General features: G+C 50.0%; 5 protein-coding genes and 1 pseudogene across 10 annotated transcripts; 3 read left to right on the top strand and 3 right to left on the bottom strand.

Annotated features, from left to right (window-relative positions):
- Positions 1-13,381: 13,381 nt before the first annotated feature.
- Positions 13,382-33,659, top strand: Adgre5 (adhesion G protein-coupled receptor E5). Of its 3 annotated transcripts, none has more exons than XM_075976624.1 (19): positions 13,382-13,618; positions 22,033-22,083; positions 22,283-22,414; positions 22,811-22,969; positions 24,756-24,911; positions 26,274-26,420; positions 27,083-27,229; positions 27,310-27,353; positions 27,458-27,535; positions 28,296-28,473; positions 28,555-28,671; positions 28,838-29,061; positions 30,901-31,068; positions 31,679-31,870; positions 32,048-32,274; positions 32,361-32,427; positions 32,519-32,610; positions 32,724-32,892; positions 33,001-33,659. In XM_075976624.1, the coding sequence occupies exons 1-19, from the start codon at positions 13,588-13,590 to the stop codon at positions 33,133-33,135; spliced, it is 2,514 nt and encodes an 837-aa protein (XP_075832739.1). In that variant the 5' UTR covers positions 13,382-13,587; the 3' UTR covers positions 33,136-33,659. The 3 variants fall into 3 exon arrangements, with proteins under 3 accessions (XP_075832739.1, XP_075832741.1, XP_075832740.1); XM_075976625.1 differs by having other exon boundaries at positions 13,446-13,618; positions 24,774-24,911; XM_075976626.1 differs by lacking the exons at positions 24,756-24,911; positions 26,274-26,420.
- An 89-nt stretch (positions 33,660-33,748) lies between these two features.
- Positions 33,749-42,290, bottom strand: Ddx39a (DExD-box helicase 39A). Of its 3 annotated transcripts, none has more exons than XM_075976628.1 (11): positions 42,158-42,290; positions 37,382-37,593; positions 37,103-37,230; positions 36,342-36,434; positions 35,844-36,027; positions 35,095-35,213; positions 34,635-34,766; positions 34,444-34,553; positions 34,217-34,361; positions 33,991-34,138; positions 33,749-33,897 (listed from the first exon to the last, which is right to left on the bottom strand). In XM_075976628.1, the coding sequence occupies exons 2-11, from the start codon at positions 37,587-37,589 to the stop codon at positions 33,881-33,883; spliced, it is 1,284 nt and encodes a 427-aa protein (XP_075832743.1). In that variant the 5' UTR covers positions 37,590-37,593; positions 42,158-42,290; the 3' UTR covers positions 33,749-33,880. The 3 variants fall into 3 exon arrangements, with proteins under 3 accessions (XP_075832743.1, XP_075832744.1, XP_075832745.1); XM_075976629.1 differs by lacking the exon at positions 42,158-42,290 and adding an exon at positions 41,223-41,985; XM_075976630.1 differs by lacking the exons at positions 36,342-36,434; positions 37,103-37,230; positions 37,382-37,593; positions 42,158-42,290 and adding an exon at positions 35,431-35,491 and having other exon boundaries at positions 35,844-36,018.
- Positions 42,291-60,389: 18,099 nt separating this feature from the next.
- Positions 60,390-90,290, top strand: Pkn1 (protein kinase N1). Of its 2 annotated transcripts, none has more exons than XM_075976622.1 (22): positions 60,390-60,601; positions 66,506-66,806; positions 69,833-69,984; positions 70,533-70,668; positions 76,343-76,488; positions 76,965-77,178; positions 77,630-77,824; positions 79,829-79,938; positions 80,032-80,175; positions 82,724-82,799; positions 82,883-83,024; positions 83,111-83,204; positions 86,808-86,887; positions 86,959-87,034; positions 87,124-87,215; positions 88,177-88,353; positions 88,519-88,581; positions 88,693-88,769; positions 89,020-89,162; positions 89,402-89,509; positions 89,603-89,683; positions 90,017-90,290. In XM_075976622.1, exons 1-22 carry the CDS (start codon positions 60,581-60,583, stop codon positions 90,218-90,220), a joined length of 2,832 nt encoding a protein of 943 aa, XP_075832737.1. In that variant the 5' UTR covers positions 60,390-60,580; the 3' UTR covers positions 90,221-90,290. The 2 variants fall into 2 exon arrangements, with proteins under 2 accessions (XP_075832737.1, XP_075832736.1); XM_075976621.1 differs by lacking the exon at positions 60,390-60,601 and adding an exon at positions 65,422-65,507.
- Positions 90,291-90,826: 536 nt separating this feature from the next.
- Ptger1 (prostaglandin E receptor 1) lies at positions 90,827-92,807 on the bottom strand. The gene is made up of 2 exons (XM_075976623.1): positions 91,842-92,807; positions 90,827-91,123 (listed from the first exon to the last, which is right to left on the bottom strand). The coding sequence occupies exons 1-2, from the start codon at positions 92,805-92,807 to the stop codon at positions 90,857-90,859; spliced, it is 1,233 nt and encodes a 410-aa protein (XP_075832738.1). The 3' UTR covers positions 90,827-90,856.
- A 3,201-nt stretch (positions 92,808-96,008) lies between these two features.
- Positions 96,009-109,161, bottom strand: Gipc1 (GIPC PDZ domain containing family member 1). The gene is made up of 7 exons (XM_075976614.1): positions 109,010-109,161; positions 99,395-99,715; positions 98,490-98,675; positions 98,216-98,396; positions 97,554-97,666; positions 96,765-96,846; positions 96,009-96,663 (listed from the first exon to the last, which is right to left on the bottom strand). Exons 2-7 carry the CDS (start codon positions 99,680-99,682, stop codon positions 96,512-96,514), a joined length of 1,002 nt encoding a protein of 333 aa, XP_075832729.1. The 5' UTR covers positions 99,683-99,715; positions 109,010-109,161; the 3' UTR covers positions 96,009-96,511.
- Positions 109,162-116,087: 6,926 nt separating this feature from the next.
- LOC142852136 (guanine nucleotide-binding protein G(i) subunit alpha-2 pseudogene) lies at positions 116,088-118,046 on the top strand (annotated as a pseudogene).
- The last annotated feature ends 22,018 nt before the right edge of the window (positions 118,047-140,064 follow it).

Raw genomic sequence — 140,064 nt, 5'->3', positions numbered from 1 at the left:
GAGAGAGGCTTACAGCTTAGCGCTAAGACATGCCAGTGCCCCTCCTGCTGACGTAGCCAGGCAGACACTGGGAGGCTTGGAGGTTTCGATGAGGACCCCTTTCCTCATCAGTGGCATTGCAGGTCAGCTCTGGCTTCACTGAGTCCACTAGCAAAGGCAACATCACAATTGTCCCCTTGAGATGTAAGCTACCATGTGACAAGGTAGAGTATTTTCGCTTTGGTGAGATCTGTGAATCCAAAGCTACTTCCTCCTGTCCAAAGAATGGAAGCTGAGTTCTTCTTCAGGCTGAAATCATGAAGTGTGATCTGCCTTAAATATTAGGTCCTTACATATTATAGTGTCTCCTCCCTTAGGCATTAATGTAATTGAGCCCATCAGTGCCCTCCCCAGAATGCCTCCCCTCAGGGAAGCGGATTCATTTGATAACTCATGGGAAGAATAATCGTCCCATTAATGAGAGACTGGACTTACACTTCCTAGGAAGTCCTCCCTCCACACAGCAGATTCTACAGAATGTCACGGCCAAGCCTGCTTGTGCATACCCCCCTCACACACACACATATAATTTAAAATTAAAATATTTAAAATTAAAATAAGCAAGGTGGTGGTGGTGCACACTTTTAGTCTCAGCACTTGGGAGAAGTGGGTGGTTCTCTAAGTTCAAGGCCAGCCTGGTCTATAGACCAAGAGACCAGGACTGGCAGGGATACACAGAGAAACCCTGTCTTGAAAATCCAAAACATAATAAATAAATAAATAAAGCCTAGAACACGCCATACTGTGTGTGTCGGGGGGTGTATAGGAGAAAATGCAGGCATGACCTGGTGCCCAGCCTACTTGGCAGACTGCACTTCTAAATAAGAACCATGGCACGCCGTGCTCCTGAAGGCAGAACACTGAATTCTGAAGTCGCATGGGTAGCCAGCAGTTGGCCTATGAATGAGTCTCCTGTAATGTGTATCTTCCACATGAGACCCTGGTGGCATGAACTGTCACTGTCCAGTCAGTGGAAACACGCTAACCAATCACAGACAACAGACTTCTACTATATAAGTGGTTGTTCACGTGCAATAAAACACACGCTGATCCTGGAGCCCTGTCTGGAGCATTTTTCTCCGCGCCCATAACAGATTGATGGGCATTTCGTGCTTGGGGTGGGGGTGGGGTCACCTGCTAACAGTGGCATGACTGCTCCAAGAGGCCAGGGAGTGGTGGCACACACCTTTAATCCCAGGACACAAGGCCACCCTGGGCTACAGGAGATCGAATCTGTCTAAAAGAGAAACAGAACTCACACAAACGTATTCCCAGCCCTTGGGGGATCCCACACCTTTAATCCCAGCACTAGGGAGGTGGAGACAGGAGTGAAAAGGCTGGGCAGAGAAAGGTGTATAAGGAGGAGGAGACGGGAGCATTGCAGTCTAAGGTTTGGTGGAGAGCATTGCAGTCTGCAGTCAGACTGAAGACAGGATTGCCCCTTTGTTTGTCTGAGCCCTGGGAGAGGTAAGAACTCTCTAGTGGCTTGTCTGTTTTTGCTTTTCTGATCTTCATCTTGAACCCCAAATCTGTCTCTGGGTTTTTATTATTCATGCTACAATTGAACATGGCCAGGACTAAGAAGAGAAGAGAATGGTAGAGATTACAATTGTGATGGCTATTCTTGGTTCTTTTTTGTTTTTGTTTTTCGAGACAGTGTTTCTTTGTAGCTTTGGAGCCTGTCCTGGAACTAGCTCTTGTAGACCAGGCTGGCCTCAAACTTACAAAGATCCGCCTTCCTCTGCCTCCCGAATGCTGGGATTAAAGGCGTGCTCCACCACCTCCCAGCTATTCTTGGTTCTTTTCTTGACTACACCTGAAATGAACTAAACCTCAGAAAGGGAGCCTCACACTTGAGGGATTTCTGCCTACTCTGAAGTAATCCACTTCTAATCTGGATCTTTTGAGGTGGGAAAATCCATCTCTAATCTGGACCACACCTTCTGCCGGAATCCTGTAAGGACCGGGAGAAGGAAGCTTTTGTTCTTTGCTTGCTTGCTCTCACCTGGCTAGCAAGTCCATTCCTTCACTGCATTAGAGCCTACTTCTTCAGGATTCCAGTGTATACTGAAGATCGGCTGAGACACCCAGCCACGTGGGCTGAATAACTTGAATAACTACTGAATGCTATATCACACACACACACACACACACACACACACACACACACACAAATAATATACCACTTCTCAGCGCCTCAGGAAACTTGCTCCAAAATCTACCTCACAGCTGGACATACAAAGTTAATTCCAGGACAGCCAGAGCTACACAGAAAAACCCAGTCTCAAAAAACCAAAACCAAACCAACAACAAGGAGTTGAAGGTGATGAGCCTGACGGTACTGGACACTGAACTTGAGTTCTCTGAATGGCACCAAACATTCATAACTGCCGAGTCATCTCTCCATGCCAGAGAGGTGGATTTGGGGTTCTTGCCCTCTTCCTCCAAGTCTGACTACTCTTTCCTGACTGGTCCTATTTTCCCCTTATTTGCATGCCCATATTCGGCCAGCTGGTACTCCATGAACCTAGGATGCTGTAGAACTCACAGAGGGAAAGAGGAGATTACCTTTACACTTGCTGAGAATGTACTGGCTGGAGAAGTCCCTGAGCCTAAAACGCTTACCACTGGCAGGGTGCTCGCTGAAGCTAGGCTTCAGGACTCAACAGAACTAAGCCTGAGAGACATCACGCTCCAGCTAAGGATGGAAACCACTGGCGGCAGCTGGCAGCCTCTAAATATCGAGACCCAACTCCTGCAACGTGCTCAGAAGTCCTTACCGCCACCAGGACTTCAGACTTTCTTCATTTGACCAGCACGGCCGTCTGTTCTAAGAGGTGTTTATCCCATTTTAAAGTTGCTAATCCCAAGCTGACAATAACATACCCTTGTTTGCACTCTTCCCTGACAACCCTCTCCAGTCGTGGAGAAGGGTGGGACAGGAGCCCAGGTGGGGACAGGGGATGGTCTCCACTGACCCCTTAATCTCCACATCTTGAAGGTGGAATAATCGGGAGTCTGTAGGAGGCCTGGTTCTTTATCTTTTTAATGACTGAATAGAATTCAGCTGTAGAATGGACCATTGTGCTGATTGACCCTTGGGTTGCTTCCACAGTGGGCATCTGTAAACTGTGCACTTCTGAGAAAACAGATCTGGAGACCCTGGTGTCAGTCATATGATTTAGAAAATAAACTTTTACGTTTATATGTTTATTTTTCGTATGTGTGTTTGTGGATGGCCGTGGTGCTGATGTCCACGGAGGTCCGAGAGTTGCGTCTAAGAGTTGTGTCCCTCCTTTCACCGTGTGGCTTCTGGGAATCCCTGGTCCCCAGGCTTGGTGGCAACCTAAGACATCTCACCAGCCCAATTGTTGTAAAATTATGATTGCATCCCCAGCCCCTGCCTGGATAGTCTAGGCAGGTGTTCTACACTGAGCCACCCACCCCCTCTGTTCTCAGCTGTGTCACGCATACCATCCCTGCGTGAAATGGCGGTCTCCCCAAGGACAGTTTCTGCGTATGAGGGTGATAGTGTCAGGGTCTTACTGTGTGAGGTCATTGTGACCTCAAAATTATGATTCTCCTGCCTCAGCCTCCTGGTTGCTGGGCTTGCTAATGTGTTAAGCACACGGCTGACACCTCCCTTTTTAGGCTCTGACACATGATCCCCAAGGCCGTAGGCAGACACCCCAACTAGATGAGCAGATGGGCCTCTGCCTCTTCTCGCTGGTTGTGACTTGCCAGCACTTACTGTAGGGTGAAAAAGGTCAAGGAAAAACACCCTGACCCTGACTTGACCCCAGGACCAGTGCTTGAAGTCCCACCAATCCCTGAGTCAAGCTGAAGAATTCCACCAACCCCAAGCCACCCTGGAAAGCCCGCCCCCCAGAAACCCTATATAAACTCTATATGTAGCTGTTTCTTACAAGAAGCCACCCTCTTGGGATCTTCCCTCACAATAAAGCTCTTGAGTGAGGTTTGTGTGACTTCCCGAGCCCAAGTGTAACAACTTTTGGCTGAGTTGAGCAGAGGGAGAGCAGAACTGTAACACTTTCGGGAGAAGCAAGTGGCAGAGACACCACCAAGTGCCACCAGAGCTTCGGATTGCCTGTGTCCAGGCCCACTCCCACGCCGGCAGCTGTGTAGCCAGCTGGCCCACCCCTCCCTCTCTCCAGCTTTCCTTGCCAGCTTTGTCGGCTCCTCCTCTTCTTTCTTTTGTTTAATTTCAAAACAGGATTTCCAGCACGGCCTTGAACTCACCGCCTAGCTCAGGCTAGCTTTTAACTCACAGTGGTCCTCCTGCCTCCTACGGAGCCTCTCCAGATCAAAGGAGGTGTACTCATGCCACGCCCTCAGCTCTTGCTTCTTCTTTTAAAAAGTGGGGTAAGTGAGCTGGACGGGAGTAAAGGCACCAGCTGCCGAGTCCAGAGACCAGAGCTTAAGGCTTGAACTGGAACAGATTGAAAGGAGAGAGCAAATCCACACCACAACTTGTTTTCTAACTCCCACACATTACTAAGACGTGTGCGCACCCACAAACACACACATACCCACACAAAATAATTGTTTTTTCAAGACTTACTTTGTAAACCAGGTTAGCCATGACCTCAGAGGTCCATCCGTCTTTGCCTCCCAGTGCTGTATTCAAAGGTGCCTGCCACTACACTTGATGAAAAAAAAAAAGTGGGTTTTTGTTGTTGTTGTTGTTGTTTTCTGAGGGGAGGTTCAAAACAGGATTTCCCTATGTAGCCCTTGCTGTCCTGGAACTCTCTCTGTAGACCAGGCTGGCCTTGAACCCAGAGATCCGCCTGCCTCTGCCTCCCAAGTGCTGGGGTTAAAGGCGTGCGCCACCACACCCAGCTGCAAAATAAGTTTTTTAATGTAAGTAAAAAATTAAGACAAAAAATTTGTGCCAGTCACAAATTTTAGTCCCAGTCCTTGGGATGCAGAGGCAAGCAGATCTCCGTGAGTTCGAGGCCAGCCTGGCCCACATAGAGAATTCCAGTCTAGCCAGGAATACATAGTAAGAACCTATCTGAAGACAAAGAAAAAGTGTGTATACTACTCATCTGTGTGTACAAGTGTATGTATGTGCGTGTGTCAGAGTTCTGTGTCTTCTACATGTTAAAGCGTGTTCACAAATGGAAGCATGTGTATGGACGTCCAAGGACCACGTTTTCCTAATCACTCTCCTAGTACGCTGCTGGAGATGAGGGCCAATCCCCAAACTTGGCAGCCTGATTTTTTGAGACAGTCACTCACGGAGAACCTGGAGCTCGCTGGTTAGGCGAGGCTGGTTGGCCAGTGAGTCCCAGGGATCCTCCTGTTTTTGCCTCTGCAGTCTGAGATGACAGGCATGTGTCGTCATGCCTCGATTTCTACATGGGTTCTGGGAATCGAACTCAGCTCCTCGTGCTTGTATGACAAGCACTGTACGGACAGAGCCATCTCCCCGCCCCAACCTTTGCTTCTGCTTTTCCTTACAGCTCTTATTTATTTGTTTGTTTGTTTTTCGAGACAGGGTTTCTCTGTGTTTTTCTGGGAGTTTGAGGTCAACCTGGTCTACAGAGTGAGTTCCAGGACAGACAGAGATGTTACACAGAGAAACCCTGTCTTGAAAAAAACAAAAATAAAATAAAACAAATCCCCAGAATTGGGATTTTAAGCATCCGTGCTGCATTGCACCTGGCTCTTGTGTCTGTGTTTGTGGTACCGTGGATGGAGTCCACAGCCTCTCACAATTAGGCAAGCACTTTGCCACGGAGCTGCAGTCTCCAGCTCCTCAGCTTTTAAAGTAAATAAGTGGAATATATTATGGAGACCGAGCCATCTTGTTACCCGCCCTTTTCCATAGCTGTATAGCATTCCAGGGGTTTTCTGCAGGGCTTCGGGGGAAGGTTTACATTAAAATCTCAGTGGCACTCATGATAACACACTGCCTTTGACAGTCTTACTCACCGGGCCGGACCGTGTCTCTGGGGTACTACCCACACTTAGCCCAAGCGAAACTCTGGGCTCCGCGCCCACCACGGAAGGAAGAGGAGAAACTCCATGATTTCCCTGTCAAACACCTCAGTACTGAATTCTCCCACCCTGCCCCAAACCTTGGTGATCAATGGTTGTCTGGATGGGGTGCAGCTGGCTGTGAAGAACCTCCTCAGCAGGGCTTCCTGTGGGACTGAGCAGCAGCAGCTGCTTATATTTGGTCTATTTATAGCCCTAACCCCCACTTCTGTCCCAGCCCCAGCTGTTGGCACTAGTGAGCTGAGGCCCATGGGAAAGGGGAAGTGTGTTGCTAGGTGCTAGGCTTGTTTGGGGTTTGGGGGTGCCCCTGCAGCTTCCTGAAGCCTTTATTTCTTAGAAGCTAGGGACACTCAAGTCACACTTCTGCCCTTTCTCTCAGGCGGCCCCACAGTGGGGAGAGGAGGTGGGTGTGGTACCCAGGGCGCTAATAGGTGCATTCCCCCAAAACTAGTTTGTCTCTCTCTCAGGGACCTACACCCCAAGCGCCTCTCCTTTTATGTGGAATCCACTTTGACTGCTGCCTGCCCCTTCCCTGACTCTTTCCTCCTCTCCTCTCCCCTCCCCTCCTCTCCTTTCTTCTTTTCCTCTCCCCTCCCCTCTCCTCCTCTCCCTTTCCCTCCCCTCCTTTCTTTTCCCCCTCTCACTAAGCAGCCTGGCCAACCTTGAACTCAAGATCTTCCTGCCTCAGCCTTGCAAGTTCTGAGTAATACAACAGCTCTCTCTCGCTCTCTCTCTCTCTCTCTCTCTCTCTCTCTCCCTCCCTCCCTCCCTCCCTCCCTCCCTCCCTCCCTCCCTCCCTCCCTCCCTCCCTCCCTCCCTCCCTCTCTCTCTCTCTCTCTCTCTCTCTCTCTCTCTCTCTCTCTCTCTCTCTCTCTCTTTCTCTCTCCAGCTTTCATCTCTGCAGGGGCACATCCCAGCACCAACATCTGTCCCCCAGGGAACCCCCACGGCTCCAGCCTCAGAGCACTGTCAGGCCGGGTGACCTTAGAGACAGTGACAAATCAGGTGGCAGGTGTGCTTCCCTTCACCCTACTTCAGGGCCGGGGCTCCAAATAACCTAACGTCTATATTTAGGCGCTGTGGCAGCACTGTCAGTGACTATAAATACAGTTGCTGCGCTGACTGCCGACACACAGATCGACCGGGATTCATTAGGACAGGGCGAGGAGTAGATCGCTGAGGCCAGGAGTCTGCAGCTGTGGGGCGCCAGACTGGGGGAACCCGGGTGCCCGGGACTGTAGGAGGAAGAACAGCTTTCCCACCCTCTTCCCTCTCCCGTGGGGCTTCCTGGTTCGGCGACAGCTGTCCCAGCTCACAATTGCGCGGCCGCCCTGCTGGAGCCCAGTGCCCGCTCATCCGCGAGGAGCTGCCCGGCCTCTTCCTCTGCCATTGTCTCCAGCCGGTGGCATCCTGTTATGGTCCCTCCGCCCGGGATCCCATCCGACCCCTGCCCTGCCCAGGCTCGTGCATGCGCTGTTGGGCTTGCGCTGGTGGGACGTCGAGGTCCCGGTCTGCTTGCCACACACCAAAGACAGCTGCTAGTCTTTTTGTTTATTCTCTTGCAGCTTGGTCATTCCCTCAGGATCCCCGTGGGCGCCAGGAGAAGCTCCACTCACAGATGGGGAAATTGAGGCTCAAAGAAAACACATCACTCCCCCAAAGGGCAGAGCTTTGAGGTAGGTTGAAGTGTTTTGAGCCACCAAGCAATTCATTATACTCTTGCAGGCTTCACCCATATGTCAAGTGGAAACCATGCTGCCCGGAGCTATTGGGAGAATGAGCAAGTTCTAATTGCTGTGAAAGGCTACAGAGAAAGAGCAATGGCTGACATTCTAGTCAATAAAGGACGCTGAATTCGGGCTTTCATCCACAACACTGTGGAAAAAAGTGGGGTGCACAATAGATATCAATTATCCATTGCACCTATAATAAGAATAAGCATAATATGAGAAGGAGGCTGGACGGCTCAGCAGTTGAGAGTGCCGGCGCACACCTTTGAACCCAGCACTCAGGAGGCAGAGGCAGGCGGATCTCTGCAAGTTTCAGGCCAGCTTGGTCTACAGAGTGAGTTCCTGGACAACCAAGCTGCACAAAGAAACCCTGTCTCAAAAAAAAAAAAGAAAGAAAGAAAAGAAAAGAACTCTGCTGCAACAGAGGATATGAGTTCAGAGCTCAGCATCCATCAGCTCAAAGAACCCAGCGTCCTCTTCTGGCCCCCTTGGGGACCTGTATGAACCATGAACACGCACATGCACACAGATACATAAAAGTAAATTTAAAAATTCCATATTAAAACAAAATTTTACTAAGATTAAAAGAGATAGAAGTACTGGGTGGTGGCGCACATCTTTAATCCCAGCACTCTGGAGGCAGAAGCAGGCAGATCTTTATGAGTTCAAGATCAGCCTGGTCTACACCGTGAGTTCCAGGACAGCCAGAGCTGTTACACAAAGAAACCCTGTCTCAAAACACAAAACACTTGATCTTAGCCAAAAGGCCGAGAAGCGATCAAAACACAAAACAACAACAAAAAATGAAACAAACAATCTGAGTTCCACTGCCAGCGCCTACATGGTGGCTTACACTGTACTGTAACTGCAGTTCTGGGAATTGATCCTCTTCTGGCCTCTGTGGTCATCAGCCTCACAGTGGTACACAGAAACATGCAGACAATACCCATACACATAAACATTCAAAAAAAAAGTATATCAGGCATAGTAATCCCATCCCTCTGGAGACTGACACAGGAGGATCATGGGTTCAAGGCCAGCTTGAGCTATAAGGCCAGATTCCAACTAAAAAAAAAAAAAGATAAAGTCCTGCCTGGGGTCTAAATAGCAGAGAGGGAAGAGGGTCAGACATAAGACCGAGTTTCTGGTGGACAGACGATAATGCTGTGGGAAATAGAAACAAAACACCCGGGCCTGGGAGGGGGCAGAGCCAGGCAGCTCTCAGGGCTTGCTGCCAGCCAGGCTAACCCGGGGGGTGAGCTCCAGGTTCGCTGAGAGACCTTGTCCAAGAAAATAACATAGAATGAAATTGAGAAAGACACCAGCCTCTGCAAGACACCAGCATGCACAGGCAAGCACACACATACACACATACCTATGTACACTGTAAACACACCAAAAGAAAAATAAAGAGAAAATAAAAGAGAAGATAAAAGAAGAAAGAAAGAGCAAGAAGAACTGCCGGTCCAAGAGGTGGCCTTATTGTTGAGATGAAGGTGTGGGAGGCCCAGTGATATTCAAACCCAAACCGAAGAGCAGGAGCCCTTCAGAAGTTACCTAGTGAGTCTGACAGCGTTGTCCCCCGTTGCAAAGACCCTGCCAGGGACGAGGGACTTAGGTCAGTGGTGAGCATTTGTCTGGCATACTCCAGACCCTGGGATTCTTCCCTAGCACTGAGAAAAACACCAAAACAAACAAACACAAGCCAGGTACACAGAGTAAGTGTCAGATAACACTGTAAGACCTGTAACAACAACAATAATACTATGATTAAAACCTCGACTTTAATTTCAGCATCCAGGAGAAAGAGGCAGGCAAATTCTTTCTGAGTTTGAGGCTAGCCTGGTCTTCATAGTGAGTTCCAGAACAGCCTGGTTGTGTCTTGACTAGAGTGTGCACTGGGGAGAGTCTAGAGGATGGGAACCAGGAAGGGGCATGAGAAGTGGAGCCAGGGGTCTATTTCAGCCTGCAAACAGGTCAGATTTGGGATGTCAGTGACAGAGGAGGGGACATCATAGAGCCATCAGCTTGAAACTTTTTCTCCTGTTACTCTGTCCTTCCTCACCCTGACCCTCAGAACACTGGGATCTGCTGTTCTGTTTTTAAAGGTTTATTTTTATTTTCTGTATATCCATGCTTGCGTGCACATACATCTGTGCACCCTGAGCCTGCCGGGTGCCGAGGGAGGTCAGAAGAAGGTGTTGGATCCCCTGGAATTAGAGTTAAAGATGGTTGTGAGCCACTGTGGGCATGCAGGAAGCAAACCCTAGTCCTCAGGAAGAGCAGCAAGTGCTTTTAACCTCTGAGCATCTCTCCAGACCCTTTGTTTTGTTTTGGTTGAGGTCCAGTCTGTCTGTAGACCTAGTTGGCCCAGAATTCACAGTAATCCTCTTTCCTTTGCCTCCCGAGTGCTGGATGATTCCTGCGGGCCACCATACATGGCTTTTATTTTAGTCTAGTTTTTGTTTTGTTTTGAGCCAGTGTCTTGTGTAGCCCTGGCTGACTTTGAACTTGCTATGTGTTCTAGTCGGTGTTCTCTGTAGTAACAGAGCTGGTAGAATAAATATTTATATGGGATTTATTATAGTGACTTACGGGCTGTGGTCCAGGTAGTCCAACAATGGCTGTCTCCCGACAGTCCAGGATCCAGTAGCTGTTTAGTCCATGAATCTGGAGGTCTCAGCTGATCTTCAGGGTACGGCAGGATACTGAAGAAGTGGGCTTGATGTCAGGGAAGGAACAAACTTATCATTGGCAGTGAGGACAGCAGGCAAAGAGGAAAAGCTTTGTCTACCATGTCCTTTGTGTAGGCTGCCACCAGAAGGTGTGGCCATATTAAGGTGGCTCCTCCTACTCTTCCTACCTCAGATGATCTAAGCAACTAAAAGCATCTCTCACAGGTGCGCCAATCATCTAGGGCTTCATGTAGCCAAGGTGACAACCAAGAATCGCCACCACGCTTTGTGGATATGTCCATCTTGAACCCCTGATCCTCCTGACTCTACTTTCTTAGTGCTGGGATAATAGGCGTGGGCCTCCATGTTTGGCTTAATCCCATTCAACACACAGGAAAACCAAATCCCAGGGAGGCTCTGACTGCCAGTCTCTAGGGACCATGGACCCTAAGGTCTCTCATTTTGGGGGGGGGGGAAGCCCAAATTCCACTCTGGATTTGGACTGCCCTTTATCTCCCCTCCGCCTCCTCTCTACTGTCTCTTGCTCAAACCCCAAGGGATTAAATCCTGAGCTAAGACTTGGCCATCTCATAGCCATGCTTTCCTGATGCTGCCACTGGTCCCTTCTCAATGTCCCCTGTGAATTATTTTATACCACACATTTTCTTTTAGTTTTTAATTCACACACTAAGGCTTAAAGAGAAACTTCTACATGCTGAGAATCCTTGGCCATAATCTTCCTTCCACAAACTTCAATCCCAATGGCCTTTCTACTTACTAAAATATGGAAAATGGGTCTAGTGTAAGGACAGGAGGAGGACAGACCAGGAAGGAATTGCAATATTTTTACCCCCTTCTAAACAGAGGTAGGAAGATGAAGATATATGATGGCCAATAGTTACACCCAATGCATTTAAAACACCATTATAATTGACAAGGTGAAAATAAAGATTTATATTTTGAACTTAAAATCTAGAAACTGTGTAAGAAGCTGAATTTTTCCAAATAAAACATTATTTTATTTTTACAAAATATTTCTGGAATAGAAAGTTGAGGAAAACGTTGTGTCTTTCAGCGGGGAGGGTTTCAAGACAGGGTTTCTCTGTGTATCTTTGGCTGTCCTGGAACTCATTCTGTAGACCAGGCTGGCCTCGAACTCACAGAGATCCACCTGCCTCTGCCTCCCAAGTGCTGGGATTAAAGGTGTGCGCCACCACTGCCTGGCCTCACGTCTTTATTTTCATTATTGATTTTGTTTGGCCTTGGTCAGTTCTCTCTGTGTGTAGCTATGCACCAGTGTAAGCCATGCCTGTGGAGACCAGAAGAGGGAATCAGATCCTCTGGGTCTGGAGTTGCAGACAGTGGTTAGCTGCCGTGAGAAAACTGGGAATCCACCCTGACCTCGGGGAGAGTGGCCAGTGCTGTTATCCACCAGCGATCTTAACCAGGAAGCCATCCCTCTGGCCCTAACAGCACGTGCTTTCTACAACTTCCTTAATTTTGTTTTATTTTTCTCTCGCGACATAAGTCAGGCTAGCCACGAACCCTCTCGCCTTGGCCTCATGAGTGCCGCCATGACAGGCTGTGTGCCTCGTAGCTACATCCATCACTGTGCCCTGGAATTTGGGGAGGTGAAAAGGAGGCCTCCAGCTCCGGGGGTTTAGGCCTGTGGCTCCCGCAGACTTAAGCCTCAGAGGTGGGGAAATCAGGAGTTCAAGGCTCTCCTAGGCTACACAGAGTTCAAATTCAGCCTGAGATACCTGAGACACCAATTCAGAGAAAAAAAAGGGGAAAAAAAGTCAGTGATGGCCGGTTGTGGTGGCGCACGCCGGTAGGATTTGCTGAAGGAGGCAGAGGCAGGAGGATCACGAGTTCGAAAAAAAAAAAAGTCAGTGATGTTTTGAAAAATCACTAGATGTATCTGGGAACATAGTTCACATGGTAGAGTGATTGCCGAGCATACACAAAACCCTGGGTTACACACACACACACCACATAAAAAGATATGATAGTTATATGACAAGTTCTTCAAACAGGAAACCAGTGTTCATCACGTGTAACCAAAAAGCCCTGCAGTGGTTAGAGATGTCCAGTGGTCAAATCTCCTCTGTTTAATTCTAAGTTCTTAGTACATTGTACTTGTTGATATACAGTTTAGGACTTGTGCTTGTGAAGGTCAGAGGGCAGCTGGCAGGGGCTGGTTCTCTCCATCCATCATGTAGGCCCTGGGTGTCGAAGTAAGGTGGATAGGTTCGGGGCAAGTGCCTTTACCCACTGAGATGTTGTGCTGGTACCCCTCCATTTTATTTTATTTTATTTGAGATAGAGAACCTATCTGCATATCTCTGGCTGGCCTGGAACTCTTACGAGGTCAAGGACAGCCTGGGTTTAGCCTCTGCTTTCCAGAATGCAGGGATTACAATAGGAGGGCACAACCCTCCACACCCCTTTTTTCTTTGTGAGGCAAAGTCCTGGCAGGCTTCAAATGCGACAAAACGACAACACGAGAGCTGACTTTGATCGCCTATTTAGGGCTAGGGTTACAGGCCCACGCCCGTTTAGGTGACACTGTAACTAGACATGGCCTCGAGTCTATTAAGCAAGCACTACACACACTGAGTCACATCTCCAATCCCTGACATTTCTCCTTCCCGGCCTGGCATTCCAGAAGGGTCCCCTGCCCTCCTCTGATTCTTATTTGGCCTCTGACTTCTATTAGCCTCAGTTTCCCTCCTGGAAAAGAAGAGGGGTGGGGGCAAAGTCCTACTATTGGGAATGGGGTTCGCTCAGGAGCCCGGGGCGTCGCTCCGGTGGGAGCTCCACCCAGTTCTTTTCGCAGTGACTGTCCCGGGACACCTCGTCGGCGCCGCCCAGCTCTGCAGCCGGCCGGCCGCCTGTCCGAGGGGCGGGTGTCCGGGACGCGCGCGCGATGGGTCGCGTTTGTTCCAGGCGCGGGCGCGCGCCGCGCCCTGGGGCTGTTTCCCCGGCACTTTCCTGTTACTTTCCAGCGGGGAGGACAGTTCCGGGGAGGGCCCTGCCCACGCCCTGTGCATAAAGGCCCAGCCCAAGAGGCCGCCACCACCCGCAGCCAGCCCAGACGCCAGCCGTTCCGCGCCACCATGAGAGGCGCCCACCGCCGCCTCCTGCTCCGTGAGTCCTCGGGGTTGCGCGGGGCCGGGAGGAGGCTCTCGGGACGTGGCCAGGCGGGGCAGGGACAGGCAAAGTCCACGCACCTGTGCGCCCCAGAAGGCTCTCAGGGGTGCTGGGCTCTACTGCTGCCAATTTGGAGGCTAAGAGGGGAAACTGAGGCACGGGGACATATAAAGGGAGTGGCAAAGCCGGCATGGTGACACACGGCGTTAGGGAGGCTGAGGCAGGAGGGTCACTAGTTCCAGGTCAGCCTGGGCTACACAGCGAGACCCTGCCTCAAAAGAACAAAAGAAAAAGAAATTCAGGCTGCGGGCCGGAGAGATGGCACAGAGGTTAAGAGCATTAAGAACGGACCTGGTTGGTTCTCAGCACCCACATGGTGGCTCTCAAGCGTCTGTAACTCCAGGGAACCCAACACCCTTTTCTGGCTTCCGCAGGCACCAGGCATGCATGCAGTTCACAAATATACATGCAGGCAAAATGCACATACAGTAATAAAATTAAGAAAAAACAATACAGGATAAAGTAAACTCCACTGGTCGGTCGCCTGTACAGGCGCTCTTAGGCGGACACTTGCCGGTGTGTGAATGACCCCAGAGAGTGGGAACCCCCCGCAGAGATGCTCCTTGGGACCCGCCTCGGACTGAGCTGCTGGCTGAAGGGATCGTGTCAGACCGAGTTTGAACTTGGACTTTCCCGCCCCACCCTGGGTTCCTCCAACCGCTATCTTACTGCTGAGTTACCTAAGTAACTCGATAACAAACAATGAAGAAATGTAATTGAGGTGCAAGCTGGGGTTACCCCAACCACAATGACTGGCCTGCGTGCCAGCAACAGGTGGCAAGTGTCAGGCAGCTCAGGGGCCTGTGGCCTCTGGAACCAGGAACTAGAGTCCCAGTGGGGCACAGTTGGTGGCAGACAGCTGCTGAGCCGCTGAGGTGGGCCTGCCTGTCAGCACTGGGCTGGGTCACAGTGACCTTGGGCTTTACCTTCCTCCTCTGTGAAATGGAACAAGACCAGCTGCATTTTGTGGTACTGTTTCAAGGGCCAAGAGTTTGTCCAGAAACTTTCTGGTTCACAGTTTGGATTAACTGAACACATGGGTGTGGTGTCCATGTCTGCCAGCACAGTACCCTGGTAGTGGAGCCAGGAGGATTCGAAGTTCAAGGTCATTCTCTGCTAGTTCAAGGTCATTCTCTGCTGCGTGTGAGTTTGAGGCCACAGTGAGACCTTATCCCCAAAACCAAAACCAAAACCAACCAACCAGCCTAGCTGGTGTCTTTAATCCTAGCACTAAAGAAGGAGACGGGCAGATCTTGTGAGTTGGAGGTCTACATAGCAAGTTCAGCGCAGGCACGCAGGGACACACACACACATACAAAGGGGGTGGGAGAGAGAATTAAGTGGGCACTGTTTTATTGTTGTGATAATTATTTTCTGGGTGAGATGCTGGGGGACGTCCCGCACCAAGCACAAAGGCTTTCTTTCCCTTTTGAGCCTGGGAATCTGAACCACTCCTGGCTTCCTACCCCCACTCCTGGCTTCCCATTTTGAGCCTGGGAATTTGAACCAGATGTGTCTGGGAGCAGAAAAGAGCAGCTGTGCTCCTGTTTGGTTAACTTCCAAGCCTCCAGATGTGGGCTGCCTGGCCAGTGTCTTCAGGGTAGTGGCGTAGAGCCCAGCTCAGGGTGAGGGGACGAGGATCCCACCCTGCCTGGGTGACTCTACTCCAGCCTTGCCTTCACCTCCCAGCCTGCTTACCCACTAATCTTTTTCCAAGCTCCAAACCTCACTTTGTCTTGGTGGAGATCAGACGTGACCCCAGCCCCTGCCTCCTGATGCTGCCCTGAGTCTTCTCCGGGTTTCTTAGGAGACAAAATTTCAGGGTAGTTAAGGATGACCTTGAACTTCTCATCCTCCTGCTTCCCCTTCTGAGGACTTGTGCAACCAGGCCTAACTTCATTTTGATTTTGATTTGTTTTGTTTTGTTCTTTTTAAGGCAGAGTTTGGCACTGTAGCTATGTATCCTGGACTGGTTTCGAATTTAGAATAAATTCTCCTACTTCTGTTTTGTGTTGTGGCTGTTGATGAGACAGGGTCTTGCTATGTAGCCTGGAGACCTGGAGCTCCCTAGGTAGAGCAGGCTGGCCTCACCAGTGGGCACCATCACACCCACTCCACCATGTTTTGAGTCTTTTTTGTTTGTTTGTTTGTTTGTTTTTTCGAGACAGGGTTTCTCTGTAGAAAAAACCTGTAGAGCCTGTCCTGGAACCAGCTCTTGTAGACCAGGCTGGCCTCGCATGGTTTGAGTCTTAATGGAGTTACTTAAGGCAATGGAGACTTGGCTCAGTGGTTAAGAGCACTTGCTGTTCTTCCAGAAATAGAGGGTTCAGTTCCCTGCAACCACAGGGTGGCTAACAACCATCTTTAACTCCAGTTCCAGAAGATCCAGTGCCATCTTTTGCCCTCCCTAGGCACAAGGCAACACACATGCAGACAAAACATCCATACACATAAAAAAATAAATCAATATTATTTTACAAAAAGTTACTTGAGGGCTGGGAAGAGGGCTCTGTCAGTGAACGACCCATGGAAAGGGGGCTGGATATGGTGACACACTTGTAATCTCAGTGTTGTGGCAGATCCCTGTGGCTCGCTGGCTGCCCAGCCTAGCCTGCCTGATGAACACAGGTTCCATGAGACCCTGTGTCAAAACTCAAGGTGGAAGGCACCAAGACTGGTCACACAGAGAAAGACAAGTGCTGGCACTGGACTTTAGAAACTGTGAAGTTGCCCCAGAGCCCATCCTGGAGGGAAGGTCGTTTTGTGGTCTGTCACACAAAGAGGAACTGGGTTCTGATGGGTGAAAGGAGGAGAAATCCCACACTGTGGCCCCAGAAAAGGAAGAATTCTAACTTGAGGCTGACAGTCGTCAGGCTGGGGTGGTCCAGCCTCAGGATCACCCCAGCTTTAACGGGGTGAGTTTCACCCGGAGCCTCGTGGGAACCCAGTCAAAGACTGAGACCCTCTTAGAGACACTATCCCCGTCCCTCCCCCCAACCCTGCCCATAGTGACGACCCCAAGAACCCCCCTAAGAACCTGGCACGCAGCCAGCCCAGTGGGGAGTGAATCATCCAGGAAGTGACTCACTTCATCTCCCCCTACCAACCAACCCTTCACCCTAGGGCTCCCTGTAGGATTCTGTTAGGATTCTTTTCTTGATGCTGTGGGAACAGCTCTGTCCCCTAGGCTCTCCCCAGGTCCCCTGCTTCTCAGACACCTCCCCTCCCACTTTCTGTCAGCATGCCCCCCTCTTCCTCCTGTATTGAGAGGGAAACTGGGCTTCACACCTGCTAGGGCCATATCTTCACACATGCTACACCCCAGTCTTTCTTTTGACTTCTATTCTGAGACAGGCTCTCGTGCCTAAGGTCTGTAGCCCAGGAGGAGACTTCCGGTCCTCTGGCTTCGCATCCCCGTAACCGGCCATCACAGTGCTGCACCACTGCATGGGTTGCCAGGCTTTCTCCTTTTAGATTTATTTAGCTTGCGTGCATGCTTGTTTTGCTTGCCTATATGTGCACCGTGTGAATGCCTAGTAGCTCTGGAGATCAGAAGAGGGCACCGAAATCCCTGGAACTGTGAGCCACCAAGTGGGCACTGGAAATGGAACCCTGGGTCCATTGGAAGAGCAGCCAGTGCTCTTATCTGCGGAGCCATCTCTCCTGCTGCCAATTCTTTTGTTTGGTTTTGTTTTGTTATTGTTTTTCGAGACAGTGTTTTCCTGTGTAGCCCTGGAACTAGCTTTGTAGATCAGGCTGGCCTCAAAGTAACAGAGATCTGCCTGCCTTTGTCTCCCAAGTGCTGGGATTAGAAGCGTGCACCACCACCACCCAGCCCAATTCTTTTTTCAAATTTTTCATTTTAGGGCGATGGTGGCGCACGCCTTTAATCCCAGCACTTGGGAGGCAGAGGCAGGCGGATCTCTGTGAGTTCGAGACCAGCCTGGTCTACAGAGCTAGTTCCAGGACAGGCTCCAAAGCCACAGAGAAACCCTGTCTTGAAAAACAAAAAAAAAAATTTTTCATTTTATTTTTTTGTGGGGTGGATATGTGTGTGCATGTGTGTGTGTGCGTGCGTGTGCATGTGTGTGTGTGTGCTCTCATGGCATGACACACACACAGGTCAGTTCTCTCCTTCCACTGTGTGAATCCCGGCTATTGACTCAGAAGTCAGGTTGTGCCTTTGTTCAAGCTCTTTTCTCCTCTTCTTCATCCTCCACCACCTCCTTTCGATTTTTGGCCTTGGAGATGAAACCCCGGGCCTTGTTTCAGTCAGATTCCCACGGATTTGCCCAGGCTGCGCTCGAATTTTGTGTAAACTTAAGAGCCTCCTGCCTCAGCCTCAAGTCAGTGGGTCACACACTTCTTGCCGTCATGCCCTGCTTCCCCTTCTCTCCCTGCTTCTCTCTTTTTCCCCATCATTTCTTTCCTCTCCGCCCCTGCTTTCTTGGATGTCTGTCTCTAGTGACTGCTGCTACCTACGGCTTCCAGTCCTGCCTGACGGGATGCCTGCCAGCTACAGCGAGGTAGCAAGGCTGTGTTTTGCAGCCACCCGCCCTCCACCGCAGCCACTTCCTGTGTGTGAGGAGGCCTCTCTGACTTGTTACCACCAGCTCACGCGGTTGACAGTGGGTAGATGTGGGTGGTGCTGGAGTGTCAGAGCTTGGGTGGGACCTGGGAAACACAGTCTGAGTCGTCACTCTTCCCTAAAGGGTCATCGGACAGTGGTGGCTCCCAGCACGTGGGAGGCAGAGGCAGGTGGATCTCTGTGAGTTAGAGGTCGGCCTGGCCTGTAGAGTAAGTTCCAGGACAGGCTCCAAAGCTCTACAGAGAAACCCTGTCTCAAGAAACAAACAAAAAGAACGACAAGGGTCTGGCCTGGTCTCAACTCCTTAGGTCACTGAGGTAGGAGGACTTCAAGTTCAAGCCCAGCCTGTACAATTTAGAAGTAAAGTAAAAAGCGGGGTTGGGAACAAGGCTTAGTGGTTAGAGCAACTGCCTAGAGTGCAAAGGCTTAGGGCTCAGGAGAGAAAACAACATAAAATGTGGTCGCTCCAACAGGGTGGAGGCTGGAGGGTCAGGAGTTCAAGGTCATCCTTAGCTATGCGGCCAATTTCAGGCCAGCCTGGGCTACGCGAGATCCTACTTCAAACACACCTGAGGTGGCCAAGATAACTTAGTCCATAAAGGTGGCTGCTGTATGTAAGCCCAGTGACCTAAATTTAATCCAGGGCTCCATGTAGTAAAAAGAGAAACAGCTTACACACGGGATGTTGTGGCGCACACGCGCACACACACACACAAATAAATGTAAATGCACTGCTTAGTTTTTTGTCAACTTGACACAAGCTGTAGAGCCGTTTGAGACGAGGGACCCTCAGTTGAGAAAAGGCCACAAGTTGACCTCTTAGTCAAGTTTGTGGAGTATTTTCTTGATTAGTGATTGATGTGGGAGGGGCCAATGCCCCCCCCCCTTCTTTGAGACATAATCTTTCTATATAGCACTGAGTGTCCTGGAACTCATTCTGTAGACCAGGCTGGCCTCGAACTCACAGAGATCCACCTGCTCTGCCCCCCAAGTGCTGGGATTAAAGGTGTGCACCACAGCCCTAGTTTAACATTGTCTTTTACACTTACTCTTTATCTTAGTTTGGTTTCTATGCTGTGATAAAGCATACACACACACAACCTGGGCAGGTGATCCTGTGCTATATAAAATAGAAGGCTGAGCAAGCCAGTGAGTAGCCTTCCTCTGTAAATAAACTTTTCTGTCCCGCCAGTCAGTTCTGTCCAGTCAGCCATCTCCCCCATTAACCACACAGAGACTTAATATTAATTATAAATGCTTGGCAGATAGCTCAGGCTTGTTACTAACTAGCTCTTACGACTTAACCCATATTTCTTATCTAAATTCTACGACGTGGCTCATGGTTTGTTGCCTCATTTTCTACATGTCCTGCTTCCTCTGTGTCTGGCTCTCTTGACTCCCGAGTCTTCCTCCTCTTCTTCAAGCTCTTTTTTTTTTCTGCAAGTCCCATCTAACCTCTATCTGCCCACCCATTGGCCAGTCAGCTTCTTTATTAACCCAATCATATTAACACATATTCACATGGTCTCTGCTTCAGTCCCTGGCTTCGGTCTCCTGCCTTGACTTCCCTGAAAGTAGACTGTAACCTGTAAGCAGATAAACCCTTTTCCTACCCAGCTTGCTTTTGATCATGGTGTTTACCACAGCATAGAGTCCAAATTAAGACAAAGATTTAAGTGTAAAAGACAGTGTTTACTTACTAAACCTGGATGGAGGTGGGTGGTCCTTGGACTTCCCACAGGTCAGGGAACCCTGATTGCTCTTCCAGCTGATGAGGGAGAGGGACTTGATGGGGGAGGGGGGGGGAATGGGAGGCAGAAATCCTTAATAGATAAATAAATTTTAAAAAAAATCCTGTGCTGGATTAAACATAGGCTGCCACAACTGGCCACTTTTTTAGTAGGTTCTGGGGAACTCTGGTATTTATGCTTTATTCACTGATCCAGCTCCTTAGGCCATAAATTCAGTTTTTAAAAAAAAAGTTTAATCTGTGTTAGGAGATTAAGGTGGGATTTCCCTCTGTATGCTGTGATTATGTTTTATTGCCATTGGTTAATAAAGAAGCTGTTTCTGCCAGTGGCTTAGCAGAATAGAACAAGGCAGGAATTCCAAGCAGATTGATAAAACCTGAGAAAACTTAAAAATAAATTCTAGATACACACACACACACACACACACACACACACACACGGTTTAACACAGTTTCTTGGTAGCCACATTTTTTTTCCAATGGGCTCTATTTGCTGGTGGTAAGGAAGGGTGTCATGGCTCCTTTAAGAGAGGTCTTCCTGATTCAGCATTAGCAGCAAAAAGGAAAAAAGAAAAGAAAGAAAGAAAAGAAAAATAAAAAAAAATGTAGCTTATATGTGGGAGCCTAGCCTGTTTGGATGGTTACCTTCCTAGACCTGGATGGAGGGGGGGGGAGAACCTTGGACTTCCCACAGGGCAGGGAACCCTGACTGCTCTTCGGACTGGAGAGGGAGGGGGAGGGGAATGGGGGAAGGGGAGGGGAAAGGGAGGCGGAGAGGAGGCAGAAATTTTTAATAAAAACATATTGGGGGAAAAAAAAGTTTTTAGCCAAAAGTGTTTAGCCAGACAGTGGTGGTGCACACCTTTAATCCCAGCACTTGAGAGACAGGCAGGCGCATTTTTGTGAGTTCGAAGCTAGCCTGGCCTACGTAGTGAGTTCCAGAGCTATATAGAGAGACTATGTCTTAAAAGAAAGTGTTAATCCCTGGGCACATAGGGTTTGTTGCCATAAAGGGAGCCCATCATCACCTCCATTGCCACAAAAAGGGAAAACGGGTGAGAGAGTAATGAAGGTCTCATCCATCATCCAAAAGCCTGTGGCTTCCTTTCTCTACCCCACAGGCCTGGAGAGCCTAGATCTCAGCCACCTGTATGCAGACTGTCTGGTGCTCAGGCCCTGGATGGGCCGCTGTGGGTGCCGATCCTCTGGCTGTAGGTGTCTGAGCCACAGGAAGCAACACATGGGTTTTGTAGTTTTTCCTCTCTGTGCTTTGTTTTTGAGGCAGATTCTCAGTATGTGACGTAGGCTAGTTTAAAACTTGCATCTGGAAGCTCTCGTCCAGCTTTCTGTTTTCTTTGTTGGTTTTGTTTTTTTGTTTTGTTTGTTGTTTTAGAGATAGGACTCTTGTAGGCAATTTGGTCTTAACCTTGCTATGTAGCCAAGGATAACCTCAAACTTCTGATCCTCTTGTAACCGCTTCCAAAATATTGGGATTACAGGCATGTGTCCCATGCTCTACTTTGTGAAATTTGTTGTTGTTGTTTGCTTGTTTGTTTAATGTTTCTAAAAGATCTATTTATGTATTCTGTGTATATGCATGTTCTGCCTGCATGTATGTCTGCACATCAGAGAGGGCATCAGATTCCATTGAAGACAGTTGTGAGCTGCCATGTGGGTGCTGGGAATTGAACTCATGACCTCTGGAAGAACAGTCAGTGCTCTTAACTGCTGAACCATCTCCCCAACCCTGGTTGATTTTTGTTTTTATTTTTATTTATTTATTTTTTTGAGATGGGAATCTCAGTCTGTAGCCCAGGGTTGGCCTTGAGCTCCTAATTCTCCTTACTCAACATCCTGACTGACTGAATTATAAGCAAGTGTCATCATCCTTGCCTCATGGGTCTATTTGAGTATTAACTACAGAATCTTAGCCTGGGCAGGGTCTGCACCCACTCCCACTGACACACAGCTTTGGCTGCCTATCTCTGCTGATCATCTTTTGCTTTGTTGCAGTGATGTGCATCCCACTGAGCCTGTCAGGAGCCCAAACCCAGAAGACCAGAGGTAAGGCCATTGGACACCAGGGCTCCAAGGCCAGAGCTGGGGAGGGAATCCCAACTGACCACAGAGCCCCAGGAGCAGATGGGTAGCCGCTGGGGGAGCTTGGGGCCAATCCTCACACCTTTCAAGATTCTGTTCCGGGTGGCACGTCCCCTCTACCGGGCCTCCTTTACTCTCTTACCAAAGTACCTGCCCCCCACAGTCTGTCCCCGCTGGCCGTGCCCTGAGAACTCAGATTGTGTGGATAAGAGGAACTGTCAATGCAAGCCAGGCTTCACCTCAAGTGGCACAAATGATAACGGGCTCATCACGAGTCTCCTACAGACCTGTGAAGGTACAGAGGCTTGGGGTGGGCATATGGAGAGATGACAAGGTGTGGTCTGGGGCCAGGGGTCTCAGCTGCGTCAAATACAGAAAAAGACAGCAAGATGGAGAGGCAAGAAGCTAACAATTAGGGTTTCCTGAGAGGGGGGCCTGGGTTCTGGAGATCGGTGCCTGAACTTGGCTTCAGGAGTGGGTGGGGGGAGGCTGGTCTTCCATTCCACCCCCACATTGGTACTGTCCATCCAGAGGAGGAAGAGAGGAGCAGAGCGGACAGTTGCAGCCTTCAGGAAAAGCTAGCTCAAGCTATAGCACAGCCCATAATTCCCCTCAACGATGCTGGCTGTCACCGCTCCACCCTGCAGTCAGGTGGGGTGGGAGGTGACCCTGACTGCTTGTTGTGTTGTAGACGTCAACGAGTGTTTACTCCCTGGTATGTCAACGATTTGTGGCTCCTTCGCCACGTGTCAGAACACAGAGGGGAGCTACCACTGCACATGCAACCTGGGATATAAGCTCCGTTCTGGGGAGACATCCTTTGCTAACAAGAGTGAGAACACCTGTGAAGGTAAGAGCCCGCCAGCGTCACCCACATCAGCTTCAACGTCACCCATTACCACAGCAGGCACAGGGCAGGGTCCTGATGTGGGTTCCGCCTCTGGTTTGCTCTGGGTCATGTGTCACATCCACAAGCATAGAGATGCAGGGGGAAGGGGACATTCTGGACCCCCTGCTCAGGCCTCATCCTGATACCTGGGTGTGGCCCTGAAAGCCCTGTTTAGTTGGGTATTGTGGTGCACGTCTATGATCCAACACTCTGGAGTTTGAGGCTAGAATATGAGTCAAAGAGATCTCTGTCAGTTTAAGGCCAGCCTGACCTACAGAGGGAGTTCCAGGACAGCCAGGGATACACAGAGAAACCCTGTCTCGGAAAACAAAAACAAAACAAACAACAAAAAGAATTCTGAACCCTTCTTTCCCCATGTCTTCTGTCTGTCCATAACAAAGAGCTTCGCTCTGTATTTCCTAAGCAGCAAAGAAAACGCAGCATGGGAGAGGAATGAGGGATTCACTACAGAAATCTTTAACAGAATTTTTTTTAAATATTTATTTATTTATTATGTATACAATATTCTGTCTGTGTGTATGTCTGCAGGCCAGAAGAGGGCACCAGACCCCATTACAGATGGTTGTGAGCCACCATGTGGTTTCTGGGAATTGAACTCAGGACCTTTGGAAGAGCAGGCAATGCTCTTAACCTCTGAGCCATCTCTCCAGCCCCCTCTTTAACAGAATTTTATAAGGGAAAAATGACTTTATTTACCCAGAACAGCAAACATGATGGCAAACAGGCATTACCAACCTATATCCACATGTTGTTTACAGAATTTATGGTGGATATTTGTTATATAAAGTTGTTTCCAACTTACTGGTTGTTTTCAGCAAATGATTACCACAACACACTCACACACACAAAGGACACATATACATTATTCTGGGTCAGGAGCATGGGAGAGCACAGAGCGTAAGACCAAAGCTGTGCATTTGCTTAGGCTGTGAGGCTGATTACCCCGGCAATCCAAGGCCCAGAAAGGTTGGTAGCATTGTTCTCTTAACCGCAGGTTAAACTTCAACAGGCTGTGCACAGCAGGAGACAGCAGCCTAAGTGCCTACTCAGGTGATTTCAAGGCAGGTGATTAACTTGATGGCAAAATCTGGGAAAAGTTCATTCTCTGAATGCAAGAGACAGTTTCAAAGCCAGGTATGAGGTACAAGCCTTTAATCCCAGCACTCTGGAGGCAGAGGCAGGAGGATCTCTGTGAGTTCCAAGGCCAGCCTGGTCTACAGAGCAAGTTCCAGGACAGCTAGGGTTAAATAACGAGACTCTGTCTCAAAGAGAAAGACTCACACACACACACAAAGAGAGAGATTGATTTTCAGAAAAATATGTCAATACATGAGTGACACGGAAGTCTCCATGGACCTCAAGGTGACAAATAGCGCCCAGCTTAGAGCAGGACCCAGTCAATGCCTAAGGCCCTGGCTTAGCCATCGATTAGCACTCCAAACTCCAGCCTGAAATGCTTAGAGGACACGCCCACCTGGATCGCACTCAAAGGACGGCAGGAACCCTTGGGTCACGTCCTCTGCGGCTTCTTTACTACTTGGTTCAGGAAGTTCAGAAGTTCCTTCTGCTCATCTGCATCTCATTTTCATAAGCCACCATCCTCCTGCTCATCTACATTTCATTTGCATAAGCCGACGTGTCTCTGCCCATCTGCATTTCATTTGCATAAGCCAAAGGGATAGCGGTCGGAATACTCTGCCTCTCTCACAAGCACGTTCCGCTGCAGTGTCTGTCCTCTTCTCAGCATCAGTGGACACGGGGGTGACACCCGCGCCCTCCGGGAGCCACACAGTTACTGCTGCGCCTGGAAGTCTCCCTAAGCAGCCAGCTACAGTACGCCCACGGACACAGCCTGGAGACCCAGGAGAAAAGACACCCAAGGGTAGGCCACATTCCCTGCCGTTGCTCCTGCTGGAAGATGACAGTATGGTCCGCCTCGTCCACTGCTCTTCCCAATCACCATGCTGGCTATCCCCAGCAATCCTGGTCCCTTGAAGACAGCATAGAATGGTATGACCAGATTGGGCAGGGTGACATCAGCCCCCAACACATTCAGAGAGTTGAAGGCAAGCACTGTGCAAAAGAAGGTGCTATGGAGGGCCATAACCATTGCCCCAGAACCCACTCTCACCTGAGGATGTCAACCTGCCACTGCCAGGCGAAGCAGTTCAGGACACGGAGGCGGGGCTACACTCAGTGCATCCCCAGGTCTGTGACCCTGACAGGAGAGAGAACAGAAATGCCCGTCACTCCTACTCCTGTGAACACTGTGATATTGAAGGGTTGGCATCAATAGAATGCATGTTTTTACCTCCCTAACTCCAGCCAAGTGATGCCTGGCTGGTTGTGCACCAGCTGGTCACTGCTCACCATACAGGCTGGCTCCCTGGCCTATCTAGTGTGATTCCTTCTTGCCCTGCCCATTCTATTGAGCTTCTTTCTAAAGGGGGTGTGGCTTGGGAGCAAGGCTCAATCCTTCTCCGCTGCCCAGAACAGAAGGCATCATGTGATACCTTCATATGAGTTAGAAGGGGGGTGTACCCACAGGAGACTGGTATATTCCAGATGCTTCTGTGTCATGAACCTAGCCAACCCTGAGCCTGAGGCTTCAACTTCAAGCACACAACCCCCCCCCCTTTTCTTCTCATGAGGTAGATGAGGGTCAGAACCCCAGTCTATAGGAACACTGCATTTGCACCAACACGCAGGGCAGCTACGCACGCAGGTGTCACCTGACCTCAAGCCCAGGCTGAGGCCCCAAAGGTATGCACAGGTGTACCCCCCAGAAGCATCTGCCAAGACCGGACAGGAGCTGGGAGGAAGAGGCAGGGCTGTAGCCTGAAGAGGGAGAAGTTCTGTGGGGTCTCGGGAGCTCCCAGAACTATGAAGACTCCACTGAGGATACAGCTCCCGGCAACATGTTTCGACAGGGTAGGGAGGCCTCAGGGTGAGCCCAGAAGCTCTGGAGCCCCCAGAGCTCGGCTCTTCCTCATCTGTGAGAACAGTATCACATCCTGTTCCGAGAAGGGTCAGAAAGCAACAAGAGGCCTGGGTCATGAAGTCCAGCCCTATGACCCAATCTGCTTCCTGGTTTTACCTCCTATAAACTGAGTCCCCTGATCCTTGCGGGGCCTGTCCTGCAGAGGTCACGTGCAACTGAGTTTGAGGCAGTAAGAAGATGGAAAGTGGGTACAATGCATGGAGGGGGGGGGGGACCGGGATGACCCTTTGCTTCTGTTCTCAGATGTAAATGAATGTGCTTCCGGGCAAAACCGTTGCCACCCATCTACCCATTGCATCAACAAGTTGGGCAACTATTCTTGCAACTGTCGTCACGGCTGGAAACCTGTTCTTGGATCCCCCAATGGCCCAATCAACACAGTGTGTGAAGGTCCGGATGCCACCTTTTAAGGACCCACAGTCTTGTTTAAGATTTATTTAGTCAGGTGTGGTGAAACACACCTTTAATCCCACCACTCGGAGGGCAGGCAGAAGCAGGCTTACCCTTGTGAGTTCCGGGCCAATTACCCTGCTTAAAAATATATATGTAATATATGTGTCTTGAGTATATATATATATATGTGTGTGTGTGTGTGTGTGTGTGTGTGTGTGTGTGTGTGTACACCACATGGGTGCAGGTGCCCAGGGAAGTCAGAGGAGGCGCTAGCTCTTCTGGAACTGGAGTGAGCCACCTGGTGTGGATGCTGAATCCCGAAGGTTAACTGAGTCAACTCTGCTGTCCTCGTGTTTACTTAAGGAATGAAAGGAGGCTCTGTGGGGTCAGGCCTTAATCTCCCGAGGTTGAATGTAAAAAGTTGAGGGGCCCAGGATGGGAGGTGAGACACTAAGAGGTATCCCAGAGGACCCCAGATGAAGTCCATAGTCCTGTTTTCCCGTGTACATTCGCCTTAGACCTCTCCACATTCCTAACCCGTCATGTACCACTCACTGAGGCCACCAGGGACCAGTATGTCAAGCCAGGCACTATCGTTGTACTAAGGAAGAGACTGGGACCATACAGGAAAGGACCTAACCCCTGTTTTGTGTCCCCAGATATTGATGAGTGCAGCACTGGGCAGCATCAGTGCCACAACTCCACTGTCTGCAATAACACCCAAGGCTCCTACAAGTGCCGCTGCCGCCCAGGTTGGAAGCTAATCTCTAGGTTGCTCAGTGACCCAAAGAGCATCAGGTGCCAAGGTACTTGCCCTAGCTACCCAGCACCTCCATGTCCTGCCCATGCACTCTGAGATTACTGAACCACAGTCCTGTCCCTACAGAACCATTCCCTGCCTGGACACTGCTGCCCACAGCCCAGAGCCGGGTGAGTAGCCAGTGGGGACCAGGAGGTCGGATCCCTTCACACAGTCTGTCCATCCCCTTCCGCTGTGCTGCTGCCCACCCGTGACCCACCATTTCCCTTCCCAGAGTCTCTCTCACTTCTCCGTTGAAGTCCAGAATCTGCTCAGGGACTTCGATCCAGCCACAGCCAACCTCACCATCCAGGTATGGGAGAGCTCTGGGGACCCCAGTGCAGTAGGGGAAAACCACAGTGTCCCATCCATCCAAGCAGTACTTCTGGTTTGAGGCACAGCTCTGACGTGCAGCCATGTGTGTGGCTCGGACACAAGGGCTGTAATGGCAATGATTGCAGCAGTTAAGAGCGGAGTTAAGCAGAGTGTGGAGGCCTATGCTGCTTGGATCCTGGAGAAGGATCTCAGATTCCTGAGCTACGCAGCAAGACCCTGTGTTGTTTTTTTTTTTTGTTTTTCGACACTGGGTTTCTCTGTAGACCCTTTGAAAAAAACAATGGAACAGGGCTGGGGTAGCACAGTTGATAGAATGCTTGCCCAACATGCAAAACACCCTGGGTTTACTTAACTTCTAGCCGTGAACAAACAAGGTGTGGTGGTCTGTGACGTGCCTCTACCCCAGAAGGTAGAGGCAGGAAGATCAATAGCTCGAGGTTATAGGGCTAGGGTGTGGCTCAGTGGTGGAAGACCAGCCTGGACTACTCCAGTGAGGGGCTGGGGGATGACTCAGCAGAGCCTTGGCAGTCATGCCTGCTGGTGTGTGTGTTCCATTGTGACATGCCTCATCTCTTTGGTTTCTGGCTACTGTGTAAATCTTAATGTATCCCTCCAGCTGGTTCCCCAAGCAACCCATGAGGCTTTTCAGTGTCTGCTGATGGGAAGGGTGGTCCGGGTCCCTTTATTCAGTTCCTGTAGTTCAAACCTCCACAACTCTTGTCACTCTCCACCTCCAGAATCTCATTGAGGCCATGGACAAGCTGCTGGAAGCCCCCACGGACATAGATACTCTAAACGCCACTGACCGCCACCTAGTGGCCACCGTGTTGCTCAAGTATATGGAACAAAGCCTTCGAATGTTGGCCCAGTTCTTACCCAAAGGTCCCTTCACCTACACGTCCCCTTCAAACACTGGTAAGGCTTCTTCTGGTCCTACCCCCAGGTACCATCCTGTCCTTGGTTTCCCCAGTCACCCACTGTCCCTGTCTTTTTCAGAACTGTCCCTGATGATCAAGGAACAAGACAACAAAGATATCACCACAGTGTACCAAAGCCAAGCTTGGATGAAACTGGACTGGGCTTTGACAGCTGGAGCTGGACGCTCAGAAAATGGTAGGGGTCGGGGAAGAGGACCTTCCAGGGAAGCCAGGGTGAGGTCTGGGGTGTGGGACAGGCAGACAGCAGCTCCTCGGGAGGACCGTAGACTGAGGTGGATGTCCTCACTGGGAGGATGGCAATGGAGGGAGGACAGGAGGCAAGCCTGTATCTCTGCCCCCAGGCTACTCCTTGGCAGGCATCCTGTCCAGTCCAAACATGCAGAAGCTGCTGGCCAATGCCTCCATGGACCTGACCCAGAGTCGGGATCTACTGGAGGAGCTCTACGAAAGCCCAGTTCTGAATGTGTCACTCACGCTCCTCTCAAACGTCAGCTCCATTTTCCTGACCAACACAGACACTGGGAAGCTCACCTCGAACGTCACCTTCAAATTCTCCTATTCTTCTGTGAGTCCCTGAATGGGAAGAGTGGGGGAGGGGATGCTCTGCTGCTCATTCCCTACCCAAAGTCAAGGTGGCCCTTCTTGACCCACATGGTAGGACAGAACCAAAGAAAAACCAATTTAGCCGGGTGGTGGTAGCACATGCCTTTAATCTCAGCACTCAGAGGCTGAGGCAGGTGGATCTGAGTTCAAGGCCAGCCTGGTCTACAGAGTGAGTTCCAGGACAGTCAGGGCCACACACACACACCCCAAAAAGAAAAGAAAAACCAAAAGTGACCTACTCTTTTTCTAGCTATAATTTAAAAAACACTAAAAGTACAGAAAACTTTTTAAATTACAGCTGGGTATGGTGACACATGCCTTTAATTCTAGCACTTCGGAGGGTCTCTGAGCGAGGCCAGCCTGGTCTATAGAGAGAGAGTTACAGGATAGAGCTCTCAAGAGAGACCCTGTCTCAAAAAATAAGCAAAGCATGAGCTGTGGTCTTGTGGCATAAGTGTCTCACTCCCAGCTGCAGGGAGGGAGGAGAGTCAAGGTTCAAAGCCTGCCTGAAGCAGAGTCAATTTAAGGCCAGCCTGGGTGAGGACTTGTCTTCAAACTCAGTGATACAGTACTTGGTTAGAATTCAGAAGGGCCTGGGTTCACTGCTGAATGAATGAATGAATTAATGAATGAGCAAATAAACAGCTGGCAGGCAAGGCTAGTAGTTGACTCAGGAAGAATGTTTTCCTGTCATAGTAAGGTCTGGGCTTGATCCTCAGTACCATAAAAAGGTTAAAAAACAAAACAACACTACAGTCTAAGCCCAACAAGATGGCTCAGCAGAAAGGTGCTTTTCACCAGGCCTCAGTTTAATTCTGAGCTCATCTCCAAGACCCACATCGTGGGAGAAAACCAACCCCAAGACATGCTCTGCCTTCCGTCTGCAGGCTGGAGCACAAGGACAACCCCACCAATGTAACTGTAAAAGGTCTTATGTGTGTGGGTGTTCTCCCTGTATGAATCTGTGCGCCACATGTATGCCGGGTCCCACGGAGGCCACAAGAGGGCATCAGATTCCCTGGAACTGGAATTAGACAGTTTGAGCTACCATGTGGGTCCTGGGAATTGAACCTGGGTCCTCTGAAAGAACAACCACCTGTGTCTGCTGATGTCTGCTGTGAGCGGATTAAAGGTGGAAGTGAGCTCATTCCCAGCACTCAGGCCGGCAGATCTCTGAGTTTGAAGCCAGCCTGATCTACATAGCAAGTTCTAGTACAGCTAGGACTACACAGAGAAACCCTGTCTTGAAAAAACAAAAATTTTAAAGTTAAACAAATTAGTCTAGGCTGGAGATATAGCTCAGTTGGTAGAGTATTTGTCTAGGATGCATGAAGCCCTAGATTCAAAGATTAAATGACTACATAAAATATAATCCAAACACTCAAGAGGTAGAAGCAGGAATATAAAAGCATCATCGTCCTCAGCCACATAGTGAGTTTGAGAGCAATCTGGAATACTGAGACTGTCTTAAATTTGTGGGTGAATGGATGGATGGATGGAGCATGGTAGCATGGGGACCCTTCCCTTGCAGTACATCCAATAAACCTGGTTTTGTTTTTAAATTACAATCTTAAAGCAACCATTCCCCACAGATTCTTTTAATTTCTTTGGCATTTATTACCTGTTAACTGGTTGTGATTTGCTTCAGCTCACAGCAGGGACTAGTGTCCTGTCATCCCATTGCTGGCTCCCCATGCTCTCTGCGCAGAGTAGACATATTATGCGACCAAAAGCAAGGTCCTCTGCTTACCCCAGACTCTTAACTGTGCTTTGGACACCCTCATTGCCTGTCTGCCTGTAGGTGGAGTCAAAGCGGCCCCGTGAACAGCTGATATGTGCCTTTTGGGACACTGGTGACGATGGGAGTGGGCGCTGGGCCACTGACGGCTGCTCAATGAATGACACTGGTTTCTGCCAGTGCAACCATCTGAGCAGCTTCGCCATCCTAATGGCCCAGTACCACGTGCAGGTAAGTGGTAAGTCCCGACACCATTTATCCAGGCTTGCCTAAGGCGGACCATAGGACCCACTCAAGGGTGTACCCCACTGGGTATTCAAGTAGGTCCCCTTGAATAGCCCCATGCCCTGTGTCTCAGTTCCTCCCCTGGAGTCCTGTGACCCAGTAGCTGACGGATGCAGGCCCCCACCCGAGTCCCTGAACAAATATGAGGCACTGCTAAAAATGCAAGTCTGTGCAGATGAGATGGGCTAGCTAGTAAGCCAACAAACATGCCTACACACTTCAGCCCTAATAACCCGAGTTTCATCTCTAGAGAACACATACAGTGAGGGGCAGGCAGATGCTTCATGCCATACACACAAATACATAAATGTAATAAAAAGGCCCTGTGTAGAATATCCCAGAAAGTACAGCTTTCTGAATATGACCAGAACCTGAATCTCGTGGTCAGCTGGAATTATTTTAGCCAGGCAGAGTTGGCCCTGTGGTTCAAGACAGGCGTGTGAGGGTGCTAACAAGTTAATAAGTGTGTAGGGAAAAGAGGAGTACCCCCCCAGCCCACCCTCAACCCCTGCCCCGTGTAAAGGAACACCACTCATCCTGAGCTGCCCGCCCCTAGGACCCGAGACTGGAGTTGATCACCAAGGTGGGGCTGTCTCTCTCCCTCATCTGCCTGCTGCTGTGTATCCTGACCTTCCTGCTGGTGAAGCCCATCCAGAGCTCCCGGACCATGGTGCACCTGCACCTGTGCATCTGCCTTTTCCTGGGCTCTCTCATATTCCTGGTTGGCGTCGAGAATGAAGGGGGTGAGGTATGTTCCTGTCTTGACCTCACTAGAGCGTGGAGTGAAGACCTAGGAGTAGGGTAGCCCAGTCTGTCCTGGGGCTCAGTGTGGAAGGCGCCCCATCAGGCTGATTGAGCCCAGCTGCCAGGGCTTTGGAAGCCATTGGGCCTATCCTGCTGACAGCCCAACCCTTTGTGCCCACAGGTGAGCCCACGCTGCCGCCTGGTGGCAATGCTGCTGCACTACCTCTTCCTGGCGGCCTTCTGCTGGATGGCCCTGGAAGGTGTGGAGCTCTACTTCCTCGTGGTGCGTGTGTTCCAGGGCCAAGGCCTGAGCATACAGTGGCGCTGCCTGATAGGCTATGGGGTGCCCCTCCTCATTGTGGCCATCTCAGCGGCTGCCAAATTGGATGGCTATGGACAGCAAACATAGTGAGTCTCTCTGTCGAGGTGAGGCTGGAGTGGAGGTCTGGGACCTGGTGGCCGGGGCCACTGACAAGGTACTGTCTTCTCCCCAGCTGCTGGTTAAACTATAAGGATGGCTTTCTCTGGAGCTTTGTGGGACCCCTGGCCTTCATCATTTTTGTAAGTGCTCTCTGGGGACTGGAGACCCGAACAGCAAGCCTCCTAACTACCTGCAGCCCCCTAACCCTGACCCATATTCTCCTCCACCCAGTGTAACTCTGCCATTTTCCTCATCACTGTCTGGAAGCTCACAGCAAAGTTTTCTGAAATCAACCCAAACATGAAGAAATTAAGGAAGGCAAGGTGAGAGGGGCAGCGGGGAAGGCTGGCGGAGCCAGGGTGAGGAGGGCTAGGGCCTGAGCAGGGAGTTGGGGAGTTGCAGAGACTGTTAGCTGCAACTGCCCACCCCCTCCCAGGGTGCTGACCATCACAGCCATTGCCCAACTCATCGTGCTGGGTAGTACCTGGGTCTTCGGCCTGTTCCTCTTCGACCCCCACAGCAGATGGCTGTCCTACATCTTCACCCTGCTCAATTGCCTACAAGGCCTCTTCCTCTTCTTGATGCTTTGCCTGCTCAACAAGAAGGTAGGCAGACCAGAGGCAGCTGTGGGAAGAGCTTGGGGTGGAGATAGACAGGGCCGGGCCAGGCCTGATTCCTTTTGTGACCCTAACCTGGCGCCCTTTGGCTCACAGGTGAGGGAAGAGTACCGAAAGTGGGCCTGCATGCTTGCCGGCAACAAGTACTCGGAGTTCAGCTCTTCCACAGCGGGCACTGGCACCAGCCAGAGTCAAACACGGTCTCTCAGGGCCTCAGAATCAGGGATGTGAAGGCAAGTTCCAGTTGGGTCACCAGCACATGCTCGAAGCTGTCGCTCTCCTGCCTTCTGTTGCCGCCGTCTTCCCAGCTTTGGCCCATTTCTGATAAAGAAGGGATGTACACCGGGCAGCGAGTGGGAATGGGGCCACGGGTCCTGCTTCTGGTTGCTTCTTTGCCCCATCACAGCTACTGCCTACCACAGAAACAGAAGCCAGCCAGTACAGACCTGCAGCCCACTGCCGTGGTACATGAAGCAGGCAGTCCTGGGGATAGAGTGCAGGTCCCTTGGCCTGGGCTCTTTGCAACTGTCTTTGGCACGTAAGAGGCCAGGGCGCTGGGTTCAATTTCCTTAAGCTAAGACTGATGTCATGTCAGCCATCAGTGATCCTGCCTGCTGCCGAGGCTCACGGTACAGAGGCCCAGCTGTCCCTCATCCAGGGCAGAAGGGTCTCATTGTTTAAATGTTTTGTAACGTTTTTAAACCTGTAAACCTCTCAATGTTGACACATAAAATTAAATATCCTGATGCAAAACAGGTAGCATGTTTGTTGGTAGAGGTGCTTGCTTGGCCTTCAAGTTCATGAAATGCTGACCAAGAGAAGAAAGATGGTCGGGAGCCAGGCGTCCACAATAAAACTTTATTCTTACATAACTACAGCTTTGGAACAATAAAAAGATACACCCATCTATTATCTAGGAAGAGGATCTGGAGCAGCAGGTGGGAAAGGTGGCCGTGGTCCTTGGTTACACGTATGGTTATCGGCTCTGTTCAACTGTAAAGACAAGAAGAGTGAGGCAGTGAGGGAGGAGGGGCCTTGCTCTGGAAGTCCAGCTCTCCTGTGCCCAGAATGGCCCTAGCAACTTACTGTATGTAGAGATATCTATTTCTTCTGGAAGCTCTGCCACATTCACTTCAAACCGGTCCTGAACATCATTGAGGATTTTGGCATCGTTCTCATCAGATACAAAAGTGACCGCCAGGCCTTTAGTACCAAAGCGACCAGCACGAGCCACCTGCAGGGAAATGGGGTCAGCAGATCTGAGAAAGATAGGGTCCTGATCCACCCACACTGGGAGGGGGCACTCACTCACCCGGTGAAGGTAGGTGTCTGAGTCCTCTGGCATGTCATAGTTGAAGACAATGTTCACTCGCTCAATGTCCATACCTCTACCAAACAGATTGGTAGCTACCAGGATGCGCCGCTGGAAGTCCTTGAACTGCTGGTAGCGGGACAGGCTAGAGTGGGAGACAAACAGAGACATCAAACACAGGTGGGTCCCAGGGGCACCCTTGGCCATGGTGGACATCATGCACTCACCGCTCCTCCTGGGGCATGCCTCGGTGAATGGCAATGGCTGGGAAGTTCTGTTCCACTAGGAGCTGGGCCAGGGCCATGCAGCGTTGCACAGACTTGACAAAGATCACCACCTCAAGAAAGAGAATGCTAGTTAGGCCCATGGAGAATCACCCATGGTCCCAGATCCTGGTGTGGGCAAGTAGGAACATCACCTGGTTAAACTCTAGGACGTCAAGGAGGTCAAAGAGTTTCCGGTTCTTCTCGCTGTCCTTGAGCTTGACATAGTACTGCTGTAGGCCGTGCAGTGTGAGCTTGGTCTCGTCATCCACAAACACTTCCATGGGCTGTATAGGAAAGGAAGCAGGAAGAAGCAAGTAGGGCTTACTTCTGGGCATCTCATGTGCCCGGAACCTTCCAGGGAACAGTTCCTCTGTAGTGATGACTTCCAGAGGGCCTGTTGCATCCAACCTCAGTAAACAATTCCCTCCCAAAAGCCAGATGTAAGCTCTGCTCTGGCTCGGGTGCAGACCACTCTCAGCTCCTAGTCTGACAAACCAGGGGAAGTGAGGCTGGTGTGTCGTGGAGTGGCTCAGGCCCTGGGAGAGCCAAAGCTGCTGCCCTCAGTTGTTGGCCACAGTAGGCAGGTGGCTAGCCGGGCCATCCCCTACTCACATCCTGCATGAACTTCCTGCAGACTGGCCGGATCTCCTTGCTCAGGGTGGCGCTGAACATCATACACTGCTTTTCATGGGGTGTCAGGCGAAAGATCTCTTGCACGTCCCGGCGCATGTCTGGATGGGATGCCAACATACAACAAGCTGAGTGTCCTGTCTGACTGAGCAGACCCACACCAGAGAGGAACCAGCCCTCCCCAACCTGGGCCAGAGAACATTGGCACCATGGTCATGGTGGAGTGGGCCCAGGGGTGTCCCCCGCTGCCTGAGGGGCTGGGCTCGGATGGGCGGGCGTGCGGGAGCGCAGGCATGGGAGGAGCCGCGGTCCACTTACTCGCTGCCAGCATGGAGCGGCTCTGCCAGTGCGCCTTGAGCCATGCTTCGGGAAAGGGAGCCTGAGGCAGAGACACCCGCTGGCGTGAGAGCTGCAGTGGCTTCCCAGGACACATGCCCATCTCTCCCAGCCCCCGATGGGTGGCAGAGGCCACACTATTCCTCCAGATCCCCTGGGTATGCCTACATGTCCTAAAGGGATGGCAACTCTAAAGGGATGGGGCCTATGGTTCCACTCAACTTGGGCTCAGAAGCAGCACATACTCTGTCAACACTGGACATTCCCTTAGACTTCTCCCAGGAGCCCTGAGTTCTGGCCACCCATGTGACCCACTGTCCCATCCATCAGGCCCCCTAGAAAACTGCCGTGACTCTGAGTGGGGAACTGGCTGGGCAGGCCAGTGGGATGCTCACCCAGCTGCTCCAGCATCTTGTCACACTCATCTAGCACAAAGTGCTTCACATTCCTTAGGTTGAGGCTCCTGCTCCGTACAAGTGCCAGGATCCGGCCTGGTGTCCCCACCACAACATGGGGACAGTTCTTCTTCAACACATCTTCATCTTTCTTAATGGAAAGGCCCCCAAAGAACACAGATACCTATGGGGACAGAAAAGGAGCTGTTTTCACCTTTCTGGGATCAGTGATATTTGCAGCATAGGCTTCACCCATCCTGGGGGCATCTGGTACACCAGCCCCACTCTCTCAAAATCCAGGCAAGCCGGAAGAGCAGGGGCAAGCCTGAGAGGCTAGCTCTGATGAAAAGAGACACCTGGGACCAGCACAAGCCTGTGGAGGCTGGGCATAATTCATCAGACTTAAGAACACAAATTACCACTAACCTTAAGCTTGATAAATGCCACGGGCTGGAGCTGAGGCCAGCATGACCCAACACAGCACCCAAGGAGGCTTACCTTAACGCTGGGCATGTACTTAGAGAAGCGCTCATATTCCTTGCTGATCTGGAAGGCCAGCTCCCTTGTATGGCACATGACCAGTACTGATACCTGCAGAGAAGGCAAGAAACACATGCTTTCCCAGAATCCACACCCATCCACCCCAACACACGGTGTGCCTATTACGATAGTTCCTTCCACACAAGCTGCTTGAAGGCCCGAACATCTATCTCCACCTTCTCCTTAAGCCTACCTATCCTCCTCAAACTCTCTCATGGCAACTAAAGCCTGTTTCCCTCAAGAGGCCAGGAACAGAAAGGTAGCAACGAAAGGGTTACCCCAGGATGGCATGTCTTCTCACCCACCCACAGCATAGCCCTCACCACACTTGTGCCATGCCCTGAAAAAGACACCCACCCACCCAAGGATACACACCAAGGCCTCACACATGCCACTCAAGAGCTCTACCACACAAACTCCAGCACACCCCAACCTGACATTCTTTGTTAAACAGAGTCTTCCCATAGCTTGGAACTCTCAATCCTGCCTCAGCTTCCTATCCTGGACTCAAGTATAACTCTTAAGACCTTGTAGTTGACCTACAATGGTGGTATTAGAACACCTGCATAACAAATCAGCAGTAACACTGGGGACTGTTACTGTCACTATAGCTTCAATCCTCAGCTTAAAATCAAAAGTACACAGAGACTATGAAAGTTTCATGACACCCAAAGCTGCACACATGGGATCCCAGCCCAGAAAGAAACCCACACCCTTACCTGGCCATTGATGGGCTCGATCTGCTGCAGGGTGGCCAGCACAAACACAGCTGTCTTACCCATTCCAGACTTGGCCTGGCACAGGACATCCATACCCAGAATGGCCTGGGGAATACACTCATGCTGGACTGAGGAAGAAAAGGGTAAATGAGTAAGAGACTGGATGCTGCCTCCCTGCACACTCCTCTGGCAGAGGTCAGGTTACTTGCACAGGGACTGCTGATAACTGACTCGTGGGGCGGGTGTGGCTGGGAGGGGGGTGACACCAGGGAAACATACCCTCTGAAGGATGCTCAAAGCCACAGTCAACTATGGCTCTCAGGAGCTCCGGCTTCAGCAGAAAGTCCCGGAAACCGGAACTGTGAATGGACACGTAAGACCCTTTGACATCTTTCTTTGGGGGAGCTGGAGTGCTCTCCTGGGGTGCTTGGGGCTCTTCATCTTCATCATAGTCCAAAAGCTCATTTTCCACATCTTGTTCTGCCATGGCACTGAGAACAGAAGGCAGAGGGAGGCAGAGATGAAGCTGAGATGCAGGCAGGAAAACCCACTTGGTAGATAGAGAAGGCAGGTCAGGAAAGGGGTTGGCAGGGCAAACCCTTAAGCAGGCAGAGCTCAGTGGTGTGCCTACACAGTGCCTCCCACTTTGGCCTACTGCCCCTTATCACCACCCTCCCAGCAACCTCTCATCTGCTACATACCGCACTCCCCCATCCAATGCCACCACCGTCAAGCATGCTAAGGTCTTCAGTGAAATACCAATCCCACATTACAGCTGGGGATGAGGCTCAGTGATAGAGCACTTACCTAGCAGGTTCTGTCCCCAACACCACAGATAAAATACGTGATAGTGATCACACCTCCTGGCCTGGCCTCTGATTCCTTCCCCCTTCTTCATCTCATCAGACCATCCTTCCACCCCAAGGATGCCCTGCTCCTAAGTCTCTGCACACTCAACTTTTGTTTTTGAAACAGATCTCACTACATCACCCTGGCTGTCCGAGACTTGCTATGTAGACCAGGCTGGCCTCGAAGTCATAGGGATCTGCCTGCCTCTGCCTCCCAAGTGTTGGGATCACAGGTGTATGCCACCTCACTTTTTTCCTTTTTTAGTATCATGCTGGGGCTTGTGTCTCCTTGACAAGCATTCACTAACTGAGGAATTCCTCCCTTTCTTTGTGAGGTTTTTGTTTTGTTTTTTAAAAGATCTTAATAGAGCTAGAGAGATGGCTCAGAGGTTAAGAGCACTGACTGCTTTTCCAGCAACCACATGGTGGCTCACAACGGCTATGAGATCTGATGCCCTCTACTGTGTGCAGGCAAACATGCAGACAGAATATTGTATATATAATAAATAAAGAAATCTTTAAAAAATACAAAAGATCTTACTATATATATATATAGGCTGGTCCAGAACTTGCAGTGATCCTCCTGTCTTTGCCGTACAAGTTTCTGAATTACAGGCAGACACCACCTTGCCTGATAATGTGCCCTCCCTGACATTCAAATTTCAGCACTAATAAGGCTCCTCAGACCCATCCCCTCCAAGGACCTCCCAGAACCTGAATGAAGCAAGACCTAGGACCTGCAGTTGTGGCTGCCTGGGTGCTGAGAAAGGAATGGTGGCAAGGGAGCAGGCAGCATCTGCCCTGCCCTGCCCACCCCACCCTGGCTGTTTGTGGTCAACACAGGGGAATCATTAAGTGCTTTTATGAAAAGGGTTCCCATTGGGCCAGGCAAGCAAGAAAGCCAGCCAGCTGAGATGCTAAATGGAATTCACAGGGGACAAGCTCCCCGCTCACTTCATTAATTCCTCAAATGCCAAGTACAAGGCATATACCAGCCAGGCTCATCTACTGTTGTCCCTGGTCTGCTGAGGTCAGACGCTAACATACTAGACCCACTTCTGGCCCTCTTTCTTCCCTCTGACTTTATCCAAATTCAGCCACGTCTATGCTAAGGTCCCAACTTTGTTTCCGGTCATATGCCTTTCCACTCCAGACTAGTTCTCAGTTATTTTCTCATACCCTTAGGAGTTGAACTCAAAAGGCCTAGGGCAAAGATTTCTGTTTCTCCTCGAGGCCGCATCCATCTCAGAAAGTTATTCTATTCTCAGAGACAGTCTTGACTGAGCAGCAAATCCTGTCCAGCAAGCCCACTCACCAAATCCAGTCATGTCTACCTAGTCACTTCTCACATAGGAAACCATGCTGGCCCCAAGGTGAAGGCCTTTTTTATTTAAAATTGGAACAGCTTTACTGAAAACAGTCAAATGCTATACAATTCTCCAAAGTACATAATTTAGGAGTCAACAAACATGTCGGCATCAGCACAATCAACTCTAACATACGCCACCACCTTTATAAGAGAAAACCTGATGATGGACTGGAGAGATGGCTCAGTGGTTAAGTTTCAGAAGATTAGGGTTCGATTCCCAGCACCCACATGGTTTACTCCTGTTCCAGGAGACCCAATGTCCTCTGACCTCCAGTCATAAAGCATGCCCTCAGTAATATAAATGTATTCAGGCAAAACGGTCACAGAAAATAAAATGAATAAACTTAAAAAAAAAAAGACTCTGGGTCTGGAGGTGTGGCTCAGGGGTAGATGCAGAGCCTGTGAGAGGCCCCGGTCTTCATTCCCAACCACAAAAGTGAAACTACCTCTACCCTTTAGCCTCCACCTACCTCCCAGAACCACTAATCTGCTTCTCATCTCTGAAGACTAGCTTTTCCTGGACATTTTCTATAAACAGATTCAGACAGCATCACGTGGCCTTTCACTTCTTCAATCCTTCATTCTGCACTGTTCTCAGTGCACATCCACAATGCAACAAAAACCAATGCTTCATTTTTTTTCTTTCTTTTTTGTGACAGGGTTTCTCTGTGTATAGCCCTAGTTGTCCAGGAACTCGTTCTGTACACTCAGAGATCCTCCTCCCACTCTCAAGTGCTGGGATTAAGTTGTTGGTCACCACCACCATCAAATAAAATATTTTCATAATGCCAGGTGGTAGCACACATCCTTAATCCTAGCACTCAGGGCAGAAGCAAGCAGATCTCTGTGAGTTCCAGGCCAGCCTTGTCTACACAGCCAGGACTGCAATGAGATCCTATCTTAACAACAAACCCCACACACACCTTACACTATTGCAGTTGCTGCCTGCACACGGTCATGACCTCCCCTCTCCAACGCACACTTAGTAGGGTGCTTATTCTTCAGACGTGTACTTCCTTTTAGCATCAATTTAAAAAAGCTCTCCTCAGCTAGGTGTGGTGGCACACACCTTTGATCCCAGTTCTCAAGAGGAAGAGGCAGGATCTCTGAGTTCCAGGACATTTGCCCATCAAGAAAGGTTACTTACTACCCAGTAGGTAAAGGTACGATTCCCCAAACTCGACATAGCGGAAAACTGACAAATGGCCCTGATCTACACACATACACAAAATAAAAATGCCTTCAAAAGTTATCAGTGGGGGCTGGAGAGTACCGCCAGGTTAAGAGCACTGGCCGCTCTTGTAGGGGTCCTAAGTTCAAGTACCAACAACCACATGGCAACTCACAACCATCTGTAATGAGATCTGGTGTCCTCTTCTAGTGTGCAGACAGAACACTGTCTAATAAAATCTTCAAAAAAAAGTTTATCAGTCACTAAAGCACCAGACCCCGGCGACAGGACTAAAGCAGACAGCTAGGAGAGAGAAGCTAGACAGCCCAGGACATGTGTGCTTAAATTTCTAAGCAATGCCAAGCATATATTAAAATTAACACTTTCCCTCACTCCCCTGAGAGTTTTCAGAGCCTGTCCTGGAACTAACTCTTGTAGACCAGGCTGGCCTCGAACTCAGAGATCAGCCTGCCTCTGCCTCCCGAGTGCTGGGATTAAAGGCTTGTGTCACAGCCGCAGGGATTTAAAATGAACTTTAAAAAATGCCTGAGGCTGGGGCCGGCAGAACCCTGTGAGTTCCGGCCAGCAAAGGCTACACAGTGAGATCCTGTCTCAATGACGACAACAAAAATCTTAAAGAGTTCAAGACTAGCCAGGAGAGGGGGGCGGAGCGGTTAAAATGCTGCTTTCAGACAACCTGAGTTAGTGTTCTCAACCTAACTTTCAACCTACCCTAACAACCACGTTCTAACTCCAGGTACAGGAAGTTCGACTCCCTCTTCCGGCCTCCAGGAACACCTGCACACAAGGAACTCGGTTCACACACACACAAATTAAAAGTTCAAGGACAGCCTCGACTCCACGAGAACCTATCTTATGGCCCCTCATGTTTTTAGGCAGTATAGCTCTAAAAACGTTTCTTGTGCTATTTAAGGAATAAATGTGAAGCGGGACCAAGTGGCACACGTCTTTAATCCCAGAGCTCTGGAGGCAGATGCAAGTGAATCTCAGTGAGTTCGAGGCTGATCTGGTCTTCAAATTCCAGGACTTTGTAGAGAGATCCTGTCTCGAAAAAGGAGCTGTGATACACCAACACCAAATGTTCCAGGAACGGGTTGGGGTGCTACTTGGAGCGGATACCCCCAAATGCGACAGGCCTCGGTTTTATCAGGAACAGAAAATGAAAGAAGTGAACCCAGGAAGTGGCTGCCCCAAACAAGTTCCAATCAGGTCCAGGGAAGCTGAGCTGCAACCGGGCTGGACCGGCTCACACGCGGAAAGCGACCCCGGGTGAAGAATCGGGCTCCGGTGGGTCGCCACGCCGGCCGGGGGAGCGGCAGAGCCACATGGGAGGGAGGTGACTGCAAACTCGCGAAGCCGAAGCCTGGGTCGTCCCGAACTCCAGCGTGAAACCGCCCTCTGCTTCGATCCCGCCACCATACACAGGCGGGTGTCGGGGTGCAGCCCTAACATCGCACCCGGAAGCCGACGCACTAACGGCTGGCCCGCCCCTGGCGCATGCGCAAGGGACCCCAACGGCTGCCAAATCGAGGTGGGTGCCTAACTGCCCAGCCGCCTCGAGCCGGCTCCTCCCGCTGCACCGCGGCGTCCGCTTCAGCAAACCCACAGCCCCGCACCGCGGCCCGAGCTCGGAACCCACCACTTACCTGTCGCACGGTTCGCGTCCGCGAGCTGCGAAGAGAACCGCCCGTCGGCTTGTACGTCGCGCCTCTGGACGCGAGCTGCAACGGTTCCTGTCTGGAGCCCGACTCGAGTCCTGCTCACTGGGCCGCTGTCTTATCACTCAACGGAGGAGGGAAATGACGATTGGATTATAAGGACGCTGTCGGCCGGCTATTGGTGGAAGGGACGAAAGGGCGTGCCTAAAAAAGCTCAGGTTCATTGGGCAATCCAGAAGTGGGCGTGTCCGGGTGTGTGTGTGGGGGGGGGGTGTTGAGCGAATCATAAGCTCCGCCCCGTCACGTGAGGTGAGTTGAGCCCTGAGTGGATGCTGCCATATTTAGTACTGGCAACGGCCTGTTAATTGCCTATGCTTGTGCCCCACCCTTTTAAAGTGTAGTTTCCTGGCTGTCGTGAGATTTCTGACTGGTTCATCGGTTGTTTGGTCCCCCCCCCGAGGATTTTTCTGTGTAGTCTTGGCTGCCCTGGAACTCGCTCTGTAGACCAGGCTGGCTTTGAACTCAAAGATTCATTCACCTGCCTCTGCCTCCTGAATATTTGGGTTAAAGGTGTGCGCCACCACCGCCTGGCCCCAACTTTTTTTTTTGAGAAAATCAATAAGATAAGCCAAACTTTATTCAAACTAACCAAAAGGCAAAAAGAAAATAGTCAAATGAACAAAATCAAAAATAAAAAGGGGAACTTAATAACAGACACTTCAGAAATCCAGAGAATGATCAGGTCATACTTCAAAAACACGTACTTCACAAAATTGCAACATTTAAAGGAAATGAATTTTTTTTCTGAAAAGGTACCACATACCAAAATTAAATCAAGACCAAATGAACAACATAAATATACTTATAACCCCTAAGGAAATAGAAGCAGTCATAAAAAGTCTCCACCCGCCAAAAAATATGTTGAGCACTTAGCTTCTTCTGAGCCAGCTATTTTAAGGCCTGTAATTTCTCTGATGCCATAGATCTTTGGCCAACCCAGCCTTGTCAGTTAATCATTTTAAAGGTAGAGGTGGCCCAACTTTTTTTTAACCTTTAAAAATATCAAAAACAAAAACAAAACGTTTACTCCTACGTTGTACACAATGGGCTCAGTTGATCTCCTGCCTCATCTTCCCTAGTAAAAGAATCCCTTCCAAAAAAAAAAAAAAGAAGTGGAGGTTCTAAACTGAGCTCATAGCTCCAGGAAGCCAGCTATTTGGACATTACAGAAAGAGACAACAGACCCTGCAGCCTCAAATCCACCTTATAGAAAAACTTCCCCATTCTGTCCCTGTGAAACCCCCTTCTCCCTTCCCCATCTTTAGCTACAAAAACAAACCCAGTCTTAAAGCACACGTGGTCTGCATTGTCTGGAACTCTGGTCACTGTGTTGCTGGGTGCTACATCCCGGTCATGGTGTAGTCAGATACAGAGAACATTTACCAGGTAAAATAAAGCCTGCTCTAGCTGCTAATGTCTAAACCCTGCTTTCTTTCTTTCTTCAGACACTCGTAGCTGGGATCACTGGAGACCACCACCGGGCCTGCCTTGACAGTAATGAACAAAACTTGTGGATGGTTTCTGTTCCCAGTATTAAGGCTCTCCGCTGACACAGCCAATCAAACTGAGCCGGAATTAAGAATTCATAAATCCAGATTTAATCTAAGCAAAGTATTGTCAGGTGGTTCCAAGAGAAGAGAAATCCAGGAGAGGGTGTGGGTTCATCCAGGGCATCAGGGGGGAGCCGCTGATCTTCAGGGAGCTGCTGCTTAGCATACTGGGGTGGAGGGGCTGGAATGCCCCCCTGTCAACTGGAGATTCCAAACTGGGTGCTTTGACTTAGTCATTGTCCCCCTACTCACCTCCCAACCCCCCAGACAGGGTTTCTTTGCATAGCCTTGACTGTCCTGGAACTCTCTCTGTAGACCATGCAGGCCTCGAGATCATAGAGATCTGCCTGCCTCTGCCTCCCAAGTGCTGGGATTAAAGGTGTGTGCCACCATCACCCGGTCGTTAACAAAACTTTAACGAGAGTTGGAGTGTAACTCAGTGGCAGAGCACTTATGTAGCATTCACAAGATCCTGTGTTCCACACTTATATTGAAGAAAAAAATTTAAAGCACCTTTAATTCTAGCACTTGGGAGGCTGAGGCGAGGCAGTGGACTCTAGCTGACGTAGTGAGTTCCAGCACAGCTAGGGTTACATAGTAAGACTCAATCTCAAAAACAAAACCACGCCATAGTGGCACACACCTTTAATCCCAACAATCCAGACGCAGAGAATTGTGAGTTCAACCAGCCTGATCTACATAGTATAGTTAGAGGCAGGCAGTATTATTGAGTTTGAGGCCAGCCTAGTCTACACAGTAAATTCCAGGATAGCCAGAGCTATGAAGAGACACTGTCTCAAATAAAAATAAAAAAGAAAGAAAGAAGTAAAGAAAGGAAGAAAGAAAGAAAGAGAGAAAAGGAAAGAAAAGAAAAGTGTCCAAAGAGATCTGGGTTGCAACTCAAAGACAGCACTAGCCCAGTATGCCTGAAGCATTTCCATCCCTGCAGAACCAAAACTACTCCCAGTTATGACCACAACAACTCATAAAAGAAAGCATTTAATTGGGGGTTTCCTTACACTTTCAGATGATTAGACCATTATCATTTGGGAGGATGGGGACACACATGGGGTCATTTATTTTTATATTTTTCTGGTTTTTGAGGGGGAAGGAGTGTGTATAGAAATCAGGGAGTCCTGAAGATCAAATTCAGGTCATCCAGGCTTGGCAGCAAGTACCACCATCTCATTGGTCCTTTGTTTATATTTATTTATTTGTTTGTTTATTGAAACAGGGTCTTGCCATGTACCTCTGGCTGGCTTGGAACTCTCTATGTAGACCAAGCTGGCTTCAGACTCACAGGATCTGTCTGCCTCTGCCTCTTGAGTCCTGGGATTAAATGGGTAGGCCACTACACCTCATTTTTATTTTATTTACTTTTTTTTCTTTTTTCTTTTTTTGGTTTTTCGAGACAGGGTTTCTCTGTGGCTTTGGAGCCTGTCCTGGAACTAGCTCTGTAGACCAGGCTGGTCTCGAACTCACAGAGATCCGCCTGCCTCTGCCTCCCGAGTGCTGGGATTAAAGGCGTGCGCCACCACCGCCCGGCCTTATTTTATTTACTTTTGAGAGAGGGTTTCACTATTCAACCTTGGCTGACCTGGAACATACCATGTAGGTCATAATGGATCCTGGCTCTGGCTGTCAGTGCTGGGATTAAAGGTGTGTGGCCATCACACCTGGCTTTATTTTATTTAATTTTATTTTAATTTTTTGAGACAGGGTTTCTCTGTGAAGCACTGACTGTCATGGAACTCTCTTTGTAGACCAAGCTGACTTCAAACTCCAAGTTGTGGCTCTGCCAGTTCCTATACTGTCTGTGCGACCCCATTGCGCCCAGTTCTTATTGGATCAAGTATCCCAAGAGAAGATCACACCCATTGGGCCAAGCTGCCCCAATACAATTGCCTATTGGACTGAATTCCCACAACATGTTATGTGTATGAGCCTTTTGTCTGCATATATTATATGTGCCACATGTGTGCCTGGTCTACCAGAGGTCCGAAGATGGCACTGGATTCCCTGGAACTGGAGTTACAGGTGATTATGAGCTGTCACATGGATACTGGGAACCAAACCCCTGTCCACTGCAAGAGCAGCAAAGGCTCTTAACCACTGAGCCGACACTTCAGCCCTGGTTTTGATTTTTTTCCTATTTTATTTTGTTATTATTATTACTATTATTATTTGATTTTTGAGTCAGGGTTCCTTTGTGTAGTCCTGACTGTCCTGGAACTTGCTCTGTAGACCAGACTGACCTCAAACTTGGAGATTTGCTTGCCTCTGCCTCCCAGAACTGGGACTAAAGGCCTGCACCACCGCTTCCTGGCTCTGGTTTTGACTTTTTGAGGTAGGGTTTCATGTAGCCCAGGCTGGCCTGAAAGTCTTTAATTCTCTGAAAACTACATAAAGGTTGAAAAAGGAGAGAATGGATCCTTAATAGTCGTATGATTCGCACAGGTGTGCATGCATGTTGCCAGAGGTTTCTGTCCAGCCCAGTCCTGCAGCCGTTCAGTCCCAAAGAAACACACAGAGGTCTGTTGTGAAGATCATTGTCCCACAGCACTCCCCCACCTTTTTTTCAAAACAAGAATTCTGAATCTAATCTCCTTTATTTAGCTTTTTTTCCAGACCATTATCCATAACAATTTGTAACCAACAGTCTAAACAAAGACAAACATCCATAATCCATTTTTTTTTGGGAAATGTGGGTATAGTTTTCCAGGCTAATTCCTGCTGATTGGGGTACTGATAATCTTACAGGGACCTAAAGAAAATTTAGAATTATGGTCAAGTCCTGACTGAAATATTCTGTGAGGCTTGATCATCTCAGCCAGCAGTCTTGTGGCTGTTCTGGATGTAGAACTCAAATATCTGGGCCATCTGCTCCTACTGGAGATTTCTCAGGGGGTCTCCTTGATCAAACATGATTTTTCTTAGCCCAGAATGAATCCACACCCTCTCATTTCCTGTGGAAACAAAAGCAAAATCTCTTCTCCAAAGTAACATAGCTTTTGACTTAAATTTTGAAGTCAAGGCATTTTCAAAATATGTATGTTAGATTAATCCAGAAATTTATAATCAAATGTTTTTTTAGCAGCTTTTGCTTTTTCCTCAGCCATCAAACAATTCAAAGACAACACAATAGTGTACAGTATCCAGACTCTCTGTGTATTTTCCATTTTTACGTGGCTTTATTTTAAACTCATTTTTATTTTTAATTTTTGGTTTTTTGAGATTAGGTTTCTCTATGTATCTTTGGCTGTCCTGACGCTCACTCTGTAAATCAGGTTGTTCTTGAACTCACAGAGAGCTACCTGCCTCTGCCTCCCCAAGTGTTGGGATTAAAGGTGTGTGCCAGCACACCCAACTACTCGCTTTCTTTCTTTTTTATTTTAAGGAATTTATCCTTTTTTCTTTTCTCTTCCAAGCCTACATATATTTTTAAACACACTCTAAACTGTTTATAGGTTTTTTTCATCTAAATCTATCTTTACTGTATATCTCTCTTTTTCTGACCACATGAGTCTTTAATTTGCTAAGCAATATGGCTAGAATTAAAGCTGTGGCTTTGCTGGCTGGATCCAGATCATTCCTTAGCTTTCTGAGAGTCTAGCTTCATGGCAGAGGTACTGGCAGGAGCCATGTTTATTGCCACAACTCTATAGCTTCATAAATACCATTTAAGTATTTTGTGGCAGGACCTCTTGAAAGGGCTGCAAGGTTTTTGCAGCTAAAATTGAGTCAGGAAGTCTCTCTTAAATGAGAAACACTTGCCTCTAGCAAACAGAGCCCATCTGAGAAAATGCTTCTACCAAGAAGCCACACTTAACTCTGTTCTTTTGTGATTAGAATTCCTTCCCAAGCTCTCTCAGGTTTTAAGTAGATTTAGTTGTCCACGTTCACGCCATTTGTTGACAGAGATTTCTGTCTCACCTGGTCCTGTAGCCATTCAGTCCCAAAGAAACACACAGAGGTCTACATTAGTCATAAACTGGTTGGTCTATTAGCTCAGGCTTCTTATTAACTCTTACATCTTAACCCATAATTCTTGTCTGTGTCAGCCACACAGCTTGGTACCTTTTATTAGTGCAGCATTCTCATCTTGCTTCCTCTGCCTCTGGGAGATGACTGCAGACTGAGTCTTTTCCTCTTCCCAGAAATCTCCTGTTCTCATCGCCCCACCTCTTTTTCCTATCTGGTTGCCTTGTCCATACTTCCTGCCTGGCTACTGACCAATCAGCATTTTATCAAAGCAATACAAGTGATAAATCTTTATGGTGTACAAGATCATTGTCCCACAGCACATGTGCACACATACACACACAAACAAGAAATGAAATGTTTTGTTCTCAAGAACACATTCACGATCATGGTTTATGCCTGTGATTGATGGAGGAAGGTCATTGTCTAATAAAGGAACTGCCTTGGCCCATTTTATTGGTTAGGACATAGGTAGGTGGAGTAAACAGAACAGAATGCCTGGAGGAAGAGGAAGTGAGCTCAGACTCGACAGCTCTCCTCTCAGGAGCAGATGCCTCAGAGAGATGCCATGCCCCAGCTCCGACCCAGGATGGACTTGGGCTAGAATCTTCCCGGTAAGACCGGTGCTCACAGATTATTAGAGATGGGTTGATCGGGATATCAGAATTAGCCAGTAAGGACTAGATAGAAATGGGCCAAGCAGTGATTAAAAGAATACAGTGTCCGTGTAATTATTTTGGGGCATAAGCTAGCCGAGCAGGCGGCCGGGGTGCTGGGAACACAGCCCTGCCGCTCTTATTACTACATGTGATACCAGCATTTGTTGACAAACTGAGGTAAGAGGAGTTTAAATTCCAGATTAGCTTGGGCTATTTAGTGAGATCCTGTCTCCTAAAGTGCAATTGGTTTGGACAAATTAATAATTAACTCAGAGTCACCTATAATGCCTCCATGTCACACTGAGTAAAGAAATCAAAGCAAGGCCTGATTTGAATTCTCTACACTGCTCTTCCTGTCTGTTTAGGCCTGCCTCTGTTCCTACCTGAAAGCTGTCCTGTGAATCTGTCCCTGTATGTGGATCTTAACAAAGAGCTTCACTCCTACCTTTTTTTTGACCAGCTCAGAGAGGATCCCATGGAGAAGGGATGAGGGTTACTTTACGGAAATCTTTAACCAAGGTTTGCAAGGGATTAAGTCAGTAAATCCAACTGACCCAGGTAACAAAAAGTATTACAAATATCCATTGTTTATCAAGCAGTACCCATATATTGATTTCAACATCCATGGTGCATATTTCCAATATTTGTTGTTTACAGCAAATGATTATCATAACCAATGTATAAACACACATGCATTATTTGTGGGTCAGGCCATAGACCAGTACATAATTTGAGATTTCAGCTATGCATTAGTTTAGGTTGTAAAAATTGACATGGGAAATATAAGGCAAGTGAGACTGAACTTATATTTTCTCTTAAACAGACAGGCTCAGTACATAGTAGGATAGCAGTTTTAAGTCTCAAGTGACCTTACGGTGAATCAACTCTGGCAGTGAGGTCTACCAAAAGCACCAGTCTCTAAGAATGTAAGAGATGTTTTGTTTGTTTGATTGATTTTTTGTTTGTTTGTTTGTTTTTTGAGGCAGGGTTTCTCTGTGTTACAGCCCTGGCTGTTCTGGAACTCTCCCTGTAGACCACCCTGTCCTCAAATTCAGAGATCTGAGATCTGCCTGTTTCTGCTTCCAGAGTGCTGGGATTGAAGGCCATCATTGCCCAGGGAGAGGTTTTCATAATACTACATAATCCCAGTACATAACCAGTAGGGGTGATTCATGGGTTAAAGTGTCTTGTTTACATTCTCAAAGCTCTGAGTACTGCATAAATTGGATGGCACACACCTTTAATCCCAGCACTCAGGAGACAGAGGCAGGCAGATCTGAGTTCAAAGCCAGTCTGGTCTGCAGAGAGAGTTCTAGGACAGCCAGGGCTATGCAGAGAAACCCTGACTTAACAACATCAACAACAAAAAAGATTCTTAGTTATATATTAAGTTTGAGTCCAGCCTGGGCTATGCAAGACAACAAAAACATGTTGTGGAAAGAGAGAGTGCTGAAGAGTTGTGAGTTTACTCCCACAATTGTCCTCTGACTTCAAGCCATATGTGGTGGCATGCTTGTCTCTACACATATACACAATTTAATAAATTCAATAAAAAATACTGAGCTAGCTCATTCTAGATAAAGTCTCTGTCCTCCCTCCCTCCACACCCCGACCCTGTTAAGCGTGACTATAGCCTTAATCCTCGAGGGGCCAGAATCAAGTCACTGGAGCCTGCCAGGAACTCATGACTGTGAGCTGCTGCTATCAGAATTTTGAGTTTTTTGTGTCTTTGGTTTGGTTTGATTTGGGTTTCTCTGTGTAGCTCTGGCTTTCCTGCAGCTTGCTTTGTAGACCAGGCTGGCCTTGAACTCACAGGGATCCACCTGCCTCTGTCTCCCAAGATCTGGGATTAAATGTGTGTGCTGTCATGCCCAACTATTATACTGTAGATGGAAGTTTCTGTCCTGCCTGGCCCCGCAGCAGTTCAGTCCCAAAGAAACATGCAGAGGTTTACATTAATTATAAACTGTTTGGCCTGTTAGCTCAGGCTTATTATTAACTAGCTCTTACAATTTATACTAACCCATAATTCTTGCCTATGTTTAGCCACATGACTTAGTACCTTTTCTTGGTAAGGCATTTTCATCTTGCTTCCTCTGAGTCTGGCTGGTGACTACGTCTCCACCTTTCATTTTATTTCAGAATTATTCTAGTTTGGTTGCTTCACCTATGCTTCCTGCCTGGCTACTGACCAATCAGCATTTTATTAAACCAAACTGAGTGACAAATCTTTACAGTGTATAAGAACATTATCCCACAGCATCATACATTTTGTTTTGTTTCCTTTTTGATTGTGACAGTCTCCACATGTACCCAGGCTGGGATGCTGGAGTCAGATGTGAATTGTTGCATGATGGGGGCAGATGTCAACCCCAAAACACCTCAAAGGAAATAAGTCATAGTTTATTCTGGAGCCAGATGTGAGTGACTGTGGCTCAGGAATAGATAGATTTAGGTTACCCCAAAGTCTGGTGGGCCAAACAGAAGCAGCATCACAGAACAAAGAAAGTGATGAAGCAAGCCATCTTTATTTCTTTATCATCATCATCATTATTATTTTGAGACTGGGTCTCTCTCCTGGCTGTCCTGGAACTCACACTGTAGACCAGACTAGCCTAGAACACACAGAAATCCCAGGCCTCTGGCTCTCCAGTGCTGAGATCAAAGGCCTGTGCCAGACAGCTGGCTAAATGAAGGTATTTTTTTTTTTTTTTGGTTTTTTGAGACAGGGTTTCTCTGTGGCTTTGGAGCCTGTCCGGGAACTAGCTCTGTAGACCAGGCTGGTCTCGAACTCACAGAGATCCGCCTGCCTCTGCCTCCTGAGTGCTGGGATTAAAGGCGTGCGTCACCATCGCCCGGCTGAAGGTATTTTTAAAATGCACGTTGAGACCAGGTGGTGGTGGTGGTGCACATCTTTAATCCCAGCACTCAGGAGACAGAGGCAAGTGGATCTCTGTGAGTCTGAGGCCAGCCTGGTCTCACAGGCTCCGGATGCTGTCTGTCAGCATTCTTAGCCCTTGCGATGGTGGAGGGTGGAGAAGAGAGTTCTCTAGGTTAATGTGCTCCACTGTTTTTTTTTTTTTATCAGTTTATTGGGTTGTTGGGTCTGACATACTGCTGGGTAGGGATATTTATTTATTTATTTATTTATTGTGCATACAATGATACATACTTACATAATACACACCTACATATGCCTGTGGGCCAGAAGAGGGCACCATATCTCATTATGGATGGTTGCAAGCCACCATGTGGTTTCTGAGAATGGAACTCAGAACTTCTAGAAAAGCGCCCAGTGCTCTTAACTGCTGAGCCATCTCTTCAGCCCAGAGATAGCTTTTTAGAGAGCCTGGTCCTCCTGCTTTGGCCTCCCTGGTGCTAGAGTACCATATTTTATTTACCTTAACACATTATTTCATTGTGTTTTATAGTGGTGGGGATGGAGTCCAGGGCCTCAAAAATGCTAGGCAAGTGCTCTGAGTCTAATTTGTCCTTCTGAGGTAAAGTAACTAATTAGGCTAAGTAGCCCAGGCTGACCTGGAGCTCTTGACCTCTCCTGCCTCAGCCCCTGGAGTGATACATTTAATACTGATGTTAGGTAAATCTATCCCATAGTATTTATGCTCCCCCTCTCTCCTGGTTGTTGATTTTTAAGGTGTATTTATTTTATGTGAATGGGTGTTTTGCCTGCATGGGTGTCAGTACGTGTGTGTCATGTCCACAGAGATCAGAAGAGGGCACCAGCTCCCATGGGCTGGAGTTACAGACAGTTGTTAGCCACCATGTGGATGCTGGGACTCAAACCTGAATTTTTGGAAGAACTTTGAACCAATGGATTATCTCTCCAGTCCTGTTTTTGTGGTTCGAGGAGGCCGGCCTCAAACCCACTCAGTAGCTAAGGAGAGTGGGTCAAGTGGACAAGTGGATTTTTTTTTTTTTGGAAAGGGATTTCTCTGTGTAGCCCTGGCTGTCACTCTGTAGACCAGGCTGACCTTGAACTCAGAATTCCTTCCGCCTCTGCCTGGGATTAAAAGTGTGCACCATCACTGCCCAGGTGTTTTTGGTTTTTCAAGACAGTGTTTCTCTTCAATCCTGGCTGTCCTAAAATTTGCTCTGTCATAGAACATGGTCTCAAATTCAGAGATCCGCCTGCCTGTGCCTCCCCAGATCTGGGATTAAAGGCATATGCACCATGCCTGGTTTAAAGTGGATGATCTCGAACCCCCTGACCCTCTGTCATTACCTGGGAGTCCTGGGATCCAAGCCTGGGCTACCACCTCTCTCTGTTCTCACCTATGTGTGTGAAGGCCGAAACGAGGCACCGGACGTCCTTCTTGCTTCCAAGGTCTCTAGGCAGAGGAAGCTCGCGTTTCTGCTAGGCTGATGCTGGCCTCATCTCATGATGCAGAGGTTACAGGCACCTACATCCATGCCCAGCCTTTGGGCACATGAAAGTCAGGCCATGCTTACAGGTCATTTAACTTTTTGTTCAAAAAGAAAATGTTTAATTTCTTTTTGGATTTATTTTTATTTCTATGTCTGTATGAAGATCTCCTTGGAGCTGGAGTTTCAGCCATTGGACATGGGATATGGTTACTGGGACTCAAACTATGGTCTTTTGTCTTCTGGAGAAATGGTAAGCACTCCTAACCACTGAGTAATATTTCTAGTCCCTGGTTTTTTGGGGTTTTTTTTTTGCTTGTTTTTGTTTGTTTTTTGAAACAAGGTTTCTCTGGATAGCTCAGGCTGCACCAATTCTACAGCTTCAGCTTCCTTTTTTTTTTTTTTTCTTTTTTTTTTTTTTTTTTTTGAGACAAGGGTTTCTTTGTGTAGCTTTGGAGCCTGGCCTGGAACTACTTCTGTAGACCAGGCTGGGCTCGAACTCACAGAGAGCCACCTGTCTTGCCTCCCCAGTGCTAGGATTAAAGGCGTGCGCCACCACTGCCTGGGCAACTTCAGCTTCCTGATGGCTGGGATGACTTAGTATTTGGTTGGCAAAGAACTTTATCTTTGGAGCGACACGACGTCATCATCCAGCTCCACCCTGATAAGAACTGTCTGTGTTTTTTATTGACTCAGAGTCCAGTTCAAATACTAAGGCTCTGCTAGACGCTTACCTAGCATGTATGAGGCTCTGGGCTCCTCCCAGCTCTGGAAAGCAAAATACCATAACACGTGGAGCGGAACTACCATCGCAGCCACCGCAGCCTCGCCTCTGCCGAGCCTCTCTTACGGGTTGAGCAGCAGGCCAACTGTACCCATCGCCACGCCCCTCTGTCAAACCCCAGACCAGATTCCAGCAAGTCCCGTTTATTCCTCTTTCCAGCTGCTTGGCAGCTATTTTTGTTGTTGTTTTTATTTATCTTCTGGTGGTTCTGGGCATGGTCTCAAGGCCTTCCACACGCCAGGCAAGGGTTGAACCATTGAGACCTGTTCCTCGCTCCTCACTGAAGGATTCTAGGCAAGGGTTCTCTGGCAGTTATTGGCTAAATTTCTAGTACATTCTAGACTTCGTTGTAGGAGCTTGGAATTCAGCTATGCGCAAGATGAATATCTAATGTCAGAGAGACAGGTGGGACCTAGTGGCACAGGCCTGTAATCCTGCTACTCCACAGGCTGAGATAGGAAGCTGCCGGGTCCACAAGGTGAGTTCAAGGCTAGCCTGGGCTGGGTAGCAAGGTACTCTGTCTCAAAATAGAAGTTAGGGCTGGAGAAATGGCTCAGCAGTTAAGAGTGCTGTTCTTCCAGAGGACTGCACACATGTCACAACAACTTGTAACTGTAGCTCCAGGAGATTCATACCTCCCTCTGGCTTTGGTGGCCTCCTGCATACATGTATACCATATGCATGCATATACAAATAAGTCATTGTAAAAATCTTTTTTTCCGCAGTCCTCACTGGGATAATAAAGAGTGGTTCTCAATTTTTTGTTTGTTTGTTTGTTTCAGAGACAGGATTTCTCTGTGTAGCCCTGCCTGTCCTGAAACTCACTTTGTAGACCAGGCTGGCCTTGAACTAACAGAGATTCACCTGCCTCTGCCTCCCAAGTGCTGGAACTAAAGGCGTGTGCTTCCACCACCACTGGCCTTTTTATGTTTTTTTTTTCCTTTGAGACAGGGTTTCTTTTTTTTTATTTCCTTCCTTTTTTTCCCTTTTCTTTCTTTTTTTTTCTTTCTTTTTTTTTTTTTTTTTTTGGTTTGTTGAGGCAAGGTTTCTCTGCAACTTTGGAGTCTGTCCTGGAACTTGCTCTGTAGACCAGTTTGGCCTCAAACTCAGAGATCTGCCAAGACAAGGGTTCTCTGTGTAGCCCTGGCTGTCCTAAAATTGACATTGTAGACCAGGATGGCCTCGAACTCAGCGAGCCCCCTGCCTTTGCCTCCCAAGTGCTGGGATAAAAGATGTGCGCCATCACTGTCTGGGTCATCAATTTCTAGGATTAGAAAAAAAACCATGGAGTCCAAGTCTACACTGCCTAAAGTTGTCTTGTTCCCAGATCTAAAAATATATTTTTTTAAAAATGAAAAGTTATAACCAAGCGGTAGTGGCACACACCTTTGAAGGCAGCACTTGGGAGGCAGAGGTAGACAGACCTCAGGATTACCAGCCTGGTCTATATAGTGAGTTCTAGGATAGCCCAGGCTAAATAGAGAAATGTCTATTTCAGAAGACAAGCAGAGAGAGAAGGAGAGAAATTATTGAAAAAGAGAGCGGGGAATATAGCTCATACCCAGAATGTAGGTGTTCAGCCCTACAGTACAGAAAGAGAACACAACTTGCAGGGAGGGAGCTGGCTCAGTGGTGGAGAACACTGGCTGCTTTTCCGAAGTACCTGGGTTCAGTTCCCAGCACCAACACTGTGGATTGCAACCATCTCTCAACTCCAGGTGATCTGATGCCCTCTTCTGGTTTCTGAGGGTACCAGGCATGCACAAAGTACGCAGACACAAATACAGACAAAACATCCATACATGTAAACTAATTTTAAAATATTTTTTTTTCAGGAGAGCTGAGAATGTAGCTGAGCAGTGGAACACCTGTCCAGATGCACAAGGCCCTGGGTTCAATATCAAGTACCACACAAAGTTGTTTGTGGGTGCTGGAGAGATGGCACAGTGGTTGTGAGTACTTGCTTTTGCAGAGGACCCAGGCTTGGTAGCTCACAAGTACCTGTAACTCCAATTCCAGGGGAATTTGATGACCTCTTTTGACTTCTGCAGGACCAGACATGCATGTGCTACACTGACATGCATACAGGCAAAACACTTGTACACAGAAAGTGAAATAGATATATATTTTAATTGCAGGGTGGAGGTTGGAAGGGATGGGTGGGCTGTGTTAGGTGAAGGCGGCAGAAAAGGTCTGGCTTAGGAGGTGGCATTTGAACAAAAGTGGGAATGAAACCGGAGAGAAAGCCAAGATGAAAAGGAGCAACATTACAGACAGAGGGAAGAACCAGTTCAGAGGTCATGAGGTCAGAACAGGCTTGTCTGAGGAGCAGTGAGGAGGCCCCTATGGCCAGAGCAGATTGAAGGAGGAGAGAGGTGGAAAATGGGGGACAGAGCAGCTGATAGCACCCCAGAACTTCAGTGTTTTCCCTAAGGATCTCTCAGCCTCTCCCCATTACTTTTTTTTTTCTCACCCGAGAAAGGGTTTCTCTGTTCTGGCCGTCTTGGAACTTTCTCTGTAGACTAGACTGCCTCTGCCTCCGAGCGCTGGGATTAAAGGTGTGAGATACCATCATCACCTAGGTTTTTTGTTTTTTGTTTTTTTTTTTTTTTTGGACAAGGTCTTACTATGTGGCTTGGCTGACCTCTCAAATTTACAAAGATCTGTTTACTTCTACTTCTACCTTCTGGATTCTGGCATTTTCTAACCACTGGGAACATTTCTGCTTATTCTTTAACACTTAACTCCAGGGCCAGCTCCTCTGAGAACCCTGGCCCGGTTCATCCCCCACCATGGTTGTCTTCCACCCTCCATAGGAGTAGTGTGGTTCCCTTGGCCCAGCTCATCCCCTGTGGTTGTCTTCAGGCCTCCATAGGGATAATGCGCCGTTGCCCCCTCACTGTGTCCTCTCCTCAGTTCTACAGATGGAGGGAGCAAAGCCTGTCAGTCACTATTCTATTGCTGTGAACAGACATGACCCCATGGCAACAGGCAGAAGAAAGCATTAAACTGCGGTCTTGTTTACAGTTTCAGAGGATTAGCCTGTGGGGAGTGGTGGCAGGCAGGCTTGGTGCTGGAGCAGTAGCCGAGAGCTCACATCCCGATACCCAGGCACCGAGCAGAGACAGCAAGTCTGGACCTGACATTTTAGACCCTCAAAGCCCAGTCCCAGTGGCACATCACCTCCAGAAAGACCACACCTCCTAATCCTTCCCAAACAGCTCATCAACTAGGGGCCAACCATGCAAATATCGGAGCCTATGAGTCCGCTCTTAGTGAAACCACCACAGCAGGAGCAGAACACCTTTGAAATGAAGTCAAGCCATGCCAAGGCCTGGAGATGCAGACTCAAGCCACCGGGGAGGACTGTGAGGGGCTCAGAATAGAGACATTCAAACAGTTAACTAGAACAAACAAGTAAAAATACTTAAAACAGGCTGGTGACAGACTGGAGCGATGGCTCAGCTGTTAAAGGCTAGGCTCACAACCAAAAATATAGAGCAGGCATTGAGATTGCTCAGAAGGCCAAGGGGCCCACCATTGTGCTAGACAGTTAGAATTTGAACCCAGGACCCATGTGGGAAAAGATGAGAACAACTCCTGAAAATTATCCTCTGAACACTTCATGTGAGCCATTGATGGCACATATGTTCTCTCTTACACACACACACACACACACACACACACACACACACACACAATCCATTTTAACGTGTAATAGAATTGAGGCTGGAGAAATAGCAGCAGTTAAGGCTCACAACTACCTGTAACTCCAGTTTCAGGGAATCTGATACCCTTTTCTGGCCTCTGTGGGCATGTGGACCCATGTGCACATATCTACACGCAGACATACAAACACATAAAAAAACATCTAAATACAATTTTTTTAATATTTATTTATTTATTATGTATACAATATTCTGTCAGTGTATATGCCCGCAGGCCAGAAGAGGGCGCCAGACCTCATTACAGATGGTTGTGAGCCACCATGTGGTTGCTGGGAATTGAACTCAGGACCTTTGGAAGAACAGGCAATGCTCCTAACCTCTGAGCCATCTCTCCAGCCCCCTAAATACAATTTTTAATGTAACAAAAATTTTTAAAAATGAATGAACGAAGGGTACCAGCCTTGGGAAAATATGATGGAAAGATATTTTAGACTAGAGAACAGCCTGTGCAAAGGCCCTGTGGTTGGCAGCAAGAAGAGGACCCAGAGTGGCTGGACAGACTACCTTGAAGGCCAGTGAGGGTGAGAAGCCCTTTCTAAGGCTGCTTCAAAGATAGGACGAGACTTTCCAGCATGGAGCGCCCGACCATGGTGAGATGTAACCTGTCTGGGATCTAGTGTACCCAGGTCCCAGAGTAGACTGCAGAGGGGAGGCCAGGGAAGTTTCGGAGCGCTGCTGGAACTTTTATCATTGTTGTGTGGAGATTTTACAATTAGTTCTTTGTCCCTTTTAAAGCCTAGAGTACAGCTCTGTTTCCAGGGCACCCAAATCCCCAGCGGACCGTGATAAAGACTCACTGAGTAAATGAACGCTGGAAGGCTGAAGGAGAATCTGGCTGCATTCCCAAGCTCCATCCCCAGAGGCAGTTCAGAACCTGGCAGGCAGGGCCCTAGGCAAGGCTTTTCCTGCCAATCCCATGCCCTTCTCAATTGCAAAATGGGTGGGTTCAATGCCCACTTTGCAGGGACCATGGACATCCTGTCTTGATTATAAAGGCAAGGGGTTTTTCTCCTCTATCAATCGGCAAAAAAGGAAGCGAGATGACTCGTTTGGCAAGCTATTTAATTTACTCAGCAAACATCTGAGGTATAATTAGGATGTCAGCTTGCTGCAGGAATGCGTGAGGAGAGATGTGGAGAGGACAAGGGCAGCATCACACAGGCCTGGGGGGTTCCTCCTAAAAGTGTCCAGGCTTTAGGTACTCATGAGCACCCTTTGGCTGTGTTTGAAGAAGAGACTGTAGGAGGAGGCTGGGAGACAAGGAGGAAGGTCCAGAAAGGTCGGTGATGGCGTACAGGCCCCATGGAGAGGGTCTGGGTGAGGTGCTAAGGGAGTGGTTTCCCTAGTGCTGCCATTTTCCTCCTCTCTGTTAAAATACCCTACAAAGTTGGCCAAAACACAGAGAGAAACCCCATAGCGTTGTCCCTGGGAAGACAGAGGCATATAAGATACTCTTGTGTCCCTTTGCCAGCGCTGATTCCTGGAGGGCACCCATTGTAGGCCTCCAGTGAGCATAGCTTGCCTGGAGCCCTGGGGACCAAAGTTTGGATCCCTCGCCTGGGTTTCTGATTGACAGAGCCGCAGAGCTACCACAATACAAACTGCAGCTGCATTCCTCTGGTCCTCCAAGAGAAATCCTGCAGAAGCCCCTGCATTCCATTTGGACACTCGTGTGCACTGATGGTGTACCATCTGAGTGCAGCATCCAGGAAAAAGAAGCCAACACTTCACAGAGGGCAAAAACTAGAGCCCTCAGGGACCCACAGGGTCCGGCGCATCAGAGGCCATGCTGAGGTTCAAACCCCTTAGTCAATAGCGGCAAATATATTAAAAGTGACCGCATGACCGGGAAATGGCTCAGCAGGTAAGGGCACTTAAGGTCAAGCCTGATGACCTGAGTTTGGACCCCTAAGAACGGTAGGGTGGAAGAAGAGGACTGACCCTGCAAATTGTCCCGAGCGCCACACATTTGCCTTGGCTTGCCCATGTGCATGCACACATACTAAATAAATGAACAAACAAACATCAAAATTGGGGTTCGAGATCCGTGCTCTTGAAGAAGCCCAAGTCTGGCACCCACGTGGGCGCGGCTCACAAACCGTTTATAACTTCATTCTGGGGATGCCATGTCCTCTTCTGATCTCCAGAGGCACCTGCACACATGTGCATAACCCCTACACACACATATATACACATGTAAGAAATAAAATATGAATCTTTTCTAGCAAATACTATAAAACTTGTGTTTTGGACAGCAACTGCAATCATTATCTCCTTACCTTTTAAAACTTTATGGGGATGTTTTAATCTTCCCTGCCCAGTAAAACTTTTGTTTACACAAAGGTTCCCCTGCTCCTTTCTAGGAATTTGAGGCTTGGAGCAGTGACCCCTTTCCCCTTCCTCCTCCAGCTCCTCTGCACTACTTTTTTTTCCCACTAACCAATTGAATACGATTATGAGGTCACCTGAGTTAGACTAAAAACCAAATGTACTTCCTGCCAGCACTCTCTTGATCGAGAGTAAATTTTGCCTCGCTCAGACATTTGTTAGAATGGTGGTCCCTTTCTTGGCCACCTCGAACTTATTTCTATCATACATAAGTCAAAATAAAATCTTCAAAACAATAAAATTGACAGCCGCTGGCATTTTGTGCGTGTGTGTGTGTGTGTGTGTGCGCTTGAGGACACTTAGCCTACCTACTCTTTCTCATTAAGTTTTAAGGACATCCTTGCCCGGAGAGGTTCGGTGGTCTCCAAAGGTCTGGGACCCTGGGATTTGAAGTCCTGTTCTCCCAGTGCTTGCCTCAGGGGAAATGGGAGGATGCGCCTGTGCGGTGGGGAGATAGATCGTGACTTTTGCTTTCAGAGGGGTCCAAGGCGGGGGTTGCAGGGAGGAGAGTCAAGGCCTCTGTAGTTCGCGAAGGCTTAGGCCTGTTCAGAGTTCCAGCACGCTAGGAGGAGCGCAGGGCGAGCGGCGCTGCAAACGGGACCCAACTCGGGGCTGCGAGCCCCGGGGGCCGCCGGGAGCCCCGCCCCCGCCCCGCCTCCTCCCCAGGCGCGGACCTCGGCGCTCACGTGACCCGTCCTGCAGCCGCTGGGGCCGGAGGGTGCAGCTCGGCGGAGGCCTGGGCAGGCCGGGCCGAGCGGAGCAGGCCGGAGCGCGCCGCGCGCCAGGGAGGGTCTGGGTGCCGCGCCTCCCGCCGCGCCCGCTCGCGCGCTCGCAAGCCGTGCCTCGGCGCTGGGACCCCTGGCGGGCGGCCGGAGGACATGGCCGGCGACGCCGTGCAGGTAGGCGACTTGTCCACACCCGCGGGGCGATCGGACGGCGCGGAGGACCCCAGGCACTGGGAGAGCCCGGGACGGGGTCCCCATCGGGAGCCCGCGCGGGCCCTTGTAGCAGGCGGGAGCGCCGACCTGGTCGGAGGACCGGGTGCTGTTCGGGATTCTGCTATCGCACCTCCTCCTCCCGCCCTCCCTGAGAGGCAGCGGGCTCAGTGGGGGCCCCACTGCGGTGTCCGAGGCCAGCTGCGGGTTCCGGTGCTTCTCGTCCCCAGGCCCTCCTCGCCGAGGTCCTCAGCGTTCAGTTTCTGGCTGGTGCCGCTTCACCTGGAGCAGGTGCCTGGCACCCTGCCGTGGACCGTGCCCCTCCCCCGCACAACAAAGCCCGGGCCACCCCCGCCCGCAGACGTCTTTACGAAGGTCTTGACGCCACCCAGATGGGCACCTGTTGGAGGAAGTGTCTAAGTCACTTCATTATGCCAGAGGCCGGATTCCTCCTCCAGCGCCCCCTTCCCCTTAGCCACCCTTCTCTGACAGTTGGAGCCGTATCCCAGGTGGGGCGTGTCCTGTCACACAGGCAGGAAGGATTTTATGTCTGGAAGGCTACAGGGCTGGGTCACCCCCCCCCCCCCGCAACAAACACCTGTGACTGGCATCTGTCAACCACATGGCCTTCCCAGTGTGACCTGTTGGGCATTACTGAACCCACCTTCCCAAGAGGAAGCAGGGTCAGGGTGACTTCCCACTCTCTAATACAACGACCCAAATCTGAGATCTTGGTATCCTTGTGGCTCCATTGGTTCTCCACCGTGTAAGTCCATTGTCCTGTGTAACTGGTTCTCATCTCCTTCCACACCTGCCCCATGTCTCCCCTGTATTCTCCCGTACCCCTCTTTCCCAGTCCTGCTGATGGCCTGCCGGCCTTGCCGAGGAGCTGGGCGTATCTGGTGCTGCCGATCTCACAAGGTCAGACCTCCAGGCGTGATGTACTGGGTGCCGGCTCGCCTTCAAGCCCACAGAGGGCTGTGTAGGGCTCTCCCAGTGCATGCATGTGCTTGGTGTGCCCCACACTGGACACACACGGAGGCTGTTATTCCCAGAATGAGGCTGGACCCACACATCTCGGTCCCCTTCCTGTTGTCTCTCTTAAGTTTATTCCCGCTTGGACTTGCTGCCCTGTCCCACCACCTCCATGCCTGTCTGTTCTATGTCTGGCAAACGGATGTCCTGTCTCGATTCTGGAAACGCCCCAGGCATTGAAATCTCAGGATGTGGGGTTCTGGATCCCTAGCTACTTTGCCAAGAAGGGTTCCCCGAGGTGAGAGTTCTTGTTCTGGTGTCTCCGGGTCTGTGATGGCAGGTGGAGAAGCTGATGTAATGCTTCAAGACCAGGCCAGGCGTTTGCCCCGCTGCCCTCAAGTGACTCCTTGTTCCTGGGCACAAGTGAATCACCCAGGGGAGGAGGACCCAGGAGGCCCTGCCTCCTTCCTTCCCTGCATGCTTTACATATTCTCAGGCCTCCTCTGCTAGAGGTGGGCCCGAAGGCCTTCACTTTTCCTCTGCCTGTATGCTCCCCTTGAGAGCTGGCCCTGCTCCTGGCTGAGTACCTGCTTTGCCTGCTGGTGGTGGGGGTGCTGATAAGGGACCGTGGGTGGGGCCTGGTCACAGCAGGGTGTTGTTCAGTGAGGCTAGGTTTAAATCCCCCGTGCTGTCTGTCTTCCCTGATGAACTCTTGGGTCAAACCTTCCTGAGTCTTGTTCCTGTTTTGGAGGAGGGAATGGGGTTATGACTGGTTGGTTACGAGGAGGGAGGTGGAGCCTCAGCCGGTGCTCTAAGGGTGAACATGGAGATTGGCAATCCGAGATGGGAGCCCACAACCCCTTCCCAAGGCCCCAGCACTGGTGTTGGGGCCTGGATCATTTTGTGGTGGGGAGCTGTGCTGTGTGCCTCGGGATGTTGAGCCGCAGCAATGGCCTCCACTTGACAGGTGTCTCCCGTATGCCTTGGTTATAAGGACAACCAAGAATGTGTATCTAGAGGTGGTGAGAAAACAACCCCACCTTCCTTGAGAGCCACTGCTATGGGCTCCTGGAGCCTCAGTTTACCCCCATGGATACTACTACACAGATACATAGAGAGGAGATGACAGAGCAACAAGATCTGTGCTCTTGGCCTGCAGTCTCATTGCCCTCCCGGAGAACTTTGCTCATTGTGATGGTGGCTCACAGCAACAAGGTGTGAGGGACATGGAATTCCTCCCAGCTAGCGGTGGCCCTATTATCTCTAGCTGACTGTGGGACCTTGGGCAAGGTGCCCCAGCTAGTCTCTTCCTTTCTTCTGTTCTTCCTGTTTTTGTTATTGGTGGGTTTTTTTCTTTGTTTGTTTGCTTGTTTTGAGACAGGGTCTCATTGTGTAGATGAGGCTGGCCAGGACTCGAGATCCTCCTGCCCTGGCTTCCTAAGTTCTGGGATTAAACGTGTGTGGCAACAAGCCTTCGCGGGCCTCAATTTCTTTCTTCATCTTGAAGATAGTTTGATATCTGTCTGTCTATGTATCTGTCTATAGCATCTGCATCGTGCTGTGCTGGGTGCTAGCACTGGCAAGGTGGAAGCAGGAGGGTCAGGAACTCAAGGCCAACCTTAGCTGTATATTGAATTCAAAGCCACCTTGGGTTACTTGAGATCCCAGCACAAAACGATATAAAGCCAAACAAAACAAATAGTACCTGTCTCATGGGATGACATTAGTGAGACCTGGCTGAAATTGTGGTAGCTCTTGTTATTGTCTCTTCTGAGGTACAGTGCTTGTACATGCTACCAAACTCCACCCACTGCCTGTAGCTGCTGTTGCTACTACTTTTATTGATTTTATTGTTTTTAATTATGTATGTGGGGGGTATGTACATATGCCCACAGAAGCCAGAGCCATCAGATCCATCTGGCATGGCTAGGACCTGAGCTCAGATCCTCTGGAAGAGCAGTGTGAGCCCTTAACTGCTGAACCATCTCTCCAGCAACACTGCTACTGTTCTAAAATAGAATAGTTTTAAGAACAGTTTTAGGTTCACTGCAGAATCTGGTGAGAAATAGAATGTCCTCACATACCTTGTCCCTGATATGTACAGCCTTGTAACTGCTATAGTTGAGATTTGGCGTATATTTGGCAAACAGTCGTGGGCTGCTGTTTGGGGCCACTTGGGGCTGTCTCCTCCTGGTGTTAGCTTTAGGGAGCTACTACTAGGCCAAGTGGGCCCCCGAGGCCTCCAAGCTGCCATCAGCTGTGGTGGCCATCTGGGTAGGAGGAAGCAGGAAGTTGATGATGCCTGTCTACAGGAAGCTGCGCGCGGTTGCGTGCACACACTCACCACTGCAGAACTGGTTGTTCTGATTCTTGAGGGATGTTGGGGACTACGGGCAAGACATGAGCAGACAGTAGCAGGGCTGAGGGCCTGAGGGAGCTCACAGTTGCTTTCGGGGCATGGGCAGTGCAACTAAAAAAAAAAAAGAAAAGAAAAGCAAAAGGAATGTGAGCATGTACAAGCCCTGCATCTCAAAAAGAAAACAAACAAACAAAAGAAGCATGTGAGCACACGTATGTGCTGGAGCTTGTAGTCACTGGCCAATTGGCAGGTGCACTGAGAGAGCAGCTTCCTGAGGGACTCAGACTCGCACTCATGGCTGTTTGTTATGAGGGTCTGTGCAGGCAGGTGTGGGAGCCTGTGTTCACCCACGTGCTCACATGGATGGGAGTGCAGTATGTGTGCACATGAGCCGTATTCCAGGCACACACCTGCAGATGCCTGGAGGAGGTGCAGATGAGTGTGGGTCGGTACTCTGTGCACCCTAGACCTGCAGAGCTAGTAGCTGCACACTCTCATGAACCCATGCTCTATCCACACACTCCTGCGGGTGGGGATTGGTCTAGTTTGCTTTCTGAAGCTGTGATAACAGACTGACCAATTGCAACTTGGAGAAGAAAGGGTTTATTTGGTCTTATAAATTATAGTCCATCATGGAGTGAAGTCAGGGCTGGAGCTCAAGAAACAAAGCCACAGGGGAACATTGCTTACTCCTCACTTCCTCTGGCTTGCTCAGCACCTTTCTTACACAGTCCAGGCCCACCTGCCCAGGGATGGCATCACCCACAGAAGGCTGGGCCCTCCCACTTCAATCAGCAATCAAGAAAACGCCTGATAGACATGCCCACAGGCCAGTCTGATAGGCAGTTCCTCAACTGAAGTCTCCTCTTCACGAGTTTGTCTGGTTGACAACTGAAGCTAGTTGTGACAAGGGTATACATATATATGAACCTGTACTGTATGAGCATACGTGAGCCTATACAAATCTCACACCTGCAAAGCTGGACATGGGATCATACCTGTGAGCCTATGGACTACACACCTGTGTACCATGTGAGATCCTGCCTGCTGCATACATACTGTGGGTGTAAATGTCCAGGGTGTTCTCTCAGGTCGTGAATTGAGGAATGCCTGTCCCTAGCTTTGCCTCCAGTGAAGCAAGCATGGCCATTTAGGGGATAATGTAGGAAGAACCTCTTACGTGCCACACGTCTTTAATCCGAGCACCCAAGAGGCAGAAGCAGGTGGATCTCTGAGTTTCAGTCCACCCCTGTCTTCATAGTAAATCTCGGGACAGCAGGGGTTACATAGAGAGACCCTGTCTCAAAAAACAAACAAACAAAAAACCAAAACCATTGCCCCAACAAAATAACAACAAAACAAAAAACCCCATGCCCTAGAGCTGCCCTGGCGTAGAGGATGCTGGGAGTCAGCAGGAAAGAGGAAGTGGCAGTCCAGAGGCCCTAGCAGGGCTGAGGTTCAGGAAGAGGGCGTGGTCCTCAGACCAGACCCAGGACCCAGATGGCGGCTGATCCCCCTTTGGATCTGGAGCTGGAGGTGGGAGCTAGGGTCTTCATGGGATGGGCAGAAAAAGCTGGAGGGTCTAATCTGGGTGCCTATCATTGGGTATTAAGGGTAGGAAGGAGATGGGGCACAAAAGACAGCTCTCTAGATGGAGGGTGAAACTTCTCGGTGCCATGGCAGCTCTCAGGATCGAGAGATGTGGGAGGAGATGAGAGCTGCTCTTTGGAGTACCAGATATAGAAGCTAGGGAGGCAGGGCCAGCCCTTGGGACCTCCAGTTTGGGAATGCAGATGAGAGAAGTCAGAATATGTCTCTAAGGTTTTCCTGGTTTTGGAGTATGACAAAAGAAATGTGTAGCCCACCCTTGGGACCTCCTGGTTAGGAGTGCAGGAAACTGGAAGGAAAGAGGGATCTTCTGGAACCTTCCTGCTAGAATCCTATTGCATAGGTCACAAATTAAGGGAAATAGAACCCACCTGTGGCGAGCCTGGTTCTTGAAAACAAGGGAGGAAGGAGATCTTGTTCTTGGTCTTTTCTTTGACTTCCTATTTATTTATTTGTATTCTTATTATGCATATGTGACTGTGGGGTTATGTACACATGCACACCAGTGCCTGATGAGGCCAGAGGTGTCAAGTCCTCCTAGATCTGGAATTAGAGGCTTGAAACGGAATTCAGTTCCTCTGCAAGAGCAACGCATGTTTTTAATGGAGCCATTTCTCAAGCCCTCTATTTATTTATTTGTGTGGGGGTGTGTGGTAGAGGTCAGAGGACAGTTTTTAGGAGTTGGTTCTCTCCTTCCACTGTGTAGATTCCTGGGGGAACTCAGGTCACTAGGCTTGGCATCAAGAACCTTTACCCCTGAACCATCTGTCTGGCCCAGATTATGAGGGTCAGGGAGGAGGGACAGGCCCCTGTCCCTGGAATTCTAGGGTGCAGTAGGATAAAGTGGTAGGTCAAGTGAGCTGCGCCCTGGTGAGACCACCTGTCCTTCAGCCCCTGACCTCTGTGTCTGGTCCCTCCCCCTGCAGAGCGAGCCTCGCAGCTGGTCGCTGCTGGAGCAGCTGGGTCTGGCTGGGGCAGACCTGGCAGCCCCCGGGGTGCAGCAGCAACTGGAGTTAGAACGAGAGCGACTGAAGAGGGAGATCCGCAAGGAGCTGAAGCTGAAGGAGGGCGCCGAGAACCTGAGGCGAGCCACCACTGACCTGGGCCGCAGCTTGGGCCCTGTGGAGCTGCTGCTGAGGGGCTCTGCTCGACGCCTTGACTTGCTCCACCAGCAGCTGCAGGAGCTGCATGCGCATGTGGTGCTGCCTGACCCTGCAGCCGGGAGTGGTGAGCAGAAAGCTTGGGAGCAGGCAGGGTCACTGACTTTCTGGAGTTAAAATCCATCAGGGTACTGTCCTGGGTCAACCAGAGTCATGGCAAATCCCAGACTCACAGGGTGACTAACACCCAGACATTACACCTGTGATGTAATGTCACCCAGATGCCACCCAAAGCTGTCTTTGGCGTTAGGAATACCTAAATACACATGCCAACATCTAGATAACACTAAAGGTCCACACACTGTCACCACATACCTAAGGAAACAGCTATAGCTGTGCCCAGGCTGCATCTGAGTGACATGCTGTCCCATGAACACCCAGAAACTCATGGGCTCCCACACCCAAATACTGCACACTTGTCACTCAGAGCCTTGCACAATTATACCAGTACAACAGCAGTTATAGACTATTTTCTGTTGTTCTTTGCTTTGTTTTATTTTTTTGTGTTTATATATCTATGTCTATATATATATGTATTGGACAGAGGGAGGTAGATATCTGTGAGTCAAGGCCAGTCAGGCTATGTAGTAAAAAGCTTTGTCTAAAAAATCAAAAACAAAGCTACTTGCAACCCAGGGAAGAAAAACAACTCCAGATAAAAATTCACGTATGAATAAATAAAAACAGCTAGGCAGTGGTGGCGCACGCCTTTAGTCCCAGCACTCTGGACCAGAGGCAGGTGGATCTCTGTGAGTTTGAGGCCAGCCTGGTCTACAGAGTGAGTTCAAGAACATCCAGGGCTACACAGAGAAACCCTGTCTCTAAAACCAAAACCAAAACCAAAACAAAACAAAACGTATTTTTAGTTTTTCATTTATGTGTGTGTGTATATGCCCGGATGTCTTTATGGGTGTCACATGTCAGGGGTTCCTGAAACTGAAGTTACAGGTGGCTGTGAGTCCCTGATATGGGCACTGGCCCAGCCTTGGTCCTCCCCAGAGCAGAGTGCTCTCTCCAGCCTTTCCTCGGAACCCTTGTTTCTTTGAGGCAGGTCTTACTGTGTAGCCCTGGGTGTCCTGGAACTCACTCTGTAGACCAACCTGGCCTCTGCCTCCCTGGTGCTAGGATTAAAGGCGTGTGCCATTTGAGACAGGGTTTCCTGAGGCCTAGCCTGGCCTTAAAGTCACTGCAGCTGAGGATGGCTTTGGCCCCGACCCTCCCTGTAGAGTGTGCCCAGTTTAGCAGTGCTGGGAATGGAGCCCAGTTCTTCGTGCAAGGTGAGCATCCTACCAGCTGAGCCACATCTCCAGCCCTAGACTTTTGCAACGGTTAAAGATTTGAATTTAATTGGGTCCTGGGGAGGAATCTGCGGCCGTCTACACTCTGAGTATGTTTTGTACCATTGGGCTATACCTCAGCCCTCGCCTCAGGGTTTCTTTTTTTCTAAACATGTTTTTTGAGACAAAATCTCACTACGTTGCCCAGGCAGGGCTTGGATTTGCTTTAGTCTCCCGAGTAACAGAGATTACTTATTGGAGTGCTAAGCCCAGGAGGGTGCTTCCCCCGCCCCCCAAGACTGAGTTTCTCTGTGTGTGGCTCTGGCTATCCTGGAACTCACTCTGTAGACCAGGCTGGCCTTAAACTCACAGAGATCCGCCTGCCTCTGCCTCGCAGTGCTGGGATTACTGGAGTATGCCACTACCCCTAGCTGTAAGGCTCATTTTTATATTTTTACAAATTTAAATTTTTGGCCTGTGGGTTGTGTTGCATGCCTTTGAGAAACCCTATCTCAAAAAAAATTTTGATCATAGCATAGTTAAAATAAAAGAGGTTGAGAAACTTAGCCAGTGAAGTGTTCACTGTGCAAACATAGACTTGAGTTTGGAGTCCAAGGACCCAAGTAAAAGCCGCATGTGGTGCTAATTCTAGTGTTGGGAGATGGAGAAGGAACTCCAGGCTCACTGCTCAGCCGCAGCAGTTGAGTCAGAGAGCGCTAGGCTGGCTCAGTGAGAGACCTTATCTCAGAAGAGAAAGGGAGGGAGGAAGGAAGACAGAGAGCAATTGAAGAATTTACCTGCTGTCCCTTTAGCTTCCATATATACACATATGCACACACACGTGCACACACACACACACACACACACAGAGAGAGAGAACCCACACGTAATTTATCCTCGCCAGAGTTCAGTAGTGTTATGTGTGTTCACACAGCAACAATACAAGGTCACAAGTTCTTCATCTTGTAGCCAAGATGTGCATGGTCTCACGAACACGAGAGGATACCCAGAGAGTTTAGAAGTGCACAGTCAGTGATGGAATAATGGCACCTGAACAACACAGCAAACATGGCTTCATGATTCCAGACATTGTAGCACAGTCATGACAGCACCCAAGGTTTGCACCCCGTCACCTACACCGTGAGACACTAACCTGCAGTGACATCAGAGCTCTTCCACCTGGTCACACCAACCCAGAGGTGCCCCAACATTGTCTCATCCACAGCAGACTTTATATACAGTCAACAGACTCAGCACCAGCCCCTCTAAATACAGCTGTGTCCACTATTGGGGTCCAATATTATCCCATCAACACTTGGGTGGAGTCAAGCTGAGAATCCCATAAACCCCTTCTGCAGTGAGTCTACCGCCCTGACCCTACTACTCTTGAGGTACAGACTTCACCTCTGACTGTGACAACAGCCAAGCCTCAAACCAGAATCTCAGGTGCCCTTAGAGATCAGAACTGAGCAGTACCAACTGAAACAGTGATCGTAAGCTCACACAGACCTCCTAACCACGATTACACCCACATCTAGGGTACCACACTCCTGCTACCCCTGTGGCTTACAGACATAGTCACACTCACACCAGTGGGCTTACATACCTTTAGGTAGATAAGGGCATTTATTCCAGCTAACCCTGAAAACCTGCATACCTGGTCACTAACCACCTTCCTTCATGCTGGGCCCACTGCAGTGCTGAGGGCCATGTGTCTCCTGCCTGTGTACTGGCCCGCAGGCTCCTTTTCTGGGCAAAGTCTCCCGGGTCTACTGAGTGACAACTGTGTGATTCTTTTCCCTCCTTGTTTCCTCAGATGCTCCCCAATCCCTTGGAGAGGGCGGCCCTATGTGCTCATCCACCAACCTGAGCCGGGTGGCTGGCCTGGAGAAACAACTGGCCATTGAGCTGAAGGTCAAACAGGGGGCAGAAAACATGATCCAGACTTACAGCAATGGCAGCACCAAGGTGAGACAGTGTTCTAGAACATTCCATCGCTGTGACAGGAGGCTGTATCCCAATTAGCCACTACTAGTCTGCTTCTTGTCTCTGGTTTGACCTGCTCTAGGCATATCTATCTATCTATCTATCTATCTATCTATCTATCTATCTATCTACCTACCTACCTACCTACCTACCTACCTACCTACCTACCTACCTACCTACCTATCTATCTATCTATCTATCTATCTATCTATCTATCTATCTATCTATATGTTACTGCAGTATACAGCCATTTGTCTGTGACCCTGCAGACATCCGCACAGATGTACTGAGAGCTGAGGAGGATGTAGCTCCAACTGGTCCAGACTGGCTGAGTCCTCAGCCCAGTGTAGGTCCAGACTTTGCAGATGAAGGAGGTGAGGCCACAAGGCTCAGCTCTTGGTGGCAGAGCTGGAGTGAAGCCCATGGACTGTATCTCTCTGCACTGGCCCCAAGGCCTTCATGGCATGGCAGCAGGGTTGCTGTCAGACTTGAGCTCCCAGTCTTCTGCTACCTTGCATGTCTGTCTCTAGGACCGGAAGCTGCTGTTGACGGCCCAGCAGATGCTGCAGGATAGTAAGACCAAGATTGACATCATCCGCATGCAGCTTCGCCGTGCGCTACAGGCTGGCCAGCTGGAGAGCCAGGCAGCTCCTGAAGAGGCCCAAGGTGAGGCCTTTCCCTTCATATTGCCTGCCTGCACTCAGCCTTCACTTCTTAATGCTTTGCTGTGTACGGCAAGGAGGCGGGAATTAATCTCACTGTGAAGGGAGCCTATTCCTGCAGTCTCTGACTAAACCTTTTGTTCCATTCAAGGTTTGGGCTAGGATAGTTGTGTCAATTGCTACCTTCAGGCCAAATGCACCTGCTGGTTTGTTTGTTTCTTTTTCCTTCCTTTTCTTTCTTTTGTTGTGTTCGGGATAGAGTCCAGGGACTCCTGTCTACTAGGCTTGTGTTGTGTTAGTGAACCACGCCCCAAGGCCTTCACTGGTAGAGTCTGTGCAGGCATGGTACCATTCAGCCATGCTCTATTCCTTTTTTTAAAGGGTTGTTTTAAAGATTTAGTTTATGTATATGTGTGCACGTATGTGAGCAGGTTCCCCAGAGGCCCGAAGAAGGCCTAGAGCTGGAGTTAAGGTGACTGTGAGTCACCTCCTGTGGGTCTGGGGAACACACCTGACTCCTCTGAAGGGCACCAAGCTCTCTCAACAGTCACCGCTCAGCCCTATCCTTGGTTGCTTTTAGTTTAGTTTAGTTTAGTTTTGAGACAGGTTTTTCTACACAGCCCTGGCTGTCCTGGAGCTCACTCTGTAGACCAGGCTGGCCTCAGACTCACAGAAATCCCCCTGCCTCTGCGTCCCAAGTGCTGGGATGATTGTGCCTCCACCGCCCACGATGTGACCTAGAGCAGACTTGAACTTTCAGTCCTCCTGCCTCACCCTATAAGTGTTGGGAATTACAGGCTTGTGCCACCAGGCCCAGGTGCTTGATGTTGGCACAGGTATAGCCATTTTTTTCATGTTTGCTTTTTTACCACCTCCACAGAGCTAAGGAGTGGAGACCAAGCCTTGGTGAACTAGGCGTAGTGACAGAGGCCTCTCATCCTACCATGCTGGAGACTGAGGCAGGAGGCTTTTGAGCTCAGGCACAGCTTCCACTACATAGCAAGATCCTGTCTCAAAAAGCCACAAAACTGAATACATCTCATGTCCAGCTCCTTATGGAAATGGGCCATAGCGGTCACGATCATGTGGTTCCCTTGTCACACTAGCTGTGACACATCTGTCCAGAGCTGTAGGTGTCCGCAGAGTGGTTGCATATTGCTTTTATGTGCAGGCTCACATATGCACTTATGCGTGCAGGCCCAAGCTGATGCCAAGTGTCTTCCTTGATTTCTCTCCACTTTATTTGTTTTTAAATTAAGTGTGTGTGTGTGTGTGTGTGTGTGTGTGTGTGTGTGTGTGTGTGGAGGCGGGGGGTGGGAGGCAGGAAGGATGGCTGAGTGTTTAGATGCTGACTGCTCTTCTAGAGGTGCAGGTTCAGATTCCCAGCATCCACATAGTAGCTCACAACCTATAACTTCAGTTCCAGGGGATTCAGCACATTTTCCTGGCTGATGTGGGCACAGATGCACATGGTGCACAAATATACATGCAACCAAAACACTCATACAACATTAAAGTAGAAAAAAAAAGATTTTTAAAAAATATCTTGACAAAAGCAACACAGTGAAGCAAGGGCTTATTTGGCTCCCACTCCAGGCTCCTGTCCATCATTTCAGCGAGGTTTTGTCAGCAGGACCTTGAAGAAGCTGTAACATGACAGCCCAGAGTCGAGAGCAGTGCATGAATGCGCGCATGCGTGCTGGTTCTCTGTTCTCTTCTTCACCCTTATGTGATCCAGTCCCCTGCCCAGAGAATAAAACACACAGTGGGTGGGTCTTCCGCCCTCCTCCTTGCAGGCCATCCTTATCTAGACAATCCCCTGGAGACTCCCTCCCTAACTAATTCTAGATTGTGGCAAGCTGTCTGCTAAAACCAATTTTATCAGTGCTAGGCACCTAGGTGGTGGCGCAGGCCTTTAATTACAATATCAGGAGGCAGAAACAGGCAGATCTTTGTGAGTTCCAGCCAAGACTACTTAGTGAGACAAAACAAAACAGGAACAACCATCACAGATGCCAAGAGCTGTCCTGGTCACTGTGAATACTGCGTCACTGTGACAGGCAAACCCTGAGTGGCCATGTGTGCCAGAGTGTGACTGTGTGTAGGTGACATGCCTGGCGCCCTGCAGTTGTGTCCTTATCAATTGTTGTGTACAACTAAAGACACAGGGTGACTGTTTCAAGCTATTTATTTACACTGCGTGAAGATGTGTCTGTGCTTTGCCTTACTGGCCTAAGGATTGTTTAATAAAGAGTCAATAGCAGGAGACGTTAGGCAGGACTTCTGGGCAAAGATAGGATTCTAGGGGAGAGGCAGAGACACAGTGAGACACTGAGGAGGTTGGGTATATATTATGAAGATAGGTAACTAGCCACACAACACAGATTAGTAGGAACAGGTTAAGTCATAAGAGCTGGTTGGGAACAAGCCTACGCTGAAGGCCAAACTTCCATAACTAATAAGTCTTGTGTCATTATTTGGGGCTAATGTCCAAAGAACGTTGACAAGAAAGGCCCTTCCACACACGGGACAGTGATTCTATCCTCAGATGGCCATGAGTGGGTGTGACTGGAGCTCTGGTTACCTGTGCCTGTGTGACAGTTGCCATCTCTGTGCACCAGGTACCATGCTCCATGTGGGCTGTGATTGTCCTTGTGCCTTCATCCTGGGCATGACTTTTTCTACCATTGACATTGGGTGTGCACCTATCAGTACTAGTGTTGCTTCCGTATGTGTCACGTGGTAGCACTTCCTGTCTTGGCCCTCTGCCTTGTCCAAGACTTGAGTCTAAACAACTCTTCCTCCTCATCCTCTTCCTTCTCCTCTTCCTCTTCCTTCTTCCCCATTCCCTCCTTTTTCTTCTGTTCTCCTTTCTGCCCCTCTTTTATTGCTTTTATTTTGTGTGTGCATGTTTTAACTGCATGTCTGTGCACCACTGTGTGTCTGGTTTCTATAGAGCCAGAGAAGGGTATCAGATCCTCTTGAACTGGAGTCAGAAATGACTGTGAGCCACCGTGCAGGTGTTCTGGAAAACAATATGTACTCTGCACCCTTGCCATCTCTCCAGCACCACCACCTCCTTTTGGGGCAGCCTTTCACTCTGTAGCCCAAGCTAGCCTCATACTTGCTAAGTAGCCCGGCCTGACCTAGAACTTGTGGTCCTTCTGCCTCAGCCTCTCTGAGTGCTGGTGTCACAGACTTGTGCAACTACACCCTACACCTACCTGAGTCCTAGGACTTTTGCCACATTATGACTATGCCCATTTTTCTTTTTTGAGACAGGGTCTCACTATGTAGCTCTGACCATCCTGGAACTCACCAAGTGGAGCAGGCTGAGATCCGCCTGCCTCTGCCTCCCAAGTGCTGGGATTAAAGACTGGGCCAGGACACCCAGCACTACTTTGTTTTTTGGGACAGTATCCCTGAGCGATTTACTAGTGATTCACCGATTTACCTAGATTGGCTGGCTGGCAGGTCTCTGGGATGACAGGGCACACTGCCCTACCTGGCTTTCTCGCGTGGATTCTGGAGAGTGGAACTCAGGTCCTCGTGCTTGCATGACATGCTCTTTACCCACCGAGTCGTCTCCCCAGACTCAGGCTGTTAGCTTTTCACATGCTCACCAGGACCTATCAAAGTGCCCTTGGTGGAGGTGATGGGCTATGTCTGTCTGATGGCTGACCTGTGACAGTGTCCTGTGTGCAGTAGGACGGTGTCTTTATGGTTTGGCTGTCTGCTCATTTGCCTGTAGGTTCAGTGTACTTACAACTGATATCAAAATGGCAGTGCCGTCGAGTCTCTGCTCACAGTGTCTGTCTTGGGTGACTTGAGCTGCCCTAGGCTAGAGCTACAAATGCGGCTATACAAACATAAGGCGGCTTCTTCACAGCCACAAGCACAGGTGTGGGAGTGGGGTGTAGCATAGCCAGGCTCTCTGAGATGGTGGAAGAAGAAGGAGCTGTGGGAGCTTTGGAGGGAAGGAAACAGGTGCACACAAGCAAGCTCTCTGCTGCCTCTCATCTTCTGCATTTCTTTATTCTTTATTTTCTCTAAAACAAATTTGTTTGATTGTTTGTTTATTGGTTTCCAAGGCAGGGTTTCTCTGTAGCTTTGCAGCCTGTCCTGGAACTAGCTCTTGGAGACCAGGCTGGCCTCGAGATTTGCCTGCCTCTGCCTCCTGAGTGCTGGGATTAAAGGCGTGCACCGCTACTGCCAGGTATTTTTTAAATTTTTAAATTATGTGTGTGCCCAATGTGCCACATGTATGGGTGCCCAGAGAAGGCAGAAGAGGGCACCAGGTCCCAGTGGGAGCTCTAGATACAGACAGTTGTAAACTGTCCAGCATGCATACTGGGAACTAAACTTGGGTCCTCTGCAAGACTAGCAAGTCCCCTTAACCACTGAGTCATCTCCCAAGTCCTATTCTTGATGTTTTGAGACAAAGATTCACTCTGTAGCCCAGGCTGGCCTTGAACTTTTGGTAATTCTCTTGCCTCAGTCTCCCAGGTGCTGTGATTATAGGCTTGTTTCATTTTTCCTATTTATTTGTTTGTTTGTTTGTTTATTTTTGTGTATGTGTTGGCACAACTAAGTGAGAGTTCTTTCTTTCCATGTGGGCTCTGGCAATCAAGTTCAGGTTGCCAAACTGGTTAGCAGGCTCTTTATTCTCCCCGCCCTTTGCTTCCTTTTTCTTTTCCCTTTTCCTGTCCTTTCTTCCTTTGTTCCTTCCTCTCTCCCTCCCTTCCTCCTTTCCTTTCTCTCTTCCTTCCTTCTCCTCCCCGCCCCCCTTCTTTCCTTTCTTGGGGCAGGGTTTCATGTGACTCAGGCTGGCCTGGAGCTCATATGTAACTTTAACTTCTAAACTTCTTACTCTCTGTCCCAAGTATTGGGATTACAGCTGTGTTCCCCCACATTCAGCTTTTTATTTGTTTGTTTTTTGAGTTTCTTGTTTTGTTTTACTGCTCTGTGTGTGTGTGTGTGTGTGTGTGTGTGTGTGTGTGTGTGTGTGTGTGTGTGTGTGTGCTGGGAATGGAAGGGCTCCTGTGCACCAGGCAGGTGATTTTCCCAGTAATTTACTCTGCTAGCTCTTGACTTCTTCCCTTGTGACCTCATCTAGCACAGAGACCCCCATCTCCGAATAGCCAAATACCATCCCATTAGAGCTGAACTCCATGAGTAAACTGGTGCAGGACACACACATTCAGTTTCTTACTGCGTCCCTATTGGTGGCAGTTCACTAGAATGTGAAGGGAACCCGAATTTTAGGAATGTCTGAGTTATGTCTTCATGACAGTCCCTTGTTGAAAAGTGTAATGTGTGGGTGATGGCCACTGGCTGTGGATGATATCTGCCCTTGTAGATTACAGTGCTCCCTTTGTCCCGTGTTATTCCCCGGGACTCACAAGGGCTGTTACAATGTCTGTCCCTAAGTCTAGACTGACAGTGTGCCTGTGTGTCATTTCTGTGAATGAACTTGGGTGACCATGTCCCTAGGGGTTCTGGTGTTTGAGTAAGAGTGACTTGAGTTTGGGTGGAAGTATGACAGTCCTTTCCAGGGGAAAACCGTGATGCGCTTTGGTGGCAGTGTGTGGTGTGCGTGTGCCTGTCTGTCCACGTGGTGTGTCTGGGATCAGGCTATCCTGCAGGTTGTCCCACTGTCATGTGGCCCATGCCCGTAGGAGGCCCAGAGCTGGGAGCTGTAGAGCTTCGCATTGAGGAGCTGAGACACCATTTCAGAGTGGAGCATGCTGTGGCAGAAGGTGCCAAGAATGTCCTGCGCCTGCTCAGTGCTTCCAAGGCCCCAGACCGCAAGGCAGTCAGCGAGGTGACACTGAGGGCTTCTACTAGGGGAGGGGCATTCAAAATGAGGGAGGACGGGTCTGGGACACAGGAGAGATAGGGAGATCCAACAGGAGCAGTCATGATGAGGGATGGAGCCGGAACCTAGACGGGCTGCCATTAAGTGTGGTGCCTCAATAAGAAAGAGGAGAGACACCAGGACAGATGTAAACTAGGAGCAGGGTAGAGTCTTGGGAAGGGGTGGGGCCTAAACTGGGGCCTGTGAGAGGTGGGACACCTACCTGCTTTAAGTGAGGTGGTGGGCACCAGAAAAGAAAAGGCTTTGGTGAGGATGGAGCCTCAGTGGGTCCTGCCTCCAGCAAGGGGCAAGGCCTAGTCTTTAAGGCTCCACCTGATGGGACCAAATAGGTTGGAGGTTTAGGCCTGAGGAAGAAGTTGCTGGAGGTGGGTGGGTTCTTGGGGGGCCTATGCCTGTCTTTAGCTCTCTGCCTTCTGCCTCAGGCTCAGGAGAAATTGACTGAATCTAACCAAAAGCTGGGCTTGCTGCGTGAGTCACTGGAGCGACGCCTCGGGGAGCTACCGGCTGATCACCCCAAGGGACGGCTACTTCGGGAGGAGCTTACTGTGGCCTCATCATCAGCCTTCAGTGCAATGCTGCCTGGGCCCTTCCCTGCCACGCACTACAGCACTTTGAGCAAGCCTGCACCTCTCACAGGTGGGCTCCATGCTGCACCCCCTGGGGCCTCGCTCTGAGACTCCTTACCTGGTCTCCAGGCTTCTCATTGTCTCCTTCCCCTTCCTATACTGGTCCCCATTTCATCTCTGATAGCCATCTTCTTGCTCTCTTCTGATTCTAGACTGTTGCCGCCCCTCCCCTCCTCCTTGGCCCCGCCTTCCTCTGCCCGGTCCCCAGCCTGTGGCAGGCCATTAACAGCCCCCACAGTGCTGCTTTCCTCCTTAGTCTTTACTTCTGGCTGTCCTCAACAGTTTTTTTCTTTGAAAATGTCAGCACCCTGAGCTTCCTTAGACGACTTGTCCTCTCCTCTGACGCAGTGTCAAAGCCCCCACTGGCTGCCCTTTCTCAGCTGCCGCTTGCATGAGCAGAGGTCCTTTTCCCGCTGCTCTGTCTCCTTAGCCTGCCTCCCATAAGCCTATCCTTCCTGCAGGGACCCTGGAAGTACGCGTGATAGGCTGCAGGAATCTTCCAGAGACCATCCCCTGGAACCCTTCCCTCTCGGCTGGGGCATCTGGAACCCCTGACAGCCGTACCCCTTTCCTAAACCGCCCAGCTCGGGGCCTTTACAGCCGAAGCGGAAGCCTTAGTGGACGGAGCAGCCTCAAGGGAGAAGCTGAAAACACGGGTGAGTGAGTGGCTGGGTAGGGTGTCTGCATTTGTAGCATTTTATTTATTGATTTGTCTGTTTGCGTGTTTATTCAAAGCCAGGATTTCACTATGTGGCCTAGGCTGCCCTCAAATTCTGGCCACAAGTGATGACACTCGTGCCTCAGCCAGCTGAGTAAGCTGGGAGCACAGGTGCCCTGACTTTTCCACCACTGAACAGGCACTAGAGAGAGGACTCAGTGGTAAAAGTATGTACTGAGCTTACAGAGGACTTCAGCCCACATCAGGGGTCTCCTGACTGCTTTAACGGTAGCTCCAAGGCCCCGATGCTCTCTTCTGCCCTCCCTGATCTCTACGTCATGTGCACACATACATATGCATATATAAGTAAACAATAAAAATGAGAGGCCTGCCGGTTGTGGTGGCGCACGCCGGTAGGATTTGCTGAAGGAGGCAGAGGCAGGAGGATCACGAGTTCGAGGCCAGCCTGGGCTACACATTTAAAAAAAAAAAGAGAGGCCTGAGAGGTGGCTCAGCAGTTAAGAGCACATGCTGCTCTTGTAGAGGACCTTGGGTTTGGTTCCCATTATCCACAGAACTGCCCACAACCCTCCATAAATCCAGTTCTAGGGGATCTGACACCTTCTTCTGACCTCTTCAGGCACCAGACACACACCTAGTACACATATATACATACATGCAGGCAAAACACTCATACACATAGAAATAAAAGTAAATAAATAGATAAAATGGTGACATCCATTGGGATAACTTACCAAAACAATAACAAGACAAAACAAAAGCCCACAAACGTAAGAAAGGACATAGAGAAGTTGGAACCTGTTTACATGGGGTGTGGGAGTGTAAGTGAAATAGCCACTGTGGGAAGCTGCAGGCTGGGGCCTGGACCAGTGCTAGAGCTGCTTAGATTCTGCCAGAGGGATGGGGTCACGGGCTCAGAGGAGGGCACTTGCCTAGCGTGCTTGAGGCCTTGGTCCCATCCCAAGCCCAACAAACATAAAGGGGGAAAATAGCACCAACCAAGTGACCTAACAGTTTAGTTTTTGTGTCCATCAAAGAACTGAACGAGGGTCTGAGGTGCTAGACACCCGGTTTGTGGCGTTTTTAAAAATGAAAAGAAGGGAGAAGTCATGTCCATTGTGTTTTATGAAAACAGAAATAGTGGACTAGAATTCAATTTCAGAAGCAAGGAAACCATGTGCCATGCCACAGCATGGATAAACACTGAGGGCCGTGGGGAGCTTCAGGCCCTCGGAGACAGGAAGTAGGACGGTGGGTGCTAGAATAGAGCATGTTTGTTAGGGAAAGATGCTGGCGTCTCCTGAGCCGAAACGAGGGAGATGAACTGATGGGCACAGCAGTAGGTGAGGGACAGAGGTTATGTGGAGTGCTTGCCTAGCATGTGTGGCGCCCTTAGTCTGAGTCCCAGCACTAGATAAACCAAGTGTGGTAGCACACACCTGCAACCCTGGCAGGCTTAGAAGTAGAGATAGGGCAATTAAAAATTCATAACCGTCCTAAAAATGTATCCAAGGCTAGCCTGAGCTACACAAGACTGTCTCAAAACAAACCAACCAAACACGTATCTGGTGTGGTCATACAAGCCTCCCAGAATTTAGGAGATAGAAGCAAGAAGAACAGAAGTTCAGGGCCAGCCTGGGCTACGTGAAACACTATCTCAAAAAACATCAAACAAAAATGAGGATTGATATGGTGGTGCATGCCTGTAACCCTAACACCTGGGATGCTCAGGTGGGAGGATTCACGGTGGTCTGGGTTTCAGAGTAAGTTCTAGGCTAGCCTGGTCTTTGGAGGAAAAGTCTATCTTAGAACAAAAAGGTAAACACCCCAAAATGAACAACCCCTTCTCCCCAACCCACAATCTGAACTAAAGGCTTTACTGTGCAAGACAAGCTCTCAGGGCATTGAGGCAAGGCCCTTAGAAAGACACTGATGGGTGTGGAGCAAGCACCCCTTTCCTGCTGCCCTCTCCTGCTTTCAGCCGAGGTCAGCACCGTGCTCAAGCTGGACAATGCAGTGGTGGGACAGACAGCCTGGAAGCCGTGCGGCCCCAATGCCTGGGACCAGAGCTTTACCCTGGAACTGGAGAGGGTGAGCTGAGTTGGGGGACAATGGGATTAGAGGAACAGGAGTTTGGGCTTCAGACACCCGAAATGATGGATGGCCCCATTCTTCTTCCTTGAGGCACGGGAGCTGGAGTTGGCTGTGTTCTGGAGGGACCAGAGGGGCCTGTGTGCGCTCAAATTTCTGAAGTTGGAGGACTTCTTGGACAACGAGAGGCATGAGGTGCAGCTGGACATGGAACCCCAGGGATGCCTGGTGGCTGAGGTACAGCTTGCTCCCTGACTTCTGACCCCAAGATGTGTCTTGCCTCCTTGCCCCTGATTGTCCAGTATGAGGAGATTAATTTCAGATAGTTCTGAGCATTCACAGGAAGTCAGGCTCCTGAGAGTGGGGAATGATGCCAGAAACAGCACCGCTCACATAAGGAAGGCTCAGTGGTAATGGACCACGTATGAGATGTGGTCCCAGAAGACTGTGCCTCAGCAGATTACATGTTGACCTGGAGGCGGGCACAGTTGGGGAATGCTTGCCTAGCATGCACAAAGCCCTGGGCCCCATTTCTAATTCCAGATAAAACTAGATGTGGGCACTGGGGAGATGGCTCAGCAGTTAAGAGCACTAGCTGCTCTTCCAGACGACCCAAGTTTGATTACCAGCACCCACATGGCTACTCACAGCTATCTGTAACTCCAGTTGTAGGGGTTCTGACACCCTCTTCTGGCCTCCTTGGTTACTAGGTACACATGTAGTACATAGATACACATACAGGCAAAACACCCATACGTTAAACAAACAATAAAACTAAGTGTCATATAATCTCAAGTCACATGGTGAGCAGGAGGCCAGGGATATAAAAGACTTACCAAAATCCAAAACCAAAGCCAGGTAGTGGTACACACCTTTAATCCCAGCATTCTGGAAGCAGAAGCAGATTTATCTCTGAGTTTGAGGCAGTCTGGTGCACTGAGCAAGTTCCAGGACAGCCAAAGCTACACAGACAAATCCTGCCTTGAAAAACCAAAGAGGAGAAGAGAGAGAGAGAGAGAGACAGAGAGACAGAGAGACAGAGAGACAGAGAGAGAGCCTACCTTAAAAACAAAACAGTTGGATATGGTGGTGCACACCTTCAATCCCAGCACTCTGGAAACAGAGGCAGATCTGAGTTTGAAGCCAGCTTGATCTGCATAGTGTGTTTCAGGCTACATAGAGAGACCCTGTCTGAAACATAAATCAAGCCTCAAACCCCTATTTTCTGCCACTCCAGCCTGGGCTACATAGTGAGTTCTGTCTCAAAGAACCAAGCTCTGTGGTGAGCCTAGTGTGGAGCACGAGGCTCGTGTGTTTAAAGCTCTGGCTTCCGTCCCCAGAACCGCAAAACAGCGGCAACAGCAAACTCAGGTAGAAGCGGATGCTGCTGGTGGCCAAAAAGCAAGTGAGGGCTGCACCTGGCAGAACTCTCAGAAGTGTGGCTAGTCTAACTGGAAACCAAAGTTTTTACCTCACTCAAGTTTTGAGGAATTTAAATTTTGACCTCCATACATGGCACCTATCCAGAACTCAATAACTATAACATGTTGGAGTTGGGAATACTAAACTAAATCATCATGGTTCCCTCACGAGTGGCTATGCCACCTCCCGAATAGAGCCACAGGTTTGTGACTAAATCTTCAATACGCAAGGCTACTGGGGACACGGCTGACCTTAGCAGCAGTGCTAGATGGCGCTCGTGTGGCCAACGGTGACCACACTCAGTAGGCCATGTGACACAGGTCCCCGGACTTGCACCTGGCTTGTTGGTCCACAGGAGGGTCTGATTGCTTGCTTCCTCCATTTCCAAGCTGGAAGCCTGTTATGGTTTGAACATGGATGTTCCTGTCTTAAGTACTTTTCCTGCGGCTGTGGTAAAACACCCTCGCAGAAGCAGTTTTGGGAGGAGGGGGTTTCTTTTGGCTCCTCGTTTATCACGGTGGGGAGGTCAGGACAGCAGGAGCTGTAGGTGGCTGTCACAGTGGTAGGGAGTGAAGTCAGGAAGCAGGGGGCTGATAACTAATATTAACTATTACAACCCCACAGAGGACTTAGTTTGAACACTCGCTCCCCAGCTGCTGGCCGTTTTGAGAGGTTCTAGAAGCTTCAGGAAGTGTGTGTCACTAGTGGACAGACTATGAGGACTATAGTCAGGCCCTTCTTCCTGCTAGCTTTCTACCTCCTGGTCCTCTGAGAAGTAACTGTGCTTTCATCTTCTGCCACTGTGGACCCCACTGCCTTAGCCACCATGTCTTCCTTCCATGATGAACTATGTTCCCTAAACTGTGCGCCAGAATAGACTTCTCCTCCAGTCGCTTCTGTCAGAGTGAGCACTTCCAAAGGCCAGCAGGGAGTGGTGTTGCTCCTCCATAGTCATCAGCTTCTGTTGCTTGACAAAATACCCAGGAGAAATAAACTTAGAGGAAGCAGATTTCTTTGGGTTCATGGTTTCCGATCATAGCCGTTCCCCCCATTGCCACTAAGTTAGTGGCAAAGCACAACATGGAATGGAGCTGCTCTCATGCCGACAGTGAGACAGAGGGACGAGTAAGGTCTGTAGTGATGTCATCTTCCCTCTTCCCCACAGTTCATCAGGCTTGGACCCCATCAGTAGTGAATTCAGGAGGGAGGTCATTGGCTGTGCATAGTCACTGCCAAAGGTCAGCTTTACACCTGGCTGCTAGAGTCAAGCCACTTGCCCTCAGAGAGGCCTAGTGCCCATACTTCAGGTGATGAGTGCCTCTGCTCCTGAGACCACTGCAGCTGAGCATGTTTGTCCCCACAGGTCACCTTTCGCAACCCCATCATTGAGCGGATCCCTAGGCTACAACGACAGAAAAAAATTTTCTCCAAGCAGCAAGGTAAGAAGTGGCCCAAGTGAGCCTAGTCGGAGCCAGGGACCCTCAGGACATCACAGGTAGTGATCCTAGCCTTGCTCTCCTAGGGAAGGCATTTCAGCGTGCCAGACAGATGAACATTGATGTGGCAACTTGGGTAAGGCTCCTCCGGAGACTCATCCCTAATTCTGTCACCACGGGCACCTTCAGTCCCAACGCATCTCCAGGTTCTGAGGTTCGGAACACCGGGTAAGGAAGGAGGATGGCCCCAGTCTCACCTGTCCCTTGTTTCCAAGGTACTAGGTCCCCAACTCATCTTCCTCCCCCTCCTTCAGAGATATATCCATGGAGAAGTTGAACCTTGGTGCTGACTCAGACAGCTCGTCCCAGAAGAGCCCCCCAGGGGTGCCCCCCACCTTATGCAGCCTGGTGAGTGCCCACCTCCTCTAGGCAGGGTGGCCTAGGAACCCGCTGCTCTTTCAGAAGCCTGCAGGAGCTAACCAGGGATCGCACAGCAGAACCAGGCTTTTTGTTTGGTTTTGTTCAATATAGTTTAGACTTTGAACTCTTGAACTCCTGATCCTCCTGCCTCTGTCCCCTGAGTGGTGGGATTCCCAGGCCTGGTCTCTAGGTTGCCAATGGTGAAATCCAGGGCTTTCTGCATGTTAGGCAGATGCTCTGCCAACTGAACAACATCCTAGGACCTTGACTGTTTTCTATCCTAGCTTAAAATTGTCAGCTGGGAAGCTGGGCAGAGTGGTGCCAGCATACCATCCCAGCAAGGGGTGGCTGAGGCAGGGGCATCGCTGGAGTCCAGCCTAGACTGTGTAGTAAGTTCTAAGCCAGCTGGGCTACATACCCAGACCCTGTCTCACAACCAAAGCTAAGTAAGGGTCATGTGAGCTTGGGGGCTAGAGATTTGCTCTCCATAAGAGCTCTTGAGTAGCGTGCTTGTAGCTCTGGGTTCCATCTCCAGCCTGGAAAAAAAGAAAAGAAAAGAAAAAAAAAAGAAACATAAACTTTGAGCTGGTGAGAAGAGGGCAGAAAAGGTGCCCATTTGTGAGCCCTGTTCTGGGAAGCAGGGGTGGGGTTCGGGAACGCGGGTCATCCTCAGCTTGGTAACAGTTCTTTTGTGGGGGAGCATTTTTTTCTCTTTGAGATTATAATATAACAGTTCCCTCTTCCCTTTTATCCCTTTAAATCCTCTGTAGACCCCTTCTTGTTTTCTTTCAAATTTATGACCTCTTTTTTCATTAATTGCTGTTGCATGTATGTATGTATGTGTGAATATTTACATATTCCTACATACAATCTGCTCATCCTTGATAATGTCAAATATTTGTATGTTTTCAAGGCTGATCATTTGATATTGGGTAACCAGTTAGTGTGCTTTTCCCAGGGAAAGACTTATCTCTCTTACTCTAAGCATAGCTTAGTTGCTGTAGTTCTTTGAGTAGAGCTGAGGCTTCGTGGCCTTTTCCCCAGCCTCTTTGGCATGCCTATTGTTGTCCATGTTCAGCTCACAGCTGTTGAGACTTTACAGGCTAGCTTCTGCCACCTGCAGGAGATAGCCCACGGCAAACTTCCTGATCCTCTGGCTCTTACAATCATTCTACCACCACCCCTTCCACAGAGTCCCCTGAGTCTTGGGTGTGGGTCCACTGGAACTGGACTCCACACCTCTGCATTCTGATTGATTATGGTTTCTGTAGTGGTCTCCATCCATAGCAAGGAGAGGTTTCTTTCATGAGGGGTGAGGACTACTTATCTGTGGGTGTAAGGACAAATATTTAGAATATAGTCAGGGACTGTGCTGGTTCAGTACAATGGTGGCTATAGGTTTCCTCCAGGTTCTAGCTCTGGGTAGTTAGCTGGGTTTCCAGTACCTCGCATATTTTGTTGAGCAGGTCTAAGTCCAGTTACAGAGCTGTTGGTCTAAAACATGAAAGAAAACAAATCAATTTATATCAAAGACAGATTTTGTTGCTCTCTTGATGGGAGTGCAGCTGTCATGAGCTTGCTCAGTTCTGTGGTCATGGTGTTTGTGCGAGCTGTTGAGTGCTGCCCGGGAGAGTAGCGGTGTCATAGACAGGACTCCTGCGGGTCACCAGATGCTCCTGTTCTTTTTCCCTTGTCTTAGTTAGGAGACACCATGACCATGGCAGCTCCTATAAAGGAAAACATTTCATGGGGTGACTTGCTTACAGTTCAGAGGTTCAGACCATTGTCATCATGGTGGGATATGGAGGCGTGTAGGCAGATATAGTACTAGAGAAGTTCCTGAGGGTCCTACATCTTGCAGGCAACAGGAAGTGGTGTGAGTGTTAAACTGATTGAAACTTGAGCAAACGATTCCTTAAAGCCCGTCCCCCACAGTGACCCACTTCAACAAGGCCATGCCTCCTAATAGTGCTACTTCCTTTGGGGGATGTTTTCTTTCAAACAGCCACATTGCCTCCAACCATTTCCGGCTTTGATAGGCTATATATCCATAGGCTGGCCACCAGCATTCAACATTTATCTATTTTCCTCTTAGATTCATCTATTTGTTTATTTGTTTGTTTTGGATTTGTCAAGACAAGGTTTCTCTGTGTAGCCCTAGCTGTCCTTGAACTCACTATGAGACCAGGCTGGCCTTGGACTCACAGAAATTGCCTTCTCTCTCCTGAGTACTGGGATTAAAAGTGTGTGCCACCATGCCTGGCTTCTTTTTAAAGTTTTTAATCTTTCTATTTATTTTGTGTGAATGTGTGGGCACTCATATGGAGGTCAGAGGAACAACTTACAGAACTCAGTTCTCTCCCTCCACCTTGTGAGGCCCAGGACTCAAAATCAAGTCAGACTTGTCGGCAGGTGCCTTACCCGCCATGTTACGTTGTTGGCCCAGTTCCCGTTTCTTTTTGCATCATGCTGCTTCAACCTCCTGAGTGCTGAGATTGTGTCCCAGCACCTGACTGTAGTACCTACTTGTCACCTCTTTCCTTTTGGAAAAGGGGATGGAACCTGGGGTCTCACATGAGCGGCACCCTCAGGTCCTGATTCTCTTTCTCTTTCTTTCTTTCTTTCTTTTTTTTTTTTTTTTTTTTGGTTTTTCGAGACAGGGTTTCTCTGTGGTTTTGGAGCCTGTCCAGGAACTAGCTCTGTAGACTAGGCTGGTCTCTCACAGAGATCCGCCTGCCTCTGCCTCCCGAGTGCTGGGATTAAAGGCATGCTCCACCACCGCCCGGCCTCTTTCTCTTTCAATATATGTGTTTGTATGTTGTTTTTTTTGGGGGGGGGGGTACATATGTGTTGCACCTCACAAGTGTGGGGGTCAGAGGACAACTTGTAGGAATTGATTCTGTCCTTTTACTATGTGGGTTTGGGGTCTACCTCAGGACACCAGGCTTGGTACAGGAAGCACCTTCCCTTATCTGAGCCATTTTGAAGGCTGCCCCAGGCCTGATTGTTTTCAGTCAGATGTTCACGTGGCATGGCTAGGCCGGGGTGGAGCTCTGTAGCAGAGCATTCACCTCGCAGGTGTGAGTCCTGCATTCTATGCCCAGTCCAAGTCCATCAGTCCATCAGTCTGTCCAGGCTGAAACCAGTAAATATGAAGTATACTGGGAGGAAAATGGAGCAGAGATGGACAAGGGGCCCTGTTCTTCAGTCAGGAGTCATCTGATGCCTGCACAGGTAATCTAAGTAAAGGGTTATAGAGGAGGGAACCTGGGGCCTGGTGATGCAAGCCTGGGGTCCACATTATCCAGCAGGCTGAGGCAGAAGGATCACAAGTCCAAGAGATAGCTTGGGCAATTTGGTGAGAACCTGCTCAAAGAAAATAAATAGTGCCAGGGGGTACCATGTGTAACCATGTGTAAGAACTAGGTTCTTCCCTAGTCCTACAAAGAAATCATGTCAGTGTGAAGGCAAAGGTCCTGGGGGGGGGGGGGGTGGGTCAGGCACGGGGAGAGGAGGGGAGGGAGTAGCTCGGGCCCTGTTGGCTCTTAGGGATAATTCTGACTTGTGGCTACCATGACCTCTGCACCACAGAGTTCTTCAACCCATGAATCCACCACCTCTCCAGAGCTGCCTTCAGAGACCCAGGAGACCCCAGGCCCTGGCCCGTGCAGGTGATGCCCCTCCTTCCCCACCCCCGCATTCCTGCTTACTCTCTGAGTTCACCAGCTCCCTTCTTCCACAGCCCCCTGAGGAAGTCACCCCTGATGCTTGAGGACTTCAAGTTCTTGGCAGTGCTGGGCCGGGGTCATTTTGGGAAGGTGAGGCAGGGGAAGGACTTATGGGCTCAGAGGTCTTCCTCCAAGGGCCCAGGGTGTCCATTAAGGCTCCTGTGCCCACTGTGTTACAGGTGCTGCTGTCTGAATTTCGCTCTAGTGGGGAGCTCTTTGCCATCAAAGCCTTGAAGAAAGGTGACATAGTAGCCCGAGACGAGGTGGAGAGGTGAGGCCCTATCCTGGCCCTTGAGGATTTCTAGGAAACAGCCCAAGAATAGTCACTATTGAGCATTTCAGTGAGAGACTCATGGTACTAGAACTTACAACCCTCTTACCTAAGACTTAGAAAGAGTTACTACGACTCACTCTTCTCCCCTTCCAGAGTGAATGCTGTTATTATCTCCCACTCTGCTCATGGGTTAACAGTCTGCCAGAGGTCACACAGTAGGCAGGAGGTTCAGGACCAAACTGTAAACTGTAGGGATGTGGGACTGCCTCAGTTTTGGGGTCAGGGTCCCAGGTAAGATGCCTCTGTCACCCGTGCCCCCGGATGCTAGGAAAAGCTGGCCTCCCTTCAGAGCTCAGCCTCCTGATCTAACCATCAAATACACATGGAAATGCCTTCCGCATAGGGTTGTCTGGTGGATCAAGGAAGAAGGTCTATTTAAAGTGTTCTTCACAGTCCTTGACCCTCTAGAGGCATCAGGTTGTCTCAAGACTTCCCAGGCACCTCTGTAATAACCAGGAACCTGATCCAAAGTTTAAATGAGTAAGAGGGATTTATTTACTGCTCTGGAGAGAAGCCGTCATGTCTGCCTTAAGGCGCTGTGCACAGGTGCTTGGTGACATTTCTGGTTGTGTGCTCCTTTGTGGGCTGTGCTTGCGGTCCTCTCACAGACTGAAGCTTTTCCGCCCCAAGTTCGGACCCGGGTCCTCCACCTGCTTTAGTCCACATGGGTGCTGTCCCTAATCCAGTCCCCAGCACGCACTTGGACTGCTCTGACCAGCCTGAGCCTGTGCCCTCACCTGCTTCCCAAGACAATGTGTAGATTGTGGGTGTGTAGCAGCCACGACGCCCAAAGTTGCACAGTAAAGCAGGTCCTCAACAGACACCTGTTGTGAGCGCCAGAGGGCATGGGCGCAGTTCAGGGAGCCGCTGGGCCCTCTGACTTCTGCCTCCTGCCTAGCTTGATGTGTGAGAAGCGGATTTTGGCGGCCGTGACCAGGGCAGGACATCCCTTCCTGGTGAACCTTTTCGGCTGTTTCCAGACCCCAGAGCACGTGTGCTTTGTGATGGAGTACTCAGCGGGTGGAGACCTGATGCTGCACATCCACAGTGATGTGTTCTCCGAGCCGCGGGCCGTGTGAGTCTTCTTTCCTGCCCATCACTGGAGGCCCCACCCCTCCTCCCTGCCTCCCACCCTCCACCCTGCCTCCCACCCTGCCACCCACAGAGCTTTGGGACCCCAGGGGTTAGGGACTTTGGCACCGGTGGAGCCAGGCTTGTGTGAACTTGTGCGTCTCTGCAGCTTCTATTCCGCCTGTGTGGTGCTGGGGCTGCAGTTCCTCCATGAACACAAGATTGTCTACAGGTGTGTACACGAGAGCACGTTCTGCCCGTAGACTGGACATGCTCAAGCTCTGTACAAAGCCCCCACTCCCAATCACCCCTCTTTACATCCCCTGACACCCCCATTCCCCAGGGACCTGAAGTTGGACAATTTGCTCCTGGATACTGAGGGCTACGTCAAGATCGCAGACTTTGGCCTCTGCAAGGAGGGTGAGGGGCTGCAATCCTGGGATGAGAGGACTAGGGGGTGGTCAGGTGACATTCTCTTCTCTATGGGCTTTGCTTGCAGGCACATGCTCACCCTAAGAGCTTCAGGGTAGTTTGCCAGCTTTAGCCCCTCCTCCCCGGGTCTCCCTATACTGACTAAGGGCAGGGCTGGCTATTTGGAGTGTCTCATGCTCTACTCCCCCCCCCCCCCAGCCACTGGTGGCTCACATGGCCTTGCATTCCACCCACCCAGGGATGGGCTATGGAGACCGGACCAGCACATTCTGTGGAACCCCAGAGTTCCTGGCGCCCGAAGTGCTGACAGACACATCCTACACGCGAGCGGTGGACTGGTGGGGACTGGGCGTGTTGCTCTATGAGATGCTGGTTGGGGAGGTGAGGCCTAGGCTACCTTTTTTTCTGTAGAGAACATGCATGCGCCCCGGTGTGGGATGGGAATCCGCTCCTGCTATGTGTTAGCTTTGCCTCTCTGATCTCAGTTTCTGTAACTAAAACGAGATACTTACCCTCTGTAAGCCAGCTCTGGGATACCCTCAGGGCCATTGGGTAGTACTGGGTGAGCTGGACTGGCTAAAAGTGGGGGTCTGCTCAACCTGACTCTCTCTGCCCTCCAGTCTCCGTTCCCTGGGGACGACGAGGAGGAGGTTTTTGACAGTATTGTCAACGATGAGGTTCGTTATCCCCGCTTCCTGTCAGCAGAGGCCATTGGCATTATGAGAAGGGTAAGCATACCCCCTACCACAAAGAGCAAGGTGGGCAGAAAAGGGTTCTGAGGCACAGGACTCGGATACACCAACATGCACCTTGTCTCACAGCTGCTGCGGAGGAACCCAGAGCGGAGGCTGGGAGCCACTGAGCGGGACGCAGAAGATGTGAAAAAACAGCCTTTTTTCAGGGTGAGCAGACTCCTTCTCCACCCTGTCAGTCACCCCAAGGACCTGGGTGTTTCTCACCCCAAATCTAGTTGCTCCATCTCAAGAGTTGTATTGCCCCCCCCCCCCCCCCCCCGCCACCATGATTCCTCTCAAAGGTTAGCTCCGTTTGTCTGCACCCCTCATTCCCCTCTTTACTCCCACTGCTAACCCAGGCCCATGGCATTACAGGGCTAACCTGAGCTACCCCAGACTCCCTTGATTGATCTGAGCTCTAGTCCCTCTGCACCCTACTTCCTGCTGGTCTCCAGACTTCCCCGCATCCTCCATCATGACTCTCTGTCCTCCTCTGCACAGACGCTGGGCTGGGATGTCCTGTTGGCTCGTCGCCTGCCCCCACCCTTCGTGCCTACACTTTCGGGGCGCACAGACGTCAGCAACTTCGATGAGGAGTTCACTGGGGAGGCGCCCACGCTGAGCCCACCCCGGGATGCGCGGCCCCTCACAGCTGCGGAGCAGGCTGCCTTCCGGGATTTCGACTTTGTGGCAGGAGGCTACTAGCCCCAAGCCCCTGCCTTGCCCAAGAGTTCTTGGTTTTAAAAAGATCTTTGGGGTTTACCCCATACATGCATTTTCAGCCTCTGTGTGCAATCTGGGGTGGGGTGTACTTGGAGCAGGTGATGGAGGCAGACAGACTCAGGGGGGACAGAACTGTGCTAGGGCTCAATTGAACGGTCAAGCTGTGAACATGCATTAGTGGGGGGGGGGTGAGGACGGTGCTCAGGGCTGTGTTGGTGGAGAACGTTGGGGTTTTAAGGCTGTAGTGGGTACAAGGTTAGGTCAGAGAACAAAATGAGAATGCTTGGTTGCAAGGCGGTGGCTGAGACAGGAAGTGGACCCAAAACCTCGCAGCATTTGTGGGGATCTCTGATCTCAGAACTATGGATTTAGTGTAGTGCTCATGCTTTTTGAGCTGCTGACCTGAGGATCCCACCTCTGATATTTGGAACATCCTAATGTGTCTGCGCCACCGCGTGGCCAATGTTAGAATTGTACTCGTCTGGGCGGAGCCTCTTTCACTAAAGAGCGGTCACAGTGTGTGTTCCCGCCACACAGGACACATCGCCCATGTTAGTGTTTGAAGCTCTCTACACCCTTGAGCCCTGCCCAGTGGTTTGGCTTAGCTTCTGGGCATAGTCAGAGATGGCTGAAGCCACTGTGCCGGGAGCTACGCAGTGAACTGGCCTCCCAGGCACCCTTGGTTAGGCCCAGCTCTGTTGGGCCATCCTTTGCACCGGCCCTCAGGGGCAGGAGACGAAGCAGTTGACGCAGCACGGCCTGGCGCAGCAGGATGTACACCCACGGGTCCAGGATCTGGTTCCACGACGCGAGGCGCACAGCCAGAAACAGCGGCCTTTGCAGGGAGCTAGAGTTCCAGCCCCCGATGGCCAACATCACCAACACCTGCGAGAAAAGCAGGCGTGAACCGTGTGAGAGAAGGGGTGGGCGGGCTATGCAGGGCAAATACTGTGTGGGAAGGAGAGTGACTGAGCAAAGGTCGGCAGTGAGTGCGGAGTCTAGCTAGGGAAGACCCGCTTTGCTAGCACATAGGACAAAAGAAAGGTAAAAAAGCTGGGGAGGGCCGGGCGGTGGTGGCGCACGCCTTTAATCCCAGCACTTGGGAGGCAGAGGCAGGCGGATCTCTGTGAGTTCGAGACCAGCCTGGTCTACAAGAGCTAGTTCCAGGACAGGCTCCAAAACCACATAGAACCCCTGCCTCGAAAAAAACAAAAACAAAAAAAAAGCTGGGGAGGGCCAGGCGCTGGTGGCGCACGTCTTTAATCCCAGCACTAGAAGGTAGAGGCAGGCAGATCTCTGTGAGTTCAAGGCCAGCCAGGTCTACAAGAGATAGTTCCAGGACAGGCTTCAAAGCTACAGAGAAACCTTGTTTCGAACAACTAAAATAAAAAGCTGGGGAGGAAGAAGGCTAGAAATGAATGAAGCTGGGGGATGAACTAAGAAGCTTGAGTGAATCGGAGTAAGATCCAAAGAGGGCGTAGAGCCGGGGATAGCAGAGGGATAAGACAGAGGGGTAAGGCTTTTTGTGCAGGCGGGGTGATAAGGGAGCGGAGGCCAGGAGGGGGAAGGAAGGAGTATGGTTGGAGGAGCAACTGCCCCTCACCAGCAGGGGGCTCCAGCAGATGCACGACACCACCATGATGCCCACGAGCTGGCCCACCATCTCCACGTCGTGCGTGCGAACCCTGCGCACCGAGCCGCCGCCCCGGGAGCTACGGAGGGTGGCGGAGGCTGAAGCGATGGATGAGGCAGACGAGGTGGAGGCCAAGTGTGGTCCACGGGACCCCCAGCGCCGGCGATCTTCGGAGCGCCGGCGATCATCGGAGCCTGTGGTCTCACGGAGACGTCGAGAGCTGCGACGCCTCCAGCGGGCTCGCAGGAGCGCCAGGCCGCTGAGTGTATTGCACACGAGTGCCGCAAGGAGCGCTGCCAGGCCAAGGCCGGCGAAGAGGCCAGCAAGCAATGCCTGGCGCCAACCTCCACGAGGTCCAAGACTAATGAAACACCAGGTGCCAGGGTACTGTAGCTCGTAGTGACCCACGTGTGCTAGCGGCAGCAGCGCCACTGCCAAAGCCATGGCAGCCAGCACGACTAGTGCCAGGCGTGCGTGGGCCACTGACATGCGCGCCGCATGGCGCAGTGGCTGCGTGACACCCACGCAGCGCTCCACGGCCATGCCGCAGCCAAGCAAGAGTGGGCATAGGCCGAAGAAGACCATGCAGCCGCCCAAGAAATGACAGGCCCCGCCAGCAGGCGAACGTCCTGCAGCGTACAGGCGAAGCACCAGCGCCCCCGGGATCACATGGCCTGCCAGGTCAATGACTAGCAGGCTAGCAACGAACAACAGAAAAGTGGCAGCTGAGCGGCGCCGCCGCAGACGACCTGCAGCTTGTGCCAGCAGCGCCAGGGCCAGCACGTTGGACACTGCACCCAGGGTCATGGAGAAGATAGGCAGCGCCGGTGATGTGCCGGAATCGCCTGGCAGCACCGTAGATGTGTTGGGGACCCTGGGTGTTGCGCACGCTGTTGCCTCATCCGCTAGGCTCACGTTAAGCCCACAGGGGCTCATATCAGTGGCCAAGAGGGCTAGGTAGATAAGAGGAGGATACAGTGAGGCTAGGGTCCCACCACCATCAGGATCCATGTAACAATGTGGGCTCTGTGCCTAGGGCACCTCCACATGACCCTGGTTGCGCTATTTCAGATCCCTCTTTATCTATCACTGCCCCATGCCTTGTGCCTGTCCTCACTCTGCCCCTACATCTGTCTACTGCTTTGGGAACTCGACTGATCTGTCAGACATTCTTAGTATCTTTTCTCATCTCCCCGGCTCCCCACCTTCTAGTGCATCAGATTCCTGGTTTATGGCCTCATGGAATAGACCCCGACCCACTTCTGACCCAACTCCAGCCTTCACCATGTCTGCCCACTCTCCTCTCCTTTTTAGTAAGTCTCCTTGGCTGTCCCAGGAACTGGCTGTGTAGACTAGGCTGGCCTTAAAGAGATTCACCTGCCTGTGAGACCTGTGTCCTGGGATTCAAGACTCACACCACCATGACCAGCTATTGGTCATCTTTTCTTCCTTGACGTCCCTATCCCAACAGCTCCACTACTATAGCCTATCTCTTCCAGTGGCCATGTCCTTGTCTCCAGAGACGCACTCCTGATCTCCAGTTTCATCTCTCCCGGAACAAGCCATCTCTATACTTAAAGACTCATTTCTGTGCCCCAAGGTCACTATGCCCTGTAGCCACATCTCTGGCCTCCATGTTCCTGTTCCCACAGACCCCTGATTCCATGGACCCATCTTCGCTGCTCTTGGACTCCATGGGCCCACCTTTCTCTAGAGTCCCGTCTTTGTTGCCAGAGTCACACCTCTGTCTCCATGGCAATCTCTCAGCAGTCTGGCATTGCCCCATTCAGATGCCCACCCCATACTCCTACTGTGAACCAGCCTCTGGCTTGTTCTTCATTCTCTAGTTGAGAGGGCTAAAGCAGACATGCAGACATTAACGGATGGACAGCCAGCCTTGGGCTGAGAGCCATGAACAGTGAGACCACGATGGCCAATGCTCTCCTCTTCCCTGCTTACCGACCCTCAAGTCCCGGCTTCTTACCCAGTGCTGCTCAGGATGCAGGATCCCCATGGCCCGGAACTAGGCTCCTGCGGCCAGCGCCAGCTGCTCCCTGGCTCCCAGCAGGCCGCTCCCTCTTCCTGGGGCGGCTCCTCGGCTCTGTGCCGCCTCCACCCGCACCCCACTGGCCTCCAGGGGCTGCTCCACCCCATGCATGTCTGCCCGCTGGGGCTGGGAGCTGGGAGTGGGCGAAACCTCTGCTGTTGGCAATGGTCAGGATCACTTGGGCTCAGTTTCTTCCCGCCAAGGACTGAGGTTCTCTGAATTGGTCTGGTCTCTGTGACCCCCTCCTCCCAGTGAGGCAGAAGCAACCCCCCACACCCTCACCCGGGCCTCTTGCCTGCCTCATTAATAAAGTGGATAAAATCTAAACACTGGAAAATGTGAGCATCGCCTAGGGCAGGCTGGGAGGTCTACACACTCTCATGGGGGTGGGGTGGGGTGCTATCCCCATGGGGTTTAAGGTTTGGGAACGAGCTGTGTGATGGGAACCAGCAATGCTGTCTGCTCTTAAGCCTTTGAGGTTGTCACAGGGTGGATGTAGGTGAGCAGCCCGGACCAGGGCAACAGGGAGTCATTCTTGGAGAAAGGGAGGTGGCTAAATGGCTCAGAGGAGTCAGGCTAGCACCGGCATCCTGCTTTAGGGTGGGGTAAGCAATTTGTAGGGCACCTGAACCACATCCTGCACCCACAGTTACAGCCTCACTTTACGTCTTAAGAAGTGGAACATGAAGTCACTGTCCAATCAGTCATGATGGCAAGTAAACACTGGATAGCTCCCACCATTGTTGACTTTAACATCCACTCCCTTAGTACCCCCCAAATACAGACCCCTTGGGACGGATGTTTGCCCACACCTTAGCACAGGGTATAAACCTCACTTGACACTGTAAGTCTGTTACAGTCCTAGGGCACACCTCCTGGAGACATTACCCCACAAACCAATGCCTATGGGCACCCAGACCTTGCCCCGCCTACGTCACATAATCACATCTCTAGACACTCTTAAGGCCTAGCTGTTTACCGATTCCCAAACAAGGACACACCGAGACCTATGCACACAGTGGACACAGCTACATGACCACACTCAACACCCCACAGCTCCCTGAAACTCAGAGGACCCAGCCCTTATCCACTCAGCAAAGCCACATTCCCAGCAGAGACATGCAAGACCCCAGTGCAGGACCTGAGGCACAGCTGAGCGACAGAGCACAGCCTAGCACGTGTGAGGCCATGACTTCAGTGGTCAGGGATAGCAAGTCACCCTGACAGTGGCTGTCCGTAGGGCTTGTGCATGTCAACGTCTGGTATCCAGAGTCCGCATCTCCTGCCTGGAGTCAGGCAATCCTGCTCAGCCTTCTTGCAGCATCTCCATTGGGCTCACCCCCAAACATTCCTCCTGGGTGCTGGAGAGGGACCTCTGGCCTGGCTTCCCTCACTCTCCCCCTGCTCTCCAGGTCTGGCCAGGGTCCCACCCCACCCTTTCCTTGATCTTTCTAAATCCTAGGATGAAATGGACTGTCAAAACAAGCTTGGCAGGTTTATATCCCTGTGAAGCACTGGGCATGGATGCCTGTGTCCAAAATACAACCAGCCTCACCCAGGGTGCTGCAGGAGGGCAGCAGGCCTTGCTGCCTCCACAGAGGTGTTAGCTGCAGTCTCCTCATAAGGGGCACGGGAGGCCTTGGTGAGTGGGGAACCAGGTCTGAACCTCAAGTAAGCCAGAATCCCTACCGCTGCCTGGGAGCTTGAGGGCCTCCAGCCAGAGGAGGGGCTGTGGGCCAGCCAACTCTTAATTCAATCTGGAATCCAGGAGATAGATTTCAGCTGTCGCATTCTTTCCCTGCCACCCCTTCTACCCCAAAGCCAAACAGTTCCCAGAGAGAGTCTATATCCAAGAGAGTAAGTGGGGTACAGGAGCCCACTGCCTTGCTCACCCCTCCCTCCGGCACTGTCTAAGGAGATAATGAGGAACCCGGGTTCACAGCAGTGTGCACTCAAAGGGCAGGTAACAGAATCCAACTTAGGGGCTCCTCTCAGGGAGCTGCCGAAGGGGGTGGTAATATTCCCTTTACTAGGAGGGTTGTGCCCCATTTCTGCAATTCTGTTGTCAAGAAAGTAGGGAGAGTCAGGCATGGTGGCGCACACCTTTAATCCCAGCACTGGGAGGCAGAGGCAGGCGGATCTCTGTGCGTTCAAGGCCAGCCTGGTCTACAGAGTGAGTTTCAGGACAGCCAGAGCCACATCATCAGACTCTGTCTTGAAAAACAAAGCAAAAAAGTAGAGTAGGTGAACCTAAAACAGAACTGAGGCCCAGGAGACAGGAAGGGGGGCAGTTTGCCAGCTGACAGTGGAAAGTGTTGGGGACAGAGGTGGTTGGTTGCCCAGTGTGCTCGTTCCTCCCCACGTGCTTACTCTGCTGAGGTAGGTGGGGAACCCACCAGGGGGTGGCCGGGGACCCCAACCAGGCTGGGCACCTTGGTGATCAGAGTGCGGCCAGGACCACAGGCCACTTCTACCCCATGCCATCCCCAGGCTGCTGGGTTATGTGCCCAAGCTGGATGCTCAGGTCTTGGCTGTGGGACCCCTTCTGGAGGTCAAGCCCAGGTTATCTCAAGGTCCAGGTTCAGTTCCAGTCTTAGTAGCGGCCAACCTTGGCATCCCCGATGGCCCCCCAGACATCAAAGACGAATTCGTCGGGGAATGCGAAGTCACCAAGCCGTTCGTCCAGAGCCTCTGCCAGTTCGTCTGGGTTCCTCTTGTCCTTTCCCAGCTCCACCATGGTGGCAGCTGTCAGGGAGGAGAAAGACGGACACAGATGGCGTGAGCGACAGCCTGGATGAGACCTGGAAGCCTGCTCCCACCTTCCAGGCATGGGTGCCCCCACTCACCCAGTTCTGTGTCTCTGATCCCCATGTAGCTCTCCAGCAAGTCATCCACCTTCTCAATGGCTTTCTCCTCGAAGGCTGACGGCTGTGGAGGGGAGCAGACAGCTGTTACAGTGAATGTCTACAGTGCTGGGGACAGGACCCGGGCCTCACACGCGAGGCAACAGCTCTGCCAATGGACTGCACCCCCAGCTACTTTTTACATTTATTTATTTTATGTGTAGGAGTGTGAGCCTGAGGAGGTCAGACAAGGACGCTGAGCCAAATGTCCTGGAGCTGGAGTTAAGGGTGGTTGTGAGCCACCCAATATGGGTGCTTGAACTGAACCTGGGTCCTCTTCAAGTTCAGCATGTACTCTAAACTGCTGAGCCTCTTTCCAGCCCCAGCATTCAAATATTATTGTTCTTATTTTGAGACAAATTCTAAGTTGCCCAAACTGGTTTTGAACCCTAAACCCTCAGATCTCAGCTTCCCAGGTATCTAGGATTACAGGTCCCTGTCCACACTGGGCTGGGTCTCACATATCTCCTTTCTGGTGACAAGCTCTTGTGGTTTGCGTTACCCTTGAATGTGAAATCCTCCTGCCTGAGACATGCCTAGATATGGTTTCTGTCTGCATCACTAAGGTCCACTCTGACAGGAAGTTACTAGGACTCCTATTTTACAGTAGGAAAACCAAGTCTCACTTGCCCAAGGAAGGCCCTTGGTTGGGAGGAGGCAGATTTAAGCAGAGGTGTCCAGAGTCCCTCAGATAATAAGAATGCTGTCACTGGCCCAAGGTGGCTCACTCACCAGATCCTCCACTGTGGCAGGACCCCGGGATCGGAGTCTGAGGGTCCCTCGGCCAGTGCCCAGTTGAGGGCCCGAGCCAGGGTGGCCACCCGCTGAACGCTGGCTGATCATATCTATGGGAATTTCAGCACACAGTCAGTACAGTGCTCAGGCAGCTGAGCTTACAGACACCTCTCACAATCCTTGGGATAGGGGCTGGATTCCAGGGGATAGGACTTGGCAAGAATGGAGAGGGGCTGCGGGGGTCGAGCATAAAAGAAGCTAGAAGAGAATCCAGGACAGCTTCTACTTCTATTTGAAGGGGTGAGAACTGGGGAGGGGTGGGTATAACTACTGGGTCCCAGATCAGTCCTATCTACCCATACCAGGGGCGCCTCAGGCCCATTCCTGAGAGTTAGTGAAGCCAGGTAGAAAAAGCAGCAGGGCATGGGAGTTGTGCAGGGCAGCCAAGCCTCACTTCTCCAGGCTGAGGGGGCCGGCCAGGGTTGGGGGCAACTTCCTTCAGGCTGGGCTGCCAGCCAGCACCCAGTTCTAGGGTAGGGTGGGGCAGGCTCCACTTTGCATTACAGCTTGGGTGCCACCTGCTGGTGGTTCCCAGTACTGCAAGCCATATTTCTGAAGTGTTCAAGGTCATCCCAGTGGGTGGTTCAAGGTTTGCTCACCAAAGGCTTTTCGAGGCTCTGTGAGTTTGAGGGTGAAGGTGCGGCCTCGGGGAAGTTCCTTGAGGAGCCTGGCAACTTCATAGTGCCGACAGCCCAGCAGGCTCTGCCCATTGATGGCTTCAATCATGTCACCGACACTGATGAGCTGGATGTGGTCAATCACACTGCCTTCCTTGATGCGCTGTGAAGGGGCAGGTGTCAGCTCTGGAAGCTCCACTGAGGTCCCATTACAGACTCTGACCACTGACTAAGGGTGTGCCACCCACCCGGGCACCTTAATGAAGGCATAGCCGGCCCCGTTGTCAGTGATGGTGAGCCCCAGTGCCTCCTCAGACTTGAATACTTCCACTTCTTTGCGCTGCCCCTTAACGTGGGCAAAGATGAAGTCCTCCAGCCCGATCTGGCCTCCCAGGAGCTTGTCCATATCCACTTTATGGGTGTTGAGGGTGCAGAACATCACCTGCGGGGGGGGGGGGAGGACAAGATGCTCGTCCCCTCCTCCCTGGGTCCCCTTTCCTAACACTTGGGATAGGAGGGGAGTCCAGAGATGATACCTACCCCAGGGAACGGTGACACCCAGAATCAGGGCAGGGTCTGCTGGCTCATCAAGTGCTAAGAGCAGGACTCCTGTCCTGGTCAGAACTCAGTGAACACTCAGTAAATGCTGGGGATGAATGAAGGAGTCCAGATCCCCACCTAGCCTTCCACCTGTCTCCACTTAATGCTCAGCCCCACTGCTGCCCTCCCTGTGGCTTCTCTGCTTCTGTCTTGGGGTCATGTCCCCAGTGAATCACGGAGAAATAAAAACTGCTCCTGACTTCCAGTTCCCATTGTGCTCTGGGGCACAGGCCTCCTAATGCCTCGTAGAAACCCAGTCACCACTTGTGGTCACCAAGCCTCCACAACCTACCAGGCTGCAGGCTACTCCAGACCTGAAGGGAAATCAGCATCTACACCCCCCACATCCTACTAGGGTATGAGCTCTCTCAAGGCCTGATGGGAAACCATACTGGGGTCTCTCAAGGCCAGACACGAACTAAGTATCCTGTTGCAGCCATGCTTCCTAGATTCAGGGGTTGCTGGTGATCGAATGCCATCAGCACCTGACCCCCAGTTCACAGGAATGCACAGTAGCCCCCCAGGCCTGTGGCTTGCTCTCAGGACCCTGGCCCACTGTACCTCAGCAGCTGGTAGTCGGAAGGCCTCAGCAATCTTGCCATACAGCTCCTTGACATTGGTGAAGCCCTCGATGCGGCCTGTGGGACTACCATGGGCCAGCTGGGTGTGGAATACAAGGCGAGGCCGGAGGGCAGCAGGAGGTGGGGGTAAGCCCATCTGGGACTCCCCTGCTCCGCTTCCACCAAGAGGCCCAGGCTCCCCAACTCCCAGTCCGCTGCGGCCTGGCTCCGCCTCTTCATTTTCCACCAGAGGTGGCGCCTTTTTCCGCCGCCCCAGTCCCAGTGGCATGAGCAGCCAGAAGTGGGGGCTCGGCCAGGAGACCTGCAGAAAGGGAACTGGGCTTCATGCTCTGCGTGACAGCCTTGGGTGCTACCGTCACCACCACATGGTACCAACACCAGCCAACACTGCTCTGCTTTGCAGAGCAGTTATCCTTAACCAGGGGCCTGGTGCGGGCTGAGGAAGTGGGCCTTAGCTCAGCCCTGACGACACTCATGGCTCCTAGGCACAGGGTTCCAGAATACCTCCAGAATATTGCCCCCAGCCCATGTAAAATGGTGTTGTATTTGCGCTGTGCAGACTTGGTTAGTACTTGGTCACAGAGCTGCGGCCCCTTCCATACTCAGGAATCAGCTCTAGACTTAGATCTATGGAAACTCTTGTTCCACTCTATTATTTAAGGGGTAATAACAAAAAATTCCGTCCACATTCAGCATGGTGCAAGGCTCTTCCCGAACCAACCAATCCTCCCTTCCTCCCTCTGTGCTGGGGTTAGATTTCGGTCTTGAACATGTGTGCCCAAGCTACATGCCCAGGCTGCTCCTTTTTATTTTCAGACATTTATCTGAAGGATATTTATCAAGGATATCCTTGAACCTGCAATCTTCCTGCCTCAGCCTCCCGAGTGGCTGGGATGTAGCATATGCCAGCACATCTGCCCTGAGCGTGTTCCATCTAGTGGGTTTGATCTGGGCATCCAGAACAGAAGGGAAGATAAAGGGCTGGCTCTACCCGGATGCTGTGGTGCAGCACAGTAGGAAGCCACATGCAGAAGGCCCAGGTCTCTTCCCAGCAGCGGGTACCTATTACAGCCCACATCACCTGCCGTGACCTCACTCAGCCCTCCTTCAAGAGCTCCTTTAGGCAAATGCCTCTAGCTACACCCACTTAGGTGCACAAGCACACCCCTCTGAGACGGGCTGGCCTAGAACCTACAACCTCCTGCCCTCGGCTTCTCAAGAGCTGGAAGACAGATGGACACCACATGCGGGTTCACTGTTCCACCAGCTGCACTCATCAAAGCTGTGTACAAAAGCTCCCTAGCCGTTAGCTGGGGAGATGGCGCAGTCAGCACAGTGCTTCTGAGGACTGGAGTTGGAGCCTTAGAATTTACACAAAAACCAGTTGTGATAACATGAGCTTGCCATGTGCTTGAGTCCCAGGCCAGTGAGAGACCCTGTCTCAAATATCAAGGTGGGAGACTGGCAAGTTGGCATGGTGGACAAAAGCAGCTGCCATCAGGGCCTGCAGAGTTGAGTTTTGGTCCCCGGAACCACATGGTAGGTGTGCACTGTGCCATGTGTACCTACACGCATACATATGCACACACACAAAAATAAACACACGCAATAACATAAACACCCCAGCGGACAGCGCCTGAGGAATGACACCCGAGGCTGACACACACATTTGCGCCGGCAGACATGTGACACACAGAAGAAACAAAACCCTTGAGTCTCTCCCTCAAAGCACACAGCGCATGGCCCTTGCCAAGTCCCTTGGGACAGGGAAGGCTGGTGAGTTCTAACAGGAAGTAGCACGTCACACACCCGCACAGAAACATTAATTACTGGAGCAATTCTCCAGAGCACTACAGCTCCTGACAGAGCGACCAGTAACAGCTGACACGGTGATGTTACCTCGCTGCATGGGTCTCCAGCGGCAGCAACTGCAGGTGCCTGGAAGAGAATGCCCCCCACAAACTTATCCATATTTCAATGTATGGTCCCTAGTTGACAGACTATTTTGAGAAGGATTAGGTGTGGCCTTGTGGAGAAATGTGGGCTTTGAGGTGTCAAACACCCGTGTCAGGCCCAGTGTCTCCTCTCTGCTTGCTGCCTCTGCATAAAATGCAAGACTGCTGTGCCAGCACCATGCCCGCCATGCTCTCTGCCATGATGCTCATGGACTCATCCTCTGACAGTTAGTAATCCCTTAATTAATGCTCGCTTTAGTGAGTTGCCTTGATCGTGGTGTCCCCACAGCAGCACAACAGTGACCTAAACAGCAGGGACAGACTCTCTGACAAGGTGCAACGGAAACGGAGCAAGAGCGAAAAGCATGGCGGCGCAGTATGGATTCAGACTCAGGCTGTAGAGCTTAGTGGGGAAAGCTCAGTGTATGTAAGATCTAAGTTCAAATCCCCAGGACCCACGTAGCACTAGATGTGGTAATCCCAGCAGGTTTACGGTGAAAGCTGGAGCCAGAATGTTGAGGAGCTTATGGGCCAGCTGGTCTGGTGTGTGGGGGCAATGAGATTCCGCCTCAAACAAAGTCAAGAGGACTGACCTGGGCTTGTCCTCTTACCTTCACATAGGCACCAGGGTACGCATGTGCCGTGTGTGTGTGTGTGTGTGTGTGTGTGTATGTGTGGTTCAGGTCAGATTTGGTGGCAAGCATCTTTACCTGCTGAGCCATTAAACTGACCCCTGTATCTGTTTTCATCTGTTTTTCTTCCCTTAAAAAATATACTATTAGGCTGGAGAGATGGCTCAGAGGTTAAGAGCATTGCCTGTGCTTCCAAAGGTCCTGAGTTCAATTCCCAGCAACCACATGGTGGCTCACAACCATCTATAATGAGGTCTGGTGCCCTCTTCTGGCCTGCAGGCATACACAGACAGAATATTGTATACATAATAAATAAATATTTAAAAAATATATACCATTACTGTACATACACACACGTGTGAAGGTGAGTACTTAGAAGGCAGGTCAGTGGATCTATATGACTTCAAGGCCAATCTGAGCTTATAATTTCCAAGACAGCCACAGCTGCCTAGAGAAATTGTCTCACACCCACCCCACCCCACCCCACCTCTGCCAAAACAGTGTGGGCTACCATGTTTATGTGTGTGTTTCTGTGTTCAGAGGTCAAAGGAAGCAGCTACGTGGCATCCTCTACTGCTTTCCATCTAGTCCTTTTTTTGTTTTATTTTGTTGGGTTTTTTTTTTTTTTTTTTTGCTTTTTCGAGACAGGGTTTCTCTGTGGCTTTGGAGCCTGTCCTGAAACTAGCTCTTGTAGACCAGGCTGGTCTCGAACTCACAGAGATCCACCTGCCTCTGCCTCCCGAGTGCTGGGATTAAAGGCGTGCGCCACCATCGCCCGGCTCACCTAGTCCTTTTGAGGAAGGGCTTTCTGCTTTCCTTTGGCTAGTCTGGCAGCCAGCAAGCCCCAGCTATGCTGGTCCTGGGGTCAGAACTCGGGTCCTCACACCTGAGCAGCAGCACCTGTAACTGTCTCTCCAACCTGGCCCCCTTTTTCTTAGACCGGGCTCACCTCAAACTCAGAGATCCACCTGCCTCTGCCTTCTCAGTGCTGGAATTAAAGGTGTGCTCCAGCGCTGCCCAGCTTTATTTTCTTGAGTCAGGATCTTGCCATATTGTCCAGATTAATCTTGAGTTCGTGGTCCTCCTGCCTCAGTCTACAGTAGCTTAAACTATCAGCATGTACCACCATGCTCAGCCATTTTACTTTAATAAACACACCCCTGACTAGGAACACTACATCCAGTTGTACAGCTGTTCACTATGCTGCAGACACAGTAGGTATTAAGAGAGCAAAAGGGGTGAACCCCTGCCCACAGCTGCCTGCTGAGCTGTGGCCCTGCTGTGGCCTGGGTCTCTGGGAGAAGACTATCTTTCTAGTTACTTACGAGAGGTACAAAAAGCTGGCTGGAGCTGACCATCCCCTCCAGAACCGTGTGGTGCAGAAGCAGGGAGCGCGGCCTGGTCTCTGACCTCCCCCACACAAACATCTGGGACAAGAGTGCTAGGCAGACATAGACAGTGCAGAGGCCCTGAGGTACAGCAGCTCACACGCAGCACAATTCTGAACAGTGTGGCCGGAGCAGGAGGGGAGGAGACAATGAAGGCAGATCGGATGGAACCAGGTCGCAGCACACAGGTGAACAATCACTGATCCGCACCCAACCTGAGCCACAGGCTCCCTCAAGGTGTCTGATCTGTGACCCTCGCGACACTTGGCCTTGACAACTATCCACAGTGATATTCCACCCTCCTTGCTGGGGCTCACCTGGCCCAGGCTGCCCTCATAGCCAAGATTGACCTTGAACTTGTGATCCTCTTGCCTCACCCTCCTGAGTAGGAACACAGTTCCTACTGGCTCAGTTCATCTCATTACTTTGGGGCAGGGTCACACCAACTGGCACAGGCTTGCCTTCAACTCATGCCCTAGGGACTTCCTGTGTTCTGCAGATTTGCTCTGAGGGGCAATGCAGGTACAAGGGAACCCAGCTGGCTTTAACCACATCTTCCTGAGGGTTCCCTGCTCACTGTCATGCATTCTTCTGACCCTGCAGGCTCTACTCCCACCCCACTCACCTACACTACAGTTGCCTCTGGGTCCTCAGGCGTCCCTTAGCGTCCAGCTTCCTGTCAAGACAGCAGCCAGAACCCTATAGTCATGTCGCCTCGTGCTCTGCTCTGCTTTCCCAGGAATCCCAGTCCTTTAGGACCCACTACCCATGTCATAGTGCCTTCCCTTCAGCCTGAGGCCTCCTTCACGTGGCTCAGTTAGACTGGAGCTGTCTTAGGACCTTTTACCGGCTGCTCCCTCTGCTGTCCAGCATCCTCCCTTACGTCCTTCAGCTGGGAAAGGCATTTTATGTCTTTGTCCACTGTCTGCTGAGGGGAGAGATCTGTGTGTCACTATTGGCATCCCTCAGTATGTGGGACAGAACAGCCACAGGAAATCATGTTGGATGAGTGAGGGTCCTGTGTGGCAAGACTGGCCACCTCCCAGGAGAGCACAAGCCCCACACCATGGACCCCACCCTGTTCTGGGCAGTGCCTGGGCAGGGAGGCACCACTTGACTTCTCACTGGAGGCTTGCTTTTGCACGTGGGAGAATCAATGGTGCCAAACACCTTTTTATAATGTTCAGTGCTCCTGATTGGCTTGTTAGTGGACTTCCTGTTAACTGTTGTTTGCTGACTTACTCTGTGTGTATGTAGGCATGTCATATTGTCAGCGTCTGTCAGGAAGTGCCCGACTTACTTCTTTCCCTCCACCAGGTGTGTCCTGGAGGTCAAAGCCAGCTCTTCAGGTTTGGAGGCAAGTGCCTTTACTCACTGAGCCAACCCACCTTCTTTAAGATTGTATTTTGCATTATTTGTATAGGTATGAGCCTGCATGAGGCTCTGTGCATCTGAGCGCAGGTGCCTGCAGAGACAGAAGGCACCAGATCCCCTAGGGATGGAGTTACAAGCAGTGGTAAGCAGCTCAACAGGATGCTGGGAAACACTCGCAGCTGCTGAGCCCTGCCTCCAGCCCTCACTGTGCTCCTTGGGCACGTACTCACTCATTCCCACGGATGTGTGGGTGCGTGTGGAGGTTAGAGGTCAACCTTGGGTACTGGTCTTCAAGTGCCATCACTTGGCTTAAAAAAAAAATGTATTGGGGTTGAAGAGATGGTTCAACAGTTAGAGCACTGCCTATTCTTCAAAAAAAAAAAAAACAAACCTGGGTTCGAATCTTAGAACCCACACAGCCACTAACAACCGCCTCCAACTCAAGTACTAGGGAGGACTTGATATCCTCTTCTGCCCTGTGTGCAGACATGCATGCAGACAAAAACCACATAAAAGTTTTTAAAATTAGTTTGAGGCTAAGCAGGCCAACACAGCAGTTCTAGGACAACCAGAACTACATAATGAGACCCTATCTCAAAGACAAAGAATTTATTTGTGTGCATGTATGTTGTCACAGTGTGCAGAGGTTGTGGGAGTCAGTTCTTCCCTTCTACACTCAGGTAGCAGCCTTTGCACTGCTGAGCCATGTCTCTAGGGTCACCCCTTTTGTACCGGGAATTGAACTCCCAGTCTCAAGTATGCTAAGCAAGCCCTCGACCACTAAGTTATCCCATATTCCCAGTCCCATTTGTCTTTCTGGGGCAGGGTCTGAGCTCTCCAATTAGGCTGGCCGGCCAATGAGCCCCACAGGTCTTCCTGTTTTGTCCCCAGTGCTGGGGTAACAACTGCAAGCATTTCCATGTGGGTTCTGACTGTCAAATTACCAAAGTGCTGTCTCCACGGACTACCTGGCCTGCACGGTTTTCTTTTTTTTTTTTATTTATTATGTATACAATATTCTGTCTGTGTGTATGCCTGAAGGCCAGAAGAAGGCACCAGACCCCATTACAAATGGTTGTGAGCCACCATGTGGTTGCTGGGAATTGAACTCAGGACCTTTTTGGAAGAGCAGGCAATGCTCTTAACCACTGAGCCATCTCTCCAGCCCCCAGCACGGTTTTCTTTTGCTTTTCTGAGGAGGGTCTCCCTGTGTACTACACAATAGCGTCAAATGAAGATCCTCCTGCCTTATCTCCCATGCCCTGGAATAATAGGCTTGCTCCACACCTGGCTGGTTTGGCTTTACTTGGATGATGTTTTTCTTACTGATTTGTGAAAACTCTTTATATATTCTGGGCACTAGTTTTTTTACTGGTTCCTTTATCTCTCTGTCCATAGTTCTGTACCCCAGTATAGCACACTCACTGGCTACTAGACAATGGTAAACTCTAATGAATTACGTAGAAACGTCCTCTAAAATTATGTCATCACATTCACGAGCAAAGAACAGCGGCGGCATCCCCCTAGTACACAGTCTCTAAATCACCAGTCCTTGTTCTTTTTTGTCTTTGAGACAAGATTTCTCTGTGTAGGCATGGCTGTCCTGGAACTTGCTCTGTAGACCAGGCTGGCCTTGAACTTGGAGACCTACCTGCCTGCCTGTGACTCCTGAACGCTGAGATTAAAGGTGTACACATCACTGCCTGGTTTAAGGCAAGTATCTTAACCCCTCTGCGCTCAGAGGAAACCATGTGTGTTCCTGGGGTGGTCCCTGGAGAACTATTAGGGTGTGTGTTGTGTTGATGCTCTGTCTTTCCTCACTGTCTTGGAGCCCCACACCCCCGCCTCCTTTCTGTCTCTGAACATGTTCAAGGCTCTGGTTTAGTCTAGCTTTTGTGTGCCCTCTGGTGAGTGACACAAGGCATTGGGGAACATGCCATGGACCCCGAGCTGTAGTACGGTGACCTGGATTCAAGCTCCTTTGCCACTCACCAGTGGCAGAGACAAAGTCAAGTTGCTTAACTTCATGAGGCCCCCAGTTTTCCCATCTGAAAATGTGGCAGAGTTCGTGTCTCTCGGGGTGCGCTGCATGGCACCTGCTCAGTACTTCAGCACACACGTCAGGAAGTGTTGGAAGTGTCACTATTTGCAGTGAGAGACAAAGCTCCAACCTTTCGTTCACTAGGAAGAAGCTCTATTGCTGACCCCTCCCCTCCCCCAGCCCTCACTGCTGGATCCTCACAGGGGCTGTACTGTTGACCCACACCTCCAGAATGCTCCAGTCTCTATTACTATTAGATCCTTCCTTCCCTGGCCCAGGGGCACCCAAGTTCCTAACTTGGCAAGGCTATTCCAGACATCTCCAGGCAGTAGGCTTGCCCCAGCCCACGGGAGCTGCTCCACAGGACTCGGGCCTATGAACTTAGCTGTTCCTCTCCCAACATTCCAGCTGTTATTTATCTTTGTGTCTCTATTTTTGAAGGGTTATTTTTTATGCGTATGAGGGCTTTGCTGCATGTCCATCTGTGCACCACTGGGTGCCGGGTGCCTGCAGAGGTCAGAAGGCACTACTGTTGGTTGTAAACCATGTAGGTGCTGGGAATCGCACTCCCAGCAAGCACTCTGTCTCCCCAGCCCGTGTCTCTATTTTAAAATGCAAACCAGGTAGCATCCGTCATCTGTCTCCGACCTCACAAAGGGATCCCACCATATAGGGGAAAACTTGAGAGTGTACCAGGCGCCCCAAACTCCTGCAGACTCACATCTCCAGCTTCAGTCTGTGCCAGCTATTCTATGCTTTGCTCTGCTTGGGGTGTGCGAGCTGCCCCTGCCCAGTGATGCTCTCTGAGAGGCCACTCAGTGCTCAGACAGATCTGCAATGGCTGCCCATGGAAACTTGTGGCCTGTTCCCCACTAGAGTGCAGAGAATTCTGTCCTGTTTTTGGAGGGCAGTTTCCTCCCAGCAAAATACGGAGCCTGGCCCAGTGGCTGCTTAGTCCTTGTAGGTGATGGGGGTGTAGCTCGAGGCAGAGCACCTGCCTGGCATGTGATGCCTAGGGTTCCCCAAGAGCTTAACTGTAGAATGTCCTATACCCGACTGACTGTGGCCCAAGCCCCATCACGACCGTTAGAGAGCTATGAGCACCTCCCACTGTCTGCAGGAGCTGAAGGGAAGTGGGTTGGATGGATTTCCGGAATCCAGCGCTCTCATCCCAAAAAGGGCCTGAAACTTAGCAACCCCCACCCGCAGTCACAGAAAAGCTAAGTGGGAGGAGCAGGAAGCAGGGAAGGGGGTTCCTGGGGCTCAGATAACACCTGGCTTAGGGGACACCACACCTGCTCCCCTGTCGTCCCTCCCTCCTTACCCCCTGCACAGTACTGCTTTGGGGAGGGCAGGAGGCCTCTGATTCATTCTTGAAAAACCGGATCCTGAAGGTCTCATCTCTCCAGTGTTTCCGGGGCGGGGGCTGAGGGGCGTGAACGCGCCGCTCGCCCGGTCTTGGCGGCCGCCGAAGCCCAGCACCCCAGACACCCGGCCTCTAAATTTCCAGGCATTTCCTTCGCAGTAGAGTGGACAGGGTGGGTGGAGAGGGTATGGGATTCAAGGACCCATGGTGTTTGGGCCTTGCCTCTCCAGCTCAAGAGAAGGGACTATGGAAGCTGTCTAGTGACCTATGGGCGCGGGGAGGGATGCAAAACCCAGCAGGTACGGCTCCGAAGTGAATATGGGGGTGGCGGTGTGTAGTGAGTCCAGGGGGCCGATCTCTGGGATTAGTTTCTGGACTCTTAAGGCTTGGGTCCCTCATCCCCACCGGCCACTCACTACCTGTGTGACCTTGAGTGAGTCACTCCACCTCTCTGGCCCAGGTGCCTCACTTCTAAAAGAAGTTAGGAGCCCCTCCCAAGGAGGCTGTTTTGATTCAGTGCAATGCACCGAAAGCGTCTGACGAGAAAGCGCTGGGTCCGGGCTAGCAAGTGGGGGAGGGATCCAAACTATTACTGCGGTTGTTATTGTTATCCGGGCCCGGTGGTCTCGGTGTCCCCGCCGGCCAGCAGCTTCTGGGTAGGGGCACGGGAGGGGTCTGGACCCACCACCAACAGGGAGCGTCCCGGGTGCAGAGGGCAGGGGTGGACCGGAGGCCCCGGCCAGCGGGAAGGGTCCGTCCTTGGGGTCCCGTCGCGGCCAGCCCCACCCCGCCGCCACGGCTCCATGCCCGGGAGGCCGCCCCCGGCCGGGGACACTCACCTGCGCCGCCGCCACCCCGCGCGCCCAGTTCGGTCCTCTGGAAACTCGGCCGGGCTTCTCCCTGGGCCTCCGGTACCTGGGCGGGGCCGGCGTCCCGAGCGGACCAATCGGTAGCGGCCGCCCGCACTCGCGGCCAATGGGCGCCTCTTGTCGGAACGCTCCGAAGGGATCCCTCCGCCGAACCTCGGCCTCCCCCGCACGTGCGCGCAGTGGTCTGATCTTACTTGGTCTAAATGGCGGCGGGCTGAACCATTGCGGGGCTGCGCGGGGGGGTTCGAACGGGAGACAGGGCGGGAGCTGGCGGTAAGAGTCAGATGACAGGGTTTGGAGGATTGTGCGCGGGCATCCAAGGAAGCGGGCTATTTGGGAGATCGGCGAGGGGCTGAGAGCAGCCCCCAGCCCAGCTTCCCTCCCAGAGAGACTGATTCTACAGACTGGGGCCATAGTGAATGGGAAGGGTCCCGCGTGTCTCTGCTTCTTCCACTCTACACAATAGACAAAGGCAATCGTGCATTCATTCAGTCTTTCAATCTTTAAGTGCTCCTGCCTGGTACCAGGCTCCGCCTTGACTCTACAGACACGTGGATGGAGAGAACCAAAGAGCAATTTGCAAGCAAAACTGTGTAAGAAGACACTGTAGAGCATATTTTAAACAGTCGACTTGTCAGTTGAGTACCTACTTTGCAGAATCTCTAGATGATGACCAACCAGTGCAGGCCTCTACTCTTCTACTCCCTCCCCCCATCCCAGACAGGACAGCATTAGCTATCCTGGAACTTGCTCTGTTGACCAGGATGGCCCCGAACTCACAGAGCTCTGCCTGCCTCTGCCTCCTGAGTGCTGGGGTTAAAGGCTTTTTGCCATTACTGCCCAGCTAGGAAATTGAGGTTTTCTTTCTTTTAGGTTTCTTGGTTTCTCCAAGGTTAAGCCTCATCAGAGTTCCTCTTCCTCTTGCACTAGGAGTTAAACCATGTTCTTGTGCATGCTGGCCAAGTGCCCAAGATGAGACGCTGTAGTTGAACTTTCCCGTGGGCCAGGTGCCGGCACACAAAAAAACGACACAGGAACTTGTTATTGATTATGAAAGCTTGGCCTTAGCTTAGGCTTTTCCCCAACCAGCTCTTATAACTTAACCGTTTCTGTTAATCTATATTCTGTCACGTGGTTCGGTTACCGCTCCTCTGTACCATATGTCCGACTTCAGTGTCTGGCTGGTGTCTCTTTGCACACTCAATTCCTCCCGTGTTTCTCTCTCTCTCCAGAAGTCCCGCCTATCCTTTCCTGCCTAGTTATTGGGCATTCAGCTCTTTATTAAACAAATCACAGTGATAGATTTTCACACAGTGTAATCAAATATTTTGCAAATAAACCAGTCACTGGTGGATTCTAGGCTGACAATCTACCTGCAAGCCATGTCTCCAGCATACACACACACACACACACACACACACACACACACACACACACACACACACAGAGGAGTTGGCAAGCCTGTATGAACAGCAGACAGGCCGGTAGACTCAAGTTCAAGAACAAAAGACACAGATGTACCTGGAGAGAGGAGAGGTGAGATTTCACTCTGGTCACTCTGCTAGTGCTGGGACTGGCCCCAGGGTTCTGTGAGTTTTGAGGATTGCTAGGGGACCCCAACGGAGCTTTATTGAATTACTAGGTCTTTGCAGCTCCCAGAGAGAGCTGGAATGGCTCCCAGCCTCAGCGGGACGTGCAGAAGGGCAGAAAGGAAGGAAAGCTTGGGCTTTCAATCTGGGGGCTTCGCCCAGCTAGCAAACACACTCTGCCATGGCCAGGACAGTGAGGATGGATGCTGTTTCTCCCATCTTGTCTTGTTACCGTAGGCCATCCCCACTGAGCAGGCCGTTGCCTTGGTCGGGCCAGTGACAGTCAGTTGGGCATAGCCTTGGGTGAGTTTGGCATGGAATACAGAGGTCAAATGTGGGGCCCAAGTTGCAGAGTGCTGCGCCCCAATCCCCTGTCTCCTGGACTGATAAGAAAGTGCTCAAAAAAGAGGGTCGTGGGATTGCCCAAGGGCACAGGGCAGAGCTGAGTACCTTCCCAATTTTAAATGCCCAAAACAGACAGGGAGACCAGGCTGGGGAGTGACATGGAACTGAACTTCAAGTCTGTCCTCTTTGTAAAATTAAAAAGATAGGGGCAAGCAAGATTGCTCAATGGGTAAAGGTGGCTGCTGCCAAGCACTACTGCCAAAGATCCATCCCTGGGACCCACACGGTGGAAGAGGGAACTGATTCCTGCGAGCTGTCATCCGATCTCCCCCCCCCCCACACACACACACAAACACACTTTTAAAAATAAAAATGTGAGCCGGGCATGGCGACACACACTTTTGTGAGCCGGGCAGGGTAGCACACGCTTTAATCCCAGCACTTGGGAGGCAGCCACTAAGCCATCTCTCTAGGCCCACCCTCTGCCCCCACTTCAAAAATTTTAAAGTAGGATTGGAGAGATGGCTTGGCAGTTAAGAGCACTGGTTGTTCTCCTAGAAGTCTTGAGTTCAATTCCCAACAACCACACGGTGACTCACAATCATATGCAGTGGGATCTGGTACCCTCTTTTGGCCTGCAGGCACACAAACATACAGAATACTGTATTACATAATAAAGAAATAAATCTTTAAAAAACTTTTTTTAAAGTAGGGCCAAGGGACTGGAGAGATGGCTCAGGAGTTAAGAGTACTGATTACTTGTTGGATTTCCAGCAACTGCATGGAGGCTCACAACAGTCTATAACTCCAGTTTCAGGGTATCCAGTGCCCTCTTCTGGTCTCCACGGGCACCAGGAACACACGTGGTACACAGACATACATGTAGGCAAAATACCCAGGTAAAATAATTTTTAAATTATGAGACTCAAACACAAGGCCCCAAGTTCCATTTCAGAACCGATGTTAAAAACAAACAAACAGGTGTGGTGGTTTGGATGAGAAACGGCCCCCATCGACTTGCAGGGAGTGACATAATTGGAGGGGTGGCCTTGTTGGAAGAAGTGTGTTGCAGGGGTGGGCTCTGAGGTTTCAGACGCTCAAGCCAGGCCCAGTGTCACTTTTTTCCTGCCGTCTGCTGATCCTGGTGGGAGACCCTGTCTCAAAAGCAAGATGGGACTTGTGGTGGTTAAACCCTTTAATCCCAGCATTCCAGAGACGGAGGCCCGTGAATCTCTGTGAGTTCAAGGTCAGCCTGGTCTACGGAGTGAGTTCTAGGACAGCCAGGGTTACTGAGAAGGCCTGTCTCAAAAACAAAGAAATAACAAAAAAACCCAAGGTCCCTAAAACCAAGGTGGACAGTCCCTCAGGAATGAGGTTGTGCTTTGGTCTTCATATCCAGGAGCATATATTCACATGTACCTACACACACACGCACACACATCAGCACATGCATGTGTGCGCGCACACACATAAATAAACAAATGAATAAATCATCATTTTGCTGCCACTAAAGGAATATTTTTTTCACATGATCTTAAAGGATTGGTACCCAGACTGCTTATCAGTTAGAGCAAGGGGAAGAAGTCACATCCGTGATATGACTTACCATGGCTCAACTTCGATTGTGTTGGTTTTGTTTTTATTTTTGAGTTGGCTGGCCTCCCAGTTACCAAGTAGCCCAGGCTGGATTTGAGCACAGTCTTTTTTCTTCCTTCCTTCCTTCCTTTCTTTCTTTCTTTCTTTCTTTCTTTCTTTCTTTCTTTCTTTCTTTCTTTCTTTTATTGGCTTTTCAAGACAGAGTTTCTCTGTGAAGCCCCCCAGCTGTTCTGGATGCTCTCTTGTAGACCAGGCTGGCCTCAAACTCACAGAGACCTGTCTGCCTCTGCCTCCTGAGTGCTGGGATTAAAGGTGTGCACCACACTGCCCGGCTTTGAGCACAGTCTTCCAAGTGCTCAAACAGCCAGGACAACAGCCAGGTGCTGCCATGCTAGTTGGACTACAATTTTTCCTGTTATGATAGTATATTAGCTACTTTTAGCATTTCTTTGACAAAAGCAACTTAAGAGTTTGATTCACGGTTTGGAGAAAGAGTCCATCATGGTGGGAAGTTACAGTGGCAGGAGCTCGTCACCCTGCAGCTTCAGTCAGGAAGGAAAGAGAGAGAGAGAGACAGAAAGAGAGAGAGAGAGAGAGAGAGAGAGAGAGAGAGAGAGAGAGAGAGAGAGAGAGGCTCTTTATTCATTCCAGGACCCAAGCCCTCAGGGTGGTGCTGCTCTAGACAGGGTGGGCCTTCCTGTACCAGTTCAACCTTTCTAGGAATGTTCCCACAGACCTGCCAAGGTGTGTGTCTCCATAGCAATGGTATCAGTTACTGTTCTGCAGCTGCAATGAACGATACCATGGCCAGCTCAGTGGTGATGGCACACCACTTTAATCCCAGCACTTGGGAGGCAAAGGTAGGTGGATTTCGGTGAGTGGTGAGTTTGAGGCCAGCCTGGTCTATAGAGCTAGTACTAGGACAGTTGGAGATGTAACTCAGAGAAACCTTGTCTCTAAAGATAAACCGCCGGGTGGTGGTGGTGGTGCACACCTCTAATCCCAGCATTCAGGAGGCAGAGGCAGGTGGATCTCTGTGAGTTTGAGACCAGCCTAGTCTATAGAACAAGTTCCAGAGCAGTCTCCAAAACTACAGAGAAGCCCTGCCTCAAAAAATTAAAAAAATAAATGAATAAATAAAGAAAAGAAATCAAACAAACAAGACACCATGACCAAGGCAATGCATAAAACTTTTGATTTCATCTTAGAGTTTTAGAAGGTTTGAGTCCAAACTATCAAAATGAGGACATAGTGGCAGGGACAGATAGGGGTTCACATCTTCATCTACACGTACAAGGCAGTGGGGGAGGGGGCAGAAGGAAAGAGTGTATGTGTGTGTGTGTGTGGGAATGATTTGAGTCTCTGAAACCTCAAAGTCCCCTAAAGGCACACCTCCAAAAAGGACACACCCTACCCCTTCCCAAATAGTGCCACCAACTGGAGACCATATTTTTTTTTTACCATTGTTGTTTTGTTTTTTGAGGTAGAGTTTCTCTCTGTAACAGCCCTTGCTTGTGTCTTGGAACTTGCGTTATAGACCAGGTATCAAACTCAGAGAGCAAACTCAGAGAGCAAACTCAGAAGGCCTCTGCCTTCTGAATGCTGTGATTAAAGGCATGTGACAGTGTGCCTGGAAGTGAGGGGACCAAATATTTAAACTATGAAACTATGGGGGAATCATCTTCATTCAGACTACTACATCCCATCCCGGATCCCCATAGGCTTGTGGCCCTCTCATAAACAAAATGCATTCCGTCCAGTTCAAAAGTCCCTATCTATCTATAGTCTTTCACAATGTCAACAGTGTGAAAGTCCAAACCTAGTCTCTTCTGAGACTGAAGGCAATCTCTTAACTGTCACCCTCTGTAAATTCAAACAGCGAGTCACACCCTTCCAACATACAACGGCCCAGAATATACATCACCATTCCAAAGGGGAGTAAAGAGACACAGTGGACCAAAGCAAGACCAAAACCCAGAAGGGCAAACTCAAAATCTTGTAGTTGCAGCAGAGCTGTGGTGGCGCATGCTTTTAATCCCAGCATTCGGGAGACAGAGACAGGCGGATCTCTGTGAGTTCAAGGCCAGCCTGGACTATAAGAGCTAGTTCCAGAACAGGCTTCAAAGCTACAGAGAAACCCTGTCTCAAAAAACCAAATAATAAATAAATAAATAAACCCCGTAGTTATGTGTCTGATGTCAAACAGTTTATGTAGATCCATCCTTCCAGCTTGCTGCCTACAATAGTAATCCTAAATCCAGTCAAGCTGACCATGATGATGGGCGGCACAACGCCATCTTTTGTCAAAATGACACCGAATCACAGCACATAAAGTAGCAACAGTTCACCCTTGGCCCCCAAGTCTCCTTCATCTCATTTTTTTAACATTTATTTATTTATTATGTATACAACATTCTGCCTCAATGTATGCCCCCATGCCAGAGGAGGGCGCCAGATCTCAGTACAGATGGTTGTGAGCCACCATGTGGTTGCTGGGAATTGAACTCAGGACCTCTGGAAGAGCAGCCAGTGCTCTTTACCTCTGAGCCATCTCTCCAGTCCCCTCTCCTTCATCTCATACTGCAAGACTTTAGTAGGTCTCTAAAAAATCCTTAAGCCTTTGAAGCCCCAACTCTCCTGAAAAGTCCCAAGGCAGTTCTAGGCCTGAAGGCCGTCTCTGTGAGCCTGGAGGGGGTCTCTAACGGTGAGCTTGCTGTGGTTTGAAGGTGAAAAGTCCCCCATAGGCACATGAGTCCAGGCTGGAGTTGCTGTCTGGGAAGGTTGAGGCAGAACCTGGTGGGAGGAAGCATGGCACGGAGAGCAGGCTCTGAGATCCGGTAGCCTAGTTCCACATCCAGCACTCTCTGCTACAAGACTGCCAGCGCGCAGAGATGGTGGGAGGAAAACCAGGCTCAGAGTAAATCAAACCCAAGCAGGAGAGAGGCCAAGGCCTGTAGCATTTGGGCTCCTAGGGCTTGCTTGGGTAGCCTTGCCTCTCCAGCTCTGCGAGCTCGATCACACACCTTCTTCCACGGGCTGGCACTGCTCCACACCTAAAGCGTTCCTCGGCAGACTTCCCATAGCCCTGCCATCCCCAATATTCTGGACTGTTCGTGGTATCTTAAGCTTCACCTTCCCAGCTTTACTCAGTGGTTTCTCAAACCTTCCTTGCAGGGAAGCAGATTCTGCCACGCATTTCCTGGACTCAGTAGCTTTCTGTAACCTTGGCCAATCCTCTGCAGCGCGTAGATAATGCTTACAGGTTCTAGTGTCAGCTTTACAGTAGCCTGTCCCTAGCCTGTGGGTGGACCATGATGACCTCAGTAGCTGTGACCTCTATTCACCTTCCAGGCTGACTCTGAAGGAGCACTTCCCTGTGTGGTCATCTGGGGACAGGAAACCCATATGTCTTAGTTACTGTTCTATCACTGAAGAGACACCATGCTTACAAAAGAAAGTATTTGCCCGCTGTTGGTGTGCGGCGGCCGGGAAGGTGCCTCCCGCAGTCGCTCCGAACTGCGGACCTGAGAGCTTCCCGCAGAGGGCCGTCTGAGGGAGTGGAGTGGGTCAGGCGGGGCCGAGCCGGGCCGTGGGCCGTGTGGGAGCCAGGCCGGGCCGGCGGACAGCAGGATGGGCTGCACCCGGAGCGCCAAGGACAAGGCGGCAGCCGAGTGCTCTAAGATGATCAACAAGAACCTGCGGGAGGACGGCGGTGAGAAGGCAGCGCCCGCGGAAGGTGAAGTTGCTTCTGTTAGGTGCTGGGGAGTCAGGGAAGAGCACCATCGTCAAGCAGATGAAGATCATCCATGAAGATGGCTATTCAGAGGAAGAATGTCGGCAGTATCATGCGGTTGTCTACAGCAACACCATCCAGTCCATCATGGCCATTGTCAAGGCCATGGGCAACCTGTAGATTGACTTTGCCGACCCCCAGCGTGCGGACGATGCCAGGCAGCTGTTTGCACTGTCCTGTGCTGCTGAGGAGCAAGGTATGCTTCCTGAAGATCTGTCCGGCATCATCCGGAGGCTCTGGGCTGACCATGGTGTGCAAGCCTGCTTTGGTCGCTCACGGGAATACCAGCTCAATGATTCAGCCGCTTATTACCTGAACGACCTGGAGCGCATTGCACAGAGTGACTACATCCCTACGCAGCAGGATGTACTGCGGACCCGTGTGAAAACCACGGGCATTGTGGAAACACACTTCACCTTCAAGGACTTACACTTCAGGATGTTCGATGTGGGTGGTCAGCGATCTGAGCGGAAGAAGAGGATCCACTGCTTTGAGGGTGTCACGGCCATCATCTTCTGTGTCGCCTTGAGCGCCTATGACTTGGTGCTGGCTGAGGATGAGGAGATGAATCGCATGCATGAGAGTATGAAGCTGTTTGACAGCATCTGCAATAACAAGGGGTTCACAGACACCTCCATCATCCTCTTCCTCAACAAGAAGGACCTGTTTGAAGAGAAGATCACACAGAGCCCTCTGACCATCTGTTTCCCCGAGTACACAGGGGCCAAATAGTATAACAAGGCTGCCAGCTACATCCAGAGCAAGTTTGAGGACCTGGATAAGCGCAAAGACACCAAGGAGATATACACGCACTTCACGTGCGCCACCAACACCAGGAACGTGCAGTTTGTGTTTGATGCCGTCACCGATGTCATCATCAAGAATAACCTGAAGGACTGTGGCCTCTTCTGAGGGGCAGCAGGCCTGGCAGGATGGGCCACCGCCGACTCTGCTCCCTGCTACCCCTGAGGAAGATGGGGGCAAGAAGACCATGCTCCCTGCCTGTTCCCCCGCCCCACCCCCAGCTGCTTCTCCCATCTTTTCTCTCTGTTCTCAGCTCCCGTCCCCTCCCTTAGCTCTAGACTTGGAGGAGGGGTTGCCACAGGCCTCTCTGTTTGAAGCCCACCCTTGTCTGAGGGGCCGGGAGTGGCCATGGTACACCCTTCTTGGGCATCTGTTCTGGTTTTCCGACCGTTGTCTTGTTCTAGGGTGAGGGGAGCGCATGCGGAATTTCCCAAGGCCTGTGTCTGGAGGGGTACCCACTTCTCCAGCCTAGACCCCTGGCTTTGTCCAACACCAGCCCTGACCCAAGTCCAAATGTTTACAGGGAGCCTCCTGCCTATCCTACTTTTTGCCGCTCGGAGGCCCCAAAGAAAAAAACACAAGAAGCAAGAGAGACCACCATTCCTGGAGACACAGTCCACCTGCTCATTCTTGTAGCTTTAAAAAAAAGAAAAAAGAAAAAGGAAAGGAAAAAAAAAAGGAAAACTGCAAACCTAGAAGACTTTTTAGAGAAACCAATTTAAAACTGTCAGGTCCTGACCAGCACCTCTCCTCCCAACTCCCTTTCCAGTGATTCCGTGCCTTGAGTGTGTCTGAGAGTTTACACCCATCCCTCTTCGGGCGGCCCCCTGCCCTGCCCTCTACGGAATTGGATTCCAAGGGCTGTTCCAGACAACTGCCAATGTCCCTGAGGGCCCTGCCCTGAAGTCCTGGGCCCAGGCTCCATTAACCTAAATGTAGCTCCTTAGGGCTAATCTAGGAACCTCCGCTGCCTGCTGAGGGGCCAGGCCCCTCATGCCCTCACCTCAGGCCCGGGTCCTTCAGCGTTGAACGCTTCCTTGCTTTTTTCACATGTTTTATGGAATTGTTCACATGATTTGAAATAATAAAATGTAGAAACACCACAAAAAAAAAGTATTTACTTGGGGCTGGTTTACAGTTTTGGAGATCTTTACAGTTTTATCATCTTGGCAGAGAGCATGGCAGCAGGCACAGCAGGCAGGCATGGTGCTAGAGATACCATGATGATGGAGCGTTGCATCCTGATCTGCAGGCCGAGAGAGTAGGCCTGACAAAGGTTTTTGAAAGCTCAAAGCCCACCCCCAGTGACGTATTTCCTCCAACAAAGCCACATCTCCCAATCCTTTAATTCATTCAAATAGTAACTAAGCATTCAAATATATGAGCCTATGGGGGCCATTCTTATTCACGCCACCCCATGTGACAGTATGGGTTCTCTCTTTCCAAAAGAATTTTGCAGGAAAATGGATGGAGCTAGAAAACATTGAGGTAACCCTGAACCAGAAAGACAATTATCACAAGCACTCACTCATAGGTGGGTTTTAAACATAAAAGCAAAGAAAACCAGCCTACAGTTCACAATCCCAGAGAACCTAGATAACAATGAGGACCCCAAGAGAGACATAGATCTAATCTACATAGGATGTAGAAAAAGACAAGATCTCCTGAATAAATTGGGAGCATGGGGATCTTGGGAGAGAGTTGAGGGGGAAGGAGAGAGGCTGGAAGGGGAGCAGAGAAAAATGTACAGCTCAATAAAAGCAAAATAAAACAAAGTGTCCATAGGTGTATGAACATATTATGTCTGGGCCTCCAGTTTGACTTCATTGATAAACATATCTGTATGCCAATATCATTTTGTGTTTGTTCCTACAGCCATGTAGAACAATTTGAGATCATAGGATAGTGAGTGATACCTCCAGCATTTTTACTATTCAGGACTGTGTTAGCTATCTAGGTCTATTTAAATTGTTTATCTAATCATAATTTGACTTTGGTAGGTCGTATATATCAAGAAATTCATCCGTTTCTTTTTGTCTTCCTGTTTGGTGGAGTACAGATTTTTAAATTATATTCTTATGATATGTTGTTGGTTGTCTTTACTCTTTTGGTTCTTTGTTCTTTGGGGGTCAATCACCCAGTTCCCAAATAGATACACATGAAGACTTGTTCTTACTTAGGAATGTCCGGCTTTAGTTTAGCTTGGCTTATTTCTAGTCAGCTTTTCTTTCTTTCTTTCTTTCTTTCTTTCTTTCTTTCTTTCCTTCCTTCCTTCCTTCCTTCCTTCCTTCCTTCCTTCCTTCCTTCCTTTCTTCCTTTCTTTCGTTTTTGTTTTTTGAGATAGGGTTTCTCTGTGTTGCTCTGAAGCCTGTCCTGGAACTAGCTCTTGTAGACCAGGCTGGTCTCCAACTCATAGAGATCTGCCTGCCTCTGCCTCCCTAGTGCTGGGATTAAAAGTGTGCACCACCGGGCTGGAGAGATGGCTCAGCAGTTAAGAGCATTGCCTGCTCTTCCAAAGGTCGGAGTTCAATTCCCAGCAACCACATGGTGGCTCACAACCATCTGTAATGAGGTCTGGTGCCCTCTTCTGGCCTGTAGACAGAATATTGTATACATAATAAATAAATATTACAAAAAAAAGTGTGCACCACCACCTCCCGGCAATCTTTTCTTAAATGATTCTATATACCTTTTGCCTCTGGACTTTTTTCTTTATCCTAAATTCCTTTCTTTACTTCTTACTCCATGGCTTGCTCGGTAGCTGGGTGATTGGCCACTTTTTTTCTTGCTCCTTGATCTTTTCTTCTCTCTTTTTCTCCTATTTGTTCTCTCTGTCTGCCAGCCCTGCCTATCTTTTCTCCTGCTTTGCTATTGGCCATTCAGCTCTTTATTAAACCAATCAGATGTTTTAGACAGGCAAAGTAACACAACTTCACAGAAGTAAACAAACACAACATAAAAGAATGCAAGACATCTTTGCATCGTTAAACAGAAGTTACACAGTATAAACAAGTGTAACACTTCTTTAATCAATATTCTACAACAGTGGTGGATTTCCTCAGTGTCTGGGTATTTGTTGTGATCTCCCTCTTTTTTCTCTAATTTTATTAATTTAGATCTTCTCTCTCCATATTTTAGTAATTTGACCAAGGGTTTGTCAATCTTACTGATTTTCTCAAAGAACCAACTCTTATTTTCATGAATTCTTTGTATTGTTTTTGTTTGTTTCTATTTTATCAATTTTAGACCTGAATTTGATTATTTCTTGCCATTTACTCTTTTGGGGTGTTATTTCTTCTTTTGTTTTCTATAGCTTTCAGGTGTGCCTTTAAGTTGCTAATATGAAATCCCTTCAATTACTTGTTGCAGACACTTAGTGCTATGAACTTGCCTCTCAGAACCACCTTCACTGTGTCACACAGGTGTGGATGTGTTTTGTTTACACTTTCACCTAATTCTAAAATGCTTTAAATTTCCTTCTTGATTTCTGTCTCAACCCATTTTTCATTCGGTAGTGAGTTGTTTCGTTCCCATGAGCTCGTAGCTTTCCGTTGTTTCTGTTGTTGTTGATGTTCAACTTTAGTCCATGGTGCTCAGATAGGACGCAGGATGTTCTTAATTTTCTTGTGTTTGACGAGGCTTACTTTATGTCCAGCTGTGAGGTAGATTTTGGAGAAAGTTTCCTGAGGTGCTGAGAAGTGGTATATTATTTGTGTGTGTGTGTGTGTGTGTGTGTGTGTGTGTGTGTGTGTGTGTGTGTGTGTGTGTTTGGGTGAACTGTTCTGTAAATATCTGCTAGATCCATTTGATTAATGAAATTATGTAACTCTAGCATCTCTCGATTTAGTTTTTGTCTGTAAAGCAAAGGACATGGTCAACAAGACAAAACAACAGCCTACAGAATGGGAAAAGATCTTCACTAACACCACATCAGACAAAGGTCTGATCTCCAAAATATACACAGAACTCCAGAAATTGGACACCAAAAGATCACATAATCCAATAAAAAAATGGAGTACAGACCTAAACAGAGAACTCTCAACAGAGGAATCTAAAATGGCTGAAAGACACTTAAGGAAATGTTCAACATCCTTAGTCATCAGAGAAATGCAAATCAAAACAACTCTGAGATTCCATCTTACACCTGTAAGAATGGCCAAGATCAAAAACACTGATGACAATTTATGCTAGAGAGGTTGTGGAGAAAAGGGAACACTCCTGCATTGCTGGTGGGAGTGCAAGCTGATACAGCCTCTTTGGATGTCAGTGTGGCGATTTCTCAGAAAATTAAGAAACAACCTTCCTCAAGACCCAGTAATACCACTTTTGGGTATATATCCAAAGGATGTTCAACCGTGCCACAAGGACATGTGCTCAACTATGTTCATAGCAGCTTTGTTTGTCATAGCCAGAACCTGGAAACAACCTAAATGCCCCTTGATTGAAGAATGGATAAGGAAAATGTGGTACATTTACACAATGGAGTACTACACAGCAATAAATAAATAAATAAATAAAATAAAATAACATCTTGATTTTTGCAGGAAAATGGATGGAGCTAGAAAACATTATTTTGAGTGAGGTAACTCAGACACAGAAAGACAATTATCACATGTACTCAGTCATAAGTGGCTTTTAAACACAAAGCAAAGAAAACCAGCCTAGAAATCACAATCCCAGAGAATTTAGCAATAGTGAGGACTCTAAGAGAGAATTACATAGATCTAATCTACATGGGAAGTAGAAAAAGTCAAGATCTCCTGAGTAAACTGGGAGCATTTTGAGGGGAGGGGAGAGGCAGGGAGGGAAGCAGAGAAAATGTAGAGCTCAATAAAAATCAATAAAATTTAAAAAAAGTTGAAAGACAGTGGAACCTGTAAAAAGAAAAAGATTTAAAAAAGATAAAAGATTAAAGATAAAAAAGAAAGAAACCACCCATTACCACTGTGTAAGGGTCAGTATGTGCCCTTGTGTCTGGCGGGAGATATGCAGATGTAGTGTTCTCTTGGTGTGTGTTATGTTCTTCCCTATCTCTTCGATTGCTTTTGGTTTGAAGTCTATTTTGTCAGATAGTAAAATGGCTACATCTGTTTGTTTCTTGGGTTTTTTCTCCTTCCTTTATTCCTATTATTTACTTGGAATATTTTTTCCCACCCTTTTCCTGGGGTGGGGAGTATCCTTGATGGTAAGGTGTGTTTATTGGATGCTGTAGATGGATCCTGTTTTCAAATTCACTCTGTCAAGTCCCTATCTTCTTATTAGGGAATTGAGACTACTAATATTGAATCTTGTCCATGAGCAGTGTTTATTAATTTCTGCTATTTTGCTGTTATGGTTTTCTCCCTGTTTTGATTCACTAGTCTGGGGTTATTTATTTCATGTGTTTTCTTGGGTGTGGTCGACCTCTTTGTATTGAAGTTTTCCTTCTAGGACCTTCTGTAGAGCTGTATTTGTAGATAGATACTGCTTCTTTTTGGTTTTATTGTGGGATGCTTTTCTTTCTCTGTGTATTGTGATTGATAGTTTTGCTGTGTATAGTAGTCTGACTTGGCATCTATGGTCTCTTCGAGTTTGTAGAACATCCATCCAGGCCCTTCTGGCTTCCAGAGTTTCCACTGAGAAGTTGGGTGTAATTCTAATTGGTCTGCCTTTATATGTTACTTGGTCTTTTTCCTTTTTTTTTATTGGTTTTTCGAGACAGGGTTTCTCTGTGGCTTTGGAGCCTGTCCCGGAACTAGCTCTGTAGACCAGGCTGGTCTTGAACTCACAGAGATCCGCCTGCCTCTGCCTCCCAAGTGCTGGGATTAAAGGCGTGCGCCACCATCGCCCGGCTACACCATCATCGCCCGGCAGGTCTTTTTCCTTGAAACTTAAATATCCTTTCTTTGTTCTGTAAGTTTAATTTTTTGATTATTATGTATTATGGGAAATTTCTTTTTGGTTTAGTCTATTTGGCGTTCTGCATGCTTCTTGTACCTTGATAGGTACCTCCTTATTGAAGTTAGGGAAATTTTCTTTTATGAGTTTGTTAAAAATATTTTCTGTGCCTTTGACCTGGATTTCTTCTCCCGTCTTCATAGTGTCCCAGATTTCCTGGATGTTTGTTCATGGTGGTTTTTTTGTTTGTTTGTTTTTAAATTGTTAACATTTTCTTTGTCTGAGGTATCCATTTCTTCTCCTTTGTCTTCAACACCTGAGATTCTTTCTCCCATGTCTTGCACTCTGTCGGTGAAACTTATCTCTGAGGGTTTTCTTTAACTTTATAAATTTTTCTTTTTTCTTTCTTTCCCTTCCTTTCTGTTTATACTTTCTTTCTTTGTTAGGTTTTGAGGCAGGGTTTCTCTGTGTAGTCCTGGCTGTCCTGGAACTCACACTGTAGACCAGGCTGGTCTCAAGCTCAGAGATCCACCCGGCCCTGCCTCCCAGTGCTCAGATTAAAGGTGAGCACTTCCAGGCCTGACTTCCTACATTTCCACCTGCAGTCTGGCACTCTTCAGTGATTCTACTTGTTTGGTAAATTCGTCTTTCCCGTCCTGAACTGTTCACATTACTGCATTCAGCTGCGTCTTCGTGTTTTCACGGGTGCCACTAATGGTTGTGTTCACATCCTCCCTAAGGTCCTTGGGCACACTCATCATCGCTGTTGTGAGGTCCTGGTCTGGGGTCTCAGCTATACTGCGGCACACTCATCATCGCTGTTGTGAGGTCCTGGTCTGGGGTCTCAGCTATACTGCGGCACACTCATCATCGCTGTTGTGAGGTCCTGGTCTGGGGTCTCAGCTATACTGCGGCACACTCATCATCGCTGTTGTGAGGTCCTGGTCTGGGGTCTCAGCTATACTGCGGCACACTCATCATCGCTGTTGTGAGGTCCTGGTCTGGGGTCTCAGCTATACTGCGGCACACTCATCATCGCTGTTGTGAGGTCCTGGTCTGGGGTCTCAGCTATACTGCGGCACACTCATCATCGCTGTTGTGAGGTCCTGGTCTGGGGTCTCAGCTATATTGCGGCACACTCATCATCGCTGTTGTGAGGTCCTGGTCTGGGGTCTCAGCTATACTGCGGCACACTCATCATCGCTGTTGTGAGGTCCTGGTCTGGGGTCTCAGCTATACTGCGGCACACTCATCATCGCTGTTGTGAGGTCCTGGTCTGGGGTCTCAGCTATACTGCGGCACACTCATCATCGCTGTTGTGAGGTCCTGGTCTGGGGTCTCAGCTATACTGCGGCACACTCATCATCGCTGTTGTGAGGTCCTGGTCTGGGGTCTCAGCTATACTGCGGCACACTCATCATCGCTGTTGTGAGGTCCTGGTCTGGGGTCTCAGCTATATTGCGGCACACTCATCATCGCTGTTGTGAGGTCCTGGTCTTGGGTCTCAGCTACACTGCATTTCTCAGGCTTCTGGTTTTCGGTGGGGACACGTTGTCTTGACTGTCAATGTTTGTGCATTTGCGCTGGAGTCTGGGCATCTGGGGTTGGGATGACTGAGCTAACTCTAGGTGTTGACATCTGGCCTGTTGGGTGGTGTTCCATCCCTTGATTTCTGTTGCTCACTCTGGATCTTAGGAGAGTGTGGTGTCTGCAAGTGGCCCAGCAGAGTTCTTCTGCAGGTCAGTGGGTGACAGAGAGGAAGAGAGGTGAGCTAGGATAAAAAACTGAGGGAGCCTTCAGGAAAGAACCAAGGGGATCCTGTCCACACAAAGAGGGGGGTTGCCAGGGAGTTGGAGGTATGCTGGGAGGAGGGTGCAGCAGGAGGGTTGTAGTAAAGCAAGGAATTGTTTGGTGAGACAGATGAAAGGGTTTAGGGGACCCTGGGTCTTCAGTGAATGGATTGAGGGGGAGTGGGTGCCTGTGAGCGGGTTGTTTCTGGGCTAAGGGTGAGAATGGAGAGATTGTAATGGCGGACAGGAAGGACAGTGTGACTCACCTACCTGAGCCCCTGTCTGGTGTAGCCCCTGAGGGTCTGAGATATCAGGGGCTGACTCTCCACGTTTCCAATGGTGCTCGGGTTTCCATCCTCCCGCTAGAATGGTCCATTAAGGTCCACTTCATGCTCATGCATTCTGTGCCTGTTGTCGTGTGCACGCCACACTCTTCCTCATTCCTCTGGCAAACAAGTCTAAAGGCCTAAGAACGTATGGTCAGGCTTAGTGCAAACACAGCCCCGCTCCTCTCTACCAACTTTCTCTGTTAGTTATTTTTCTTGTTGCTGTGATAGAATACTTGACAGGAAACTGCTTAAGGAAGAGAGGGTGTCTCTTGGTTCGTAGTGTGAGGGAAAATTTCATTAAGGTGGGAAAGACAAGACGATTGGAGCGTAAGGTTATGTTACTCCAGTTAGGAGACAGAATGATGCGTGCTACTGTGCCGCTCCTCTCTCTCTCTCTCTCTCTCTCTCTCTCTCTCTCTCTCTCTCTCTCTCTGTCTCTCTGTCTCTCTCTGTCTCTCTCTCATTGGTCCATCTGTCTTTATTACACGCTTCCACATGAGCACAGCACATGATGTCGGGAGGGCGGAAGTCATGGTGTGTATATGGAGGTCAAAGGACAGCTTTATGGACTCCATTCTCTCCCACCTTAACTGAACTCCGACTCCAGCCTTGTGCAGGAAGCGTCTTCACAGATGAGAAGGAAACTTGTGATTTCAATGCACTACAACTTATATATTCCCTGGTTTGTGCTACTAAGGTCCTAAGAATGTTTATGGCTAGTGGGGGCTGAGGGATGGGCTCAAGCATCAAAGCATGTACCCTGTCCCATGAGGTCCTCAGCTTGATCCCTACAACTCACATTAAAAAACCCGGGTTTGGTAATGAAAGCTACTAATCCCAGAGCCCTGAGGTTTTCTGACCGGGTAGCTTATGAGGTGAGATCCTAGCCAATAAGAGACCATGTCTCACAAAATAATAAAATATAATATGGGAGATTAGAGCCAGGGAAAGAACTCCTGGTATTGTTCCCTGACTGTCACACTCACACATGCTCACCAGTCACACACTCACACACACACACTCCTACACACACTGTTACACACACACAGTCACACACTCACACACTGTTACACACATAACACAGTCTTACACACACACACATGCATCTATGTTTGGCTGGAGTGTACTGAGTGGTGGAATCCACGCTTATTCTGCACAGGCTCTGAGCATGATTCCCAATACAACATAACAGTGGTTCTCAGCTGTCCAAATGCTGTGACCCTTTAATACAGTTCTTCATGTTGTGGTGACCCCAACCATAAAATGATTTCATTGCTACTTCATAGCTGCAATTTTGCTATTGTTATGAGTTGTAAATGTCTGTGTTTCTCTGTGTAACACCCCTGGCTGTCCTGGAATCCATGTAGTAGACCAGGCTGGCCTTACACTCACAGAGACCCACCGGCCTCTGCCTCCCGAGCACTGGGGTTAAAGGTGTGCGCCCCCACATATGTCCTACCTTTCTCCGGCTTCCTTTGCTCTGTTTTCCCAATACTGGTCCTCTCAGGATGGAGTGGGACCCAGTCTTCCTTTCCCCGTTGTCCGCAGCATTCCCTAACTACATCTCTGTGCCTCCCTGTCCTCATTTGCAGAATGGGAATAATGAGAGCAGCTTCCTCCTAAAGTTGCTAAAATCCTGCTAGGACCAACTGTGTAGCGTCGCATCAGACACCTCCACTGGTGACAGAGAGTTAATAGCTTAATGAGCACCAGCTGCCAACCTGGGCTGAGGGCGCAGTGGGGAGTAAAGGCTGCCATCTATCATGCTAGAAACAGTAGACAGCATCCTGTATTGGGCCTCCGCTGTGTGCCAGGCTCCACGCTGGCTGCTTTTCGTGAATCTCCCCACAGAATAATCCCCCATTCCTTAGGTTAAGACTAGCCTCTGGGAATTATATAGAGGAGGTCACAGAGGCTCAGAGTGAGTAAAACACAGAAGTTTGTACAGCAACTCACGAGTGCGGCCCTGCACAAACAAAGGAATCTCTCAGGAGTGAGATGTATGTTCTTCGAACTGGGGCTTGACCCAAGCTAAGATATGAGCAGGGGATGGTCCAAGAAGGAGCGATGCCCAGGGATGCTACAGCGCAAGGATGAGCTTTTACCCCCACCCCAGTGCTGGCAGTAGAACCCAGAACCCAAGGCCACTCGGCACATTCTCCACACTGAGCCCCACTCCCAGCCACTGTATCAGTGACCGCCACAGCCAGCTAATGTCTGCTTCTGAAGGCTGCTTTTAGGATGCCGCGGAAAGCCTGGCAACAGTGGGGTCCACGCTGCCTTCTGTAGGAGAAGAGATGCGTGCAGAGTGGCACGGCACTCGCCTGACGTGTGCTGACCACCTCGACTTGGTCACAGACACACGCGCGCGCGCACGACAGAAAAGCAAAAACAAAAACAGCCACAAGTCAATAAAACTTACATTACAGTGGTTAAAGGCAAAACAAATCTCGTCTACTCGGAAAGTTTGAGGCAGGAGGATGATAAGTTAGAGGTCTCCTTGGACCACAGAGTGAGTTCAAAACCAGCTCGGGCAATTTAATAAGATCCTGTCTTAAAATAACAAGGAGAGCTGGAGAGATGGTTCAGTGGTTAAGGCATTGCCTGCTCTTCCAGAGGTCCTGAGTTCAATTCCCAGCAACCACATGGTGGCTCACAACCATCTGTAATGAGGTCTGGTGCCCTCTTCTGGCCTGCAGGCATACATGGAGGCAGAATGTTGTACACATAATAAATAAATAAATTTTTTTTTTTAAAAAAAGACCAGCCTGAGCCAGGCGGTGGTGGCGCACGCCTTTAATCCCAGCACTCGGGAGGCAGAGGCAGGCGGATCTCTGTGAGTTCGAGACCAGCCTGGTCTACAAAGCTAGTTCCAGGACAGGCTCCAAAGCCACAGAGAAACCCTGTCTCGAAAATCAAAAAAAAAAAAAAAAAAAAAGACCAGCCTGGTTACAGAGTGAGTTTCAGGACAATCAGAGTTACATAATGAGACCCTGTCTCAAACAAAAATGAAACCCCAAACAAACAAAACAAAAGCAAAAGGATATGATGCTCTTTCCTGGCCTCCTCAAGCATCAGATAGCAAGTGGTGCACAGGCGTACATGCATGTAAAACACTCATATGCATAACAAAAAATAAATACGTTTTTCTTTCCTTTTGAGACAGGTCTTACTATGTGGCCTTGGCTGACTTGAAGTTCACTCTGTAGACCAGGCTGGCTTCAGACTCACAAAGATCTGTCTGATTCTGCCTCCTGACTGCCAGGATTAAAGGTGTGAGCCACCAAACCCAGCATAAATAGATCTTTAAAAATACAAATAAAGAGTGGACTGGGAGAGCTGGCCGTGGCTCAGTTGGAATACCGCTTGCGGAGTCCTCAGTCCCATCCTCGGGACTGTAAATCAGGTGTGATCATGGTGCATGCCTGTGGTTCCGGCCCTTGGGAGGTGGAGGTAGGAGGATCAGAAGCTCGAAGTCATCATTGGCTACTCATCAGTTCAAGGAAGGCCAGGACCACAGGAGAGCCTATCTGAAACGCAGAGTGCACGCACCGCATGCAGGAAGTCCTGCGCTCCAGCCAGAATCGCAACAATACCAGAGAAACTCCATGGACAGCATGGCCTAGTCTTGCCCTCCACTCCTGAGGTAGATCTGCCACTTTCCTGGCTATGGTGCCGCCCTGGGGCCCCTCAGACCGAGCCCATCTACACTTCAGGTTCTTTCCTCCATCGCCTGCTCAGTGAGAGCAATGCTGCTGTTTGGTGGCTCAGGCCCCGAACTTGAACCTCCACACCTGTCTTCCTGCCACCCCAAATCTCACGCCACCAGCACATTCTGTCAACTCTTTCTTCATGGTTCTTTTGCAGCTCCAGGGCCAGAGCGTGGCGCTTTTCTGTGCTAAGCCACTGAACCACAGCTCCAGCCCTCTGTGTGCTTTCAAAATTATTTTAGGATTTTTAAATTTATTCTTTGGTAATTTAATACATGTAGCCGGGCGGTGGTGGTGCACGCTTTTGATCTCAGCACTCGGGAGGCAGAGACAGACAAATCTCTGTGAGTTCAAGACTGCTTGGTCTACAGAGCGAGTTTGCTTCTTCTCAACCCACTGAGTACAGTTAGAGCTTATCTGTGCGTGGATGTGGGGGCGTCGGTACCCTACCAGGGGCCACATCCCTGAAGAAAACGGACTCCTCTCAGCAGAGCTGCGGGACCAAGCTTCTCCCCAAAGGAAAGGTATGCCCATACCCCAGGGCCTGTGGATAAGAGATGGGGATTATAGCTCTCCAAAACCTCTTCACTTAGGACTGGGACCTCGAAAGTCCCTACTCTACCCATTCCCAGATATTCAACAAGACTTCACACATCCTTTCTTAGCTCTCCATTACCAACCAACCACCTGCTGCCTCCACTATCCCTACGGGACCATGATGGTCACGTCCTCAGTGTTTTCTCCGCGGCCACGAGAGAGCGCAAGGGAGCACCCGCATCTCTCTTGTACCCCACACAGGTCCTCCCGAGCTCGCACCCACCCAGAGCCGGTTTCTGCCCACCACCTTCCACTCTTCGTCCGTCCCCGACGCGATCGCGATCTTCCCGAGGTCAGGGCACCCAGTCCTACCGCTGCCCTTGCTTTTCCTTGGGGTAGCCAAGGCAGATAGCTGTGAGTCCGGTCCCTTCTCCAGGCTTACCCTGTCAGTGGCTGCCTCTGTGCCGCTCATGTCCAGAAGCCCTGTCGTTCACGACAGGGGCCATTCCCGCACCCTGAGGACTCGGTCTCTCTGCCTGAATGCCTAGGCTTTTTCTAAGAAAGGGCTGAGGGGCCAGGTTCCTCACAAAGTAAAGGCATACCCCCACCCCAGGACCTGTGGATAAGGGTCTCGTCAGATAAGTTCATCATTTGTCCAGTCGCTGTGTTGTGAGTTGGATGTGTGTGCGTGCCCACATGTGCGTGCAGGACAGAGGACAACCTCAGTGTTAGTCCCCAGGCATCGTTTATATTGGGTTTTTGCACAGGGTCTCTCGTGCTGGAATTAGGCCAGGGTGGCTGACCATGGAGACTCAGAAAGCCTCCTGTCTCCCAGAACCACAAAGACACGAAATTCAAAAGGTGTTGCATGTCTTTGTGTGTGTGTGTGTGTGTGTTTGTATGCTCATGTGGCATGTGAGTGTAGGCCACGGTTGTACTTGGCTCTGGGGATTCAACTCAGCCCTTACTTTTATATTTTTGGAGATAGCGTCTCAACATTCACGCCAAGCTCACCTTAAGCTCCCATTTCTTCTGCCTCAGCCTTTGGAGTGCTTGGATCACGTTTGTGCACTACTGAACCAGGTCTAAATTTCTGCTTTAAAAATGACTTATTTTTTATTTTTAAATTTTTTTTTTAGCGATGTACATGTTTAAGTGAGTTTGCAGGTCCTCCTGGAGACCAGGGCTGGCGGCTGTGAGTCATCTATCATGAGTGCTGAAAGCTGAGCTCAGGTCCTCTGCAAAATCAATGCATGCCTTTAACCAAGCCACCCCTCCAGCCCCCGAATTTTTGCTTTTTATATTTGTTTTGTGAGAATTCATTATGACTTTGGAGACGGAAGCTACATGAGTCAGCAGGCAGAGCACCTGAGTTTGATCCCTGGAGCCCCATAAAAGTGGAAGGAGAAGCCCCACTCCTCTGACCTCCACACTGTGGTGGGTACTCCAGTACACATATCACACTAACAATAAGAAATAACTAAACAATTTCTTAACCCATCAAGTCTGCATTCATGAGGCACCACACAACCATCACCACACTAGATGTGCCTTCCCAGACCTGGCACTGAGCTAGCCTCAGGAGCTGTTCCCTGACCAAATTCACAAAGCCCGTAGGGTGAGGGGCTCTCCTGGAGCCAGAGCAATTGTCCACTTCATCCTGAGGACAGGATGGCGTCCCAGAGGCGACCACCAGCAGACCCCGGGCTGCTGTCCCTCCTCTGCACCCTCCATGGCGTGGACGATCATGGGACAGACGTTGTACATGCACTGGTCTGAACCATTAGGTTATTTGGTCACCTAGCAAATTCTCGAGATGCCTCTAAGCCAAGCACCACTGAGCCTGTGGGCAAGGCTGGTGACATCAGAGAGAGACAGCATGATTGGTAACATTAATGGAAACTCAGTTTGCTCCAGGAAGGGGCTCTCGGAATTCCTTTCCTGAGTTCCTCCCTCTGCCCCTCATGTCAAAGAAGCAGGTATTTGCTGGGCAATGGTGTTGCACACCTTTAACCCCAGTACTTGGGAGGCAGAAGCAGGAGGATCTCTGTGAGTTGGAAGCTAACCTGATCTACAGAGTGAGTTCCAGGACAGTCAGGGTGACACAGAGAAACCCTGTCTCAGAAACAAAACAAAACAGCAAAAAAAAAAAAAAAAAAAGCAAACCAAGAAAAACACAAACCAAAAAAACCTCAAACCAGCCAACCCCCGTCCAGAAGAAAGACGCAGGTGTTTTGCTGAACAACTCCAGAGTGTGAGAGCCCAAAGAAACTGGACTCCAGTGCCCTGGGGCAAGCATGACTTGGCAGGCTGTGAGCAGGTACAGGCTTGTCTGAGGTGAGGCCACGAGCTTGAAAGACTACATTTTCCCACTGGGTGTGTGTCAGTGTGTGCCTGTGGCGGCCAGAGATGGATCTCGGTGTCCTTCCCCAGCAACTGTTCACTTTAGTTCCAGTCCAGGTCCTTCACCGGGACCAGGCACTTGCGGGTTTGGCTAACTTGGCTGGCCAGAGAGCCTTGGGACCCTCTCTTTCTCTGCCTTCCTGGTACTGGGATTCTAAGTGTGTGCAACAATGCACAAAAGTCTACATTAAACATTTTTATATGTAATTTTAATGTAAATTTATAATTTACATACTTTTAAAAATAAATTTTAACATTTATTCTGTGTTTGTTTTATTTTATTTTTGAGACAGGGTCTCGCTGTGTAGTAGTACTGACTGGCTGGCCAGGAGCTCACTCTGTGGACCAGGTTGGCTTTGAACTCAGAGATCTGCCTGCTTCTGCCTTGAGAGCCAGGCGATTAAGGGTGTTCAACATCATGCCTGGCTTCCTTTTTCTAACTTTTCTTTTTAATTTATTTTTTGTGTCTTTCACATCATGTATCCCAATCCCACTCATCACCATCCCCTCCCATCTGCCCTCTGCCCCTGTCACCACACCCAAATAAAACAAGTAGAATTTAAGATCAAAAAAGGAAGAAAGGGAAAACCTCGTCCTGGAAGCTGCGGTGTGGCACGGTGAGTCACACAGTGATCCCTTTATCCATGCATCTTTACATGCAGGTGCTCATCACAAAGAATCATTCATCTGGTGTGAGGCCCTGGTCTCGGCTACACTATGGACACTGGGCCCTCACTGGGACTCTTCCTGGACATCCTGTTATTGCCTGTGTCGTGGACCCCACCACACACACACACACACACACACACACACACACACACACACCACACCACACCACACCGGTGTTCCAGCAGATCACAGATAGAGTGGATGTTGTTGGGTCAACACTTACCTTGGTTCTGGACTTGGGTAGTTGCAGGGCTGGTCAGCCGCCAGCTCTCCCTTGTCCTCGCCACCAGGGGGCGCTCTCCAACACTGCCCTGGCTAGTTCACCCCTTGTAGTGAAGAGCAAGGGGAGGGTCACGTCTCCTGCTTTCACATCCTCAGGGTCACTTCTCCCACTCCCACACCCTGAGGGCCGGCAAGGAATCTCTTCCCTGCCCAGATGGCCATATGACAGATGAGTACTCAGGACAGCTCTCCCTCCTGCCTAAGACATTGTGTGTAAGGGTGTGGGGGTGTCTTTCTCTTGCCCATGCCACCAGGTGACAGATTAGTTCTGGGGCATGTCTGGCTCATTAATAAATTTTTAAAATTACATTTTTTTGGGGGGACACACAAGTCTTAAGGGTCCATTTTTTCCTACCACCATATGGGTTCTGGGTTTGAACTCAGGTTGTCAGGTTTGGAAACAAGTTCATCTTTATAAACTGAGCCATTGAGATGGTTTGAGTAAGAGTGGTTCCCAATGGCTAGACAGTGGTGGTGCACACCTTTAATCCCAGCACTCAGGAGGCAGGGGCAGGCGGATCTGTGAGTTCCAGGACAGCCTGGTCTACAGAGTGAGTTCCAGGACAGCCAGGGCTACCCAGAGAAAACCCCATCTCCAACAAATTAACACAATGGCCCCTAGGCTCAGACATTTGAATACTTGGTCCCTGAATTGGTGGAACTGTTTGGGAAGGTTTAGGAGGCACACCTTAGAGGAGGTGTGTCACTTGGGGTGGGTTTTAAGGTTTTGAAACCCCACACCAGGCCCAGTTGTTTCTCTCTCTGCCTCCTGCTTCTGTCTCAACATATGAGCTCTAAGCTACTGCTTCAAACTCATGTTCCCACCTGCTGCCATGCTCCCTGCCATGTTGAACTTTAGCCCTTTGCAACCATAAAGCCCCAAATAAACTTATTCTTCTGTAAGTTGCCTTGGTCAAGGCGTCTCATCACAGCAGAACAGTGACTACGAGCCCTCTAGCCTGGTCTATTTATCTATATTTATTATTTATTTGTAGATTTATTTCATGTGTATGAACGTCTTGCCTGCATGTATGTATGTGTACTTCATGCACGCCTGGTGCCTGTGGAAGTCAGAAGAGGGTTTTGGATCCCCTGAAACTGGAGTTACAGTTTTGAGTCACCATGTAGGTGCCGGGAATCAAACTCAGGTCCCTCCAGAAGCAACTGCTCTTAACTGCTGACCCAACTCTCCATGAAGCGCGGAATTGCCATGTAGCCCAGATGGGTCCAGAACTGCCAATGCTCCTGCTTCAGCCTCAGAAGTGTGGGCCTCAGGCCTGCTTGCCACACCTGGAAGCCTGCCAATTAGGAAAGCAGATGGTACTCACTGTTCCGCACTCAGTTTCTGATGACTTCTTCCCAGGACCTGAAGTTAACGCTGCAATGAAAACGACACCCATTCAGACAGGCAGGATGGCTCAGTGGGTAAAGGCGCTTTGGGCCAAGCCTGAAGCCCTGAGACCTACATGGTGGGAAAGAGAGTACTGGTTCACAGAAGTTGTCCTCTGACACTGGCATGTGTATGGTGCCATGTGTCCTCGTAGCCCCTGCCACAAGCAGAGGAAACCTAACACAATCCCTAACCCTAAACCCTGGCGAGCTATCTCCTCACGGGACGAATGTAAAGTTGTACTGCAGCCCACCCTGACTGTGACATTGACCCGCACCCTGCAAGCATCCCTCTGCTGTGCCCCGGCCGCCACCCGTCTCAGGGCCTTTGCACAACTGCTCCCCCTGCCTGGCCGCTCTTTTCCATATCCCATTCATTCCTCTGCACATTCCTGGTCTTTGCTTAAATGCCACCTTCTTGGCAAGGGACATGCTGTTATTTAAAAATGTCCCCACACCTCCCACCCACTGATCCGCCAGCACCGGCTCTGTTGGCAGCCGGCACATCGATGCTCTATTTGTGTATTCTTCTGCTCATCTACTCCCACCTGACCATCGGCCCCGCAAGGGCATGAAAGACCCCCAGTGCTGGGGAGACTCTCACTCAAGTCTCGGGATAACACGACGACCCCCTCAGTAACTCACGAGAGACCGTCCTTGCTGCAATCACACGAGGCTTTAATGATGAGATGAGACAGGAACCAGTGCACTGGGGCCGAGACTCAAAACCCACACAGGGGGAGAGTTCGACCCGGAGTGACCGGGAGAAGCGATTTTTAAGGGAAGAAACCACAGCCCAGTGATCCAGAATTGGCAGGGAGTGTGTCACAGAAAATTCCGAAAATACTAGTGAAGATTACAAGGGGGGAACTCCCTGCCTCTCAGGACCACCCCCAAGGTTATAATCAGCTAGTTCCTAAAACACATTACAATGACAATCACAAGGGGGAAACTCCCTGTTTCTCAAGATTATTCTCAAGATTACAATCTAACTTTATCTTCAGCTAGTTCCAGAAACAGAAACACAGTCACTAAACTGGCTAATGCTAGATTCCTGATTCTTCTCTTCCAGGTTAGATTTTTGGCTATTTTCTTCCTGCTGGGGGTGGGGGTGGGGGGCTTACCTGGATTTATCCAGGGCTTTCTTTGGGGATACTTGGAGTTATCCAGGTCTTTCAGGCAGAGAACATGCATGTATTTATTGCAGTGCTGGAAGTGAAGCCTAGGGTCCCATGGCTGCTAGGATGAGGTTGTCTCCCTTCCCTCCTCCCTTCCTTCCTCCCTTTCTTTGATGGGTCCAGAGCCCAGAGCTTCCTAGGTGCTAGGCAGACACTACTGAGCCAGGGCCCAGCCCAGATAGACACTTAAATTATTTACTTATTGTGACTGTATGTGCATGCATGGCATTCTAGTGGAGGCCAGGGATTGGTTTCCCTCTACCAGTTGGTTCTGGGTGTCAGACTCATGTTGACTTTTACAGGGCTGAACCGCTGAACCAGCCCAAAGGCAGGCTTCCTGACAGTTTTATTCATGCCTGTTCCCAGCAGCAAGCTCAGGACTGGACGCTCCACAAACACTAAGTGGATGAACGCTCCCTTATATGACTGTCACACAGCGAGTCTTTAGCAGTAGTGGGAACAGAAAATGGCCTTCTGTTTAACCTTAGGAAATAGCTCCTTTTTCCTCTCAATACCACGCTGGGGATCATAGCACGACCTCTCGCTTACTAAGCACGGGGCTCTCATTGACCTTCAACTTGACCTAGGAGTTGCAGCGTGTTTTGTTTGACCTTGGAACAGGCCCTCAGATAACTGACTCAAAGATGGAAGTACCTTTCAGGCCATGGAACCTAGCATGTAGGCAGCATTTCCTGCCAAAATGAGAACAGAGACCCAATCCATCAGAGTCCATAGTTCTGGGAAAGCCCCTGAATGCACTCACCTTGCTTTCTGGCTCTTGTAGTCCTGCTTCTGGCTAACTGCTCTTGTTAATTGAGATGTGTCAACTTAAGATGTGGTTTTTGCACTTAAAAGCCCACCCTGAGAAAGGCTTGTTGCATCAGGGACCCAAACACCCAGTAGCAGCCGGACGGCTAATAAAGACTTCCTATGGCCTTGAACCTGTGTCTGAGTAGTTTTCTCTGGCGGATACCTCACAAGATGGTCTCATTACGTAGCTAAGGGTGCCCTTGAATTCACATCCTTTATGCTTCTCAACACTGGGGATTGGAATTCTGGGAGTTTTTCCCGTGGCATGTATGTGGTATGACTGTTTGGACATGTGGGTGTATATAAAGGCCCCAAGTTAATGTTGTTTCCCCCGCCACTCTCCACCAGGGTCTCTGAATCCACAGCTCCCAGTTTTAGCTAGCATAGTAGCCAGTTTATTCTAGGTATCTGCTGGGATTAGAGGAGACCTGCCATGGCCCCCAAACTTTGTGGGAGCTGGGGATCAGAACTCCAGTCCTCATGCCTGGTGCCAAGCCCCTTACTGACCAAGCCAACCACCCAGCCCCAGAGTTCAGCTCATTACTTAAAATTGTTTTATTATTTTCTTTCATGTGTAAGGGTGCAAGATGAGTCTTCTCTAACAAAGGCCTAGGAATTACCATCTTTTTATCTCTTCTACCTTATAAACCTTTCATGCAAATGTCTGAATCACCCTCAGCTGATAAAACCTTTTATACTTAGGCTGCCTGCTGCATGCTGGGAATTTGATGGCTTGAAGCAATGACTTCTGTCCCTCTTCCTCCTTCATTTCCTGTCAGCTAAATCTTTTCAGACTAGCCAATAGGATAAAAGTGTGAGGGTGGACCCCAATCAATGGCGGAAAGACGCAGTCATGTGAGGTTGGAATAAAACCAAACTCACTTCCTGTCTCTTGGGAGCTGATCCTCTGGTCAATAGCAGCCCATCTTGGCCAGCTGTTGGAGTGGTGGTTTCTTTGAGGCCCCGAACTTTCGCACATTGGCTGTGTTACTTGCCTGGATGTGCGTGCACCATGGGCATGCCTGGTGCCCACTGAGGCTAGGTCATCGGATCCACCAGGCCTGTAACTAAGAGCTACACCAGTTGTGAGCTACCACATGGGTGCTGAGAATCAAACCTGAGTCCTCCAGAAGAGCAGCCGGTGCTCTTAACCACTGAGCCATCTCTCCAGGGTTTCCTTGCGTTTTTAAAAGAGCGTTTCCCTGTGTAGCCCTGGCTGGCCTGGATATGCAGACCAGGCTGGCCCCTCCCTCCAGAGTGCTGGGAGTCAGGGATTTGTCATAATACCTAGCCGTTTTTTCCATTTTTCAAGGATTACTGAGAGAATCAGAGCGGTGGAGTCACTTACCCAGCAACACACAGTAACAGAGTGGTGCAGCTAGGGTTGCCCAGCCTTGGTATCTATTTTCTGCTGCTTGTCTGATGGTGGCCAGAAGTGGCAAGGGAGTAGGCCTACTTTAGCTGTGGCATCTGCTTCGGCAGACCTCCACCGAGGTCAGCAATACACCTGGGTTTGGTTCCTGGGACTTGGTAACAGCATTGATCCAGGACAGACTTGTCTGCCTTTGGAAAGGAGTATGGGTGGAGTGGACATGCAATAGTTCTGTGTGTGTGCCATTTACATATCTGGGAACCCTTACAAACCTAAGAAAAAGTTATGTGTTTTTATATTTTTGCAGTACAGGGAATGGAACTCAGGTCCTTGTGCATGCTGGGCAAGCACTCTATTGCTAAGCTACACACTCAGTGGTTTTTTTTTCTTATGGGGGCCGGGTGTCTCACTAGTAGCTCTGGCTGTCCTGGAACTCACTATGTAGGCTGTTGGCCTCAAACCCAGAGCTTCTCCTGGCTCTGCCGGGTACTGGGATCAAAGGTGTATGCTACTATGCCCAGGCCCTTTTACTTTTGAAGATTTTAAATAATGTGTGGGTTTGCATGCGAGCACAGGTGCCCCCGAGGTCGGAGAGAGAGCCTTGGATCCCCTGCAAGGCACCTGACCTGGGTGCCGGAGACCAAACTTGGATTTTCTACGGATTTATGACTCTTGACCATTGAGACACCTTTCCAGCCTGACTTGACTTTTTTTTTTTTGAGAAAGTGTTTCCACACCCAGTCCTTTTTTTTACATTTTTTAGACAGGGTCTAGGTTTCCTAGGATGGTTTTGAGCAGTAGTTTACTGATTAGGTGTAAGACATCATGCTCAGGAAGAAGTCCTATTATTATACCCATTTCACAGCCAAAACACTGGTATAATGAGGCTAGTTTCCTTGTCCAACATCACTTAGATCTGGAAGCAAGAATTCAGCAACAGCCGTCCATCAACTGGATCTTTACAACCCCCCTCCCCAGTTAGAGCTAACGGGTATTCGGAGTGAAGCAGCTCTACTGCCTCGCTGTGCCACACGAAAGGAGAAAGCAAATGCTAAAGAGCTAGAAGCATTCTGTGTAGCACTTCAGGCCTGAGAATACATCGGGGGTGGATGAGCTTCACTGCCGGAGCCCTTTCCAGTTCCAGTGTGCTAATGGCAGCCAAGAAGTGAAACCGAAAACTTAGAAATTGCACTTACATAAACATAGGCACGGTCTCATGAGTTTTGGACTTATTTCCGTGTTAAGAGCGCTTTGCCTGCATGTGTTATGTGTATCTTGTGCATGTTTAATGCCTGAAGCCAGAAGAGGGTGTCATACCCTGCAACTCTGCAGTTCCAAGTGGAGGCAACTACCCAGCGGCCTACACAAGAGCAAGTCTGTTAACTACTGAGCCCTCACAGGCACGCTCTGGAGGCACAAAATACAGGTTTCTATTTCTTTGGTGTCCTGCGGTAAGAGGAAGGGAACCCCAGGTTCAGGGTCATGTCAAGGGGTCTGGGGTACAAGGCTGTAACTTAGGACCTCACTCACATACACCAGTACTTTGTGCGGCTGACCCATGTGTCCTGGCCCCTAATAACAATGTGCTCCCTAAAGAATCTCCCACTCCCCAGGTTGCCGGCCACGCTCTTTCTGAGTTTGTAAAAGGGCATGTCTGTGGACATTGCTTTGTGGGCGTAACACTTCCCTACCAAGTTCACAGGGACTTGCAGAAGCTGACCACACGAAGGTCTCCGGGTGTCATTCTTGGTGGACGGTCTGCAGCCATGGGCCTGTAGTAGCCGAGCACCTGGTGAGAACCAGGCAATTGGTACTCACAATAAAAATATTCTGGGATTCTCTCTGGTTGTTCTGAGTTGGGCTAAGCTGTCTTGGTGGTGAGGAAAAGCCACCCTATGTGAATTTGCATAGGCTGGACCCATACTCTTATCATGGCCTAGCCACACTCCCAACTCTTTGTAACCCAGGCTGGCTCAGCAGTCCTCTCAGAGCTGTTACAGATTGTGTGCCACTACACCAGGCTCTTTTTTTTTTTTTCCTCGAGACAGGGTTTCTCCATAGCTTTTTTGGTTCCTGTCCTGGAACTAGCTTTTGTAGACCAGGCTGGCCTTGAACTCACAGAGATCCACTTGCCCCTGCCACTGAGTGCTGGGATTAAAGGCGTGCGCCACCACCTGGCTCTTGGATGGACTTTTTAAGCAATGTCAACTTTTTTGAGTCTTACTTCTGAGCAGTTTGCAGCCTGGTCTATGGCTGTATTCAGCTTAGAGAATAAAAGCCTGGATTCCGTTACCAGCACCACCAGAACACAGACACAGACCCAGGACATCCCTTAAACCTAGGTCCTATTCGCCTTATAATAAACAGCTCTCTAAAGCAATCTAAGTTCCTAGCATATCCACAGAGCGTTAGGGCAGGGAGTGTTTCTCACTTTTCCCCAGGGCAGAACAGACCCTGGGCCAGCTCTAAGCAACTAGCCTAGCCTCCTAGCTCTGGTCTAGCCAGGTCTACCTAGTTGGCAGTGGGGATTCGGGCAGATGGTATTTTAATCC

The sequence above is a fragment of the Microtus pennsylvanicus genome, chromosome 6 (genome assembly GCF_037038515.1).
Source record: "Microtus pennsylvanicus isolate mMicPen1 chromosome 6, mMicPen1.hap1, whole genome shotgun sequence".
NCBI classification, from domain to species: Eukaryota; Metazoa; Chordata; class Mammalia; order Rodentia; family Cricetidae; genus Microtus; species Microtus pennsylvanicus.
This window is presented reverse-complemented; position numbering and strand designations above follow the sequence as displayed.

Coding starts and splice junctions, on each gene's coding strand:
- Ptger1 (XM_075976623.1), bottom strand. CDS start 92,807: ATGAGCCCCTGTGGGCTTAACGTGAGCCTAGCGGATGAGGCAACAGCG. Junction 91,124..91,841: donor TCTGCTGGAGCCCCCTGCTG/GTGAGGGGCAGT, acceptor CTTTTCTCGCAG/GTGTTGGTGATGTTGGCCAT.
- Gipc1 (XM_075976614.1), bottom strand. CDS start 99,682: ATGCCACTGGGACTGGGGCGGCGGAAAAAGGCGCCACCTCTGGTGGAA. Junction 97,667..98,215: donor AGAGCCTCGAAAAGCCTTTG/GTGAGCAAACCT, acceptor AAATTCCCATAG/ATATGATCAGCCAGCGTTCA. Junction 96,664..96,764: donor GATCAGAGACACAGAACTGG/GTGAGTGGGGGC, acceptor CCTCCCTGACAG/CTGCCACCATGGTGGAGCTG.
- Ddx39a (XM_075976628.1), bottom strand. CDS start 37,589: ATGGCAGAACAAGATGTGGAAAATGAGCTTTTGGACTATGATGAAGAT. Junction 35,214..35,843: donor CAAGATGCTGGAGCAGCTGG/GTGAGCATCCCA, acceptor CATCCCATCCAG/ACATGCGCCGGGACGTGCAA. Junction 34,362..34,443: donor GGCATGCCCCAGGAGGAGCG/GTGAGTGCATGA, acceptor CTCCCACTCTAG/CCTGTCCCGCTACCAGCAGT.
- Pkn1 (XM_075976621.1), top strand. CDS start 65,472: ATGGCGGCTGATCCCCCTTTGGATCTGGAGCTGGAG. Junction 77,825..79,828: donor GGGAGAAGCTGAAAACACGG/GTGAGTGAGTGG, acceptor TCCTGCTTTCAG/CCGAGGTCAGCACCGTGCTC. Junction 89,163..89,401: donor ATGAGATGCTGGTTGGGGAG/GTGAGGCCTAGG, acceptor TCTGCCCTCCAG/TCTCCGTTCCCTGGGGACGA.
- Adgre5 (XM_075976624.1), top strand. CDS start 13,588: ATGAGAGGCGCCCACCGCCGCCTCCTGCTCC. Junction 22,415..22,810: donor TCTCCTACAGACCTGTGAAG/GTACAGAGGCTT, acceptor GTTGTGTTGTAG/ACGTCAACGAGTGTTTACTC. Junction 32,275..32,360: donor GGCTATGGACAGCAAACATA/GTGAGTCTCTCT, acceptor TCTTCTCCCCAG/CTGCTGGTTAAACTATAAGG.